Source organism: Peromyscus eremicus, chromosome 10 (assembly GCF_949786415.1).
Source record: "Peromyscus eremicus chromosome 10, PerEre_H2_v1, whole genome shotgun sequence".
In the NCBI taxonomy this organism is placed as follows: Eukaryota; Metazoa; Chordata; class Mammalia; order Rodentia; family Cricetidae; genus Peromyscus; species Peromyscus eremicus.
Genome location: NC_081426.1, coordinates 50,666,789 through 50,810,967, shown reverse-complemented (window position 1 = coordinate 50,810,967; position 144,179 = coordinate 50,666,789). Strand labels below are relative to the sequence as shown.

Here is a 144,179-nt window from a genome sequence, read left to right as displayed (position 1 = left end):
AGTGACTTATTGAATGTCTATTAAGTATATGTGTAGTCTGAAAGGATTTGGGACATCTTCAATACATCATCATTGAGCATAGTTAGTGGAAGTAACTATGTTACATTGTTACTTCCTCAAAAAAGATGGAAGTAGATCTATCACAGTATCTAGCTCTAGGGCATATTATTACATTTTATTACAGAGACATAGTTACATCTTATTACAGAGATACTTGCTCATCTATGTTCATTGCTACTGTATTCATAGTAGACAGAAATTGGAAACAGCCTAAATTTCTATCAACTGATAAATAGATAATGAAAAAGTTGTCCATTTACACATTGGAATATTATTCAGCTGTAAGATAAATGAAATAATTAAATTTGAAGGTAAGTAGATGGATTAGAGGCAATCATTCTGAGCGAGGTAACTCACATCTAGAAAATACAAACATTCTATATTTTCCCTATATTTGGATGTTAGCTTTTAAGATTTACACGTATTTAAAATGTGAAACGTGAATAAATACGTAGTAAAGGACCATGATGGAGGGGAAGATCTTTGAAGGAAGGGGAAACAGAACATAATGTTATAAAGGTATTAAGTGGCAGCTGCAATAAGATGATGAAATGGGTGGGGTACAGGGTGTAGGTTCAGAAGAGACTATGGAAAAGGACAACTAACACTAAAGGCCTTTTGAAAAGCCATAAGGTTCTTATATTTTTGGTTGTGAGCCTAGCCTTTAACGGCTGAGCCATCTCTTTAACTGGATCAGGCCCTCTGAATGGGTGAGACAGTTGATTGGCTTGATCTGTTTGGGAGGCATCCAGGCAGTGGGACCAGGTCCTGTGCTCAGTGCATGAGTTGGCTGTTTGAAACCCTGCTTATGCAGGGTCCCTTGGCTCTGCCTGGGAGGAGGGGACTGGACCTGCCTGGACTAAGTCTACCAGGTTGATCTCAGTCCTCTGGGGGAGGCTTTGCCCTGGAGGAGGTGGGAATGGGAGGTGGGCTGGGGGGAGGGGAAGCGGGAGGGGGGAGAACAAGGGAATCTGTAGCTGATATGTAGAACTGAATTGTATTGTAAAATAAAATAAAAATAAATAAAAAGCCATATGGAAACATACTACTGTAGAAACTTCCTAAAATATAAAAATGGGATTTAAATGAAGTTAACATATAAAGGGTGAGATAATGCCCCAACCAGACAACATATGCTACCAAGTAGAACCCCTAATACAGAATAGATGCATCATTCTGAGTCCTTGGTTATAGGGTCTGTAATGGCTAGTCTTGGTTGTTAAGATGAGGAGGATTTGGGAGCACTTTGGGGAAGGGAAAGAATTTGATCAAAATATATTGTATGACAAAATAAAAAAATAAAAGTAGTTTAGTCCAGCACTTAGCTACCCTAAACCAAGAACAAGAATGAGATTCTCTGTGAGTATTAGAAGAAAGGAGGTAGTATTTGACTATTAATAATGCTATCTAGAGAGAAAATCCAAACTGGGAACAATCACAATAATAGATATGTATATTTATTGTATTTTATTATTTTTATTTAAAAGTTGTCTCATGCAATATATTTTGATCATATTTTCTTCTCCCTCATCTCCTTTTAGCTACTCCCCACAAGTCGTTCAATTTCATATTCCTTCTCTCTCTCAAACACACATTCTCACATGCATGCACACACACAAGCACCTACCCAAGCACACAAAGCGCAAAAAAAAAAGGGCACAGGTCTATTTTGCATTAACCAACTACTCTTGAACATGAGACCAGCCCTGGAATGTTTGACATACCCACTGTTACCACTGAGGACATCTGATTTTTCTCTCCTATAAAACTATCGCCTAGCCGGGCGGTGGTGGCGCACGCCTTTAATCCCAGCACTGGGGAGGCAGAGCCAGGCGGATCTCTGTGAGTTCGAGGCCAGCCTGGGCTACCAAGTGAGTTCCAGGAAAGGCGCAAAGCTACACAGAGAAACCCTGTCTCGAAAAACCAAAAAAAAAAAAAAAAAAAAAAAAAACTATCGATGACAAATAGCATTTTGGAAGGTAGCTGTGCTCATCACTTTACCAATAATGTGACACACATCTCTCCTTATGTGCTCATAGCTAACTATAACTAGAAATTCTTCTCTACAGAAGAAAAGTTTTCCTTTTGTTTTCTCCTAACTTATATTTCAACTCCTTTCTTGCAAGATTCATCTTTCCTGCTTTGTCCTAACAGTTCTGAAGCAGAGTGTTTTTTAATAGAAGGCCCATGAGATCATGTAGAAAGGTTACAAGGACAGGGACTTTCCCAAAGATAAAAAACTTTTTGTCTATGAACCGACTTCTATCAATGAAAGTGAAAGAAAGTCTGGGATGTAGCAAAAAGAAAAAAAAAGGAACTTTGTGATCATTTCTACTTCTGGATTTTATCTGGGTTGGACTTGGGCATGTCTTGTGGGCACTGGTGCACTCTGTGAGTTCATATGTGTCTTAGTCCAGTTGTGTCTGGAAGACACTACTTCCTTCGAGTCAGAGAGATCTCAAGTTCACAATGCTGACAAAGTATACCATAACATGTAGGATCATTATTTATGCATGAAATTTAGAGTGCTCACATAGCTGGTGTATCTTCTAGGCATCTAAGGTTGTTATCCCATTAATACACAAAATCACTCAATTAGGTGAAAGTTACACCATTAAAACTGTCTTAATCTATTTGTTCACATGTCATTTAGCTTTATACCCAATGTATGCAGTTTATACAAAGGGCACTACTACATTATGTTAATAAAAATCAATTAATTGATCAATAAACTAATATTTATTTGTAATTAAAATACCACTTCAGTTCATATACTTCTCCAAAATTAAAATATAGCCTATGCCAGAAATTGCTAGCCCCCTTTTATCTGAACCACTTACTTTCATTTGTTTCCAGAGAACATTATGCATGTCTAATGTACTTTTGCATTCTTTCATGAATTTTCCTTTCTCTTTTGCACCATTAAATAAGTGAGTCTTCAAGGGTCCTGTTCTGCATTTTTCTATGCTTTTTCTTTAGTCTGATATACTAAGGCTGATTTCCTTCAAATGATGCACACACAGGTAATAATTCTCTTGTTTTCATGCTTGATGTGACTTAAGAATGTGTAAGTAAAATGTATCTTTAGAAACTTTCAGTAAACCTGTCAAAATTAACTCTAACTTATCCAAGCCTATTTATTCTTCTCTCTTTCTCCCATTCCTTCTTTCTCAATTCTCTTCTTCTGTCTTATTTATCCACTCTATTCTTTATCATTGATTCCTAACCTGAGAATCTTTCTAGTCTCAAATGAACCAACCATATCAGTTGATTAATATTTCTCAAAGGCACCAATTTCTTTCTTTCCTTTCTTCCCTCTTGAACATGATGGTTCCAGCTAGTCATTCTTCTGTGTTTATAATCTTGTCTTCCGCAGATTCTTCTTTCATTTTTTCCACTGTTTTACAAAATATATATTCTTACCTTTACCACATTTAGTATGATTACTTCCCCTGGTTTATACTGTCATTGGATTTTTTTTTTTTTGGTTTTTTCCCCAGGCTGGCCTTGAACTCACAGAGATCTGCCTGCCTCTGCCTCCCGAGTGCTGGGATTAAAGGCGTTTTTACAAGGCATTAGTGGCAGTTTATGATTTGGCTCCTGACTAGAGCAGGAGCATTGTCTCTGGACCTTCCCTCTCCTTTTCGAAATTTCAGTTAAGATGAATGTGACACCTCACCCATAGGCATGCCCTTTCTGCCTTCTGCCTCCCCCTTTTTGTTTTAGGTAATTGTAATGCTGTGGGATGGTCTGTATGTCAAGTGTGTTGCTGATTGGTCAATAAATAAAACACTGATTGGCCATTGGCTAGGCAGGAAGTATAGGCGGGACAAGGAGAAGAATTCTGGGAAGTGGAAGGCTGAGAGAGAGACCCTGCCAGCCACCACCATGACAAGCCGCATGTGAAGATCCCGGTAAGCCACGACCCATGTGGCAAGGTATAGATTAATGGAAATGGATTAATTTAAGCTGTAAGAACAGTTAGCAAGAAGCCTGCCACAGCCATACAGTTTGTAAGCAATATAAGTCTCTGTGTTTACTTGGTTGGGTCTGAGCAGCTGTGGGACTGGCGGGTGAGAGAGATTTGTCCTGACTGTGGGCCAGGCAGGAAAACTCTAGCTACATTGTAACTCGTATTAAATTATTTCTTCCCATGGCTAATTCTTACTCAATCTAGAGTTCTAAGTTAAGAGGACAATTCCTCCAGAAGTACAATTGACCTCTAGGGTCTTATAAGAATTTCAGAAACTGCTCCAGAACACCCTGCTATATTTGTATTAACAAATATCCTGGCATCAAAGATTCTAAATCTGTCTCTTCTCTCTCTCTCTCTCTCTCTCTCTCTCTCTCTCTCTCTCTCTCTCTCTCTCTCTCTCTCTGTGAAGTTTGGAAGGAAAACAGTCATCTTCATGACAATAATCTCAGCCTAAAAATCTAAGTACCCAAGAGCCAAAGGCAGTTGGATCTCTGTGAATTTGAGGCCAGCTTGGTCTACACAATGAGTTGTGAATCAGCTGGGGATACATAGTGAGTCCCTGTCTCGAAAAATGCAATACAATAAATAACACCAGTGTTAAACATCCACCCAGAAAGAAACTATTTCCTGAGGTTTGGGTTTTTTTCTTAAATTTATGCAGTGAAATCTTACTCTTGACTGTAGTTATATTGAGAGTTGGGCCATTTGTGGGGTGATTGTGAACAGAAGACCCTGCAGAACTTAATGCTCTCTAATTTAATAAATATTTATTAAGTAAGTACAGGCACTATGGTCCTACCATAGAACTAACCCTTCAGATCTTGCTAATATAGATGGATTGCCTGTGAATAACAGAAAAAAAAACCTTAATTTCTTCAGAACTCAAGCAGTGCCCAAGGGAATAGAAATGATTGAGCAAAGCAGAAGATCCACTTCATTCCAGCTTCCCTGCCTTCCTCAAGGTGTGAGATGGGGGTAGCACCACACACAATTGGCATAAAGAGCCATTTATGTAGACCCTGTTAACCTTCCTTGAACTGGGGATACTCTGGGGATATCAGTACACAGCTGCCACTAACTACATATTTAACTGAATTGCAGCAATTAATCATAGCAGAAAGATTAATTTAATTTTGAAATTTGCACAGATCTAATTCTTTCTAAGTTTTAGTCATTTATTCTTAGTTATTTCAAGTTCCTCTCATTGTAATTTCAGATAACTCATTCAGCTTACGGTATTCGCATTTCTACTTTATGTCTTTAACAGTAGAACCTCATCACTTGTACTTTTATGTGTTTGTGTCTTGCCATGCTTCTCACTATGATGACAATGGACTAAACCTCTGAACTGTAAGCAACCCCTAGTTAAATGTTTTCTTTTATAAGAATTGCCATAGTCATAGTATCTCTTCCTAACCATAGAACATCGGCTAAGACAGAGGTTGGTACCAGGGACTGGGATATTGCTGTGATAGGCTGGATCATAATTTTGTTTGGAGGAATGTGAAACACTTTGCAAATTTGTAATAGAAAAGCAGGGCATGGTGACACATGCCTTTAATTCCAGCACTTGGGAGGCAGATTCAGGTGAATCTCTGAGTTAAAGGACAGCCTGGTCCAGGACATCCAAGCTTAGACAGTAAAGGGAAACATCAAAGACAGGTAGATGGTGAAAACATATTTGAATGGGGGGCCTGGTTCCAGCCCTAGCAAACAGCAGAACTTGGCAGCTTTGGCCATATGGTTCTGGCTTTGGAGTCAGGGATACAAGAAATGGGTTATTGAATTTCCCTTTGACAACAAGGAACCCACTGAGGCCTAGCATGTGGCAGAGATGTCCTTGCATGGAGGACTGTGGGAGCCCGTTCTCGGGTTCCTCGTGGCTTTACCCATCAGGTCCTCATAGAGGATGATTAGACCACGGGCCTGAGTGCAGGTGTCTGAGATGGTCTGCACTTGGCTGTGCTGGGGGAGGAGGTCTTTTGCTCCACCCCTTGGCGTCTCTATAAAAACCCTGGGGCAGAGACAGTCGGGGCCCATTGGAATAGGTTCCAGGCCCTCTCGAGGCTATCCTTTATTTTCTATCTGTTTATCTCCGCGATATTCTCCGCAATAAATCCTTCTATCTAATATTTCCTGCTGCTCGCACTCAAGAAAACTCTGGGGAACTGTGGGGGTGGTTGGGTAAACGCCCCACAGAATGGCGCCATGAACAGGGACTAAAGAAAAAAGAAAAAAAAGGGACTAAAAGAAAAAAAAGGGGACTAAAGAAAAAGGGGGGTCTAAAAAAAAAGGGGGGGAACTAAGGACAAATGAACAGGGACTAAAGACAAAGTAATAGGGACTAAAGATAAAGGAAAATAATAGTTTTATTACAGAGTTTTTGGCGAAAGTGCTGAGTTCAGCCCTGCCAGTGGATGAGGCATGCCGGTGTTATGGAAAATATATATTTTTTATATATATTTTTGAGAGGCAGGGGTTTTATCCTCAAGAGAAAAGGAAAGCGGACTGGAAGGATGTCCGAGGCTGCAGCGAAATTCTGTCAAAATTTTCTATCTTCTATCCCTTTCTCAATTTCTATCTGTGAAAAATAAGTATAAGGCATAGGGTAGTAAAATAGTGTAAGAAAAACTTAGAAGTGTAAGATTGTGTAGGAAAAAATAAGTAAGGCAACTAGACAGAAAAACTCTTCAATTTTCTAACTTGGGGGCTCTGAATGCAAACTGGGGTAAAAAAATCTTTCTTTGGGCTATTTGGGTAGTAAAAAAGCTCTTCTTCGAGCTTATGGGGAAGAAAGAGTTTCCTATGGAAGCTTTTGTCCTGGGGACAGCTGAAATGCTAAGTCCAAGTGGCAGGAGAAAGTAACTTCTCCCTGAGGCAAAAATGGGGGTGTAAGAAAGTTGCGAAGTTTTGGGAAAAGTTGGTCTTTCTCCTGGGGAAAAAAATCTTTCTCTTAAACTAAAAGCTTTTCTTGGAAAACTTGGGAACTCTCTAAAAAGCCTTAATCTTTCTCAAAAGCTCTCTTAAACTTAAAAACTAAAGCCTTTAACTTTCTCAAAAGGACAAAAATTAGAATCACCTGAAGATATTAATATGGGGACCACCTGTGATCAGCTCAAAGGGAAAACAACAAACCTCTTAAGACAGCCAAACCTCTAAGTTCTCTTTCAAGATTTAAAAATCCTCCCTGCAATGCAGGAGGCAGGGACAAGTTCCTAAAAACCTCTTCTAAGCTCTGTCTCTTCAAGCTAGTAAAAGACAGTGGGTCAGAGTACCCTGAGGGAAATGCTTGGGAGAGTGTGGGTAAAGAGCTACAGAGAGCCCAAAAGGGCCAGAAACTTTACCTGAGAAAAGAAAAAAAGCCAAGCTTTTCAGTTACAACCGAGCTGAGGCATCAAGGGTTTTGTTTCTGAGTGAGCGTCTTTGAAAAGGTGCTCCTAATTGTCCTAACGCAAAGATCCCCTGAAGCATTGTATCCTCACTTCTGACCCAAAACCCAGAGGCGACTGGCCAGCGTCTCTGAGTTGGGGTGCATTTCTGGGATACTAGGGTTCCTGCAGTGGTAAACTTCCTGGAGCACAGAGCTGAGGCAGGAAGGTGCAGGACCCAGGGAAAAACTGCTAATGAACAAAAAAAAGCTACAGCCAGTGGAAACGGCACAGTTGTCTGCTTTCATACAAGTCCCGGGTTGGTAGGTCCACAGCTGCAAAAAGACATCTGAAAAAGGTCCTATCAGAGTAAGGACCTTCCTGGGAAAACAGTAAAGCTGAACTGTGTCTGAAGCAGTTGTGCTGCTGAGTCAGAATGCTGTCTGGGGAAAGAGCCCAGCCAGGGCAGAACAGAACTAGTAAAGCTTTCTTTTCTGTCAGAGAAAGCATCTCTTTGAGAAAAGCTTTGTTTCAACTGACTCCCCTGAGATGAGGGAGTGTAGCCCTGAGGGGTGATTGCCTCTGGAATAAGCTCTGTCCTTGAGCACCCAGACAAGCAAATGCAACCCACTGGGGGACTGGGCCAGGTGAAGGCCTGATGAGGCAAAACACCTGTCCTAATGGGAGTTTAGAAATGGCAAAAACCTCCCTTGTTAGATTTTCAGTCTGTACGCAAACCACACAGACCCAGAAAACAAACGGACAAAAAGCCCCTACCTTCAGTAGCGGGGAAAGCCGCCACTGTAGTGTCGGAAACTGTTTCTGGGGTAGAGGGGATAAACTGAGACCAAACTGGGAACTGTCTGGGAGAAAGACTCTAAAGAAACAGAAGGGACCGATTCCTCCCCAGAAAAATATGACCTGAAAAAGCTGCTAGAATTTGAGGCAGATTCGGGGGGGGGGGGGGAGAAAAAAAAGCCCCTACTTCCAAGGGCAGCTAGCAGAGGTACAGAGCCGCAGATACTTGAAGCTCTGCATCTGGGGAAGGAAGGAACAAGCAAAATGAAATAGATCAGTGGGAGAAAATCTCTCTGAAAGAGCTATGAAAAAGCTGTTGTACATGATCTTGTTTTTCACTGACTGGCTGAGGCAAACACAAGCCCCAAGGAAAGTTGCTATCAGAAATTGCCCACCTCAATGCGTGCTAACGAGGCAGGTGCAGTTCTGATTTGGGGGCCAGTGTCAATTAAAGGAGAGACACCTGTTAAAGCCAGCTGAGGAGAGACCAGAAACCTCCCAATGTCCCATAATTGAAAATGTAAAATGCCTGTTCAAATCTCCCGTTGCAAAAGCAAAAAACTTTGTTCAAACCTCCCGGGCAAGAATTTGTAAGCAAGTCTGGTAAAAAAGAACTTAAAAGTTGACTCTCAGACCCAAAAAGAACTATGGGAAATGACTGATATAAGGGAAATGATATAAAGGACTGATATAAGGAACTGATATTATTATAGACTGATATAAGGGAAATGCATTCTGGGAAAGGTAGTTTTTCCGCTAAAGATGGCGACATTGCCCTGAAACACTTTTGTCAGCTCGAAAATACGTTCATGGTAAACTTAAAATACAGCTTTTAAAAGAGTAAGGAGGAAAATTGTCTAAGAGTTTAAGTGTCAGTTCCATTGAAAAATTGAAAGGATATGGAACTAGGTGCTTCGCGGTTTGGGGCTCCGTTGGCAAAATGCCTTATTTACCCTAATAGCTGTGCAAAGTTTTTGCAGTAGTTGGATGACAAAAAGCTACCTTTAAGAGCAAACAAGCCACTTTAAAATTGTTAAGAAAACAAGGGAAAGCAGTTTATACACTGAACGTTGTCTTAGATATGAAAAAACTTATGTGAAATTAAAAGTTATTTACCTCTTGAACAAAGAACCTGCAATGAGTGATTCCTTTGCAAATCTAATTAAGGGGATAAGAAACAGGCATTCAAAAAAAATGACTGCTTTATAGATGGGAAACAAACTTCAGAAAAGCTGTCTTGCAAGAGTTGCTTCACCTGAAAGTTCCTTATAAGAAATCAATGCTAAATATCACAGCTGCTAATAACATCAGGAGTTAAAGCTAATGAAATGAAAATACTAAATCCTGGAAATGCTTTTTCTCAAAGTAAGCTAATGAAGGATATGTTTCATGAAAGAACATTTATGTTCTTGACTCCTTTGAATAGTAAGTTTTGGTGAAAATGTTGGAACTAACAACAATCCAGTCAAAATGTTTCAATAAATTCAAGATGCTATTCACAAAAGAAAGCTGCCATGCTTTGTGGGCCATATTAGAGTTCACTCCAATCTTCCTGGTCCTTTAGCTGAGGGTAATGCGAAATGGAAAGATCCCTGCTCCGGATTATGGAAGGGTCCCGATCCTGTGTTAATATGGGGTTGAGGACATGTTTGTGTTTTTTCACAAGAGGAGAATGAAGCTTGGTGGTTACCGGAGCGTTTGGTAAGGAGCGTGTAACTAAGGAAGGGTCAGCTCCAAAGACATTCCTATAAAGGAACCAGGACGAAAGTGGCTTGATTAGTATTTCTGAGGTTTTGTCACTGGTTAATGCAAACAGTGAGGAAATAACTATTAATTTTGGTGAAGGAACAGCCTCTAGTTAAACACCGTCTACCTCTGACCGTGCATCTCTGCCGGTCCGAAACGGCTGAGAGAACTGGCAACTTTGGAGTGTGGCATCATCCTGGGAAGGTTATAGTCCCCTAGCAACAACTATCACAATTCTATAACAACAACACTCACTAAATCCCAGTGCTTTATAGCGAAGCTGACTATAAACTCTAAACTTTAGAAATAATGTACGTACTTCCTGTCTAGTTAAGAGAATCTAATAGAGATAGTGATAATAATTAAGAGTAAGAAATAGAAAAAGATGAAAATAAGATATGTGAGTTTGTAAAAATCTTGTTAGATCTGTGTTAAGAAATCTTTAGGTGTTTGCTAAGTTAAATATATGCTAATGGTAGCCCTGTATAAGTTTGTAAAATAGATCTATAGAGTTCCTTTAAGAATATAAGCTTGCAAGACGTATCTAAGGTAGTCTTAAGACATGTAGTGATAAGCTTGTAAGAAGTAAAGATGTTAGCAGTAAATGTAAGTTTAAATAAGAATAAGATGGAATGAATATAAGAAATATATAAGTAATAAGAAATATATTTGCTAAAGTAGTTCTATAGTTTCCTTAAGGAGTATAAATAAGTAGATGTTAATACGTTATATGTGAGTTTGTAAAATGTAGATGTTGAATGTGAGTCTAAATGCTTTGCAAGGCAAAAGGTTATATGTGAGTTTGTAAAGTGTAAATGTTAAGTGTGAATCTATTCTTAATGTATATGGTGAAAGAACCTGAGACATACAGAAGTTAGTGTCCTAGCAGACTGCAAAGCAGGCAGTCTGAGCGGTTTTTCAAAAGCTCCAAAAGCCGCTAAGAAGCTAAGAATGGCGGACGCCAGAACCAGCACAAGGCATCCGCAGCTGAGATCCGTGGAGGATCTTCGCAACACAGAGGAACCTGGGCTAACATCAAAGGCGGTGCGGTTTAGAATACTACTGTACCTAGAGAGGTCTCTGGCTTGAGAATAAGTTCGGAGACACTTGTTTGAACAAGGATTGTTAACTGCAAAAAGTTTTGGTTGAAGAACGTCTCTTCATATTTTGAAGTGTGAAAGCCTGATACCAGAATTTATTTCTTGTTTGAACTTTTTGAACTTAAAATGAGATAAAACTACAAAGAGATTTTGGTTATGGATTTCTTCGTATTTGGAGGGCTCGTACCAGAATTTATCATGTGAATTTTGGGACTTAAGAGATGAAGTGAACGATGGAGATTTCCTTGCAATGGGACAATTTTGAGTTTATTCGTAGTGATGACCTAGAGCTGTTTGCTGGAATTGGGTTAAAGGTGGAACTGTTTAAATGAGGAAATTTATTTCTACCTAGAATCAAGATGCAGTTTTGTGTATGCATATATGCTTTATTTACTGGTGATTCATGAATTGTTTTGTGGAACTGTTTATGTAAAATGGAATTACTATGGAACTGGTTTGTGTTACAAACGGAACTGTTTAAACAGAAGTTTGGGTTTTCTAACTAAGCTTGAGATTTTGCTTAAATTATAAAGAAAAGGGGGAGAGTTAATATTCCTTAGTCTAATTTCAAATGTTGTTTGAGTGAATTAATGTCATGTTTTTGTTAGTAAGAAATGCAAATGGGGTATATTAAGAGACTACTTCTAAAGTGTAAAGAGTTTTATTAAGAAACTGCTTTTGGATGTTTTGCTAAAAGTTTTCAAAGTGTTCATGGTTAGACTGAGAAGATTGCTTTTCAATATGGGTTTATAGGAATTGTATAAGTTTGGGTTCCTCTAACTAGGTTTGAGATTTTGTTTAAAAAATTATAAAGAGAAGGAGGAGTTATGAGATTGAATTATGTTTGCAGAAACCTATCGATATTAATGCACCTGGTTTTGTGGAGTTAAGGAAATATTTAAGTTTGATGTGAATACATCGAAGTTTTTCCTATGTTCTGTTAACAAGAAAATTCAAATGATTGAGTTAAAGTTGTAAGACGGAGAAAATTGTTAACTATATATAGCACCATATATGCTATTTCAAATGGTTCTGTTAAGAGTTTGCTTTGAGTTGTAAGAGAATTGTGGCTATGTATAGCAATGTTTATGTTAACCTGTTAATGGTAATGATGAAGCTAAGGGATTCTTTAAGTTTGTAGTCGCCTTAAGAGTTTTTGGCTTAGAAAGGGCTTGAGGCAGCTAAGACTGCTGTAGTCACCTTGGACCTAATTCAAAAGAGAAATGCCATCTATATCATCCTCTACTCCCATACTGGGAGGTGTAACAGCTATGGAGATTGCTGTAAGTCATTATTAGTTATTTTTTTTTTATATATTAAGAAAGGGGGACCTGTGGGAGCCCGTTCTCGGGTTCCTCGTGGCTTTACCCATCAGGTCCTCATAGAGGATGATTAGACCACGGGCCTGAGTGCAGGTGTCTGAGATGGTCTGCACTTGGCTGTGCTGGGGGAGGAGGTCTTTTGCTCCACCCCTTGGCGTCTCTATAAAAACCCTGGGACAGAGACAGTCGGGGCCCGTTGGAATAGGTTCCAGGCCCTCTCGAGGCTATCCTTTATTTTCTATCTGTTTATCTCCGCGATATTCTCCGCAATAAATCCTTCTATCTAATATTTCCTGCTGCTCGCACTCAAGAAAACTCTGGGGAACTGTGGGGGTGGTTGGGTAAACGCCCCACAGAGGACCAGAGAGGCCACTGCATGAAGCTGTGAAAATGAAACTTTATTGCTTTGCAGACCACATGGAAAGCTGCAGACAGGATGTGATTCCAGCCCAAGAAAGAGAGTGCATTGCAGTCAAAAAAGCTGAAGAGAGATGGAGATTTGAAGAGTGCTTTGGCATCAGACATAGAGATGCAGAGTTTGGAGTTTGTCCAGATGTTTTTCAGTCTTATTTTGGTCCAGTATTTCCTCACTATCACTTCTTCCCTCTGGGAATAGTAATGTATATCTTATGGCACTATATGTTGAAGTATGTGATCTGCCTTTTGATTTTGATTTTACAGGGGATTTTAGTAAAGAGATTGCCATGAGTCTCTGGAGAGACTTTGGGCTTTTAAACACTGTTTAGCCTGATATAGACTATGGTGGCTTTTGAAGTTAGATTGAATGCAGTTTTGCATTAGGATATAGCTACAAGCCTAATGAAGCCAGGGAGTGGAATATGGTTGATTGAAAATGGCTCCCATAGGCTCATAATGAATGGCACTATCAGGAGATATGGCCTTGTAGGAGTAGGTGTGGCCTTGTTGGAGGAAATATGTCATTGGAGGTAGGCTTTGAGATTCCAGAAGCTCAAACTAGGCACAATGTCACTGTCACTTCCTGGTGCCTGCCAATCCAGATGTAGAACTCTCAGCTACCTCTCCAGCACCATGTCTGCCTATGTAGTGCCGCACTTCCTGCCATGATGATGACGGACTAAACCTCTGAACTGTACGTTATCCCCAATTAAATGTTTTATTTTAGAGAGTTGCAGTGGTTATGGTTTCTCTTCATAGCAATAGAAGGACTAACTAAGACAGCCTCCATTATTTACAAATATAAATCATTTAGTTTGTGATATTCAACACAGCAACAGAAAATGAAATAAAATAGTATTCAAAGAAGAGGGAATCTTTATGGTACTCAAAACAACACTTCATTGATATCCTAGGGCAGCATGAACAAAATACAGTTTTTCAGAGTTCTGAAGTAAAACGTCAGTGGCTATATTCTTTGTATGGAAGTAACAAATCTTTCCTTATACAATTTAATGTGATTTTGATGTGTTGACACAGCAATCTCTGTCTTTTCATTGTTTTCTTTCTTCCTCCTGTCAGAATTTCTGTATTCACATGATGTTTTACAATGAGATATTTGTTGAACCTATGTCCTTCCCCAGTACAGTGTACCGTTTATTAACTTATTTAAAACTAGAAATACCTTATTATCAAAGAAATTATCACTCAAAAGTATAAGAGAGTGGTCACACTTTTCCTTGAGCATGTCTTTTTAGAAGACAGATAAACATGTGCTGTTGCTTTTTTCCCTCTCTATCCCATTGCTATGAACAATTATTACATCTTGTAGTAAAGATTTACTTGGAAATCATATTTTTCCTTTGCAAGATGCACACTCCACTGGTGTGCCTTGTACTTTCTATTGCTGAACAGTCCAGAAATACTATGTAACATTAATCCCACAGATGTAAGCAGAAAGAAAACCAACTCTAATATTTACTATGTAGAAAATGGATCTGGATTCACAAAATTATTTGTGGATTATTATCATTAAAAAGTTTTTAAATAAAGTCTGGCATACTAAGTTGAGGCAGGACCAAGCCAAACTTCATTGACTCCCGAAGAAAGACCTTACCCTCTCTTAGGAGTGGATGGCAGGTGGGATTGGGGGATGTGGGGGAGCAGGAGAAGGGGAGGGAGGGGGAACTAGGAATGATATGTAAAATGAAAAAAAAACTTTAAAAAAATAATTAAAAAAATTTAAAAATAAAAAATTTAAAAAATAATATTTGTATTAATTATTGAAAGTATCTAATAATCTATTTTCAGAGTAGTCACCTCTTCCAAACTCCTCTGTATCCACCCATCTACTGAAGTTCTTACATGAAAAGAGATCATTGAGTCAAATTTGTGCTGCTCTGGTACTTTCAGATACTTTTTGTTATAAGGTTTGCTCTGGAGTCTGATTGATACACCATCGATTGTACCCTTAAAGAAAAATTATTCTCCTTCCTCTAGCAACTACCATTGTCCAAAAGCTCCTCAGTTAAGCATGGAAGTTTTAAAATATTGTCTGTGTTGTTTGCTGAGGTCTTGTTCATGCCATCACACTTGAGCTGTGAGTTCATTCATGCAACTTCCCTGTTGTGTCAAGCAAACACTATTTCCTGTAGTCACCTATCTCCTCTTGCTCCTCTACTTTTTTGCTCCCTCTTCTGTCATGATCCCTGAGGATCTTGAGAGCAGGCATGTGTCTAGTTGACCTTTTTAGAGCTGAGTATAGCCTAGTTTCCCCTTCTCTGCACAGTGACTAGTCTCTGTGTTACTGAAGATTCTACTAAAAGAAGGAGACTCTCTGTTAAGAGCAGAGAGATGTATTAATTAATAATTGTAATAGTAAATAATTACAATTCATTTTAATAAAATGTCCATTTAGCTGAGTAATAGTATCAGGTTCTCCCTTAGGGCCTATAACCTATCCAACCACAGGCTCTTAGTCTTAATAATAGTGTCAGGTATGGATTCCACTTGATGGAGTGGTGCTGAATTTCACAGAAAATGTTTGGGTACTCCTACAATATTCATGCCACTATTGTAAGTATAAGCATATACTCCAAGACCAGTCATCATTGTAGGTCACAGTGTTCATAGCTGGATAAGATTGGTGACTAATTTCCTACTCCACTATTGTGCCTTGTACTTTCTATTGCTGAACAGTCCAGAAATACTATGTAATATTAATCCCACAGATGTGAGGAGAAAGACAACCAACTCTATTCACCATGGCCAAATTAATTAAACCAGGCAATGAATTAAAGCAAATTTTTGAAATTCTTGTGCATGGGCTATCTCTCCCTAATGTCAACACATGCAGATAAGCAATGAGAGCAGGAGAGTTGGGAGAGAGAGTGTGGCCGAAAGTTTTCCTGTGTCCCACCCAATCTGAAGCCTGAGTAAGAACTAAGTTCCGCTCAGAACCAAATAAACACACAGAGGCTTACAATAATTAAAACTGCTTGGCCATTAGCTCAGGCTTACTACTGACTGGCTTTTACACTGGAACTCAGCCCATTTCTGTTAATCTATATGTCACCACGTGTTCTGTGGCTTTACCTGTGTGCCATTACACGCTGCTCCCTGGACGGCTGACTTGTGTCTCCTGCTCAGCCTACCTTTCCCCAGAATTCTCCTTGTTTCTTATTCTACCTATACTTCCTGTCTGGCTACTGGCCAATCAGCTTTTTATTTATCAACCAATCAGAGCAACTCATTCACAGCATACAGAACATCCCACAGCAGGCGAGCACCTAAATGGGTTCAAGAGACCAGCATTGGATGTGGGGAAGATTAGGTTTTTACAGTGCAGGAGTAGGGAATTTGCAAATGGGGGAAGGCAGGGTTGTAGAAGCAGAACATACGCTTAACAATTGCTCATAACAACTTGTTGTTGCAAGGTGGTCAGCACAAGGTAGTAACCAAGTAGTCACAACAAGTTGGTCATAACAACAAGTGGTTATAATAACCTTTTGAAACAGAGGAATGGTGGCTGTTTCCCGGAACAGGCAGTAGAGAATATTTTGTTTACAGGTGCGAAATAGTCCAAACCTTGAGAAACAGATTTAATCATGAACGGGAATGAATCTAGTTTGTTTTCACTATAAGATGGCTTTCAAGTCTAAGATGGAGGCAGGTGGGTTCATCATTAAGATATTTCTCTTTTACAAAGTCCTTCAAATCTTCTTTATATTATTGTATGTGGTGATATTTTGTTTGTGCTCTAACAAATAAAGCTTGCCTGGAGATCAGAGTGTGGAGCTAGCCACTAGTTAACCAGAGAAGCCAGGCAGTGTTGGCACACCCCTTTAATTCCAGCACTGGGGAGGAGGAGACTGGAAGTGATAAGGCTGGGCAGAGAGAGGAATATAAGGTGGGTGGAGACAGGAATTCAGCCCTTTCAGGCTGAGGAGTTGATGAGCTAAGAGGCCACCGTGGCTTGCTCCTTTGTCTCTCTGATCTTTCAGCATTTATTCCACTATCTGGCTCTGGGTTTTTATTATTAAGACCAATTTAGGATTTGCACTACAGCTACAAATAAAATAAAGGGGTTTATAAAGGCTGACAGAGAAGTTGGTGACTTTGGCTGCTTTCTCTTCCTGCTCTCCTGATCTCCTTACTTATCTCCATTTGTTCTTACTCTAGCCAGACTTGGTTCTGCTACCTTGAGTAGCAGCTCTTCCTGATGCATGTGACTCAGGACCATACTACCTTCAAATTTTTTTTTTCCCTCAAGATTTAACTTCTTAGAGGGATGCATGCCTAATTTAAAATTACATTATTTCTCATTTCAGTCTCTTCTACCCTGATATTTTTTTATTTTTTCTGTATTTTCACTTCAATATGCTACATGAGCTGTTTGTCATTTCTTCACTATTATCTGCTGGAAATATAGCACTATAGGAAAAAGGCTCTCTCTATGTTGTATTTGCTTGTTTATTTCAACTACATAGATTTATCTTTAGCTCATGGGACATATACAAGCTCATGTATTTTAATAAATGAATGATATTGATAATTTATTTTTACACTGATTTTACAGTGGATACACAGTAACATTTGTCCAGTTTTTTTCATTTACAAGTTAGAGTACAAAAAACGAGTTTCAAAACGATACTCAAGTCTATTATTGTCAATTGGTATTTTCTGCTGTGTCTAAGGATTTTTTAGAATAATTCAATTTGATATTGTTCAATGTTAAAAGTTTCTGTAAACAAGACAACCAAGATTTTGTCAGATTAGATAATTTGTTAGATTCTAAACATCTTTGACAAGGAAGAGTCTTTGTGGATTGAAGTACCCCCTAACTCTTCTGGGTTGAGTCTACTGTGGGTAACACTCAGGGAACAGGAAGGAAGTGTCTTTCTTTTCTCATACACGCCAGCTTTCATATGTAGTCAAGCAACATTTATATGTGCAGAGGCCACTGCTGCTGCCCACAGAGCTCTGAATTTGTTAGTCTGGATTTGTTAAAAGCACCACTCGTATTGTTATTGTTGGTTTTATTCCCATTGTGATCAGCTTCCTTTTTAAAGCAATCTGTGACACATTGAAAAATACTTCTAGGAAATAGCTTTGCAACTCAAGAATGGCACTTCAGAACTGAGTAATTTAATATTTCACAGAGGAATGCTCTGAATATACCAATTTCCTCTGGGCTTTGCTGAGACTCACCTATATGACAATGTGCTACTCTGTAATAGGTCCTGAGCTTCATAATGGGTTTTTCTTTCATTCTTTTTTAATATATGTGTAGGTGGCCTAGAAATAATTGTGAGAGCCATCTTTAAGAAGATTCCCTGTCATATAATCCTAAAGAACATCACTTCTGCCTTTGAAATTAATTTTCTAGCATAAATAATTTCCTTTTTTACTTATTGGCATAGTTTCATTTTCTTAAACAAGCATTATTTTTCCTTAAGGAGGCATAATTGCATCTCTTACTAATTTGGACTCTGACTTCATTTCTTACTCCACTAGCAAATTTGTTATATTATTGTCTATATAACTTGAATTAGATGAGAGGAAAGGAAAAAAAAAACAGCATTAATGTGCTACAGTACATGTAAAAACAATATAAAGCTGGTGTAAATACCAGCATTAAACCCAGAAGTATCAGGAAAGATTGAAAAAAAAATGCTTCCACCCTGCTTTAACTCCAGATGTTTGCATTATGAAGTCCTTAAAGTTAAAATACAGTCACTTTTAGAAGTTAACATATGCTAATTTAAGCCTTTAAAACTCAAAAGGGAAGTTGGAGCTCAATTTGGGAACTAACCTGTTTAGAGAGCATTTACTTAGAGTGTGGGGTGGAGAAACACACACATGATTTCTTTTCACAGTGGAAATATTTACCCATGATGTTTTATGGCAGGCTGACTGAGAAATTGTTCATCACGTTTAACTGTTCAAAACTAAAACTAAACTTGTATACCTCTGTGAAATGAACACGGAGAACTGCAGTTAAAATCAAGAAAAATAACTTTTGTTTTAATTAAAAAAAATAAAAATTTAAGGATATCTTTGAATTAGGCTCATACACCAAGACATATACTTTATTTTCAATTCAATATTTAAAAATTATAGTAAAAATTTGAAAACTGCCTAGGAAGTTTAGGTTTATTAAAATGTTTAAGATCTGAAATCTCTGATACCTGACTAAATTATCTTCATATAGATTTTTTCCTTAGTTCAGGATTCCATTGCTTACAATAGATTTGTGTAGTTATGAAAAGTTATTTGTGTCAAATATCTCTGTCTGTTCGCTGGTAATCTTTCTACTTTAAAGTAAAACATTTAAATAGCCTGCATAACTCTGCATTTAATTGGTTGTAGTTTTCTGTAATGGTCTATAGTTGTTACAAAGAAGAGCGCATGAATTGGTTATCCAATACAAAATCATCCTTATACATAATAATGTACAGACTGAGTGTGGTGTGCTTTGTATTTTGGAATTTAAAGTTAAATACATATGTGTATGTAAGGACAATGGAAAAAAAGAACATTAATTTGAAATAGAGCAAGGAGGGTTTATGGGATGTTTTGGAGGGAAAAGATGAAATCAAGAAATGATGGAATTATAGTATCAAAAATAAAAGAAACAACTAAAAAAGATAAATCAAATAGTAAAGTTATATACTTGGAAAACAACTCCCAATTTCTATATTAAACACATTTACTGTTTGCCCGACCTGGGTGAATTGTTTACAGCTTCAACCTCTAACTTAAATGTTTTATTATCTAAATTTTGCAGTACGTATAATATCAATTTAGGTAAATATCAGTGAATTGGGGAATATTTGGTTGCTGTTGATAACTTGCATATACCTACAAATCTTTTAGTTGGTGAAAGAGTTAGTTTTCCTGATGGCATCTAGTTATACTCCAGTCAAAATTAGCTAAGGTAAGCATTGTAAGAAGTTTAATTCCAACAACAAATGGAAAATCTTCTGGTGATTGAAAAGGAAGTTCTTTCCATTATTCAAGCCTCCAACTCAGCAGGCAGTCCCTGGGAACACAGGCCAGTCCTGCTAGGGAAGAAAGTAGGCTAATTGCGGATCTTCATCTTCCTCCTCTCATCCACACCCATTCCTCATCTTCATCCTCACCTCTGCAGCACACAATCAGCTGCAGTCCTCCCCCAGCCACCTGACACCACTTCCGGTGGATCGCACAGGTCTTCCCCTCAAAACTTCCTTGTCCCCACTCATCCTAGGCCCCAAATCCAGCAGGAAGTCCCTAGGAATCCATAGGGCACTCATGCTAGTGAAGCATGTAGGCTAACTGCAGATCTTTGTATCTTCCTCCTTTCCTTCAAATCCAAAAGCCCAGTTTCACCCTGGGTTCTTTAGTAGACCTTCTGTTGCCTCTCCTCACTCTCTGCCCCCATCCCCAGGGGAAAAGAAGCTCCTGGTTGACTACCCTACTGTCCTCCCTCTTGTGGAAACTCTACTCTTCACCCCATCCCCCAGCCTATCCCCATTCCTTAGTCTCAGCTCCCAATACAAAGAAACACATTTCACCTGGAACCTCCAGTAGCCATACCTAACAGGATCTAAGAACAATTTCCTACCAGGCAACACAGAGCCACCATACTTTCCTAGGAACCAGAGAAGGAAACAGAAACCACAGAACAAAACAAATACCCAATGAAGACAAGACTAGATATCGACATGTAGAAGTTCATCCTTCCCAAACCCAGATGCAGAGATGCCACAGTAAAAATACAATAAAATATATAAAATGGGAAAAAAAACCTTTTTTTAAAAAATAAAGAAAAAAATAGGACAATATGTCTCCACAAGGGAACAGCAACTTTACTACAGTAGACTCCGAGAATAGCAACATAGCTAAAGCAGATGGAAAAAAAACCCAAAACTTAAAATAGTCTTTATGAATATGAGAGCAGTCTTTAAAGAGGAAATGAATAAATCCCTTAAGAATACAAACAAGCAATGAATGAAAATGAGTAAAACCATGTAAGCCCTGAAATGGGTTTGAAGTGGAAAATAGAATCTATAAAGAAAATAAGCCAGGCAGCAGTGGTACACACCTTTAATCCCAGCACTCGGGAGGCAGAGCCAGGAGGATCTGTGAGTTCCAGGCCAGTCTAGTCTACAGAGAGAGATCCAGGACAGGCACCAAAACTACACAGAGAAACCCTGCCTGTCTTGAAAAACAAACAAACAAACAAACAAAAAAAACAACAATATGCAGAAAATCTAGAAAAGAAAAAAAGTAGGAAGTCTAACAAAAACCTCAGAGGCAAGTCTCTATAACAAAATACAGGAAATGGAAGAGAGAATTTCAAGTATGAAAGACATAAGAGAAGAAATAGATACCCCAGTCAAAGAAAATGATAAATCTAAAAACAGCAACAACAAAACTCAACAACAGCCAAAATCTCCTGTCACAAAACATCAAGGAAATTTGGGACACTATGAAAAGGCCAAATCCAGGAAAAATAGTAGAGAAAGGGGAAGTAACCCATGTCAAAAGCACAGCAAATATTTTCAGCAAAATCATAGAAGAAAATTTCCTTATCCTTAAGGTCATGCTTATGAAGGTATGAGAAGCATAGAGAACACTAAATGGACTGAACCATTAAGATGTATTGTGTCCCCCAATATATTGTGCATTCTAATAAACTTATCTGGGGTCAGAGGATAGAACAGCCACTAGATAGACATAGAGGCCAGAAAATGGTGGCACACATGCCTTTAATCCTATTATTGGGAGGCAGAGATCCATCAGGATCTCTGTGAGTTCAAAGCCACACTGGAAACTGTCAGGAATGGTGACTCAGGCCTTTAATCCCAGGAAGTGATGGCAGAAAGCAGAACGGTATATAAGGCATGAAAACCAGGAACTAGAGTTGGCTAAGCTTTTAGGCTTTTGAGCAACGAACAGTTCAGCTGAGTTCATTCTGGATGAGGACTCAGCGGCTTGCAGTCTGAGGAAACAGGATCAGCTGAGGAGTTGGCAAGGTGAGATGGCTATGGCTTGTTCTGCTTCTGCGATCTTCCAGCATTCACCCCAATACCTGGCTCCAAGTTTGTTTCTATTAATAAGACCTTTTAAGATTCATGCTCCAAGTACATAATAACCAAAAGTCTAAATGTACATAATAAAGAATGAATATTAAAAGATGCAAGGGATAGAGACCAAGTAACATATAAAGGCAGATGTCCTAGAATAACACCTAATTCTCAATGGAGACTCCAAAAGCCCAAAGGGCCTGGGCAAATATTCTACAAAATGTGAGAGAACACACAAACCAGCTCAGACAACTATACACAGAAAACCTTTCAATCACCATAGATGGAGAAAATAAGACATTCCATAACAAAATCAAATTTAAGCATTATCTATCCACAAAAATCCTACAGAAGGTGGTTGAAGGAAAAATCCAAGCTAAAGAGAGTAACCACACCCAATAAAACAAAAGGAATGAATAATCTCAGGCAAGCATATAAAAAGAGGAGAAACACACACACACACACACACACACACACACACACACACAGACAGAGAGAGAGAGACAGAGAGAGAGAGAGAGAGAGAGAGAGAGAGAGAGAGAGAGAGAGAGAGAGAAAGAGAGAGAGAGAGAGAGAGAGAGAGAGAGAGAGAGAGAGAGAGAGAAAGAGAGAGAGAGAATAAATAGAAATCAACAACAACAACAAAAAAAACTGCTCGTTGATGTTTCTCAATACCAGTTGTCTCATTTCCTCAATAAAAAGACACAGACTAACAGAATGGATGGGAAAATAAGTTCCACCCTTCTTCTGTATCCACAAAATACACCTTAACATCAAGGGTAGATGTCATCTCTGGGTAAAAGGATGGAAGAAGATATTCTGAGAAAATGAACCTAAGAAGCTAGTGGGTATAACAATTTTAATATCTGATGAATTAGACTTCAAACCAAAGCTGATCAGATAAGACTGATCAGAAGCGGCACTACCTGCTTATCAAAGGAAAATTCCACAAAGAGGACATTGCAATTCTTAGTATCATGAATCAAACACATAAGAACCCAAGTTAATAAAAGAAACACTACTACCCTCAGAATGGATAAATTCAAGAAAACAAGTGAGTGTTCATGCGAGCAAGGATGTGGAATAAAGGGATCACTCATCCATTGCTGGTGGGAGTGAGAACTTGTACTATGGAAAACAGTGTTTTCAGATGGGAGTTCACCTACCTCAAGACACAGATGTACCATTCTTGGGAATATACAAAAGGAAGCTTCATTCTACCACAGAGACTTTTGTCCAACCATGTTCATTGCTGATTTATTCATGATAACCAGTAATTAGAAACAATGTCTATCAATGAATGAATGGATAAAGAAAATATGGTACATTTACACAATGGAATATTACTCATGCATTAAAAATTGACATCATTACATTTGTAGGTAGATATATAAAATTACAAAAATATCATCCTGAGTGAGGTATCCCAGATCCGGAAAGACAGATATGGTATATATTCAATTGTATGTGCATATTAGCTGTTAAGTCAATGATAAACAAACTGCTATCGCTAAAATCACAGAGATGAGACAAAGTGTAAGGGACAAGAGTTTTCAGATCTCATTTGAAAAGTGCTGTGGGATAATGCCCTTGTACACTGGTTTAGTAAAACGCTGATTGGCCAGTAGCCAGGCAGGACATATAGGCCGAGCAAGCAGAGGAGGGGAATTCTGAGAAGAGGAAAGGCTAGGTCAGGAGTCACTAGCCAGACACAGAGGAAGCAAGATGACAAGGCAGAACTGAGAAAAGGTATCAAGCCACGTGGCTAAACATAAATAAGAATTATGGGTTAATTTAAGTGTAAAGGCTAGTCAGTAATGAGCCTGAGCTAATGGCTGAGCAGTTATAAATAATATTAAAACTCTGAGTGATTATTTTATAAATGGGCCACAGGACTGCTGGGAGCCTGGCAGGACTGAAGGAACATTCCTACTACAGAAAAGGAAAGTAGAATTTATAGTTATGCATGGCAAAGGGGGGCTGAAATGGTAGGATTAAGTAGGGAGTAGGAGAGAAGATGGCCATGAAAGAGAGAATACAAAGAGAGATAACTAAAAGTAAGGGTGATTTGAGGTGTAGTATGTAAACTTGATACAGTATAAGTTTCCTTAAATATACACATATATGAAGATGATCTAAATGAAATACCACACAGTGGGGTATTCAGAGGTCCAACTGGTCATCTCTTGTCACCAAATGAAGCTTCCCATATCAAGATTGGGTTACAGCTGATTGAATTGTTAGCCAAAGGGATCCAATGGGAATCCCAAACAACCTAGGCTGTTGCTAAGAATATAAGTTGCTCTTCACAAACTGACATCAAGGTCCCATGCTGAAGACAAGACCTATACAACTCATTGAACATGGAGAATTATAGTGGGTGCCTACAGAGAGGCTTCAACTCTATGTTTTAATATTTTTGTTATAGGAAGATACTCTGCTAGCTACCAAAAGAGAAATGTAAACAGCAACCCACCCATATACCCTTTGATTTATAATGGTGTTCTGCCTAAAGTTCATGAGCTCCCACTAGCTTGGTTTGCTTTTCTCTGTAGACTTCCTCATCATGATCTTGATGCCCCTTGCTCACAGAATCCCTCTTCCTTCTCTTCAACTGGACTCCTGGAGCTCGATCTGGTGCATGGTTGTGGATCTCTGCATCTGCTTACATCAGTTACTGGATGAAAGCTCTATGATGACAATTAGGGTATTCACTAATCTGATTACCAGTGTAGGCCAGCTCAGGTACCCTCTCCACTATTGCTAGTAGTCTAAGGTGGGGTCATCCTTGTGGATTCCTGGGAACTTCCCTAGCACCAGGTTTCTCCCTATCCCCATGATGTCTCCCTCTATCCAGTGGCTATGGAGGCTTCATAGGACTGGACTAGGCCCTCTGCATGAGCGAACCAGTTGTGTAGCTTGGTCTGTTTAAGGGGCCCCTGGCAGTGGGATCAGGATCCATCCCTGGTGCATGAGCTGGCTTTTTGGAGCCCATTACCTATGGTGAAACATCTTGCACAGCCTTCAGCAGTGGGGAGGGGCTTGGATCTGTCTTGACTGAATGTGTAAGGCTTTGCTGATTCCCCATGGGAGGCCTTACCTTTTCAGAGGAAGGGGTGGGGGTGAGTTAGAAGGGGAAGGCTGGGAGGGAGCAAGAGGAGGGATGAGACAGGGATTTGTGGTTGGTATATAAAATGAATAAAAAATTTCTTACTAAAAAAAAAAACCAACAATGGTGTCCTGCCTACAAGTTATTCTAATGCAGTGGTTTTCAACCATCCTAATTCTGTGGCCCTGTAATACAATTCCTCTGTTGTGGTTACCCCCAACCATAAAATTACTATTGTTGCTACTTCATAACTGTAATTTTGCTACTGTTATGACCTGTAATGTAAATATCTGTATTTTCTGATGGTCTTAGCAACCCCTATGAAAGGGTTGTTTGACCCCTGAAGGGGTCAGGACTCACTGGCTAAGGACTGCTGTTCTGGAGCAAGGGTGGCACTATCCACCTGGAAACAACCAACCAATGCCTGGTTTGTCTAAAGTCCCACTCCATGAGGCAGAACCTATGCCTGACACTGCTCGAGTGACCCAGACCCTGAGACTAGATAAGTCTAGGACCTTGGGTAAAACTAAATACTAAATTAACAAAACAAAACAAAACCCAACAACAACAACAACAAAAACTATAGCAACAAACTACTCCAGATGACATTCTGCTTTACACAGAGATCAGTTCCATGCTCAGCCATTATCAGAGAAGCTTCTTCCTGCTACAGATGGGAACAAATACAGAACCCACAGTCAGAAATTAAGCAGGGAATGAGACCTTGGCACACTCATCCCTAAAGGGTATGTCTCCGTCAAATCTCTTCCCTCAGGGCTCACAGAATCCTGCAGAAGAAGAGGCAGAAAAAGTGTAAGAGCCAGAGGGGATGGAGGACATCAAGAAAATAAGACCTTATAAATCATTGGGATATTTGCACATATGAACTCACAGAGAACTGAGGCAGCATTTACCAGATCTGCATGGATCTGTACCACATGGAGTCCTAGGACTGAAAGAAGTGGACATGAGCACCAAGACCTAAGACAGAAATGATCTCAAATTGATAACCACTTGCAAATTAAAATTAATTTTTCTTCAAGGGAGTCTCATTCAGGAAACAAACTACTGTTGGTGGTAGAAGTATGCCCAAGAGTAGATGGCTAACAGACAATGAACTCAGTGGCATCCTTGGAAGTTTCTTTCTCATAATACTAGGCCATGGTTTTTGTTCTCTTTGTCCTTTTAACACACACACACACACACACACACACACACACACACACACAATTTAGATATATATGTTACAATATATATAATACATACACACATATATATGTATGTGTGTATATATATATATTTATATACATATATATCATACATATACTTTACTTCTATATTATGGTGTCCAGTTCAGTGTTGTATGGGATTCCTGAGTGTGCGAATGAGTAGGTCTCTTCACCTATATCTGTTTCTTGTGCCTTTTCGTGTGCTCTTTTTCTTCTGTTTGTTTTGCTTTATTTCAATTGTCAAATTTTGTTTAATTTTTTATATTATATATTACACTTATTATATATTTATCCATTACAAGCCTGTTTGTTTTCTAGTGAGAGACAGAGAGTGGTAGATCCAGATGGGAGGGGAGGTGGAAGGAACTGGGAAATGTAGAAGGAGGGGAAACTGTAATCAAGATATGTTATGTAAGAAATAAAGCTATTTTCAATAAAATGAAAAAAATAATTTAAGTATACATAAGTTATTTTCTCGATATAGATCGCTTAAAAGCATTATTCCTGATTACTCCATAGGAAGGAAGGCAGATGTGTTGTCAAAAGGTTATGAAGAGTTTTCTGACAAGCAGATAAACAGACTTTGTAGTAGACAGACAAATAGTGCTTACCCAGAGGCTAGTAATCAACCATAGAATAATATTAGTGGGATGTTCCCCTGCCTCCTGAGACTTCACATAATGTGTTTTCATAGTAAATATCACTTTATCTGCGCTACTCTCTGAGGAAGTGAAAGGCAGTTCTTTAACTAAGCTTCCCCTTCTTCTTGGGGGTATTCTTCCAGCTTTATAGATCATGTTTTCTCTTATCCTGACCATGTCATTGCTGCCATGAAAAATCATAGAAAGAGCCATCGGTCACCTCCAAATTCAGCAATGTTCTTGGTACCTTGTCCTTGAAACTCCTATAGCAATAATAATTTTGATTGCCCCTTCTCCTGGATTCTTTGAGCTCCTCATAATGTTTAACTGTGGCTCTTTGTATCTGCTCCCATCAGCTGCTGGAGGAAGCTTCTCTGATGATAATTGAACTAGACACTGATCCTACAAGTATAGTAGAATATCACTAGGAATCATTACTTTTCTTTTTAAAATTTTTTTTGGTCAGTCCTGTTTGATTCTACCCTAGGTCTCTGAGCCATCCACCTTCCAGATTCTGATTGTCTAGACTGTATCAAGCATGTCTTCACTTTCCCTCTCATGGCTTGGACCTCAAGTTAGACCAGTCATTATTTGGCCACTCCCACAAGCTCTGAGGCAACATTGTCCTATTACATCTTTTAGGCAAGACAGTTTGTAGGTCATGAGTTTTGTGGCTGGCTTGATATACCAGTCCCACCACTGGGAACCTACCCTGATTAGAGAAGATGGATGGTTTCTTAACTAGGTGTCCTTGCTAGAGTTACCCTCCTAGATTCCAGGAAGTTTCCATAGCACTAGGTTTTGACATAGACCCTGAAATGCCCACCTGTACCAGTTGTCTCTCCCTGTACTCTCTCCTCTACCTGAACCCTCCTGTTCCATGAACCACCCACCTCTAGTGCACCCACAAAATCTATTCTATTTTCCCTTCGCCGGGAAATCCATGTGTTGCCCCAAGTGCCCGACTTGTTACTTAGCCTCTCTAGGTCTATGGATAGGGCATGATTATCCTTTACTTAAGAACTAAATCCACTTACAAATGAGTACATATCATGCTTGTCTTTCTGGGCTTGGGTTGCCTCACTCAGGATGATTTTTTGTAGGAGTCAGAAAGGTCAAGGGCAACATGAGAACAGGGCCCATAGAATCAACTAAGCAGGGCTCATAGGGGCTCACAGAAACAGAAGCAGCAACTATAGAGCCTGCACGGGTCTGCGCTAGGACCTCTGTATTATATGCTGTGATTGTTTAGCTTGGGATTTTTGTTGGACTCCTAACAATGGGAATGGGGTGTCTCTGACTCTTTTGCCTGCTTGTGGGACCTTTTACCTTCTATTGGGTTAACTCATCCAATATTGATAAGTGGGTTTATGCCTATTCTTATTGCATCCCGCTATACTCTGTTCAGTTGATATCATGGGGTGACATGGTTATCTTTTCTGAAGGGAAATGGAGGAGCAGTGGATCTGGGGGAGAGGTCAGTGAAAGGGTTGGAGGGAAGGCTGAGTTTGGGATGTTTTGGATGAGAGAAGAATAAATTTAAATAAATAAAAAAAGAATTTTGATTGGCTTGATTGAGTCTGATATACCATATAAACGTTAAGAACTAAAGCCTTCTTATTTTCCTTATACTTCAATAATGAAAAAAAATATCAGTTTAAAGAACGTGAAGTATACAATAAAATATGAGCTGGGTGTTATTTTGGGTTACAGCAGTTTGACTCAGTATACTTTATTACTTTCTTTTTTCATACATGATGCTAACTTTATTTCTATCAGAATCAATAAACTAACGATTGCAATTGGCAATGCTTTTTCAGCTAGTACTTTGCTTCACTAGAGGAAGGAAACAAAGTCTTTGGAATTATAATGAAGTTTAAAATGTGTAAAATGGCACTAGTAAGAACACTGACAGAAATTTTCAACTCAATCAGGAAAGTTTTGCTTTATCCTTAATTGACTTGATTAATGTAGCACATCTTACCATTGTTTGCATATTTATTTACTATGCCTGAAAACATCAAATGTATGTAAAATATATCCTGGTAAATCGTTATAAATACTCATCAGAGATAAATACTTTAATTTGATATCAGGTTTCTTTTTTGGATATCACAAAAATATTATTAATTATTTTCCAGGGTGAGAACAATAGTCTGGTTTATATGAAACGTGAAAACAAGGAGCACATGTAGAATTTAGTCTGCAGCATCTCTACATTGAATGTCACACATATATATATATTCTGTACCTTTCAAAGTACAAGCAAGTCAAGGATTATATATATATTTTTCTTCTGTGTATATAGTCAGCAGCCATCAAGCCAATCATGGTAAAAATTCTTCAAAATTCTACTATATATAGTGAAGGATTACAATGTTTATTTTAGCCTCTCGAATAGGGTGTTTGTGGATAATGATCTCCATTTTTATTACATTATTCATCCACTTTACATCCCCACTGCAGTTTCCCCACCCTCTCTGACTCTCCAGTCCCTGACCTAAGTCTACTTCTCCTGTTTCTGTTCCTAAAGAGGCAGGCCTCCCATAGGCACCAACAAAGCATGGCACATCAAGCCACCAAGCTCCTCCCCCTGTATTTGGGCCGGGCAAGGCAATCCAGTATGAGTAACAGGTTCCCAAAAGCCAGCCAAAGCGTTAGGAACAGCCGCTGCTTCCATTTTTAGGAGTCCCACAAATAGACCAAGCTACACAATTGTTGCATATATGTAGAGGGCCTAGGTTGGTCCCATGTAGACTCCATGGTTGTTGGTTCAGATTCCATGAGGTTTTGGGAACCAGGTCAGTTGTCTCTGTGGATTTTCTTGTGTTGTCCTTCACCCTTCTGTCCCCTACAATCCTTCCTGCCTCTCTTCAGCAGGGTTCCCCAGCTTAGGCAAAGGTTTGGCTGTGGGTCTCTATATCTGTCCCCATTAGCTACTAGATGAAGGCTCTCTGATGACAATTGATGTAGTCACCAATCTGATCTCAGGAGATGGCCAATTCAGGCCATGTATCCACTATTGCTAGGAGTCCTAGCTGGGTTCACCCTAGAAGATTCATGGGAGTCCACCTTGCATCAGGTTTCTATCTGTTGCTGAAAAGAGCCCCCCCCCCCAGTCATCTCCTTCTGTACTCTTCCCCTCCAACTACCCCAACCTCAATCGCTCCAGTTCCTATCTCCATCCACCCCCAGTTCACCCAGGAGATCTGTTCTACTTTCCCTTCCCAGGAAGATCCACGTGTTCCCCACTTGGGCCCTCTTTGTTGCCAAGCCTCTCTGGGGCTGTGGATTATAGTCTGGTTATCCTTTACTTTACAGTTAATATCCACTTATGAGTAAGTCCATACTATGTTTGTCTTTCTGGGTATGGGTTACCTCACTCAGGATGATTTTTTTCTAATTTCACTCATTTGTCTTCAAATTTCACAATGTCATTGTTTTTAACAGCTGTATAATACTCTATTGTGTACGTGTATCACATTTTCTTTACCGATTCCTCCATTGAGAGACATCTAGGTTGCTTCCAAGTTCTGGCTATTACAAATAAAGTTGCTTATGAACATAGTTAAGCAAATGTCCTTGTGGTATGATTGAGCATCCTTTGGGTATATGCCCAAGAGCAGTATAGCTGGGTCTTATGGTAGGTTGATTCCCAGTTTTCTGAGAAACCACAACACTGACTTTCAAAGTAGCTGCACAAGTTTGTACTCCCAACAGCAAGATTGTTCCTCTTGCTTCACATTCTCTCCAGCATGAACTGTAGCTTGAGATTTTTATTTTAGCCATTCTGACAGGTGTAAGATGGAATCTCAGAGTAGTTTTGATTTGTATTTCCCAATAGCTAAGAATTTTGAATATTTTTTAAAAGTGATTCTCTGCCATTTGAGATTCTTTGGTTGAGAACTCTGTTTAGGTCTACATCACATCTTTTTATTTAGATTATTTTTTCTGATATCTAGTTTCTTGAGTTCTTTGTATATTTTGGAGTTCAGCCCTCTGTTGGATGTGGGGTTGGTGAAGATCTTTCCTCATCCTGTAGGCTGCCATTTTGTCATGTTGACAGTGTCCTTTGCTTTTCAGTTTCATGAGATCCCATTTATTAATTGGTGATCTTAGTGTCTGTCCTACTCATGGTCTATTCAGGAAGTTGTCCCCTGTACCAATTCATTCAAGGCTATTTCCCACTTTCTCTTCTATCAGTTCAGTGTAACTGGATTTGTGTTGAGGTCTTTGTTTCACTTGAACATGGGTTTTGTGCAGAGTGATAGATGTGGATCTATTTGCGTTTTTCTACATGCCTACATCCAGTTATCAGTACCATTTATTGAAGATGCTTTCTTTTTCTCCATCGTATAATTTTGGCTTCTTTGTCAAAACTCAAATGTCCATAGGTTATGTGGACTTACATTTTGGTCTTTGATTGGATTCCATTGATAAATGTGTCTATTTTTATGACAATGTCAAGTTGTTTTTATTACTACAGCTCAGTAGTAGATCTTGAGATCAGGGATGGTGATACCTCTGCTGTTCTTTCATTGCACAATATTGTTTTACCTATCCTGTTCTTTTTTTCCATATAAAGTTAAATATTGTTCTTTCCAAGTCTGTAAAGTATTGTGTTGGAATTTTGATGGAGATTGCATTGAATCTGTAGATTGCTTTTGGTAACATTGCCATTTTTACTATGTTAATCCTACTGCTCAATGAGCAAGTGAGATCTTTCTATTTGTTGATATCTTCTCCAATTTCTTTCTTTAAAGAGTTGGAATTCTTGTCAAACAGATCTTTCATTTGCTTGGTTAGAGTTACTCCAAGAGATTTTATAATGTGTGTGGCTATAATAAACAGTGTTCTTTGATATTTTTCTTGCCCTTTTATCATTTGTGTATAGGAGGACGACTGATTTTTCTGAGATAATCTTGTATACAGCCACTTCACTAAATGTTCTTATCAGCTGCAGGAGAGTTCCTTGGTAGAATTGTTGGGGTCACTTATGTATACTATCATGTCATCTGCAAATGGAGATACTTTAACTTCTTCTTTTCCAATTTGTATTCCCTTGATCTCCTTTTGTTGTCTTATTGCTCTAGCTAGAACTTTGAGTATTATATTCAATAAATATGGAGTGGACAGTTCTATTTTGCTCCTGATTTTAGTAGAATTGTGTTGAGTTTCTCTCCACTTAATCTGGTGTTGGCTGGTTGCTTGCTGTATATTTCTTTTATTATATTCAGGTACATTCCTTGTATCCCTGTTCTCTCCAAGACTTTTATCACAAAGTGGTGTTGACTTTTGTTAAAGGCTTTTTTTTTAGCATCTAATGAGATAACCATATAGTTTTTCACTTTCAGTTTGTTTATATGGTGGGTTACACTGACATATTTTCATATGTTGAATCATCTCTGTGATGCATCAAGCCCACTTAATTGTGGTGGATGATCTTTCTCATGTGTTCTTGGATTCGATTTGCCAGCGTTTTATTGAGTATTTTTGCATCTATGTTATGAGGGAAATTGGTCCATAATTCTCTTTCTTTGTTGAGTGTTTGTGTGATTTAGGTATCAGGGTAGCTTTGGCCTCCTAAAATGAATTTGGCAACTTTCCTTCTGTTTCTATTTTATGGACTAATTCGAGTATTCTCTTCTTTGAAAATCTGGTAGACTTCTGTGCTGAAACCATCTGGCCCTGGGCTTTATTGGTTGGGAGACTTTTAATGACTGCTTCTATTTCATTGAGGTCTATAGGTCTGTATAAATTGTTTTTCTGATCTTGATATAATTAGATGTGTGGTATCTATCAAGAAATTTGTCCATTCCTTTTAGATTTTCCAATTTTTGTGTAATATAGATTTTTGAAGTATGACCTAACAATTGTCTGCATTTCCTCAGTTGTTCAGTGTCCATGCATTTGTAGGCGTTCTTTAATTTGTATTGTTGTTGAACTCTAACTTTTATCCATGATGATCTGATAGGTACAGGGGGTTATTTCAATTTTTTTTTAATCTGTTAAGACTTACTTTGTGACGAAGTATGTGGTTAATTTTTGAGAAGTTCCATGTGGTGCTAGCAAGAAGGTACATTCTTTGGTGTTTGGGTGAAACATTTTATAGGTATCTGTTGGGTCCACTTGAGTCATAATACCTGTTAGTTCCATTATTTCTCTGTTCTGTTTATGTCTGGACATCCTGTCCATTGTTGATAGTGAGGAGTTGAAGTCTCCCATTATTAGTTTTTGGGGTTTTAGATGTAATTTAGGCATTCTTTTACAACTGTGGGTACTCTTGTATTTGAGACATAGACGTTCAGAATTGAGACATCGTCTTGGTGGATTTGTCCTTTGATGAATATACAATGTCCTTCTCCATCTCTTTGATTAATTTTGGTTTGAAGTCTATTTTGTTAGATATTAGGATAGCTACACCAGCTTGTTTCTTTGGTCAGTTTGATTGGAAAATCTTTTTCTAATCTTTTGTGCTGAGTTAATGTCTGTTTTTGATGTTGAGGTTTGTTTCTTGTGTATAGAAGCAGAAAGGATCCCATTTTCATATCCATTCTGTTAGCCTGTGCCTTTTTATTGGTGAATAGAGTCCATTGATATTGAGAAATATTAGTGACTGGTGATTGTTAATTCCTGTTGTTGATGGTGGTGGTAGTGTGTGTGTTTCCTTTCTTTGGATTTTGCTGGTGTGGGATTATATATTGCCTGTGTTTTCATGGGTGTAGCTAACTTTCTTGGGTTTAAATTTTCCTTCTAGTACCTTCTGTAGAGCTGGATTTGTGAATAGATACTGATTAAATTTGACTTTATCATGAAATACCTTGTTTTCTCCATCTATGATGATTGAAAGTTTTGCTGGGAATAGTAGTCTAGGCTGACATCAATGATCTATTAGATTCTGTAAAATGTCTGTCCAGGATCTTCTGACTTTTAGAATCTTCATTGAGAAGTCAAGTGTAATTCTAATAGGTCTACTTTTATATCTTACTTGGCCTTTTTCCTTTGTAGCTTTAAATATTCTTTCTTTATTTTGCATGTTTAGGTTTTTGGTGATTTACTTAATGAGGGGACTTTTTTTTCTGGTCCAATCTATTTGGTATTCTGTAAGTCTTATACCTTTGCAGGTCTGTCCTTCTTCAGATTGGGAAAATTTTCTTCTATGATATTGTTGAATATATTTTCTAGGCCTTTGAGGAAGGGTTTTTCTTCTTCTTCTTCTTCTTCTTCTTCTTCTTCTTCTTCTTCTTCTTCTTCTTCTTCTTCCTCCTCCTCCATTCCTATTGTTCTTAGGTTTGGTCTTTTCATAGTGTTCCAAATTTCCTGTATGTTTTGTGTTAGGAAGTTTTTAGATTTAACCTTTTCTTTGACCAATGAATCTATTTCCTCTATTGTGTCTTCAATGCCTGAGATTCTCTCTTATATCTCTTGTATTCTGTTGGTGATGCTTGCATCTCTAGTTCCCATTTGCTTACCAATGTTTTCCATTTCCAGAATTCCCTCAGTTTGTATTTTCTTTATTGATTCTTGTTCAAGTCTTGAATAGTTTTATTTGTTTCTGTCAACTGTTTATTGTTCGTTTGGTTTTTCTTGGTTGTCTTGACATTCTTTAAGAGATTTATTGATTTCTTCCAATTTTTTGTTGTCTTTTCCTCTATTTCTTTATATTTTTTTCCTTTCCACATTAAGAACCTTTGTCATATTCATAAAGTTACTTTTATGTTTGTTTTCTTGTGCTTTAGGTGCTTTGGAATGTTCAAGTCTTGCTGTTGTAGGATAGCCCAGCTCTGGTTGTGACATATTACCCTTTCTGTTACTGATTGTGTTCTTGCACAGGCATTTGAGCATCTGGATTTGGGATTGATTCCTGTGTTTGTCTTTGTTGTATGGGTGTTTTGTTCTGGTTGTGACATATTACACTTTCTGTTACTGATTGTGTTCTTACACTGGCATTTGGGCATCTGGATTTGGGATTGATTCCTGTGCTTGTCTTTGTTGGATGGGTGTTTTGTTCCTTGGTTTCTGTTTCCTTTCTGGTTTTCTGGCCTATGTGGCCAAGGGTTCTGGTGACTGAAATCTTTGGACCCCATAGGGTGTCTCTGCTGGGGTTTTGAAGCCTTGGGTCCCTTGATCTGGTCTAGCTTCCAGTTAAACTAAAATCTTGTTGCGTCTCTAGATCCAGCCTGGCTTCCAATAAAGCCTGATTCTTCCTCTGGGGTGCGTAGGACCAGCCTGGCCTCTGGTAGAGGTACTGGACCTGTTCTTCCAACTTGTGTGGACTGTGTCTGGAACTATGGAGTCTGCTGGCATTCTGAAGAAGAGCCACTTGTTGGATGGTGAGGGTCATTGTGGCTGGTGTGGTCTGCACCTCAGTGGCAGAAGTCCACTGGGGTTAGGGGCAGGGCCCAGCAACAGCTGGGCCAGGGATAAGTTGGGATAGCATTGTCCTGTAGAAGAGTCTCAGGAAATAGAATCCAGAGAGGGATACAGTTCTATTGGCAGAAGGGTCATTCATCTTTTCTGGCTAGTGTAGTCTGTGCCTCAATGGCAGTAGTTCACTGAGATTGGGGGTAGTGGTCCAGAAGCAGCAGGGCCAGGTACAGCTGATGCTGGGATGGCATCAGCCTGGGGAAGGATCTCAGAGGACAGAGTCTGATCTCCATTTTATATGTGACAATAAATTGAAAAGTAGTTATGTGGTGTGCTGTAAGTCACTTGACTTCGAGGTGGTAGCACTAGAAATCTAGTCTTTCTTTGGTTTCTGAGTCAGTCCACTAAGGCCATTTTGGTGCATCACTGTAAACAGGGTAGCTTATAAACAGAAGAAATTGATTTCCTGAAGAATCGAGATCTGTTAAGGTCTTGCTTCCTTATTGATAATGATCTCCATATGAGTTCTCACAGACAGAAACTAGGGGACTTAAATAAGGTGTTAATTACATTCTTGAGGTTTCCCAAAGTACCTACCTCCTGGTACTGTCACTTTGGATATGAAAACTTCAAGGCACAAACATCAAGAAGTCAAAAGCATTTATTCACATAGCAGAACTATTAGACAATTTTAAATAAAAAGCTTCTTGTGTATTATCAATCAGTAAAAGCCTTGTAGCAAGAAATTTAGTGAGATCGAACATTATTGAACTGCAAAGTGTTCAATACTTTCCCCATTTCTTCTCAAAGGTACTAATAAACTGATAAATAGCACTGTCCACAGGGACTCCTAATATACTGGAATGTTTCTATTGGAATGTGCTACAGTATCTGAGGACGTATTTAACTGAAACTCTACGTGTTTTTCTGTTGTATGCTGCAATTTGCCTGACACAATTTAGCACAGAATATCGGAGGGACATTTGTGCACTCGTGGGTTCAACACTGTCTATTTATGGTACATATTAACATGTCAAGTATAGAATATTACCTGTGATTATCACAGTTGGTATGGAGTGAGAATCTGATATACTGTGAAAACAAGACAATTAACTAGGAGAATGGAATTTGGGTATGGTGATGATGGGTGGGACATAGGGTGAATATTCTAGACCAAAAAGACATGTGCGAAGACCCTTAATGTGGCATGAGGAATAAAGATTTCAAGAAACTGAGAAGGCCATACAGTTTCAGAAAGTTGAAACTATGGAAATCGGTGATAAGTCAACACAAGAGCAGTGCCATTTCATTAACTCTTCTGGACATGGGCAGAAAAAAATATTGCTTGAATGAAATGCAACTACTTCTTCCATACATAGAGTAGAGTGAGTTGTTCTATCAGGCAGGACAGTAAATAGACAGTTTATACATAGAGATTCTAAGTGTGTGCTAACTGCTACAGGGTCCCTCTACTTCTAGGTCAGTTACATTAGAGGATCCCTGAGAATCAAGGCTTCTGCCCCAGTTGGCAGGTCAGATAAAAATACATTGACTGTCCATCGTGATTACTGTATATAATACTATATATTACTGTTATCACTGTCTATACAAAATTTTTAATTTTGGTGGTGTCCCCAAATGGTAAATATTCCCAGACATTAGTTCTTTCTCAAGTTCTTTGGCAATGTCAGTATCTGCATTGGCTTTATGGCATGCTACTGACAGCAGATATTAGTTCACTTTGCCATCTTTCCTCCAGACAGCAGGGCTGATGTTTTACTTGCCAGAATACTAGTTCCTTCTATCCACAACTTAATTTATCATAAAAAAAAATCAGAATAACCACAGTGGTGCTTGATTTGCAGGGTTTTGTTCAATAGCTCTGACTTGCTCATTGGCCATGAACTAGAGTTTCACTCTGTCATATAGATGTTTTCACTTGGACATCTAATTCCCCAAATACTCATTGCAGTTTGCAAAGGTGACATATTTATTATTTGAAAGGAGAGTGGCACTGAGAAGTGTTTGTCAGTTCTTTTAAAGCTGTGAGAACAAGCAGCTGCTGTTTCCTCCACTTGACCCTTTGTATCACATGGAGAGAGTGAGGTGAAAACCCTTGAAGAGATGTTATCTTGTAGCTTTTGTCTTCACTTTATTCCTTAGCTCTCTGGGGTCTTCCTTCTGTAGTGAAGGGAAGTGATAGATTCCCAGTCATTTAATATTTAAAGGAATTACTATTTCAGTTAGGGATGGATCAAGCCAGTAAATTGAACTTTAGCTTATAGATTGGTAGACTGAAGTCAGTCCAGAGGAACATCGAACAGATTTATTGCACACATGCACACACACACACACACACACACACACACACACACACACACATGCGGCTTGCAAAAGCCACCATGTAAATTGGTCCCTGGTTACAATTTCACATTCTCAAAAAATGTGATTTTTACTGATAGTTTCTAAGATAATTTTCCCTTTTAAAGGAATGATTCTTTTCCATGATCCTGTGATTCCTTGGAAAACAATTTTATTTCTTCCCATGATGAGCCAATTGTGATGATCAGGCTGTGTGTGACGGTGATAGGTCTGTACTTCTGCCCAGTGCTATTTGTAGAGACAGTCTCTCAACATATTCTTTGTCTTAATTATCTGTTGTCTCCTCTAATTTTAGGCTATAAGAAACTCTGCATAGTTAGAATGAACAACAATATCAATACGAATAACGTGCTTTTCTGAATATCAAATTGATTTTGTATGCATAATTTCATTCATTTCTTCAATAACTGTATTCAAAGTATCTTTTTGCTTTTAAAAAAGTGCATGATTTAAAGGCTTTATTTGAAATATGCATGTCCCTTCTGATGATACCTTTCTGTGCTCATGTCCTTTTAAAGAATTTTTCTTCTTTTTTTTTTCTGAGACCTTTCTACTGATTTTATTCTGGTTGACCACTCTGTTTTTAGTTTGTTTAGTTATCAGTAATTTTTCTTTTTAAATGGTTTAAAGTTTCTCCTAATATTTAATGACCATGATTATTATACCAGTGATAACTCTGTGTTCCAGATGGATTTCTCTATAGGGTGACCATCTGGGTCAATTTGTGAAGGGTACATCTTGATTATACTTGTTTCATTCAAAAACATTACTCAGTGTCTGAAAGGTCTGGGATTTCAGACTTGATTATGATGATTATAGCCTGTTCTGATGACTAATGTACCCAGGACCCTGCTTCTCTCACCATTCCGCAGATTCACTGCCACTCTGGTCCAGAGGCTGAGAGCTGGATGCTTCCTGCTGAAGCTTCTCTGGGCAACCACTAAACGCTAAATGTTTGGGCCAGCAATTTGCCTGTGTCCTGGTCCTCCTGCTTCCAGCTTGGTTTCCTGAGAAAGCTTGAGCTGGGAGACCTAGACAAGTGAGTTTTAAATTCAGTTCCTGGAAGAGTCATGAAAATATAACATTGGCCATTTCCTAAACAGGTGCAAAGCATTCAAGAGCTGGGTGTTCACCAATCACAATTGGGTTCTCTCCACATTCATAATTTTATTTATATAGAAGGACAAAGAACAAAATTGAAGAGGTTAGAATGGATTCTTCAAATTAAGTGTGAAATTAATTTTCTTAATGGAAATATTTGAAGATATCATAAACAATCAAAGCTAGGAAAGACCAAGTAATTAAAAAGAAGAAGGAGGAAGAAGAGGAGGAGGAGGAAGAGAAGGAGGAGTAGGAGGAGGAGAAGAAGAAGAAGAAAAGAAGAAGGAGAAGGAGAAGGAGAAGGAGAAGGAGGAGAAGGAGAAGGAGGAGAAGAAGAAGAAGAAGAAGAAGAAGAAGAAGAAGAAGAAGAAGAAGAAGAAGAAGAAGAGGAAGAAGAAGAGGAAGAAGAAGAAGAAGAAGAAGAGGAAGAAGAAGAGGAAGAAGAAGAGGAAGAAGAAGAAGAAGAAGAAGAAGAAGAAGAAGAAGAAGAAGAAGAAGAAGAAGAACCAAAGAAAGACTTTGAGCCTCCAGAAAGCTTTTTCTTACTAATATACTACAGAGACCTCATCATTTTTAAAACCCCAAAATTGAATTTCCGTTTTAAACACATGATTATGTCAGACATATAAGTGCTTCTGAAACTGCCTTTGAACATGATTTAGATCCACAAGAGCCTAGAAAAGAAATCTTTACAGATAGAGACTGGACTAGAAAATTTTTCCTCATGGGATTCAGTATGGTATTATATGTAAACAGTTTATCAGATAGCATGGTTGTTAGCATATCTATTTTTCTCAAACACTTACCATGTCAAAATCCTTTCTTTTTTCATTTTACATAACAACAACTGTTCCCCCTCCCCCTTCTCCCATTCGCCCCCCCTCCCCCTATCATAAAACTCATTCATTGCCCCAACTTTGTATGTCAGTCAGTGTTGACTACTCAAGGGCAACCTTACACCCTATATGGACCTGGAGTTTTTTTTTTTTATTAACAAAAACTTTTTTGTTCATTTTACATACCAAAGATTCCTCTCTTCCCTCCTCACACCCCTCCAACCTTCCCCTCCCAACCCAACCCCCATTCCCTCCTACAAGAAGGTAAGGCCTCCCATGGGGAGGTACATTTAGTAGAGGCAGGTCCAAGCCCTTCCCCCTGCCTCAAAGCTGTTCCAGGTGTCCCATCATAGAGGTGGGCTTCAAAAACCCTGCTCATGCACCAGGGATGAATTCTGATCCTGTTGCTAGGGAGCTCCTTAAGCAGATCATGCTACACAACTGTCTTGCTATGCAGAGGGCCTAGTCCATGAACTGGACATTTTAAGGTGTATTTTCCCCATGAACTGTTGCTGGCAAATCTTGTGTTTTCTATTTCCTCCAAGCTTGGCTTGTACTGCTTGTGACATTTTTGTTTGAAATTTTGTTATGAAATATGACTATAATAAATTAAATAATGGCATTAGATAATGGTCACTGGAGCAGATACTGCTAAATGCTGAATCAATACCCATTTGGTCTTGTTTCATTGAACAATAATAAGTTATTGTTTGGGGTTGCTGTATGCATAGCTCACAAGTGTCCATTTCTATGTCTCTCTTCCAGACAGACTGGCTGTGGAACTCAGGCCTGCCTTAGGTGGAATGAGTGGAAAGGAGTAGTCTTTTCAATCTCTCCAAACAGTAAAAAGAATGTATAGCTTTGTCTCTCAAAGCTAAGCAATCCACAACTATCAATATTGAAAACTGATAAGAAAATTTATGAGGAGGAAGAAATAGTTCAGAGATTAACTATGCAGAGGCAGATCCTGTTGTACAGAAGGAACTAATGCTGAGTTGATAATATTCAGGAAGCACAGTGGTTTGTGTTTATCATTATTGACTAGTTAAATTTTATTTGATGTGCAAGCAGTAATTTATGCTGATTATCATTTAAAGGCATACATTTTGTATTCCAAAAATGCTTTATTCAAAGAAAAGATATGAAAACTGCAGCAAATAATGTACTATATGTTTTTAATTTCTTTTACAACAGATATTGGCAAGACCCAGTCAAACTCTGTCTAGAGTCAGTAGTCCTCAATATGACTTGTAACTTTAACCATGAATTATTTTTCAGTTTTTGCAGCCTCTAAGTTATTGCTCCATTAAGACTGTGGAGTCAATCCCACAGACAATCTTTTACAATGATTGTAGTATGCTATCCTGTGCATCATTTAGTATATTACCAGAAGCATTTCTCATTGACAGAGTAGCAGGAAGGTACTCCATCCGTACGAAGCAGCCATCTCCTAACATATGTGGAGATGTTGGAAAATAGGGTCGTGCTGCTACTTCTTGCTGACACACACTGCTTCCGAGTACATTGTAAACTGTTCTCAATCCCAGCTCTCTCAAGTATTGTTACGAAGTCAAACTTTCTCTGTTCATAACTAAATTGGAATAAGTTGCATATCATGGGACAGACTTTTGTTTTGTTTTCACATCTTGCTGTTGAGCTGCCTGGCAGTTTTACTTTAAAACTATCGACATCTATAGCGGTGGTCCTATTACTGTGACCCTTTAATACAGTCCCTCACGTTGTGGTGACCTCAGTCATAAAATTATTTTCATTGCCACTTCGTAACTATAATTCTGCTACTGCTATGAATCATAATATAAATATCTGTGTTTTCCAAGGGTATTAAGTGACTCCTGGGAAAGGGTTGTTGGACCCTCAAAGGGGTGGTGACCCACAGGTTGAGAACAGCTGATCTAGATGACCTATGAAATTTTAACTCTGATAATATCTTTCCCAAATTAAAATCCAACATAAACATAGTGTTCATATACAGATCTCAGCTGTAGTAAAGAACCATGAAGCAAAAATTAATGACAACGGGTAAGTTTCTTATTGTGTCTAAAGTATAATATAGTCATAGCTCATCATTTTAGGATTCGAACATAGAAGCAAGCTTCAGGGGCATATGTGCATTCTTTGATAAGTCAAATTCCCTATATACTTCTTAGTCTAAGCTTAATCACCTAATTGTCCTTTTTATTTCTATTTTTATTTTCTGTTCAGTCGAAGAAACAACCTTTGATAGATATATAGCAAAATGCCTACTTTGATGATAAACAGAATTTTCATTTTAGTTCTGTTAAATATTTGTTTTATACATTTTGCTTTTTAATCATCAGTTTCATTCATTTAGTATTATTACGTTTTCATGAAAAGTGAACCGTATTCATTGTTTCTTTTTAAATTTTAACTTTCAGCCTGCTGGTAATGTAGTTTTCTTTTTTTTTTGATAGATTTTTTATTTTCTGAAATAGTATTTGAAATTACTTAGCCTAATGTTCTTGAAAGCATACTTTTCTGAATTTTTGGATAACAATATGCAGATTTTTTAAGCTCATCTAGTTAAAATCTAATCTTTGAAGATAAATAGTATGTCTATTGTGTCTATTGGGATTTGATAACAAGGCATTTTACATGGAAATTTTTGTATTATGACATTCATAATTAAATCTGATCAGAAACTTAAGAAACAAGTAACAAAAATCTTACAGAAAGTCTTTCAGAAAATGAATTAGGAAGGCATTTTTCCAAGTTATTGTAGGAATCTCAGATCATAATAGCAAAACTGGAAGAATAAAAAACCAGTATTCTTCAACTGCACAGATACAAAAAATGTTCAAGAATACATGCAACTAACATGGTGTCTTGAAAATGTGGAATTTATCTCAGAAATACAAGGATTTTTTCCACATTAACAAAATAAATATTTGTTGCCTCAATATAATGTTCCTCTGGTAGGTGCAGGTGAATAGTTACTAGTTCTATTAAGACCTTTCTTGATAAACTGTTCCAGTGAACAGAAAATGTGGAGCTCTTTCAAAATGGGTTAATGGTATTGTGTTCCTTTAAGTGTGTATGCTAAATATACGTTGAAGACAGACATTTAAAAATGCAACTGGAAATGATAAGAGAAAATTCACAGAGACAGTAACATCCATACGCCAGTGAGAAAGTGTCAATAGAACAACGAAATCATAATGACTTCTTGAGCTTCAAATTGAAAATCTCAGAGATGTTAGAAAAACGATGTCTGTGTTTCCAAACCCCATTTGTGGTACCTATATGACAGCCTTGCTGACGATAGGGCAAACATGAGGTTAGAGATGCTCTCCTGATAAACAGCAAGGAGCTGATGGATCTCTTCAAAACCAGCAAGTCATTCTTATTGCTTGTTTGTTTCTTTTTGAGATTTTCTTTACTATCACTTCTTGGTGGTTTTAGAAAATATATTATTTATTTAAATTTTAAATTACATTTATGGGGGGGGCATGCATGTGCCTGCCACAGGAAGTATGTGGAGGTCATAAGGCAGGGTGTGGTAGCACATCTTTGCTTTCACCCTGTGGGTCCCAGGGATTGAACTCAGGTCATATGCTGGGTGGTGAGAACTTTTACCCACTGATCCATCTCACCAGCGAGGAGGAACTTTATCCCCATCATTTATTGTAACATTGTCATTGCAAGACCAAGTCTGAACATCAAGGAGAGAAAGGAAAAACAAAGTTGTAAAAGTTATCTTTATTTGCAGTCAGTATGAGAGTCTGTAAATGAAAGCCTAAGTTAGTCACTATAGTATTCAAATTAAATTGCTAAAGCTAATAAATGAATTTGGTGAGACTGTCAGACACGAAGTCTATAATCAACATTCATTTGGACTTTTATAATGACAGCAAACATTTGGTAGAAGAAAATTTATACTGTGCAAGAGAACTGAAATTTTGTCATAACCACAAAAACAAGATATGGATAAAACTTCAGGAGGAATAATGAGTAGAAAGGTTAAAAAAAACTAATGAAAATACCAGTACAATACATATGTATATAAACATATATGATGCTGAAAAAAAATGGATAAGTGCTTAAGATTACCTTCAAACTGTAAACTACATCAAGTGTAAAATTTATTTTCCAGGTTCGAGAGATGATCTTCCTTTGGTAGTGTGCTTGCCTGGCACATTTTGGTAGTGTGCTTGCCTGGCTTTAGATTGAATTCCTGGCATTACATTTACCAGGTGGGGAAGCAGACTCCTTGAAACCCCACAGTTCAGGAAGTAGAGGGGGCAAGATCAGAAGTGGCTATCATCCTTAGCTAAAGACTGAGCTCTAAGCCAATCTGGGATATGTGAAACAGTATCTCAGAAATGCATATTCCCCCTTCCTCAGAGGATCGCCAGCACGCACAGAAGCTAAAACTAAGCAATGTAGGTATTAAACTCAAGAGAGAAAATCTTTATAATCTTGGTTGGTAACCCAAGATTTTTTAGAGTAAATAAAATAATATAATAAAGACACAGGCCAACCCATGACATTGTACTGAAGCTTTCTGGTTCTTGTCATCTATTTTTCTGTGCTGAGCAAGGCTGACATACTTATCACTTATGGAGAAACATGGGAGATCCTCACACATGGAGCTACCTTTGTTGTGTCAGTAGCCCACAGACCAATAGCCTTGTACCTCTGTCTCCATGATACTTTTCGGTGTGATGCTTTCTTCGGAAGCCACAGGGATGTTGCCTTCTTTGGAGGCAGAGCTACTAATTGGTTGTAACATCAGGTATTAGTGCTTGCAGCTGAACAGGAATACGTGTGACCTTACAAGACATGTTGGTGAACGTTTCAGTAGTACTTTTAGACAAACTACAGGGCCTTTCCTAAGTGGCATAAGAAAAAGACACACATTCCTTTTTCTGTGTAAGAGAGAAATGGTGACTTGAGACACAGCAGTGTAGGATTTCAGAAAACCACAGTTAGGGATGTGTAGGCCTTCACCAGGAGGCTGCTGGGCTGGATGAAAGGGAAGCAAAGGATGAAGTAAAGCCGACCTGCCAGCTTCCTTGCTTGGCCCATGCTCTTTCAAGGCACTTTGCAAGCAGAAATTTGGGTAACGTTTCTACCAGCCACCACAACTTTGAAGGGAGAATGTAAGTGCAAATTATTAAAACCAATGGAAAATAACCACCAAAAGTTAGTGGCATCTTAAACAACATTCTGTACAAAACTGTTTCAGTCACTCAAAAAATTATTTCCCTTAATTTAAAAACTGTTTGACTTCAGGCCAAATGTAAACTTTCTTTTATGCCATTCAAGTATAATAAGTTGAAGGATTTTTTTTTTTAATGAGAAAACTACATACATTTTCTTCCACTTAAGTCAGCAGGCCATTTCTGCAGTCTGTCATATCAAACAAGAGTAAATAAAAAAAATTTCAATATTTTTCACAAAAACAGGCTTTGGAGAATAATGCTTCTTAACAATCACTAGACTAAAAACATTTCTATCCACTTACAGTGAAATTTACATATGTTGGTAGAAAAAATGTTATCAAATCACAAACTTCATGCCTATGTTATATGTTCAAAAAGCAGGTAAAGGGCCATATTTATCCTTGTAATGTCTAAGAGTAAATTATATTCATTTGTCTCCTTTGTTTTTATTTCAGTGAACTCTGATGACTCAAATGATCTACTGAGGCAGATTGGAAGTGGGAGGCCAGAGAAGCTCACTGTGGCTTGTGGTTGACGGTATTCTGAAGGTGTTCCAATCATGGACTTCTTGTTACTGTGTTGGCATGCTTCAGTGCCCTTTCTCAGTTACATTTATTTAAATGGGAAGGCTAAAGCTGTGAAGGAAAAAAAGAAAAACTAAAAGAAAAACATGTGTACTCAAATTTCAAAACTTGAGGTAGCTAGGTAGTTCAGTATGTCAAGGTATTTACCACCAAGCCTGATGACTGGTCCCCACATGGTGGAAGCAGAGAACTGACATCCACAACTTGACCTTTGACCTCACATGAAAGCAATGGCACATGTGTGCACATCACAGAATAGATAAGTGTTAGATTTTTTCAAAACCTATTAAAGCTCCTGAGAGTGTCCTTGTATGAATGTGTGTGTGTGTGTGTGTGTGTGTGTGTGTTTATGTGAAATATATTGTGTTATTCAATGTTGTGCCTTCTTTCTTTTTTTTCACTATTAAATGGCATGGTGCATTTGTTTCCTATTGCTGTGATAACAAATTATCACTACCATAGTGGCTGTTTATAACATAAACTTATTGTCCTACATTTTTGTCAGTTTAAAGTCCAGAGTGACTCTATGGGGCTATGTTCTTTTGGGAGCCGTAACAAAAAATGGCATTTTTTTTTTGCTGTTTAGCTTCTATGAGACATTCAGATGCACTGTCATGCATGTCTATATTGCTCTAGCTCTACATTTACCACCATCCATCCTTTGGTTTTGACCATGCAGCCTCCCTCTTACAGAGAATCTTATGATTGCATTGGGGCCACCTAGGAAATGTCCCTTTCTGAATATTCTTAGTTGAATCAAATATATAAGGCAAATGTTTCTGTCTTGAAACATACTGTCATCACAGTTTCTGGACATCAGGATGTGTACATTTTTAAGGGGGTAAATTATCTGTCACTCAGGGAATTCAATACTAAAGTACTTTTGAGAAGTGCTGAAAATATGAATTGGCCATTTTTAAGGAAACAAATGAAGTTTTTAAAAATCATGTAAGTTTATAAACTTTAAATATATGTATAAGTAAAAAAAATCAAAAAGAAACGTACCATTCTTTCCTGATCAACTTATAAATGTATAAACATGACATGTAACTTAGTGATGATAGTGATCACTGATCTTTCATCTTAATCAATGCTTGCTTCTGTTACTGTTTTTACTAGCCAAACACTTCCCTGTATGTCTCTTAATATTTTCATCTTTGGTTTCATACTAAACTGAATTAGATACAATCTTATATGACTTTCTTAGTCTGAGACTCTACAGGTTTAATATCTCTGAGTCAAAGATATTATATTTATTAAAGTCATGAATACATATGTCTAACAAAATAATTATACACTAACAGTATTTAATCTACTTTCCTAACCCTCCCTCACATTGTTAGCACGATTCATTTTGTCTTGACAGGTTTATGTGAAGAAAGTTATACTTCACTAAGGTTTCAAGCTAATAAAATCCTAGTAAAAACTTTCAGCAAGTCAAAGGTATCAGAGAGTCCATTGTCAAAATACCTATCATATCAGCTATTTAGACATCAAGAATATAGACTCCTCTAACAGAGCATAATAGAGAAGCATTTGATCCTTTTATATCATTACAGATTTAGTAGCATGAAAAAGTGGGAGATGACGCAAAGAACCAGACAATGGTGTCACCATACTGTTGTGTGTGCATGGACACATGTAGGAAGATTTCAGACAATAAACTGCTATATATCCGATGAGTGGTATTATCTGCTAGAATAACATGGTATACGAAGATGACACAGTGTGATAGTGTGGGAACTCAGAGTAGAATGAATATGAAGGACCCATCCATGCATGGAGAGATCAGGGTTATATACTGTGGGCAGAAGAGTCATATTATGTTGGAAATGGGACAGCTGTAATGAGAACAATTTGACTGAGTCTGTTGTCTTAAGGTTCATCCTGGGACCAAAAGGTCTTGCTGTGAAATTGCAGACTGCTGTGGAATTATTTATAAGAAGAATTTTTCTTACACACCAGAAGAAACCACAATAGGAATTTAAATAGGGAAGAATGTAATTTAACTTATGGTTAAAATATCTTACTTTATTGTTTATATGTTTTCAAAGAATAAAGAACAAAACCAAGGGAAACTTAAAATTGAAAAGTTTTGTGAAAGTGAGTTATTATGAATTTTTTAAAACCAGAAAGCATATAGGGAATATTGAGGAAATGAGGAAGAAAAGGGAAAGAAACTGAAGAATTTCGGCTGGTTCAGCCTAGTTAAACAGTATCAATACTACAGAGCTCAAATCTGGAGCTGCCTTGCAGGGAGTTTTTTTGTACATTTTAATTCCTTTCCTTATTAGCTGTCAATTATTGATTTAGAACTAAGGCAGGGAGAAAATAGCTCCCTGTCTGTCTCACCATGTGAAGTGTGCTCTCCGTGCCCCTGTAGGGAAATCCACTGAGAAACCCCATAGATCCAGCATGCTGGGAAAGAAAACGTAGCAGGAATGGTGTCTACCATCACGGCAATAGGTACTGAATACTGAAAAACTCTGGGTGTAGAACCAGGAATTGTTTGACTCTCTGAGTGTATGAGAACTGAGACTAATTGTGGCGAGTACTTCAGGGTTATGCTAACTATTTTCTGTATAATCCTGTCTGAATAGGAACATCCTTTATTTCTCGTGTCTGGTATTTGATCAGTTGCTCCATGTCAGTTTCTCAGGTAAGTGATTTCTGCTTCTATTCTAATCTAAGCCCTTATTCTCTCCTTACAGTTAGGAAGCAAATTTCCATCCTTTCTTCTAAGGGCAAAATAGTGTTCCCCAAAACTATACACTTTTAATCTTAATTCAACTTTTTCAGTTTTGCTCATTTTTCTGTTTTTTTCTCTCCTTTATCCCTACTCAATTATAAATTCTGAATTTTCAGACTATTTTTTCTAGTTAGTTATATTCCTCTAAAAGGAGAGACATGTACAGGATAGTGAAACACATCAGAGTTGAGCTAAAAAATAATCCATGGTCCCTTCTGGAGTGATCCCTGAGATGTAGGTGAGGGACTTGTATTGTGAATATATCCAGAGAGACTTTTATTGTAAATATATCCACTGGGACTGAGATCCACAACTCTGCATTCTGATTGGCTGTGGTTTTCTGTAATGGTCTCCATCTGTTGCAAAGAGAAGCTTCCTTGATGAGAGCTAAGTACTCCACTAATCTGTGGGTATGAGCACAAATATTTAGAATGCAGTTAGGGATTATGTTGGTTTAGTAAAGTGGTGGTTGTAGGTCCTCTGTGATCCAGGGCTTCATTAGCCCTGAAGGATTATGAGAATCATAAGAACAGGGAGTTTAGTTTGAGATTGTATCTCCTAGAAATGTCAGAAGCTACACCCATAAAATCTTACCAATATGACTGACTAAACATGGTTTGATCAAGAACAACAAACATGCTAAAGTGGATGGGGAAGCCCAGTAGGCTTCAACTGTATACAAAGAAATGTAGGCAACTAAGAAATGCTGAACATGGGAGAAATAGTCCTTCCCATGGAAGAGCACATCAATTGGTTATCCAATACCAATTGGTCAGCCTTGAAAACATGTACTTGAAGGTAACATTATACAAACTGAGAATGTTATACTTATGTATTTAGAGATATTTATGTATGGATGCAATATAAATTATTGAAAAAAGAGGCCATAAATTTGAAAGAAAGTAAGGAGGGGTATATGGCAGGTATTTGAGGGGTATAATAGAGAGAAAAATGATGTAATTCTATTATAATTTTAAAAATAAGAAAGAACTTGAAAAATACCTGTCTCTGGTACTTACATTCCAAATGTTTATGACTTTGTTTTGTATATTTAATTTCTGATATGAAATTCTTTGGGCATATTTATTTTGTTCTCAGATAGGAAAGTAGGTAAATATCTGTTCATTCCAACTCCTGAAGATGTGTAAAAATGTTCACTGGCAGAGGAAGTTGTCATGTGGGCAACAATCATAGGAGGCAAAGGTAGAAAAGGATTAAAAATCACTATTACATATTAGGATCAAGATCTTAATATGTCTTTTATTACACTACTCTTATTCCTTTTCCTATAAATCAATGCCACAAAGTTGAATGTGTTCTGACTCCCTCCAGCCCCACACTAAAGATAAAGGCTGAATGTCTTCAGCTGTCTTATACTCATTCTAAGGAGGGATACTGCTTAAATGCATACTTCACATCTTGTACTATGTTTGATATTTTGCATTTGTAATGGGAATTTCAACCTAGAGTAATCATCTGTGTTAAATGCGAAGACCCTGAGGAGCATCACACCAAGTGCATGACACTGTACTGAAAATGACCTCATTTGAATGCTAGGGAAGATAAGTTCCAACTTTCACTTTGGGCTAATCAATTATAATCCAAAGATAATATGATTTTAGTATTAAAGGTAATGTGATTTTCAGATACCTTGAAATCACTGTATGTGTGAGGTTCAACCACTGAGTAATGATGGCTTGTTACAAGGCATAGAATTGTGAGGATTTTATATGTGTTCTTTTTAATTAATCTATTTATTACTTTAACTCCTGACCCAATAAAGGACAAATTTCATGAATTCATGATGACATGATAGCACAAAGGATAATACTTAAAATGGGTGACTATATATACATGTATACCTATACACACACACACACACACACACACACACACACACACACGTGTGCATCTGTATAATAAAGGACAGAATTTGTCTCAAGACATCCATTAGTCGAAGTGAAAATGTTTCTTCCATGCATAAATGCTACCCAAATATAATTTTTTAAATGTTTTTTTTATTTTATAATATTTAATTTTGCATATCAGCCACGGATTCCCTTGTCCCCCCCCTTTCCCCTTCCCCCCAGCCCATCCCCCATTCCCATCTCCTCCAGGGCAAAGACTCCCCTGAGGACTGAGATCAAACTGGTAGACTCAGTCTAGGCAGGTCTAGTCCCCTCCTCCCAGGCCAAGCCAAGTGTCCCTGTATACGCCCCAGGTTTCAAACAGCCAACTCATGCACTGAGGACAGGACCCAGTCCCACTGCCTGGATACCTCCCAAACAGATCAAGCTAATCAACTGTCTTACTTATCCAGAGGGCCTGATCCAGTTGGGGGCTCCTCAGCCATTGGTTCATAGTTCATGTGTTTCCATTTGTTTGGCTATTTGTCCCTGTGCTTTATCCAACCTTGGTCTCAACAATTCTCGATCATACAAACCCTCCTCTTTCTCGCCAATTGGACTCCTGGAGCTCCACCTGCAAATATAATTTTTAAATCTATATACTAATAATTTATGGTGGGTGAAAAGTATGGAAAATACTGAGAACTTAATAATTATTAAAAACAGTTCATGTTTTCGTAAATAAAATACAAATCAATATGCAAATAGAACTACACTAACAGCTAAGAACGTTTTGATTTTTCTATATATTCTAAATGACACAAAATTGTTTATTTCTTTGCCCTGCATTTTCTGTTGTCTATACAGTTATGCAGAAATCAATATATGCTAGATATATTCCATAGCATAGAGCACTCTCTGGTATATAGTAAATTATCAGTTAATATTGGTTCAGTGAATAAATGATGGTCGGAGGCTGTGAATCAGTAAAAAGGCAGTCAACAAAGACACCACTGAGAGGGCTATTCCCAGGAATTCTGAAAGATGCGTAGCTCTTCCTGAGACGTAATAGAGATGAAAGAGCCAATGTCAAAGGGAAAGTTTATGTAGAAGTCCAATGGAAAACTCAGTAGAGGGAATAACCATGTAAACATACAACCGAAGAAGAGAAGCACAGACAGGAAGGGAGGGGAGAATAAATGGTCTGCTGTGGGAAGTTGTGGGAACAAGCATTCAGTAAGATGGCTTATGACAGTGCTAATCAAATTTACTGTTTTCCCTTTTAGTTTTGAGAAATAGTTAAAAAAAAGTGTAAGCTGTGGGTACGGCATCACAATTATGTTTTAAAGGTGTTTGTTGTGGGAGCTGTTCATAGTGAAATTGGAAGGAATATTTATAAAGCACAGAAGAAGGTTATAAGAGTTAAAGGAGATGTCAAGAGGAAATAACTGAGATTCTGATAGTACTGAAGGAACTCAAGTAAAGAAAGGATCCCTTCCAATGAAGCTGAAAAGTAAGTTGAAGCAAAGAATCAACCAAGTGTTTATTGAGTATAAGGGCAGCATTACTAGTTTTACTAGAAGAAGGTCAAGTTACTCTCCATTATATATACATGAATGTAAGTACATGATAAAGTTATTGGGTGATATTACCAGGCTTTATTTCAAACGTGTAACAGTCCAGAGTACAATAAGATATAGTCAAGAGCCCAAACTTAGACAAACCTGAAAACCTTGAAAACCTGGATATTTAACATGAAGCAATAGTGGCAATGAAGAAATTAACTTTCTATGAATTCAAAGCTGTTTTTACAAGTTTATTTCTATTAGCATATATGAATTTAAAATGTAATAGTTTTTTCCATAGATCTGTTTAACCCAATTAGATCATTTTACTATCTGTACCCTTTCCTTATCACCTTGCTGATGTCATTTTCTCTTTCCACATGTCTAATAATACTAGTTTTATATTTCTGTCTTATCCTCTACATAGACCCAGTATATGAAGGGAAATACCTGCTGCTTGTTTTGTGTATTGACTTGCCCCCTTTCCATGATGATCCCCAGTTTCACACATTTACCTTCAAAGTTCATAAATTCATTCTTCCTTGTAGTTGAATAAAAACTCACTGTGCAGCCGGGCGGTGGTGGCACACGCCTTTAATCCCAGCACTCTGGAAGCAGAGCCAGGCAGATCTCTGTGAGTTCGAGGCCCGCCTGGACTACCAAGTGAGTTCCAGGAAAGGCGCAAAGCTACACAGAGAAACCCTGTCTCGAAAAACCAAAAAAAAAAAAAAAAAAAAAAAAAACTCACTGTGCACATACCACATTTAGAAGTATATTTGAATGTATGTTTTCAGAGATGACCATTTGGTGTCAGATAACCAATTGGTGTCTCTTCTCAGCATTCCTTAGTTTCCTATAGTTCCTTGTAAGTGGTTAACTTTTCCTGTTCTTTTTCCCTCCAGTGAAACTGAAACTATGCATATTGCTATGCTAGTCAGTTACAATGTAATGGAAACTCTGGATGTTAACGGCTCTCCAGAGGACATGAGATAAAGCTTCAGGTACATGCTACATGATTTGTCAGTGCTTAGATACTCATGTAATTTCTATGATATCAGATGAGCACTGGCTGAGATAGAGTATATCCAAGAGAGACAATTAAAGATGCAGTCTATCTAGGCTCCTATCTCTGGCCACTCTAGAAGTGTCAGGTATAAGTTCCATCAAACATAGTGGGCCTTAAATCCAATCAAGAAATGGCTGGTTTGTCCCATGTTTATTCTACTCCAACTTAAAACAAAATCTGTTTGTTTTATTGTTGTTGTTTGTATTGTATGTGTGTGTGTGTGTGTGTGTGTGTGTGTTTCACAACATTTGGACTCCCCCCCGCCCCCCCCCCCCCCCCCCCCCCCGCCATGCCATGTAATGTCCTCAGCTCTTGCACAAATTCTTTTTTTCCCATTTATTGAAAATGGGTCCTTTTCTCATAAAATATATTCAGATTGTAGTTTCCCCTCCCTCTACTGTTCCCATTTCCTCCCCACCTCCCCTTCCTTCCAGATCTGCTCCCTTTTTCATTAGAAAAGAATAGGCTTCTAAGAGAACAATCAAGCATGACAAAATAAAATATAATAAGATGGAGGAAAAACTGTCATATCAAAGTTGAACATAGCAACCCAACAGGAGGAAAACAGTCTCAAGAGCAGGAACAAGAGTCAGAGACTCACTCATTCTCATAGTCAGGAATCCCATAAAAATACTAAGCTAAAAGCTTTGCTTTTATATAAGCAGAGGACCTGATGCAGACCCATGTAGACTCTGTACTTGCTGCTTCATTCTCTGTGAGCTCATATGCATCTTGGTTATTTGATTCATAAGGCCTTGTTCTCCTAGCATCCTCCATCCTCTCTGGCTCTTAAAATCTGCCTTTCATTCTCTGGGATTCCTTTAACTCTAAGAGGAGGAATTTGATGGAGACCTTCCATTTAGACCCTCTCTATGGAATATCTGGCTGAGTGTCTGCATCTGTTCCAATCATCTGCTGGAGAAATCTTCTCTGATGAAGACTGGATAAGGCACTGATGTATGAGTCGAGCAGAATATCATTATGAGTCACTTTGTTGCTCCAGTTTTGGTTTTGGCTGGTGCTTGGTTTTACTCTAGGTCTCTGGGTTATATAATTTCTGATTCTTGGTTAACCAAGCAGTATCTGATATGGGTTCCTTTTCATGGTATGGGCTTTAAGTCACATCAGACATCGGTTATCTACTCCCACAAATTCTGCAACACCATTGCCCTAGCATATTTTATAGGCAGGACAGATAACAAATCAAAGTTTTTGTGGCTGGAATGTAGGGGTGGAAGCTCCATGTAGGCATCAGTTCAACTTCTCCATGTTCCATGAGTTGTGTGGGTGTTGTCTTTGGCAATGCAGCCGAACTGTCAGTTTGAAGAGAACAACCCTTTGTCTTAACATCAGCTTCAGTTGTTTGGGGATATGCAACACAGTCCTATCACTAGAAGCTTTTCCTGGAGACAAGAGGTTGCCAATTGAGTCTCCATATCCCCTATTACGAGGAGTTCTCATTAAGATCACCTTTGTACATTCCAGGAAGTTTCTACTGTGCCAGGTTTATACCCAAAGGCCCCGCAATTCCACCCATCTCTCCCTGCACTCGCTCTCTCCACTCTGTCCCTCCAATTTTTCATGTTAGTTTTGATTTTTGTTTGCCTGGGCTTTTCTTAAAAGTGAGAGAGAGAAAGAAAGACAATATAAAGTAGGGTGGATAGGGAAGTTGGTATGATCTGGGAAGAGTAAAAAACATGATAAAATTATACCGTATGAAAACAATTGAATAACATTTAAACATATGGAAATAAAGCACAAAACTCAAAGATACATAATTAATTGTAAATCCAGAGGGAAAAACTAATTGACTGTTGAAGAGAATTTTTTTTTTTGAGAAAGGATTTCTCTGTGTAACAGCTCTGACTGTCCTGGAACTCACTTTGTAGACCAGATTGGCCTAAAACTCACAGATTCCACATGCCTCTCTTTCTGAGTGCTTGGATTAAAGGTATGTGTCACCACCTCCAAGAAGAGTTTTTAAAATATAAATTGCAAGAATTTTGGGTAACAGTGAACATATAAAAGGCCTTAGATTTTAAAAGCAAGGTAACGGTCAGGCCTGAAAAATACATAGGAGTGAAATATACAGGCTGAACAGGTTATATTTTTGCATTTAGGAATATATGTGCATATCTACATTCACATATACACCTATCAGCAATTAATGGAAAAAGAGCTCTTTAATTTGAAAGAGAGGAAGCAAGGGTATATGGGGGATGTGGTTTGAAATGAAGAAAGTGAAAGCAGTAATGAGGCAATTATATTACAATCTCAAAAAATAAAATTATTAAAAAAGCAAAATGAAAATCATGCAAACAAATATCTGTCTATAAGCAAATAATTCTTGTTAAAGTTACAAAGTTTCCAAAAACATGAGACTTTAAATGAACTCAAAGTGCAATGAAAAATTATCTGCCAAGAAAAAAAAATCGATGAAACCAACAGGATATTTCTCTTGAGCACAGATGGAATTTAGAAAAGAGTGCACAGAGTAATAAAAAGAAGGAATGCTAAGAAAATTGTCAGTATGTGACTTTTATGTAGGAAAGCCATTGTTCAAGAAAGAGAATTGAATGGATATTTTGTAAATGAATTTTAAAAACCATATCAGTGGGACACAGTCACTAGAAAAGCTTTCAAAGGTGTAGTTTTGGAAAAGGATAAAAATAGAATGAAAATATTCAAGGGGAAAAATAAATAGAAACCAAAATAAAAGAGTAGATGTGGAAAAATAAAATGTGAAATATAGGACAATAGTAACTCATGAATGTTTAAGTATCATAAGATGATTTTAAAATATTTAAGACAGTGTTTGCATAGGGTGAACAGTTTACCTGTTAAATAACTAATATAGAGAAGGATTTAAAACATTAGACCTGATTTGAAATGTTTGACAAGGGACATGTTAATATTTAGCATTATGAGATACTTCATGATAATTGTTAAAATATATTAAAGTTCTGCAAGATTTAAGGAAATGACTAGATATTGACATTAAAATGGATCAATGATTCATTTAAAATACAAGTATTACAAACTTGTAGACAGATGATGCACTCAATCTTTACCAGACAAGTTTTTCTTTCCATTTAACTCTGGTGAAGGCAGAGTTATGAATGCTAAAATTTCTGATAACAAGTCATGTGTAATTGGTAAGTCTGAAACAAAAGACTCATATCATCCCCTTTAAGGTTCAAGGAATTTGTGAAAGAGAAGACAGAAAGAATGTAACTACAAAGAGAAAGTGAGAAAACTTATGAGTTGTCTTCTGAGCATAATAATCATAGTCTCACTATAGCCATGGTTGCTTGCACTCAATCTGCATAGAATTGAGCTTGTCATGAGTCAATCATAGACCAGGGAGGAACTCACAATGGCTTCAGGTGGATTTGGGGGCAGAGGTAGTCACTGTTTTCACTTGGTACCCACAGTGAACATACCGGGCTCAGAAGAAGAATGCAAAACCTGTGATCACACTGACAAAAATTGTTAAAGTCAGTGGATTATGAGATGAAAGAAGAAGACAAGAATGTGAGAGAATATTTTAAGGATGTAGGGGAGTTATCAGGAATGGAAGGAAGCAAGGAGAGTGTGGCAGGGTGAGTATGAATGTCAAAAAATACAATATATACATGTAGAAAATTGTCAAAGAAAACTAATAAAAGGTATAAAATAAGAATAGGAAAATAAATCATTCAACTCAGGATAAAACACACACAAAATTGGAAGCACAAAATAAGTTGAAAGAAACACTGGTGAGGATTATTAGATTTACTTGAGGAAAAACTCCATCCTATGTAACTCACCACAGAATCATTTAAAGCTTATAGGCCAAGATAAAAATTTATCACCAACCAAGATAAATCTGTTCAAGTAATTTTAATATGAAACAAAGTAGAACTTAAGGTAAACTAGTTATTTACAATAAAAACTTTTATTGTAATGAGGAATATAGAACAGTTCCAATTTGGTAGCTAATATAGTCAAATACATATTTACATAATGTCTCCACACTGATTCACAGTTTAGGAAAAGTATGATTTTAGGTTAAAAATTACTTTTGTTCACAGCTTGAAGACCATTTCATTCCAACCAACAATTTTGCTTCAGTGCCTGGGGTCTTGCCACTTTTGACCCTTTGAACATATCCTCTTGTATTTTTGACCCCACTCTCTTGAAAATAACTTACATTCACATGTTAATACAACATGCTGCCTGTTCTATGGGTAAAATTTAATCTTAAGTCCATATCCTTCAATTCTTCAAAAACATCTTTTCTTATTGCTTAATAATTGTCCTTTTTTTCTGTTTCTTTTCACACTTCACTCCTGTCATCTTGATATATTTTCTAGCTGACTTCCTCTGTCGTTGTTCAATATTTTCCTTCAACTGTAAGCTCTTTCTTGATCTCCATTTTGTGCTTTTAGGATTGTCTTTTCCTGTTTTTTTTTGTTTTTTTTTTTCATTTAGTTTTCTTAATCTTGTTTGCCAACCCTGAGGATGATATTATGTTTTTTCTTTGCTAAGTCTTTAGTAATGCCTGGACTTGTATGTAAAAGTAAATTATTTACTGATGCAACTATAAAAGTGATACATTGTAGGAAAAAAACTTAATGCATCCATCTCCATCCTGAGACATTCTGTTTTAAGTATTCAGAGACCCAAAAGCAATCCAACTAAGGATAAAGATGATTTGAATAAAGTTTAACATATATTGAATCCTAAATATCAACAATACAGTGCTTAGTTGTAGCTAAGTGTTTTCTTGTGTCCCAGACAACCTGTAGTCAGGACAAATCTCTCCTACTTACCACCCTCAAGTAAACACACAGAAGCTTATATTAACTAAAACTGCTCGGCCATTAGCTCAGGCTTTCCATTGACTCGCTCTTACCCTTAAACTCAGCCCATTTCTGTTAATCTATATATTGCCGTGTATTCCATGGCTTTAACTGTGTGCTATATGCTGCTCCCTGGATGGCAGGCTGGTGTCTCCTCTCTCTTCCAGGCCTATGTACATTTTTACATATAATGTAAAACATTTAGAGGTTTATTTTATCTCAATCTGTCTTTTTGTGATTTTATTGCTTTAAACTTGAGCATTACTAGGACTGAAATGGCAGCTTTGGCTGCTGGATCTGCCTACCTTAGCTTCCCAACATGGTAGAACTTCATTTACTACCAGCTCTGGGAACCATGCTCACCAGTGACTATGGGAAGCAGTAGGTCTATGCTTCTATCCAGCAGTGTGTAGCCCAGAAATCTCTAATCAAATGTCTTTCTGCAGTTAAAATCCCCCAAAGACAATATAATACAGACTCTGTGTGTGATTTCCATCTTTATATGGCTTATTTTTTATATTACCTTTACTGTCTTTTTAAAACTGTTTCTTTATATAACTGCATATATTCCTTTTCATCTCTCTTCATTTTACAAATACAAATGGACTAGATATTGTAACTGTAATTCTTGCTTGATATATGTAATTTTACTAGGTTAAAGTTAAAACCTTCCTTTTATTTAGAAAGGAAAGGAAAAGTGATGGGGGAATATCTTTCTGTATGCTGTGAATATATGTTGCTCTGATTGGTTGATAAATAAAGTCATTTGGCCTATGGCAAGGCAGCTTAGAGGCAGGCAGAAAGACAGAGCAGAGGAGACGTCAGCCAGCTGTCCGGGGAACCACATGTAATGGCACACAGGTAAAGCCATGGCATATGTGGCAACATATAGATTAACAGAAATGGGCAGAGTTTAAGTGTAAGAGCTAGTCAGTAATTAGCCTGAGCTAATGGCCGAGCAATTTTAATTAATATAAGCCTCTGTGTGTTTACTTGAAGGACTGGCAGGTGAGAGAGATTTGTCCTGACTGTGGGCCAGGCAGGACATAGGAAAACTTTCAGCTACACTAAGTACTTTGTTCTTAAGTGCAATACAATTTGATAATTTTTTTTTTTTAAATAAAAAACAATCTGGAAATCAGTGTGGAGAACACTTAAAAAGCTGGAAACAAATCAACCATATGATCTAGCTGTACTACTCTTTGGCATATAAGTAAACGACTTGAAATCATACTTTACAGACACTTACTTAGCTATGTCCATTGCTCTTCTATTCACATTACCTAAGAAATGCAAACAACTTAAATATGCTTCAACTGATGAATATGCAGTAAATACACACTATGAAAGATTTTTCAGTTGTAAAGAAAACTGAAATATGCAGGTAAATGGATAGAATTATAAAAGATTTTTTTTTTAATTTTTATTTTGCAATACAATTAAGTTCTACATACAGGCACAGATTCCCTTGTTCTCCCCCCTCCCGCCCCCCTCACCTTCCCCCCAGCCCGCCTCCCATTCCAATCTCCTCCAGGGCAAAGCCTTCCCCACAGACTGAGATCAACCTGGTGGACTCAGTCCAGGTAGGTCCAGTCCCCTCCTCCCAGGCCGAGCCAAGCGACCCTGCATAGTGAGTGAGGTAACCTAATCTTAGAAGGGCAATTTTTTTTCCAAGTTGTCTCTCCCCTGTGGTTCCTAACTACAGATCTTCAAATATGTACATATAACCTGGAGTAACCATAGAAGCCTGGAAAGTTAATAGGGACCATGGAATTGTGGATGAGGGTGAAGAAAGGAAAAGCAAGGTAAAGAGTAATTTTAGGGGAGAAATGGGAAAATGGAAGTGTGTTTAATTGGGCAGGTGGAGAGAGTGAAAATTAAGAATAAGGATTTCTGAAAACGTGAGAAGGAATTGTATTATTATCTACTTTCTTAAAATTACATACAATACATATAAGTCTATATGTAGACATATAAATACATAGTTTAAATGAAAATTTCCCACCAGAGATGGATATTCCCACCACAATACTTCTACCATGAATCATAGACTAAGAAAACAATACCTTTCATGAGAAGTTTCCTCATGATTTGATGGTCAGAAGAGCTGAAGAGTCTCCCCCAAAATATTTTAGGTTATTGTTGTTGCCATTGGTTGCCTATCAGAGGCTGAATGTAAGTCCCTACTACTGAAGACATTGTGCACTTTGGACACAGAACCCTGAATCTGTGCTGGGCTTTACTTGGCAGCCTCCTCCCAGGGACCAAGTTTTCATAGTACCAGAAGGTGTCATGCAAGCTTCCACAGGAGGAAAGAAATCAATAGTTCAAGTCAAATGAATGAAAGACAGAGAAACATGAGATATCACCTCAGCCCCTGTACTGGCAACACTTACACAATTCCGAAAAAGGGATTCAATATTAAAATCTCATCTTGTAATTCAGACTACCTAGAATAGTGAATAGAGATGGAATAAAAAATTAGAGGAAAACGAGTGAGGTTAATTTCTCTCTGGAAAAATTGAGGAATTTGAGCTAATTGATCCTGGTAGATCTTTGTGTTTACTATCCTGTATCTCTCTACTTTGCTCAGGCCTCTAGGCACCCTGGAAAAACATCATGTCATAGTGATTGCTCCATTTGGAGCTGTTTGGAGAGTTCAATGGATAGATTTATAGTATGTCTACATTTTAGAATGTTGATAACTGAGGAAAGTGACCACAATAGCAAAATAAGTATAAGAGAAGCCAAGGTGGTGAGCCCGTGTGTGTGTGTGTGTGTGTGTGTGTGTGTGTGTGTGTGTGTGTGTGTGTGTATGTGTGTGTGTGTGTGTACAGCATTCTAAAGAAGGGTGATGAGATCACCAGAATGAGCTCCTGGAGTAGGAATTGCCTCTAGGAATCTACGCCTTAGGAACTGATTTACGTGTTCTGAGTAGGAGAATGAATTATCAGCTGTTTTAATTCTTTTCATCTATTTCATCAAGCTATTGTTTAAGTTGTTTCACATATATCTATATGAAAGCATTATTCTATACACCTTTGTATTCATCTACTCATGTAAGATCTTATGTATTAGAGCTTAGTTCCTAGATGATTTATCTGCGTTTTCTCAATATATTAATCCACTTATTTTTTCAATATCTTAAAATCACAAACATATAGTAGATTGTTCAAATGTTGTAAATGCCTGTAGCTTGAGTTTTCCTGCCTGGCCCACAGTCAGGACAAATCTCTCTCACCTGCCAATCCCACAGGCACTCAGACCCGATCAAGTAAACACAGAGACTTACATTGGTTACACACTGTATGGCCATGGCAGGCTTCTTGCTAACTGTTCTTACAGCTTAAATTAATCCATCTCTATAAATCTATACCTTGCCACGTGGCTAGTGGCTTACCGGCATCTTCACACGCTGTTTCTCATCGTGGGGCTGGCAGTGTCTCTCTGACTCAGCCTTCCACTTCCCAGCTTTATTCTCCTCCTTGTCCTGCCTACACTTCCTGCCTAGCCAATGGCCAATCAGTGTTTTATTTATTGACTAATTAGCAACACATTTGCCATACAGAACACCCCACAGCAAATGCCTAATGAGCTCCTAATGAGTAAAGTGACAATTTTATGAGACCCCAAATTCTTTACCCTAAAGTAAATATCTTGGAGCCCATCATCTGATAACCTTTAATAGTAAGAATTAAATAGTAGGGATATCATTGATATCATTGTCTGTATTCCATTTTCTTTTTGAGACAAAATTTTTCTATGTAACCTTAGCTGGCTCAGAAATGTTGATTCTCTTCTCTCAGCTTCCTCAGTACTAAAAGTATAGGTGTAACATCCCACTGATAGAATTCCATTTTCTGTCTTTAGATTTATTTTATTATGTGTATAGGTGTTTGGCCTGGATATGTCTATACACCAGCTTTGTACCTAGTGCTCTTGAAGTCCAACACAGGCTTTTGATTCTGTGGACCTACAGATAGCTATAATATGGGTGCTAGACATTGAACCTGGTTCCTCTGGAAGAGCAGCCAGCACCCTTAACCACTGTGCTACCTCCAGCCTGTAGAATTCTATTTTCTTGTGATGCTGTTCTCTTTTTGCTTTTTAGTCTTGTGTTGAATCTGCCTACCTGATGTCTTCAAATCAGTCCATCACTATGTGTGTGTGTGTGTGTGTGTGTGTGTGTGTGTGTGTGTGTCTGTATACATATACATATGAATACATATTATTTATATGTGTGTGTTAACACATGTGAATGCATACTTGTCAGTGTGCACATGTGCATATGGTTGTTCATAGAGGCCAGAAGAAGGCATCACATACCCTGGAGCTAGAGTTACAGGCTTATTACAGTTGTGGGCTCCCTGATATGTATGCTGGGAAATGAACTTCTGAAATGAACTTCAATCCTCTGCAAGAATATAGGCCAATATTTTCTGAGAATTTCATACAACATATCTATCTCTGCCGCTCCCCCTCCAAATTCGCCTGTATCCTTCCCCAGACTCATGTTCATATTTTTTTACCTTTCTTTAATTATAATAGTTATGCACACACATGTATGCACATTACATATTCTTGCTGAGTTCATTTTTTATTGCTCCCATATATCTGTATTTGAGGCTAACCATGTGAGACTCTGTAACCTATCGAAGAACTCACCCCTTGAGAAGATAAATTTTTTCTCTCTGAGCAGCCATTAATTGCTTGTAGCTTTTCATCTCGGGATGGTGCCTTTTGAGCTTCCCCCTTTCGTATTAGAAGCCACCACATTTTGTCACTGTGCAAATTTAGTTTAGGTAGGCATATTTTTTGAAGTTTAATTGGTGCAGCTTCCTTGTCATATACAGAAGACTGTATTTCACAGATGATGTCGTGGTCCTCTGTCTCTTACATTCTTTTCACCTCCTTTCCAGCTTGTTTCCTAAACTGGAGTTATAGAGTTATGTTGTAGATGTATCAGTTAGGGTTGGCCACAAACTTGTCAGTTGTTTTCTGAATTTTGACCAGTTCTGGCTTTCTATAATGGTCTCAGTCTGCTGACAATAGAAGTTAGAAGAGGAGTGAGAGTTATACTTATCTATTCGATGTAAGGATAAGTATGTAGGATGCAGTTAAGAATTATACTAGTTTAGGAAGTTGGCACTAATAGGTTCTCTCCTAGGTTCCTTGATTTCACCAACTAATATTTGGCTGTGTTTACATGAACAAGCATTAACTTCCTCTTGTTGAGTGAGTCTTAAGTCCAATTACATTACTCTAGGTTATTCCCAAGATAAATGTAACTATTGCCTGGTTGGGATATCTTACCAAGCTGGTCATTATGGCTTATGGGTTTTACAGCTGGAAAGAACTATTGATTGCTTTTTCCTCTTGGCAATCTGCAAAGCACATTAGAGCCATAGACTGTCCAATATAATCCCTAGTTTCTGGCATTGGAAACCTCCTTTCGAGTTGTCGTTCAAGAAAGTCTGAGAGACTCTCCAAACAACATGAGCTATTGCTGTTGACTTTAGTTCTCTCTGACTTGAAGGTAAGTCCTTACTGCTAAAGTCACCACACTCTTTGGACACAGGGCTTGAAGGAATTGAGCTGGAACTGACTTACAAGCACTCTTCAAAGGTGAACCATCTCACAGCCCCACATTATTACATTTTTAATCCCGGGAAGATGAAGAAATGATACAGAGAAGGCTGGAATCCAATGGGCAAATCAATTTTGATTTTTTACATCTTTGCATTCCAGTTATCCCTAGTTCCCTTGCCATGTTTAAATATTTGAAAAGATGAAAGCAGGAAAGGTCTGGTTTGGGCCAAGGTTTTAGTCTATGGTCACATACCTCCACTGTTTCTGGGCCTGTGCTGAGACAGAACATCTCAGTTTGTAAGGCATGGTAGCCAGAGTTATTCACCTCATGATGGCCAGGAAACAGAAAAGGAGGAATAGAGACAAGATAATGTCCACAAAATCTAACTTCCTCCGATAATGTCTTATCTTCTCAGTTTTCATCATCTCTCAATACAAAATAAATTTATGAACTACTCAATAAATTCATAATCTATTAATGGGTTCAGAAAACTCGTATCTAAATACTTCCCAAACTACAGACTTCTAAATACTGCTTCCGCGGGACACATAACCATAGCAGAGCGAAATTCCTTGGCTTTGCAAGCTTTGTTTCACTCAGTATCCTTAAGACTACTTCACAGTACAAACATGATCTTCTCTTTGGGGGCTTGGGATTTTATATTCTATTAAAAAATGTCACCAATTATAAATTCTTTCAGTTCTGATTTTAAATCTGTTGTATTTTATGCAACAGGCCACCTTCAGTTTAACATACTATATTCAATCCAATCTCAAAATTACTTTAGATTATGTTACCACTCTTCTATGATACATATTTATCATTAATTTCATGTGTTCCATTAAGTCTTATCTTCCAGGACATTGTTAAAATGTTCTGTAGTGCACTATAGTTAGTGTGATATCTTGGTAGGTGGCAGAATTATAGAAGTTATCTCATATAATATATTAATGATCATATTATATAAAATAGATTCCAATCCAACATAAAATTAAAAAGATTAGTTTTCTTCTCTGTAGAGTGAGAAGCTGTACTTTCAGAATTTGTAAATTCAGTTTGTAATTTTAAAATGTAGTTAACTTCTTTAAGAAATACACAATCATTTTTGTCCAGTTAAGCACTTAGAGAAAAAGATTGTGGAAGCTTTTTAATGATGATAGTGCAATTCTGATGAAATAATAAACGTGTATATTTAGCTCCAAGAATGATAGTATCGATTGGACAGTAAATGGACTCCCCAAATTGTGTTTTGGATACTGACTTCCTACATATTGTAAGCAAAAATGTGTCATGAGAGAATGTTCTGCCTTGGAGGAATGGGCAATAAGCCAACTACACCCAAACTCATCAAACTGTGATAGGGAAAATGTATCCCTCTGGCTGGGAGGAAGGGAAAATTCCCAGCCATAACAATCCTTTCTTTAGTATAAAAGTGCACTAATAGGCTTCATTGAGCTACTGACAGCTTCTGTGAAGAGTTTCTTCCTTTCAAATGCAAATCTTTCAGAATCAGTCATGTTCCCAGCACAGGGATTTAAAGTCAAGTCATTCTCCACTGTGGGCTAACATAATTGCACACTTGGGACATTATATATTTATACAGATAATGGGTGCAATTTAAGCAGCTGTCTACGGAAGCTAATGGAAAGTCTGCCTATTGAAAAATGATACAAATTTATATACATATATGTACCTCTGTGTATCTGTATAATGCATATTTATATGTGAATACATATGAGTTTTCTTTTTATCCTACTCAGTCACTGACAAGGCATTTGACAATGCTTTTGCTCTGTAATTTGAATTTCCTCAGTGTGAAATTCATACTATAGCTCTTTTAGCTTATTTCTTTATTTATGCCTTCCTTCGTTTCTTTCCTTTCTTCCCTACTTCCCTTTATCCTGCTTTTTTTCAGACAGGATTTCATTACATGCTACAATCTGGCCTCTAATTTGTAATTCTCCTGCCTCAGCACCCTTAGTACTGAGATTACAGGCACGTGTCCTGTTGCTCTTTCTTACACAAAATTAAGGAGTGACTAGAGGTGGGAAATTATGTATTGCCATCAAACAATAAATCTTCAATATAATTAGGATTAAAACTCTTGTTTTATAGAAGTTGTATGTATACCATTAATGAGAACATATTTTGGAATCAAACCTATTGTATTTTAATCCCAATTCTATCGACTTTTATGTTGGCACCTTTAAGTTATTTAATCTGAGACTTGGTTCCTTGTTCTCTAAAGTGATACCTTTTTAGTCAGAGTCTGTCATATTAAGTATGGAGACTTTGAACTTTTGACTTTTGCTTCCTTGGAGTATGCAATTCTTTTTTTTTTTTTTTGGCTTTTCAAGACAGAGTTTCTCTGTGTAGTTTGTCCTGTATCTTGCTCTGTAGAGCAGGTTGGCCCCAAACTCACAGAGATCCGCCTGGCTCTGCCTCCTGAATGCTGGGATTAAAGGCATGTGCAACCACCGCCCAGTGGAGTATGCAATTTTGAAGTATTACAAATTTAATACCCACCAAGTGAGTTTTCCTTTAGATTAATTCTAATGCTATTGACTGAGACTCTCTGCCCAGACATTGCAGAAAAGGGGATGGGGAGGAAAAGATGATAGAAGCCAGAAGTAGTGGGTGTCCGCAGCAAAATAATGTTTTCTGGACTCAACTCCATGGCACATATGTTGTCACAGTGACTGTGACTGCTGAAAAAGATAAGCCAGGGGGTGGGGATGGAGTAAGCAAGCCTGAATTTGGGAGGGGTTCATGAATTAATACCACTAGCTGTGGCAAAATTTTCGGTTGATGGCTATTGTGGAGGAGAGTTAATTTTATTCAGGAATGTGGTTCCTGATTGGTGACCCATAATCCACTGAAGGATATTGCATCCATGTTACATTTTGCCAGATGATTTAATATTATGAAGACAGAACCAAAAAGTAACATGAAATATATGATAAATGATGTGTAAAATTATTCCACATGTGAAAATATCAGTATAAAATTGTCCCCATAGAATTAAAAAAACACACTTATAGAGATATTGTAATTCCTTTAGGCCAAGGGAACGGATACACTGAAGAAGTAATTAAAATATAATAGATATTGAACTGAAATAGTTACTATAACTTGTAAGGTTCTATTTTCAGAGACTGTTGTATGCAGGTAAAATTTGACCTAATATATGCATAGTTTTGTTTTATATAGCTGTTTTTTCACTTTTCACCTAATAGAAACCATTGTAGAATGGAAAATTAATAATGATAAATGATGCAAATTCAGGCATCATCCTTTGGTTCCAGTGTTAACATAAGCAGCTCTTTTGACAGATGTCTGCTCAACTATTGACCACAGCAGTCTTGCTTTAAGTATTTTTAGGAAGTAGGTTAATCAGACTTTCTGAATTACAATTATGCACACTACTTCCATCATCAGCATCAGCCAATGAAGACCCGAGAAAGATTCAATACTTATCACTGGACTGGGACACACAGGCCAATATATATTCAGGGGAAATAGTATAAGAACTGAAGAAGAAGATATCAACTCTCTCATTAATACTGTAAGAGAGGAAAAAGAGTGTTACATAAATGAAGTAAGCATAGGATATGTTGCGAGTAGACATCACAAATTTAGAAGAGCTCCTGTTCGTAACTAAATGCAATATAGATGTAACGATAATAAAGATGAAAGGCCTATTGAAAACTGAACCATGGGAGAAAATTAAAAATAAAGATGAAATCAGTCAATCAATCAACCAGCCTATTGTCTATCTAGCTGTCTGTCATCTGTTTATCTATCTCTCCATCTCTCCATCTATCTGTCTATCTATCTATCTACCTACCTATCATCTATCTATCTATCTATCTATCTATCTATCTATCTATCTATCATAATTTATCTATCTGCCATCTATTTATGTATATGTTTGTTTATATGTGACTTATTTTCTCACTATCCTTCCACCAAGTAAGAACATGAATTTAAATGTCCCGAAAATGAGAAAGGAATTAAATAATAAATTATTTAAAAATTTAATATCTTGCAGGTCATCAGTAAAATACCAAGTGTACAAGAAAGAAATAATTTCATTAAGCTCAGAAAAAGTAAGTGTAGAGAATAGCCAAACATGTCCCTGGGTGTGGGAAAGTAAGAGGAAATAGAAAAAGACATGAGTGCAAAGCACCAAAGGAGACAGCTTTCTGTTTGTTATTATCCATACCAAATACTAAGACAAATATTCAAAATGCTGAACAAAATATTTCGGTTTTATAACTTTATATTCAGTTATATTATCATTCAAATTGCAAGATGGAAAATATCCCACGATTTTTAGATGTGCAAGGATCTCAATAAAATATCTCCCACACATTCTTTTTCATAAAGTCTTGGGAAAGTGATAGAACAATATTTTCAGACTTTCACATTTAGAAAGTACTTTGAACAAAGGAAATAGATTACAACACAGCCATTCACTACGTGTTCATTACTAGCTGGTATGGAGAATGCCTGCTGGAGAAAACACACTTCTTCAAAATACTGCCATAAAAGACACATAACCTATGTGTCACTATATCAGTGAACTCTGATCACATGGCCCAAGCATCAGAAAGGTCTTGGACATATAACTTTAGCCTGAGAATCTAATAAGTAGTGATATCTTGGGTGGATGGGAAGCCATAAGCAGATACTCAATGCTTAACAAATTAAACATATTCAGAGTAATGCATCCTTAAATGATTTTATCACTGTGAAAAAAATCAATGTATACTTAATATATTGTGGTTGAACACTGTCTTCCTGGTACAATGTAGCCATGGCCCTCTTGAACTGTCAGTAGCCATGATTACCAAAAGTAGACATTTGCAAGATTGTGCATAGGAACTTTCTACTGTTGGAGGAGGTACTTACAAAGTCCATTGCCCCTCAAAATTTATAGAGATAAGGTGACTATGAGAGAGGAGCCATGAGGTCCTAGCCCTCTTGAAGATATTTTGGCAGGTAAAGGTTATCAACAGGAGAGGATCACGAGTTCATGTTCCTTCCTAAGAATCTAGACAGTTAACTACTGTTGGGAAGAGTGATTTTCCCCTCAGTATTGCAACTGCCGGAGTTGTCCATGCTTCTATAAGTAATTCCTGACCCATGCTCCTAAACTCCTTCTATGAGGCTACAATTACCCTGATTCCTAAACCAAACCAGGATACAACAAAGAAAGAGAACTACAGACTGATCTCCCTCATGAACATTGATGCAAAAATACTCAATAAAATACTGGCAAACAGATTCCAAGAACACATTAAAACAATTATCCACCATGATCAAGTAGGCTTCATTCCAGGGATGCAAGGGTGGTTCAACATACGAAAGTCCATCAATGTAATACACCATATAAACAAACTCAAAGAAAAAACCACATGATCATCTCACTAGATGCAGAAAAGGCATTTGACAAAATCCAACACCCATTCATGATAAAGGTCTTGGAGCTATCAGGAATACAGGGAACATACCTAAACATAATAAAGGCAATTTACAGCAAGCCAACAGCCAACATCAAATTAAATGGAGAGAAACTCAAAGCAATTCTACTAAAATCAGAAAAGAGGCAAGGCTTTCCGCTCTCCCCATACTTATTCAATATAGTACTTGAAGTTCTAGCCAGAGCAATAAGACAACATAAGGAGATTAAGGGGATACAAACTGGAAAGGAAAATGTCAAGCTTTCCCTATTTGCAAATGACATGATAGTATACTTGAGCGACCCCAAAGATTCCACCAAGGAACTGATACAGCTTATAAACACCTTCAGCAACATAGCAGGATACAAGATCAACTCAAAAAAATCAGTAGCCCTCCTATATACAATGGACAAAGAAGCAGAGAAGGAAATCAGAGATACATCACCCTTTACAATAGCCACAAATGACATAAAATACCTTGGAATAACACTAACCAAGCAAGTGAAGGACCTATATGACAAGAACTTTAAGTCCCTGAAAAAAGAAAATGAAGAAGATCTCAGAAAATGGATAGATATCCCATGCTCATGGATAGGCAGGACTAACATAGTAAAAATGACAATCTTACCAAAAGCAATCTACAGATTCAATGCAATCCCCATCAAAATACCAACACAATTCTTCACAGACCTGGAAAGAATAATACTCAACTTCATATGGAAAAACAAAAAACCCAGGATAGCCAAAAGAATCCTGTACAATAACACAACCTCTGGAGGCATCACGATCCCTGACTTCAAGCTCTACTATAGAGCTACAGTAATAAAAACAGCTTGGTAATGGCATAAAAACTGACATATGGACCAACGGAATCGAATTGAAGACCTTGACATTAATCCACACACCTATGAACATATAATTTTTGACAAAGAAGCCACAAGTGCACAATGGAAAAAAGAAAGCATCTTCAACAAATGGTGCTGGCATAACTGGATATCAACATGTAGAAGGCTGCAAATAGATCCATATCTATCACCATGCACAAAACTTAAGTCCAAGTGGATCAAGGACCTCAACATAAATCCAGCTACTCTGAGATTTCTCCAGGAGAGAAAGTAGGAAGTAGTCTTGAATGCATTGGCATAGGAGAGCACTTCCTCAATATAACACCAGTAGCACAGACACTGAGAGAAACAATCAATCAATGGGACCTCTTGAAACTGAGAAGCTTTTGTAGAGCAAAGAATACAGTCAACAAGGCAAAGTGACAGCCTACAGAATGGGAAAAGATCTTCACCAACCCCACATCTGACAGAGGACTGATATCCAGAATATATAAGGAACTCAAGAAATTAGACATCAAAATGCCCAACAGTCCAATTAAGAAATGGGTTATAGAACTAAACAGAGAATTCTCAACAGAGGAAACTCAAATGGCTGAAAGACATTTAAGGAATTGCTCAACATCCCTAATCATCAGAGAAATGCAAATCAAAACAACTCTGAGATACCACCTTATGCCTGTCAGAATGGCTAAGATCAAAAACACTGAAGACACCTTATGCTGGAGAGGATGTGGAGCTAGGGGAACTCTCCTCCACTGCTGGTGGGAATGCAAGCTTGTACAACCACTTTGCAAATCAATATGGCGCTTTCTTAGAAATTTGGGAATCCATCTCCCCCAAGATCCAGCTATACCACTCTTGAGCATATACCCAAGGAATGCTCAACCACACCACAAGAGCACTTGTTCAGCTACGTTCATATCAGCATTGTTTGTAATAGCCAGAACCTGGAAACAACGTAGATGCCCTTCAACTGAAGAATGGATAAACAAAATGTGGTACATATACACAATGGAATACTACTCAGCAGAGAAAAACAATGACATCATAAGGCTTGCAGACAAATGGATGGATCTAGAAAAAATCATCCTGAGTGAGGTAACCCAGACTCAGAAAGACAAACATGGTATGTACTCACTCATAGGAGGATACTAGATGTGGAACAAGGATGACTTGACTGCTACCCACATCACCTGGGAGGCTACCTGGAAAACAGGACCCCAAGAAAGACAGGGGGATCACCCAATGACAGAGAAATAGAAGAGATCTACATGAACAGCCTGGACATGAGTGGGGGTAATGAAGGGGGAGGGTTGTGGGAAAGAGAGCTTGGGAGATCAGGAGATCCCAGCTGGATCAACAACAGAGAGGGAGAACAAGGAATAGGAGATCATGGTAAATGAAGACCACATGAAAATAGGAAGAAGCAAAGTGCTAGAGAGGCCCACAGAAATCCACAAAGATACCCCCACAACAGACTGCTGGCAATGGTCAAGATGCAGCCGGAACTGACCTACTCTGGTAATGGAATGGCCAAACACCCTAATTGTCGTGCTAGAAACCCCATCCAACGACTGAGGGATCTGGATGCAGAGATCCATGGCTAGGCCCTGGGTGGAGCTCTGGGAGTCCAATTGGTGAGAAAGAGGAGGGTTTATATGAGTGAGAATTGTTGAGACCAAGGTTGGATAAAACACAGGGACAAATAGCCAAACGAATGGAAACACATGAACTATGAACCAATGGCTGAGGGGTCACCAACTGGATCAGGCCCTCTGAATGGGTGAGACAGTTGATCTGTTTGGGAGGCATCCAGGCAGTGGGACTGGGTCCTGTGCTCATTGCATGAGCTGGCCTATGGGTCGCTTGGCTTGGCCTGGGAGGAGGGGACTGGACCTGCTTGGACTGAGTCTACCAGATTGATCTCAGTCCGTGGGGGAGGCTTTGCCCTGGAGGAGGTGGGAATGGGGGGTGGGCTGTGGGGAAGGTAAGGGAGTTGGAGGGGGAAGAACAAGGGAATCCATGGCTGATATATAGAACTGAATTGTATTGCAAAATAAAAATAAAAAGATTATCACTCAGAAAAAAGAAAACTCATTAGTCCAACAAGCTGTCCCTGGGTTCAAGTTTTGTTTATGTCATTCATGGCTCTTTAGAAAAGTTCATATAACACACCTAGTTGGGATACCCTATTATACATCCTGAACTATGTAGAATATAAATAAATGGCATAGTGTATTTCTCCAAGGCCATGTTAATTAAAAAATAGATATTAAGTCAAGCATAGGCAGAAATTGTGAAAACAGGGTGATCATTAAATAAATATGAGAGGTCAGATGCTGTTGACTACTAGTTTTTTTTGTCAATTTGGATCATTTGGGAAGGGGAAACCTTAATTAAGAGAATGTCTCTATCAGATGCCCTGTAGGGAACTCTGTGGGAGCATTTTCTTGATTAGAGATTGATGTTGGAGAGACCAGCTTACTTTGGACAGTGACACCTTTAGGAAAGTGTTTGTGGGTTCTATAAGAAAGCAGGATGAGCAAGCCATGGGGACTGATTCAGTAAGAAACAGTAAGAACTGTTTCTTCCTGTTCTGTGCTTATTCCCTACCTCCAGGTTCCTGTACTGTTTGTGAACCTGTCTTGATTTTCTTTGGTGGTAGAGTATAATCTGGATGTGGAAACCCTGTAAATTCTTTCCTCCCCAAATTGCTTTTGGTCATGATCTTTATTAAAACCTTACTGATATTCACTGTAATGTGTAAGTACAGTAACCTAGGTAACTTATTCATATTAATTTTCTGCTTTTTAAAAAAGTTTTCTTTTCAATAAACTATAATTATAATTCTGTTCTAGGACTTGTACTCTCCTTTAAAAATAACATTGAGCCGGGCGGTGGTGGCGCACGCCTTTAATCCCAGCACTCGGGAGGCAGAGGCAGGCGGATCTCTGTGAGTTCGAGGCCAGCCTGGGCTACCAAGTGAGTTCCAGGTAAGGCGCAAAGCTACACAGAGAAACCCTGTCTCGAAAAACCAAAAAAAAAAAAAAAAATAAAAAAAAAATAAAAATAACATTGGTCAAACAGAGTCCTTCTTAAAGTAAGTCTGTGTTGGGGGCAGTGCATGTGTATGCATGCAGATGATTCAACATTATTAAGCTTCAGTAAACTAGTTAAATAAAATAATGGTTCTTAAAACAGATATTCTATGCTTAATGGATCATAGAACATTAATATTGTTTCTTGCTACTTTTAGTGTGTTCCCTAGAGATAACAGCTGTGTCCTGAAAAAAAAAAAAGCTCACTCATTATTTCTTTCAAAAAAAATCTGTTTATTACAGCCTACATATGGAACCTAGTTTCTCTATTTCTCCATATGTATTAGAGTTCTCTGCAGAAACAGAATATATGTGTGTGTGTGTGTGTGTGTGTGTGTGTGAGAGAGAGAGAGAGAGAGAGAGAGAGAGAGAGAGAGAGAGAGAGAGTTACATTGCATAGATAAATAGATTTACTATGAAGTATTGGATCACATGCTTGTGGAAGCTAAGGATTTTGCTAGCTTCTATTTGCAGGCTATGTAGACAATAATCCCAGTGATATGGTTTCCATGCTGCAGAGAGAGAGAACTATGGTTTATAGATGTTGCTGTGCATTTCACACTGAGATCACAAACTAACATGTATAGAATATCAGTGATCCAGCTTAAACACTTAAGAAGAGAAATCAAAGCTTTAACTTTTAGATATATAATATAATATATTGATTAGAATAAATGATGTCAAGCTAAATTGGAGAGCATCATCTACTTTCATCAGTTCACAGCTATTAAAACACTTACCTAATCTGGAAATGCTCTTGTAAACACATCAAGTTAAAACATTCAATTAGATATTTGAGCACATCACCTTCAAATACAATAATCTAATTGATAATGAAAAGTAACCATTAAAATTTCACCCCTTGTTACCTTGGCATCATATATATATATATATATATATATATATATATATATATATATATATAAAATGGCAAGAAATTCCCAAATAAAGAAATTAGCAAAGACACAATTCCACCTAATGTAGAATTATTGTAATATAATTATTACATATACAATATCTATATATCTTTATACTCATGTATAGAAGTATTGTATATGAAATTAAAAGACATTCATACAAGAGTAGCTAGAGAGGTGGAAGGATGTTTATTATTTTCCTTGATACCTTGTAACTTGTACATGATGGAGTAAATTTTCCAATACTTACATATCTATCATGTGAGTCTTCTGTAGTTACATAATAAAGGATAAGAGAGCTCTCCAGGTCCCACCAAGCCCCACAGTCCTACAACCCATGTATAAAATAATCACTCAGACACTTATATTACTTATAAACTGTATGGCTGTGGCAGGCTTCTTGTTATCTATTTCTTCTATCTTAAATTAACCCATTTCTATTAATCTATAAACTGCCACGTGACTCATGGCTTACCGATACCTTACATCCTGGTTGTCATGGCAGTGGCTGGCGGGTCTCTCCCATTCAGCCTTCCACTTCCCAGAATTCTCCTCTCTCCTTGTCCCGCCTATACTTCCTGCCTGGCCACTGGCCAATCTATGTTTTATTTATACAGAATGATATCCACAGCATAAAGGCATTTCAGAGCAAACAAAAAATACAAAAATTATAACCTGAGTTTTAAAATTACTGACATAGTCATATTTGATTTTCATATCAACTTTCAGTTCAGCCAATTGTGGTTCTTTGCTATTTGGGACAACTCAAAGCTTTATGCTTGAAAATTCTCTATTCTCCTGTCTGAATTATATCCTCACTACCTTCCACAATCTTTAATCACAGAGCATGGCAATCCTGAGTGATGCCTACAGGGTCTCTTGTTTTTAAGAAATACTCATTTTAGTTTCTATTATAGAGTGAGAGTCTATGTTCAGCTTTTAAGCAGAGTGTAACTATACAACCAAAAGTTCAAATCAAAACAGGCTCATCTGACATTGTGTTATGTTTTCAATTAATCCAATTAATCCAATCACTATAAATTCATGAATATTATGAACAACTGTGATATCCACTTGAAAGAATCGACAATCATGTTCCTTGTGGCCAAATTATGACACATGGCAGAATGCTAATATACTTCATAGTACTGTAAATGCATAATTTTGGTAGCACATGCATAAGGAAATTAGTTTGGCATGTCTTATAAACAGCCAAAAATAGTGAAAAAATCATTTACTATGTAAGAATAGCTGTGTAGCAGGTATCAGAGAATGGTTACTTTACTTAAATATCTAGTAATAATGGCTACAATTGCAGTCATAACCAGGATCAACTGATAATAATTTTCGATCATTCTCCAACATCTACCAGTGTTTTACACAAATAAAATATGAAAACTGAATGAGGATACAGTGGGAATCAACAATTCTTATCTTTTAAGTCACAAATGGTGACACTAGTCTCTGCACATCCTTCTGGAATAAAGTATTATTATTATTATTATTTTTTTTTGAGACAGGGTTTTTCTGTGTAGCTTAGCACTTTTCCTGGAACTCAGTCTGTAGACCAGGCTGGCCTCGAACTCACAGAGATCTGCCTGGCTCTGCCTCCTGAGTGCTGGGATTAAAGGCATGCACCAACACTGCCCAGTGTATTATTTCTTATAGTTTCTCAAGGTAGGTAGTTCAAATGACCGCCATTTCACTTATCTTACTATGCTGATTTATATTCCATAGTAGAGGGGACTAATAATGAGATTCTACCCCCTGGTACATAGACTAACTCAAATTGTGTTTTCAGATACTATGGGAATAATCATAGTAGACACTGAAATCAACTTGATCCACTCTAAGGTGGAACTTAGCTAAAATTGCTGGTCATCTGACTTCCCAAAGCTTCTAGTCTGACTTTTGGACAGCAGTTACTTTTTGGTTTCCTGGAATTAGTCTTAGTTTACATTTGATGTGCAGTAAGTAGTAGTACCCTGAAAGTTACATTTGCTCCTAACAAGGCTATAGGCATCTTTATGGAAGACTTGGAAAAAAAATAAGCAGTTCAAGTTAAGTATCTCAAAGGGACTTGTTCTCACCTTCATGGAAGGACTTCTACATCTACTATTGGTCTCAAATATAGGAACCGGTTCAAGGACCATTGCTATTTTCTTACAAAAATATGTTCTGCTGACCTGGAACTCTTCTGCTCATACATGATTTATCAGAACATGTATCCTGTGTCTAGGGTCACTGAAATCAATGAATCATTTGTAAGTTGTCTTGTCTGATTATTTCTTTCACAGTCTTCTTCCTTCATTATGTCAGTTAAGTGTGCTCCCTTGGTGCTAATCCCACTAACATGCAAAATCTCCACTTCAAGTATCTTCCTGAATTTAACCATTGAATTTCTCAGTATAAGGTCTGGCTTTCAGTTCTGAGCAATCAAGCAGGTATTAAATGTTGCTCAGTTTTGTCTCACATGTTAAATCTATACATTCTAGGCCATAATAATGTTTGTGAATAAATTGTTAATAACAAACCCACTGTAACATTCCAGTCTCCATCCTTTGAACTATTTCCCTGTACTTTGAACCAAGGCATATTCGCTTGCATTTCCACTTCGCTTTTTGTAGGCCATATTTTGTTTTATATTTCACCCCAGTAAAGAAAATCACCTGTTTGATCCACTTGTAAAAGGTGGAGTTTCTGTTTAGTAAATAAGGTCAATAAGTTAAAACTGAACTAACTTTACGCCCTCCTGGCATTAGCTTATATCCTTAGTGTCCATTTTTATATGTTCTCCTAGGATTTCAATCTGTGGGAATAAGAATTTGTTTTCTTTGAAATAGAATGTACTTCTTAATCAATTAAACTTTAGGAATCTGCTCATACTTGAATGTAGTTATAGCAAAAAATGTCATGAGAGTAGGTCTTATAAAGAATCAGAATTATCTTAAAGGGCAACTCTTTTAGGGGAACCATTAAATGTTTTCCAAGCAGTTTAGAGCTATTCGTTCAACTAGTCATGAGAAAGTTATATCATTGTGAGTGAAGACTGGGAGTAGAATGTCCAATTTTACTCAAGCTAGAGAGGAATGAGAAGATCAATGTTGATGAGGATGGTGGAATCACATACAGTAGGCATAAGTAGACCTTTCACACCCATAAAGAACAGCCATCAGAATTTAGGGACTACTTCTTGTAGCTAGAGTTTTCCTGCCTGGCCCACAGTCAGGACAAATCTCTATCACCTGCCAGTCCCACAGCCTCAGACCCGACCAAGTAAACACAGAGACTTAAATTGGTTACAAACTGTATGGCCATGGCAGGCTTCTTGCTAACTGTTCTTACAGCTTAAATTAATCCATTTCTATAAATCTATACCTTGCCACATGGCTCGTGGCTTACCAGCATCTTCACATGCGGCTTGTCATGGTGGTGGCTGGCAGTGTCTCCCTCTCAGCCTTCCACTTCCCAGAATTCTTCTCCTTGTCCCGCCTATACTTCCTGCCTAGCCAATGGCCAATCAGTGATTTATTTACTGACCAATCAGCAACACACTTGACATACAGACCATCCCACAGCACTTCCCCTTTTCTTTTCTTAAAAAGGAAGGTTTTAACCTTTTCATATCTCCAAAGTCAGCTTGGTATATTTGGGAATTTGGGAGTAGTTTCTCTTACTACTTCCTGCTGGAGGGGGGTGCTGTAACTTATGGGGACACAAAGAATATTTTAGGATTATGGAGTAGTCCGTGAGGGTGTATCGTCTGAGCCAGTTGCCTTGAAACGGTTCTGGATGTTGGATCATCTGGGCCATGGTGTCATCGGAGACCTTTCAGGTGGTCTTGGCTGGTCAAACCTGATGTATCTTAATCTGGAACAAATCCATAGCCTCTGGCTTTCTGTGGAAACAAAAGCAGAGCCTCCTTTCCAAAGCAACATATCTTTACATCCAAATTTTGAAGTCAAGGTACCTTTAAAATATACATTTTGGCATAACTCAACAGCTTTTGTAATCAAACGTTTTTCTTCAGTTACGAATATCAAAGAGAACATAATCCAGATTCTCTGTGTGGTAGCCATCTTTACGTGGCTTTTTCTTTTTTATATTAGCTTGAGCCTATTGCTTTAAACTGCAGCCTTCTAAGCCTGAAACGGTGCTGGCGCTGTGGCTGCTGGTTCTGCCCACTTCAGCTTCCCAACATGGCAGTAGTACATTTTCCACCAGCTCTGGGAGCCATCAACTCTCAGAAATAGTGGGTTTATGCTTCTATCAAAGCAGCGTGTAGCCCAGAAACCTCTTTTTTTTTTTGTTTTGTTTTGTTTTGTTTTGTTTTGTACTAGCAAAGGCTAAATCCACCACATAGCTTAATGTGCCACTTGCAGAGGCCTCATACTGCAGATCGAGCATGCACGCCAGGAACCCGCCACAGTAGCTCAAACACGCAGGCTGCCACTAGCTTGAAAGAGACAACTAGGAGCTGTTTTTAGCTCCGCTTTAGAATCTTTTTACTCAGGTTTTAGGTGGAAACTCTTGCCAACACGTTGGGCGCCATTTGTAGCTAGAGTTTTCCTGCCTGGCACACAGTCAGGACAAATCTCTATCACCTGCCAGTCCCACAGCCTCAGACCTGACCAAGTAAACACAGAGACTTAAATTGGTTACAAACTGTATGGCCATGGCAGGCTTCTTGCTAACTGTTCTTACAGCTTAAATTAATCCATTTCTATAAATCTATACCTTGCCACATGGCTCGTGGCTTACCAGCATCTTCACATGCGGCTTGTCATGGTGGTGGCTGGCAGTGTCTCCCTCTCAGCCTTCCACTTCCCAGAATTCTCCTCCTTGTCCCGCCTATACTTCCTGCCTAGCCAATGGCCAATCAGTGATTTATTTACTGACCAATCAGCAACACACTTGACATACAGACCATCCCACAGCAACTTCTAGCTACCTCTCCTCAAATATCACCAAGCCAATTTTTAAGATGTCCCTCTTTCAAAGTCAATGTCACTTTAACAATAGACACCTTGGAAGTGAGAATTTCTGTTTGTATTGTGATTCATCTCTTGGGTAATTTCAGTTCCTGCATTTGTTATTTTCAGGATATTTTTACGTGACACTTATGAATCTATGAAATAAGACATAATTGTGTCTCTTCATGGGCTCTTCATTGGTTAGCAATAGTGAGTGTAGTCCAACCTCTCTTCTCATTGAAGGATACAGATACCCCACTTGCCTGGATGGTTTATAAACTTCTCTGATTTTTCACTTACCAGTCACACTTTATATTTATTTGCAATTTCAGGATAACTTTTAAATCTTAAGTATTGAGTTATTCTTGTTTTCAGATTATGAGGCTGCATAAATATATTAGTGGTAAAGTGAAACTGGGACTCAAATCTGGAAGTCAGAAATTATAGTATGAAGATCTTTACTTGCTAGTTTTCTGATTTTAGAATAATAACCTTACTATATGTGAACGGCAATTGTGAAGAGCATGTTATTGTGGGAAGTGAGCTGTGAAATTTTTCTGTTAACTAGGCATGTAAAAGTCTAGAATTAAGTGGGAAGGGCAATGGTGGCTATATTCAAACTTGTTTTCCTGTGGTTTATAGCATGCAGTGAGGACTCCTGGGGATTATGTGTATAATAGGCTTTGATGGGCAGTATCACAGAGAGAAGTAACCATATCTGTGAACAGAGAGTCAATCAATTGTACCTCAACCACACAGGGCAAAAAGCCCTGTGCCAAGAAGAGCAGCAGCCAGAACAACCAGGAGGGGAAGAAACTGAGAGCCAAGTAGCAGCTGGGCACTTGTATTTCTGCCAGAATAGACAGAGGAGTCACCAAGATCAATAGTGAATACTGTCCTCTTGATACATAAAATCAAGTCTACTTGAAAAGTGGGTGGCCAAACACAGAAATATATTTTAACACATTTTGAGATCCTTCAATATGCAGTCACTCTGCTAGGTGGAGGTTACATGAAAGTGACAACCCCCCCCCAAAAAAAACAACCTACTAACTTAACTTTCATGAAATATATCTCCAAGTGGAAACTGATTTTATGTTCTAATTTTCAATGAAGCAATTCTCCTTAAAGCGGTGATAGAACTATTTCTGGACTAACTAAAGTGAAGGAAGTACCTTTTATTCCATAATGACTTTTCTTTTCTTATTGCTGAAATGCTTATTTTTCCAGAATTGAGAAAATTAAGACCAAAATGATCATCTTCACTGGTAAGTTATTAGAACTCACACAATCTCTTCATCTTGGCTGAAACAGCTACTTCTATTAGTTTTTTCCTCCTTTGTCTGTTAGTAAGAGTTTGAATTCACACAAAAAACAAATTTTTCAAGATTTTAATCATGTTTATTTATGAAATAATTTATATGGAAATCATCGCAGTTTTATGATTTTGAATTTAGTACTCTCCCTCACATGATTATAGTGCATATATTAAACATTCCTGAGAAGAAAGACAAGAATGTTTTGATTTCATTTTCCTGAACCCATCATTTCTATCTTTCTCTTGAGTGTTTAAACTCTTATTAAAAAAAAAATTCTACCACATATGAGCTGATGGGCATTCCTGCATATCTACTTCCTTGTCTAATCTAGTCTTGATCCAAGTATAGTCACTGTAAAAATCTTCAGTAACATGTTAGGGAAGAGACTGTTATTGGTGTTGTGCTGGGAAAACAATACTATTACCTATTCTTTCACTCCGCAACTCAAAGCAAAAACAGAGCACAAAACAAAACTTCCCAACTATGTTACTTCCCTCAGTATTCTCTGTGAACATCTAGATGTCACATTTAGTTTCACATTTCATTTCTGTTAGAGGATTCATGTCTTACTGAAAGATCAGTTGTTTTAAAGTTTTGGAAAGATACTAAAAAGTGTTTACAAATGGTATCACTCTCTGTTAAATTTCATTATGTATGTGAGTGCCCAAACGCATAGTAGTCTAAAGACTTGCCTTTTCAGTTCTATGTCTATATCATTAATTATTTATATATGTGTCTATCTACCTGTGTATTATGTATGTATGTATGTATGTATGTATGTATCTATCTATCTATTGTCTATCTAATACCCATTTGTTGTCTAATACTTTTTCTGGGAATCTATCAAAAATCAATCATTCAATCTATCTACCTATCAACCTATGCATCCATTTGGCTGTCATCTATCTATCTCTTTAGTAAAAATATAGATGCTTCAGGCCCAAATTCAATGAGATTTAGTTAGTAAAAGGGGGGAGTCAGGAGGCTACATGTAGTCATAAGGAATAATGATATAAGGTAGTATTAATTTTTCTCATGAAAACATTAGTAAACATCCACTCCGTTGCTACAAAGAAATCATATAAGTGTTTGGAGATTAGCACCTATATTGGAGGCAAAAAGAGATAGTCCTACAATGATACTATTTTACCAAAATCTTTGTTTTGGATTTCTAAAACTACAGAATAAGTATTTGTAGTTTAAGTCACTAAGTTTGTGATGTATTATGGAAACCTGATGTAAGATAATGTTTGTGTTATTTTAAAATTCTTATGTTGGCCCCAATCCCATTGTGATGACCTACTGATAGGCAGTCGGGTTATAGTGTGGCTTGTACCTTGGGAACTAAGAAAATGGAGCCTTTGTGAGACAGAAGAGAGCTGCTCATTGTCAGCTCCTCTGTACGAAACTTCAGTTTAAGGGTAGCAATCTATAAATTACAAGTTGGGCTCTCAGCAGACTGGACAACTGGCAGGATTTTGATAACTCTTTGCTTCCAGAACTGTGAGAAATGTAGTTTAAGCCACTGAGTATAGTCGGAAGTTTCTCCAGTCCTGCCTTGCCCAGCAGTTCGGACCAATCTTTCCCACCTGGAGGTCCCACAGCCACTTATAAAATAATTACTCAGAGGCTTCTAGTAATTACAAACTGTTTGGCCTATGGTTTCAGCTTCTTGCTAGCTAGCTCTTTCATCTTAAATGAACCCATCCTTATTAATCTACATATTGACACGTGGCCGTGGCATTACCTGTCTGCTAGCATCTTGTTGCTCCTTTGGTGGAGGATGGAGTCTCTTCTATTCTCCTTTCACTGTCTCTCTTGAATTTTCCCTCCTGGCTGCTTCCTGCCCTGCCATAGGCCAATGAGGTTTTACTTATCAACCAATCAGAGCAACACATATTCACAGTGCACAGAAAGACATCCCATAGCATCTGAGTATATTGTATACTTGTTAGAATAAATAAAAATGACTAATACATAGCATATATATTCATATATACACATATCTAACCACAAATGATGCCCACATATGCAACAACTTAAAAAATTACATATGAAAATGTTAGCCAAAATGTCTTTCTACTGTGTTTTATTTTGCAGAGGTCAATCATATCTTTTGCATACTCTTCAAAGGCTTTTTAGAAATATATTTTGATATTGTCTCTACAGTGACACTATGTAACATCAATCTGTACTTTTAGAGTGATACCAAGTTCTTTTTTTTTTTTTTTTTTTTTTTGGTTTTTCGAGACAGGGTTTCTCTGTGTAGCTTTGCTCCTCTCCTGGAACTCACTTGGTAGCCCAGGCTGGCCTCGAACTCACAGAGATCCCCCTGGCTCTGCCTCCCGAGTGCTGGGATTAAAGGCGTGCGCCACCACCGCCCGGCTGAGTGATACCAAGTTCTAAGAGACTCAGTGGAAAGATTCACAGTAACGACATCAACAGAAAGTTAATTTTTACATTGAAGTTAAAGTTACAAAAGTCATCATGTCACATGCAAGAATTTAGATCTATTGTCAAGTTAAGCTTAGCATTACATATAATTTGAATCAGGCTGAAATAATTCTTCTGATATTGATATATACAATAATTTGGAGAGAGTTGTCCAAATTGTATTGAAGTCCAAAGGCAGGGATATCCAACACTTGATCATGTCTTGGTTACAAGTAGAATGTGTATATACAGTGAAAGGATGTTAAAATTACATCAAAATGTAATCAGAGACCAACTCAGAACATTCATGTTTTATACACAAAAGCACATTGTCTTTCAGTCCAGCTCTCTACTTTCGGGAACCACCTGGCCACATTAATCTAAAGTAACTGATTGTCTTGTGTTTCTCAGAATAAATCCTCAGAATCACAGTTTAATTACATTATTCCCTTTCCCCATTAGTACATAAGCTAATATTAAATGAAAGTCATCCTGGTAGGGGTTGGAAAGAGATAAAATAGAGGGCACATAAAGCAGAAACTGGTAGATTAAGGAAATTACATTTAGTTAATACCGAGTGTTGTCCTAACAGCTTGTCATAGCTGAGTGTGCCCTTGCCAAGACACTTACGAAAACAACCAAGCATAGCCATTGTTATCACACAGGCTGAAGTGGAGACACAGGAGACAGTGGCATGTGCAGAGCTATACAAGAGGGCATCTGGGCCAAGATTAGGAGGATTTCCTTCTGCAGGCACTGGAAGATTCTCTCAGCTCACTTTGAAGCTGAAAGGACAAGAACAGATAGACTGTCATTCTGGCAGTAGGACCAGAACAAAATGGGGCAATGTGTATAGACAAGAAAAGCATTCACCTCTATACTTGCATCTAAGTCGTTGAAATGCTTTGGGAACTACTGATCTGGGAGTGTGGATGAATGTGCCAGAGACTTCCACTTTATGGGTTCTTGACTTACTAATATAGTTAAATCCTACCTGAGTGTGGCAAATTGCTAACAAGAAATGAAAGCTGTGTCTAAGGCGATTGTGTAATGGATCCATCAAAGGAAAGAATCCCAGGATAAAACCCCTTCCCAGTGGGTTCCTATGTGCCTGCACTAACTCGAACAGCTGTGGATCTCTACGTAAGTTTCCTAATCCTTCTGTGTCTGAGTTCCTCCATCTGTGAAGATGGATACTTCCACCTGTTCATGGCCAATTAGGTAAGCAGCCGTGATTCCTCCGGTCTGGTGGAGTCCCTTTCCTCACTAAGGCTACGCACAAGAAGTTGTTTGGTATGGCATTTTAAGGTTTAACTGCTTGAATATTTTGGCACTTTAATTTTAACAGTTTAAAAATATTTTTGAATTGTTTACACTTTAATAGAGAGTGGGAGACGTAAGTCACTAAGTGAATCTGTTTAAGACCATTTCTTCTCCATTTATGGAAAGGATCTGTAAGCTCATTAGAGATTTTACATATCAATTGGACATTTCTAGATGAAAACTCATTCAGTAAAATAGATAGCAATGTTTTTATAGAATCCAAAAGCTAATGAATAATGAACAAATAAAACTAACTTGAGGAATATATATGCATGCATTTTTATTTTTAATATTTCTCATATGTATGTGTACACATTTAATACTGATTAATATTAACATATTTGTATATACACAACTATGAACACATATATAACTCCAAGTTACACAAAATTTTACACATAAAAGAGTAATACTTCAATACTGATTTAAAATTTATTTAAAACTATTTTCAATTGACTCCCATTTGCAAAGGAAAATTTAATTTGCTCCAACGGAGTTTGACTGAGTATACAAACCACTCTTAAGGATAGGTTCCATGCTCAGCAGTAGATAACCAATACAAAACAAACTAATGGTATTTTTGTAGACTTTCCCCTCATATTGCTTTGTTTGGATGTTTTTTGTCTTACTGGTCTTTTGCTTGTTTATTATGGTTTCTAAGGTTTTTTTTTTTTTAAATATGTACACATGTGTCTGTCTGTATGCTTGCTGTGGTTTCTCTTTGTTTTTAAAATCTCTATTGTTTTTCAATGACATCATGAAACTTGCAGAAAAATGGATGGAATTATTAAAAAATCATCCTGAGTGAGGTAACCCAGACCCAGAAAGGCAAACATGGTATATACTCACTTGTAAGTGGATATTAGCTTTAAAGAAAAACCATGTACAATCTCATGCAGACAGTCTAGGTAACAGGGAGGGCTCAAGGGAGGGCAATCAGATCTCCTTGGGAAGGGGAAATAGAAGAGATCTCACGGGTGGAGTAGGTATGAGTGTGCATGGGAACATGAGGTATCAGGTGGGATAGGGATGGAGGGAAAAGACATGGCTAGAAAGGGGGGTTCATTTCAGGGTCTGGCAGAAACCTGTTACAAAGGACACTCCCAGGAATCTACAAGAATGACCCCAGCTAAGATTCCTAGCAATAACGTTTACGTAGTCTGAAGTGACCATCTCCTATGACCAGACAAGAATTTCAGTGGCGAGATTGGGACACCAAACCAGACACAAAACCTTGGTCCTGTCTGTCCTGCCTATGGGATGTACTGGGGTAGGAGTGGTGCAGAGATTGTGGAAGAGGTCAACCAATGACTAGAACAGCTGCAGACCCATGCCATGAGAGTGAGTCCACCCATGAAACTGCCTGGAGCACCAGGACCCAGAAGCTGGGTGACCCAGAGATCTAGAATAGAATCAAACATGACTGATGAAACAAAATCTGTGAAATGATGCCTAATGATATTTTGTTATACTCATAAAATAATTCTTAGCCCAATTACCATCAGAGAGGCTTTATCCAGGAACTGATGGAAACCGATGAAGACCCACAGCCAAACATTAGGCAGAGCTCAGGGAATCCAGGTGAAGAGAGGAAAGAAGGATTATAGAAGCCAGAGGGGTCAAGGATATCACAGGAAAACACACAGAATCAACCAACTTGAGCTCATAGGAGCTCACATAGACTGAGCTGAAAACCAGGGAGCCTGCAAGGGACTGACCTGGGCTCTCTGCATGTATGTGACAGCTATTTAGCTTGGTCTTCTTGTAGGACTCCTAGCACTGGGAGCAGGGACTGTTTTCAGCTCTTTCACTGGCTTTTGGGACACTATCCCATATATTGTGTTGCCTTGCCCAGCCTTACTCCAAGGGGAAGTGCTTAGTCGTACTGCACCTTGATATGTCATGTTTTGCTGATGTCTATGGAGGCCTGCCCTTTTCTGAATAGAAAAGGAGTGGATGTGGGCAGCATAGGGGAGGTTGGGGGGAGGGACTGTAAGTAAAGGAGGGAGGAGTAACTGAGATCAGGATGTAAAAGAAATAAATTTAAAACAAAATGCTTTTAAATTCTATTTTTTTTTTGTTTGTCTATTTGTTTACTAAATGGGATGAAAAAGAGTATGGAGTTTGGTGATTGGGAGGTGGGGATGATCTGGGAGGAGTTGGGAGAGGGAAAATAATAATTAATTTATATTATATGAATAAATTATTTTTTTCAGTACAAGTAAACAAATAATATCTATTGAATCATCTCTCCCATCTAGTTCACAAGGCTCTTGCTGCAAAGACAAACATTAAAATAAACAAGATACCCTTGAGACTATGTCTCCTGTTGTGGACACAGGGCCCCCTAGACATTCCCTGAGGCCTCTTTCTGCCATTTCTTTTAGTACATTTCCATTCCTTGTCACTCCTTGACCCTGTAGAAAATTGCTCTACCAGGAACCCACAGCTGCCACACTTGCCTGGTCCTTGAGTATATCACCTTTGTCCTGTGTCTTGTACTCCATTCAGGTCAATTTAACACTTGAAAAAAATCTATTTTTATATGATAATTAAATTATTTTTCCCTTGTTTTTCCCTTCAAAACCTCCCATATAGTCCCACTTGCTCATTTTCAAATTCATGGCCTCTTTTTCATTAATTGTTGTTACATTTTATATATTATTGAAACTGATTTTAAACTGCCCATTGCCTAAGTCTCTCCTCTAATTACACCTCTATTCCCTTTTGACTCTTGGTGCAGACCCAGGGCCCAGAGTCCCACTAGGTTTTCCTGGCAGCCATTTTCAGCCATTCCTTCTAGCCAATTTCCATTTATTTGTGACTTCTTGTAAAGCCCAAGAGCAGCTTTCTACCAGTGAGCCCATATCTTTTGCACTTGGCTGAGGATAAGGGATGCCACAGACACCACACTTGGCTAGGACCCAGAGAGGGCAATGTTGCCAAAGAATGGAAGATCCACCCAACAAGAGAGAGACACATATCTAGAGCCAAGAATCACTTCAAAACTTATTGCACCAGATGCCTAGATCCAGGGGCACTGACACAAACATGAACAATCCAGACAATATTCCTCTTCTAGAAGCCAGCAACCCTATTGTAATAATCTCTGAGAAAATCAATGTAGTTAAAGCATAAGACCAGGATTTCAAAACAGCAGTTATGAATATGTTCACGTACCTTAATGGGGATTCATGAATAAATACATTAAATCAGTGAAATCACAAATGTTTGAATGAAACAATAAAAATATTAAAGACATGGAAGCAGAATGTAACAAAGAAATAGTATCAGTAAATAAAAGCCAAATTAAAATAAAGCTGGAAATAAAAGATTTAAGGAATCAAGCAAAAACCTCACCAATGAATTCAAAGAAATGGAAGAGAACCTTTTTCAGGTCTGGAAGACAAGGTAGAAAAGGTGGATATCTCAGTCAAGGAAAAAAGTTAAATCTAGCTGGCTAGTAGTGTTGCATGCCTCCTAGCACTCAGGAGGCAAAGGCAAGAGGATCTCTGTGAATTTGAGGCTAGGCTAGTCTACAAGGATAGTTCCAGGACAGCCAGGGCTACACAGAGAAAGAAACAAAAAACAAAATATGAACAAAACAACAACAAAAAAGTTAAATCTAAAAAAATATACAGACACAGAGCATCTAGGAAATATGGAAAACTATTAAGAGATCAGACACGAATAATAGGTACAAGAGAAGGGGAAGAAATCCAGGTCAAAGGCACTGAAAATACACTTAACAAAATCATCCAAGAAAATTTCCATACCCTAAAGAAGGAGGTGCTTATGATGGTGTAAAAGTAGTAAAGCAGCCTCCCTGTCACTCCACTGCACTGGCAGGTGGGCAGGCAGAAGGAAGTGGCCACTGGCTGCCACTATGATGAGCAAGTATGTGGTGGAGAAACGGGTCAGAAAGGGACGCAGAGCAGTTGAGGTTCTGTGGAGAAAGGCAGAATCGAGACGTGATGGTGGTGAGGAAAGGGCTGGTGTGAGTGGCCGGCACTACCACCTAAGGCCAGGTGATTTCTGGGCCTATTATGTCACCAAGGACCATATTTGGATCTGTGGCCCTACCCCAGCCAGAGTCTGTGTTGATATCTGCTGCCTGTGTTACCACAGAAGGCTCTACAGATAGATACCTTATGGTCTGGACTGCCACCCAAATCATGTTGATGTCTGAGGGCCTTAATTAGCTGGCCCTGCCCCTCAATGGCTCGGGGATAGCTGGCCCAGTCCCTTATTGGGTGGTACAGTGGGTAAGTTGTCCCCAGTGGCATCGGCTGGGAGAACTGGTCCTACCCCTCGCTGGCTACAGGCAAGTAAGCTGACCCTGACCCTTGACAGCTGAAGTGAGGCATTGGTGGTGGCTTGGGAGCAGAGTGCTGGCCTTGACCCTTGAGAGGGGCTGGGGGTATCCTGGCAGAGGCCCAGGATGACCAACTCAGCTACCACCCAGACCCAGATCCAAAGCTTTGAGTTGGCCCACCCCAACATCTATCCTGTATATGACCTGCTGAAGAGTGTGAAGGGACTGGTCCTGTAGATCCTGCAGGATCTCCATGACTTGAGGTAACAGCAGGAAATCTGAGAGGAGTTTTGGTGAGTGACCAGAATTGACAGTGTAGCAGAAGCCAGAGACCTTGAATCAGATCAGTGACTCATTGCAATGAACATTTGCATGAAAATACGTTTGGGCAAGAGTGTATACTGTGTAACACACCACAGCTTCCTAATACCACTATGACAAAAGAAGATGTGACAGAGAGGCAAAGTGTTTTTATTATTATTATTATTTTTTTTTCTTTTCTTTTGTGGGAGGAGGCCACAAGGGTGGAAGGTAGACATAGAAGGACTGGGAAATGACTGGGATTGGGGTGCATGATGTGAAATTCCCAAAGAATCAATAGAAAAATTATGTTAAAGAGAACGTAAACCAGGAAAAAAAAAGAATAATAAAGAACTGCAAACACTCAGGGCCAAAAAAGAAATTCCCCACAACACATACCAATCAAAACTAAATGCACAGAACAAATACAAGGAAAAGTCTGATTCACATATAAAGGCAGGCCCATTAGAAAAACATGTAACTTCAGTGGAGAATCTGAAAGTCATAAGGGCCTGGAGGTATGTTCTGCAAGCTCTGAGAGACGGCAGTTGTGAATCCAGACTACTATATCCAGCAAAACTATTAATCACAATTTTCAGAGAAAGAAAAAGAATCCACAGTAGAACCAAATTTAAGCCATTTTTACCTCCCAATGCAACTCCACAGAAGTCACTTGAAGAAAAACCCTCCGGTAAGGAAGGTTAACCACAACTAAGAAGACACGAGGACTAAAGAATCCTAGGACAGTGAAGTGAAAAAGAGATTAAAAACCTCAACTCATCACAGCAAAATAGCAAGAATTAGTAAAGACTGCTTATTAACAACTTTCCATTTTAATTATCTCAATCCCACCCCACCCCACCCCACCCCCCAAAAAAAATCACACTAACGTATTGAATTAGAAAATAGCAGCCACCTTTCTGCTCCTTCTAAGAAACACATCTAACCACCAAGGACAGATATCACCTTGGGGTCAAAGGATGGAAAAAAAAAACATTACAAATGGAATCAAGAGGCATGCAAGTTTTAATATCGGACAAAAACAGATGTCAAACCAAAATTAGTCAGAAGAGACAGGGAAGAAACTTAATACTCCTTAAAAAACATTCTTAAGAGATAAGTTCATGAACTAAATGTTCTATACAAAAACTGAGGAAATCTCATATTAAAAGCATAATGGCACAGCTGAATATTCTAGACAAAATGAAAAATGTAATATACAAAAAAGAGTAGATAGGAAGAAGTTATAAAAGCCAGGGCAGAAATTAATGACCTATAAACAAATAAACAAAAAAGAATACAAAGAACCAATGAAAACAGAGTAGGTTCTTTGAGAAAACAAGATTAACAAACCCTTAGTCAAATTAACCAAAAGACACAGAGAGAAGATCAAAATTAATAAAATTAGAAATGAAAAGGAGGATATTACAGCAGACACTGAGGAAATTCAGAGAATCCTAAGGACATGTTTAAAAAAAAAAAACTCTACTCCATCAAAATGGAAAACTAAGAAGAAATAGATGAATTTCTTCAGATATATTACCTACTAAAGTTAAATCAGGATGAAATAAGTAATTTAAACAGACCCATATTCCTCAGTCAAATAGAAGTATCCCAGGGCCAGATGGATTCAGCAAAGAATTCTGCCAGAACTTCAGAGAATAATCCATAACTGGCCAGAATATACAAACTGAAGGAACCCTTCCTAATTTTTTTTAAATGAAGCCATTGCTCAGATACCAAAACCATATAAAGCAAATAAAAAGCATAGACCAATACCTTTAATGAACATAGGTGTGAAAGTTCTCAGTAAAATACTTGCAAACAGAATCCAATAATATAGCAAAGAGATTATCCACCATGACCAAGTTGGAAGGTGAGGCCATATTGTTGAAGATCCTACTTATATCATTCAACTTGAAGAAATCCAGGTGATTCCAAACTATAAGCTTCACCACTTCTGACTAATGTCCAGGACATTAGAAGGTTCTTTGCATGCTAATTGTGGAAAAAAGAAATCAACATTACCCACCTATAAAACATACCTGGAAAATATACTGTTAAAATAGAGGCACAAATGTTATGGAGTAATCAAGCACTTTTCAATTGGATTTAATGCCCTCTCAATGATTTTCTTTCCCAATATAAGTAAGGTTTCATAAAATTGTTGATTATTCCATAGTCCTTACTGGTTTCTGGCTGTTTTCTATTTTATTACATTCTTTTAACTGTTTTCTTTCTTTTCTTGTTACATGCTATTTTCCTTCTCCTTTCCCGTGTTTTAAAGTGAAAATAATTGTATTGGTTTGATATCTTCAGTTATATGTGTGTGTCCCTTCTATGTACAGGTACATTTGCCATATGTACACATGTAAAGGTCAGAGGACATCTTTGTCTATCTTGTACAAATTTATTTTTAATTAATAATTAAATGTTATTATATTGCATGTGTGTATGTAAACATGTTGTATAGGTACATGTGCCTGTGTAGGAACCATATTCCCTTATCACTCTCTCCTTTATTCCCTTTAAACAGTGTCGCTTACTAATCTTGAAGCTCATAGTTTGGCTAAACTGGCTTGCAAGCAAGTCTGGGCCATCATCTGCCTGCTTACCTGAGGTAGAGTAGTAAGCATGGATAACAACACCCAGCATTGAAGTGTGTGTGGGGATCCAAGTTCAGATCCCATGCTTACGTATGAAATGCTCTTACTCATTGAGTCACCTTCCCAGGCCCAAATATCTATCTTTTATAATTGATGCTTTTACACCCTTGCTTGCCTCTCAGCATGTTTTAGATTGCATTCCATAGTTTTAATGTGTTGTTTTATTTATGTTAATTTCAATGTATTTTATATTTATTTTTCTTAATTCTTTTAAAAAATTATTTAATTTTTTATTTTTACTTATTAAAATTTATTAAGTAAATTTCATATTTATCTACCCATCTATCTATCTATCTATCTATCTATCTATCTATCTATCTATCTATCTATTTATTTATTTATTTATTTAGCATCCCAGCCACAGTTTCCCCTCCTTCCTCTCCTCCCAGTTCCTCCTCTCCCATCCCCCATCTACTCCTCCTCCATTTCTATTCAGGAAAGGGCAGGTCTCCCATGGACATCAACAGAGCACAGCACATCAAGTTTCAGTAATACTAAGCACCTACCTATGTATGAAAGCCAGACAATGTGGTAAGCCAGTATGAAAAGTAGGGTCTCAAAGCCAGTAAAAGATTCAGAGACAGTCCCCGCTGCACTGTTAGGAGTCTCACACGAGGACCAAGCTACACAACTCTAACACACATGCAGAGGTCCTACGTCAGTCCCTGGTTGTCATTTCAGTCTTAGCTCCTGTGAGCCCAGGTTAGTTGATTCTATGTTTTTTTGTTTGTTTTTTTTTTTTTTTTTTTTTTTTTTTTTTTTTTTTTTTTTTTTTTTTTTTTGGTGTCCCTGACCCCTCTGGCTCCTGTAATCATTTCTCCCCCTCTTTTGCAGGATTCCCCAAACTTCATCTAATGTTTGGCTGTGGGTCTGCATCTGAGATGTCTTTATTTAGGCAGGTTCTGTTCATTCTTTATCTAGACACAGGAGGTTTCTTCTTAGATGTTTTTATATTTGTCTCTTAAGCTTGCTTTGGGGTCTGTCATTTCACTTCTTTCTATTTTGGATCTACTGGTTTCTCTCTAAATGAATTCATTGCCAAATTCTTCACTATTTTTGAGAGATTTCTCAGAATTGAATTTCCCACACACTTTCAAATATTCATTCTCCTTTGGAAGAGCTACAGAGATCTCTGCTTTTTTAAGTTGCTTCTTTGCCTGATGGAAAATGACTGTACTGCAGCTGGAGGATTGGACAGAGGTCTTGTTGTTTTGGAATGACAGCTCAGCACTGCAGTTAGGAAACTTAATAGAGTGGATAGCCCGGTTCTCTCAAGGAACATATTGCAATGTGGAATATATACCACATGAACAATCTGGAAGAAAGGACATAGATCCCCTGCTTCTGGTGGACCCCAGTACCTGCATGTGAGTACTAGATAGAGCAGACACCTGAGTTCCATGACAATCTAGCATGGAATAACAAGCCTGAAATCTAGCAGTAAGGAAAATAAGATGGTGGTCTGTTTCTTCCAGTTAGAAAATTGCCATAGGTCAGATCAGGAGAGAAGGACCTGTATCTTAATTATTTCACAGAATTATTTCAACCTTCTATTGAGTAGATGGGGCTGATAGAGTGAGTCATGGCTCACTGCCATTAACTCTCACTATTTCTACAGAGATTTAGTGGCTCCTTTGAACATAAATTTGATATATATCCTTAAGACAATTTTAAATTGTTGATATTTATTATTTTCATGAGTTACTATTGATTTCCTCAAAGCAGTTTAATTTAATTGGCTTCCTCACAATATCAGGCTGAAGTTTTGCACCAATTTAGGGACATACTATGGTCTTTGTAGAGAACAGACACTGGATGTTGCAATGTTTGCAAATTAACTTGTTTTAATGTTTGGAGTATTGTACTATGTGGGATAAGTTAAAACTGGATCTTAATCAAGAAGGGACAACAGGATATGACTTTTTGAGAACTCTCTAGTTCTGCAGTAACAACATTGAATCCTCTTATGTGTATATGCAACAACTACAATCTCTTCATCTTTTTACTGGGCCTACCCCCTTAGAGATGTCATCAAAAAGTATTACTAAATGTTCAAAAGAACTCAGATTGCAGACTAGGAGCTAAGGAATGTTTCTGAGGGAAGCTCTTCTGTTCATTTTGTGCAAACCTTTCTGTTAGGAAAGGAGATAAAGATTGAATCCTGTAGTTCCAGAATTATGCAAGGGCATACAGGGTCATCCTTAGTCATACAAAAAGTTTGAGGCCAACCTGAGCTAAATTAGACCCTGCCTCAAAAAACATTCATAATCCAATGAAAAATAAACATCTTAAAATTATGTTTGAGTAGTCTGTCTTTCCACTCTTTGTACTCACGATACTATTGAGCAATCACCTGTACTGAGAATTTCATTTCATTTCAAATGAACTGGTAAGTATGTGGAACATACCATAGTGGGAATAAAAAAAAGCTTGTAATCTAGTTGGAATGATAAACTGATAAATAAAATGTTTACAAGCATGTAAAAGTTAGTGAATATTCAATGGAGAGAACATTGTAAGCAGAGTGCTGTATGCAAAGGACTTAATTCTCTGTAGGATACCTTATAAATTGATATTAACAATTCAACACAGCACAAATACATAGCAAATTCTCAAAAAAATCTAACAAATCTGCTCATTTTTCACAGTATTCTTCTCCAGTAAAAATAATGCCAAATATTTTGTTGGACTTTTTTTTTTCTTTTTTCTTTTTATCCACTTTCTGGAATAGTACCATGATGAATCACATGTCTTCTATTAAAAATATTTAAGTAAGAAAGTGAATAACTGACTTCTTACTTGCGCTTTCTTTGGAATGGTTGAGTTCCATTCATAGTGTTTTTGTGGTTGTGTGCTACCACTACAAACCTGGTAGAGACCAGAAGGAGCTCTTTATTCCTCATCATTTTGCTAGGCATAGAAGCAAATATCCATTGAAACATTCTTTTAAAAATTGTTACTAGTATGCACATTTTAGGGAGTTTTAACACTGAATGTTACAATATGCACTGTGTCTGCATTTTGAGAGAGTTACTGTTATAGTTTACAACAGTCACATAAATTCTCTGCATTCCAATATGAGAAAGTAAAATTAATGTTGGGTAATGCTACCATAGGTTGGGATTTTAAGCCTTTCTTTGAAGCTTCCACTTGCTATTTCCAATCTTGTTAGCCTCAGCTGACTTTTCATGACACAGTACATTAATTTCTTAAAAGGGAGAATAATTTCAATATCTTAAAATTTCTACAGTTGTGGATCTCAGTGGGGAACCTCAACCACTACTTTACTAAACCAGCATAATTCCTAGGTACATTCTTAATATTTGTCCTTATACTTATAGATAAGTGTAGTTAGTCCTTACCCCTTATCAAGCAATCTTCTGTTTGCAACAGATCAAAACTATTACAGGAAATGGCAAGCAAAACAAACAGTTGCAGAACACAGTGCTGATGGATACATCCACCAAAGAATTCCCTCACCTGTAGCTAGAGTTTTCCTGCCTGGCCCACAGTCAAGACAAATCTCTCTCACCCGCCAGTCCCACAGCTGCTCAGACCCAACCAAGTAAACACAGAAACTTATATTGGTTACAAACTGTATGGCCGTGGCAGGCTTCTTGCTAACTGTCCTTACAGCTTAAATTAATCCATTTCTATTAGTCTGTACCTTGCCACATGGCTCGTGGCTTACCAGGATCTTCACATGCGGCTTGTCATGGTGGCAGCTGGCAGTGTCCCCTCTCTCTGCCTTCCACTTCCCAGAATTCTTCTCCTTGTCCCGCCTATACTTCCTGCCTAGCCAATGGCCAACCAGTGATTTATTTACTGATCATTCAGCAACACACTTGACATACAGACCATCCCACAGCACTCACCTGTGACTCAGGCAACATTGCAGAAGAAGGGGCAGGAAGATTAAAAGAGACAGAGGATCAGGGAGTTTGGTGTGACACTGCGTCTTTATTTCTCAAAAACGTAACTGATTAAACATGAGCTGAACAAGAACAAGAACAATAAACATGATAAACTAGACAGGAGACATTCCAGGAGGCCTCAACCCTACACAAAAAAACTACAGGCAACAAAGGAATGCTGACAGTGGAGAAGTTTTCCCCAGGAAAGAGTACAAATGCTGTTTATACAATACAAAATTGTCATTCCTGAAAACATATACACAAATTAAGTAGGTTGTATTTAGGGACAGAACTATATCTATATCTGTATCTACTGTATCTATCTGTATTTGCATATATATATATATATATGTATATGTATGTATGTATGTATGTATATGTACATGTATATGAAGCATTTATCTAATTCTTCTTTATCAATAAAAACTTGGGAGTCAGATACCAGGGTAAAAACCTGATTGATCAGAGAAGTGACCAGTGACCTCCTCTCTATCTTCCTTGAAATAAAATTGTGGTGAACCTGTCTAAGTTGCTCCCTATTACTTCCTGTGTCTTATTTACTCAATGTCCTTGGGCCTCCAAAATGTCTATGGCTAATTTGGCCAGCTAGTAGGTAGCTCTTCCCTCCGTTTCAAGGTATAATTATTGTCCATTTCAGGAGTGTCAGTGTAAGATCAAAATATCCCACTGCATTTCTCCATTTTTGTCTAAGTAAACGGTAAGTATCTAACTCTAACAAAGTAAATCTGTATACAATAAGAACAATTATCAGGTAAGAATTTTACACTCAAGATAACCAGTCCATTTGCATTTGACAAATTCAGAGAAAATACTCCATTATTGATTCTATCTTGGTGAGTTTTGTACCTAGTTTGCTTTCTATCCTAAGTTGGATTACTAACCCAAAACTATCATTTTAGACCTCAAAACATTTTCGTAGATTAGCAACTTAAGCTTTTATTCTCTTGACCTTGTATACTTTACAGCTCTTTTGTGAGCCTCTTTTCTGAATTTGTTAACAAGGAAAACTGTAAGACGAAATTTAGTCTTCAACCTCTTTAGAGACCTGAGAAGGATAAAACATTGCCTGAATAAATAGGAAGTGCAGAGCTAACAATTTCCAAAACTATACAGAGAAGACTGGCTGCCTGCACAGTCACCCAAAGTTCTTCTGCAACATTGGGGCATCCATTTTCATCCTACAGGCCTAGAATATCTGGCAGACTTTTCTGTGGAGCATGAATTTTAAAGGACTGCGCTACCTTTTCTTGGCAAAGTTTGGCAGTCACCTTTTTTGTGTGTCCTGTTAGTCCAATTTGGACAGGTATTGTCAACAGTTGAAGCAAGGGCAGTTTCTTGCCCAAATGGCTAGCTTTGCTACATTGAAATCAAATTCCATATGGAGGTTCTTCTATGCCCATCATCATTTTTTGAAGTAAATTGGTACTGCCATGAGCAGACATGTCTCACTGTCACGCAAAGCCTTACATTATTAAAACGTCTTAAATGCCATATTCTGCAGGTCTCTGAAGTGTTTAAAGACCATCTAGCTATTTAAAACATGTCTCTCTTTGGCCTTGAAACATACTTAATACGCCCATAAGTTTGATTGTTATTGAGAACTAACCTGTATTTTTTTTTATCTTAAATGCTTTCAAAGACAAGAATTTTACATTTTTAAATGAGCTGTATAGATATTATACCTTAAACTAGCATAAAAACATATATACAGTATAACAAAAGTAACCCTAAATTTATATCAATGTACAAAAATGCATGCCAATGTAAATATATTGAGATTAATAGCTGTTTTTTAGTTTAAAAGTAGACTCAACAATCTACCCTTTTATCCTACCATTTTTATAATCCCACTTTCTTTTCATAAAAATATCCTTGAGTCCAACCTCTTTTGTTTAGTTTTTTTTTTTTTTTTTTTTTTTTTTTTTTACCATGACTGGTAACAACTTATAACTAACTTCCCCCAAATAATGACAAACATCCACTGAATGACCAGAAACCACCCACCCCACATCTTGGTAATGAGACCATTATGGTCTCTAGACTGTTTTCTATTGTCTGGGGGTGATGATATTTTTTGGGATCCTGAGAAAATTGGGATAATGATCAAGTCTTGGGAAAGCTAGGTGTATTATTTGTTTTGTGATTAAAAAAAGTATACAGCTCATCTGAAGTCTTGGTTGGAGTAGTCTGTGAGGTGGGACCATCTCACCTAGCAGCTTTGAAGTTGTTTTGGATGCAGAATTTTGAGGAAACTGCAGCAGAGGAATTCTGAGAGGCTGGATCACCTGGGCTACTTGTCTTTATTGGTGTCTGGTTCTTTTGTTCTGAAAACACATAAACTATTAAAGACAACATATATATCTGCATAAACACAAGTATGGAATATGCAGTGTGTACAAGTCAGCTAAAGATGATTTTCTGTTTTACTTTTTAGGAGGTAAAAGCATCTATTAACTTTATAAGTCCATTTGAATACCAAACCTCCATTCTTGCCATATGAAAGGGTGGCATGTAACAATAAGTCATGAGGATTCTGTAGCTCAAACAAAACAAAACAAAAAAAAATCATGCTTCATCCAGTCTCAGAGCTGTTCTCATGCAGAGGGATCAGAACACATGTCATCTATCCTGTATTCTTTCCCGGATTCTTCCCTCATGTCTGTAGCTACGATCCTCAGGAGGTCTTCCTCAGTCAAATCTGATCTTTATTAAATCTTTCAAAGGTTTTATAGCTTTTCATTTCCTATGGAAACAGAAGCACAACCTTTCCCTCAACAAAATACATTTCTAAACTTCCATTCTGAAGCCAAGACATCTCTAAAGTATATAGGCTGATTTAAATTAGCAAATCCCTTTCATAATCAAATGTTTCTTAGAATTTCCATTCATAGCCAGTCATTGTTGGATTAGCTAGACCACAGCCTGTAAGTCATTCTAATAAATTCCTTTTCTCTCTTTCTTTCCATATATATGTAACATTATATATGTATTAGATATATGAATCTCTCTATATACATATATGTATATATATTCATTTTATAAATTTGGTTACTATAGAGAATGCTGACTAATACAATATTTATACACAGATAAATCAAGTTAAGCTTTGTATTTGAATTAGGAATTTGTAGGTTGTCAAGGAAATACCATGATCAAAACTCCTAAGTGAAGAGCTCATCTTTGAAAAATTCTTAATACTCTAGATCCTTCTAGAAAGTTAAAACTTTCCCTACAATTTCTCCTATGAAGAAAGAATCCTTAAGATGAAGCATTAAACAAATTTCCATAATTACATGCAACAAAAACTGAGTGCCCTGTAGCTTCTCTAGGGAAAAATCAAATACAAAATTGTCCTATGAAGAAGAGACCTGGAATAAATTCAAGGTGTTGTGCAAAACAGATATGTTAGCCAATGAATTAATAAAATTGACACTGGTTCTTCCTTCAGTTTAATAATTTCTGTGGTATTTTTAAGCTTTCAAAAATGTACAATCATTTTTCACAACCCTAAGATTATTCTCATAGACTTCTGTAATTAAACTTTTTATTTAATTAAAAAAAACAAATTGGAGAAACAGTAATCCATACTTGCTCAGGAACTCAAGGTGACGTGTCAAGACCTTGAGTTTCAGGGCAGACTGGGCTGCACAGTTGATTGAATTGAATAAAAGCAAAATGAAGAAAGCCAAAGAGAACCATGATATGGGAGCATTTCACAGTAAGATTGTAATCAATTTCTTGAGTTTCACAAGGGAACTAATAGAACGAACCTGTACCTTGCAGGGTTCTTCTCTATGGTTGAGCCTCCTACCTTTCTCATCATTGTGCATCGGAAGAGTTGGCTGACAGATTTCCATATCCTCTGAAGACAGTGTTGAAAATCCCTAAGCCTGGCCTTAGCTAGTTGGGTAGTTCTGAGCCACCACTGAGCTGTAAAAAAATAAGATCAATACTTTTTAAGACTTCCTGTTGCTCAGGTACAAGGCCCTGAGTTCAGTTCAGATTCCCAAAGTTTATGTAAAAAGCAAGATGTTGCTCCCTGCTCCTATGACTCCAGGTCTGAGGAATGGGTTGATTGAAGACAGGAGGATCTCTGGGGCCTCTTGCTGATAAGCCAGTTTAAAATAAGAACAGTATTCTCTAGACCCAATGCCTTACAGGAATACATTGGAATGTTGGTAGAAGAGAGTACCTGATGACTCTCCTCTGGCCTCCGTGAATATATACTCAGACACATGAACATGTGCACAGGGATGCATGCCTACACACACTTGTAAGATATGCATACCTAAACACACAATATATGAAAGGTAAAAAGGTATAGAAATAATTAATATTTATTTTATTGTGTTGTCTATCTATCTATCTATCTATCTATCTATCTATCTATCTATCTATTATCTATCTAGTTCATAATCTTATACAACTTTTTGATTTATAGTATGAAAACAAGCTCAATATCTGTTAATACTAAAGCCTGTATAATCCAGTACCATCATAGGAAAAGTAAAGATGAAAATAATGCTATTTATATATTCATGTTTATTGATATATTCTTAGAAGGATAAAATGATCTCAAGCCTCTTGAGAAAATATAATCATGTATTGATTGACATATCAATTTGGTAATTAAATATCTAAATTTGGTGATTAGGCACCTCATGAATATAGTATTATATAATTACTATATTTTTTTACTTAAAGATTTGTACTTTTATATATCATATTGTAGCAAGTTTGAAACTTGAAATGATATCTTTAGAAGACAAGTTTAAGAAAATTAGAAACAAATCATGGCCTAATATTTAATAGTTTTTTTGCCATTAGATTTTAAGCATTTGTTTTTTCTCATTAAAATATTTTCTTTTATGTTTGAGACTAAAATATAATTATACCACTTTCTGCCTTATATTTCCTCCCTCCAGTCCGTACAACATACATCCCTTGCTCTGTCTTTCAAATTTATGATATTTTTATATTATTAGATTTTACACACACACATACATAAACACACACATACACATACACACAAACATCTATACTCTTAAAAGTATATAGAACCCAAAAATATAAGAAATCTTTGAAGAGTCGCAATGTTCCTGCAATAGGGACTTAAACTGCTTTTGCTGAGTAAAACCCACAGATACATAGATTTTTAAACAAACAGCATTGTGCCTTCCCTACCTATCTCTTACTCTTGAGGAACTATACTCACATATCCCTTTATTACAACCTTTGCTCCAGGGACATGCAAGCAAATTGTTATTTAAATGATGCATGAATGCCTTAGTTTAACATCTGTGTTTTGAAACATGACAGTCATTTCTGGTACAAATTCAATTTTAATTCTTAATTGTTGCATTTATATAATTTCACATTTGTGATATGAGTGCTACAGATCTGTTAAGAAATCTATAGGCCTAGACTTCCATACATCTGGTTCTTGACATACATATCTGACTTCATGCTCCCTTTTGGCCCTACCACTTCACTTGGTCATTCAGGTGCTAGATTATGACACAGACCTCCCCCAACCAGTCTTGGTTATACCATCTCTAGAATCCCCAAAGCAATCCAGCCTGCCACATTGCCTTATCATTCAGTAAATATTTTTAAATTTGGAAGGACTTAGAAACATATATTCCAAGTTCTGAAAGATCAGAACTGCCAATCTAAAATATTATACCCAGCAAAACTATTGTTTATAATTAAAGGGCAAATTAAACTTTTCCATGAAGACAGACCAATGTGAAACATGACTACTGAGAAAGAACAACATAGGATACTAGAAGGAATACTTTTAGGAAAATGAACATCTCAAGAGGATACAGCTGAAAAATAAAAACACCCCACTACTCTTAATCATAAGGAGTCTAAGAAAAATCACAAAATAAAAGTAATATGGAAATTAATAAGCATCATTCAAAACTCTGAATATTAATAGTTGCAATATACTGATAAGAAGACAAATAATAGAATATTATAATGGATATAGGATCCATTTTATGCTGCTTACAAGCAACAAATTTCACCATCAAAATGAAATACCAACCTAGAATCTAATCACAGAAAAAAAGTACTACAAACAAGTAGACCTAGAAAACAGAAGTGATTATAGTATTTGACAAAATACTCCCCAAGCTTAAACTGGTCAGAAGTAATAAAGAGGGTAATTTTATACTGATTAAGGGAATAATATACCAAATGGATAGTATACTATTAAGTGCATACATTCCAAACACAGGTATATTCAGCTCCATAAAACAAATACTAATAGATGTAAAGCCATGACCTAGCTGCAGCAGAGTTATTATGGGAAAAATTCAATAGAGTAAAGCTAGATATCAACAGCACAATAGAATTAAGCTATGTATCAACAGCAAGAAAATACACAGAAAGCACATAATCTCATGGAGATTAAACAACTCACTAGTGTTGATTGGGATGGCTAAATAATCCTGAACCTAAAAACCATGTGTTGCTGAATGGAATTCTCAATCCTGGCTCTGGGTATTTCTGCAAAGATTTGTCAAGGAGTTCCCAGAGGCTCATTAAACAAAGCAGTCTCTTAATAATTTTCTCAGTTGTGTGTTGGAATTAGAAAAGAAGACTGTAATGCTGATGATAGCATGTATGTTGGTTACAAGATGTAGAGAAAGAAGCTGTCACTGTTTTGGAAACTTTTTCTCTTATGTTTATCTTTCAAACTCTCAGAAGGTACTAGTTAGGCTACCAATGGGCAACATTGGTCTTTTCCATCTGTGAACCCTACTAAACCAAAACCCCAGTTTACCAGGTTAGATGTGTCCACCTGTGCAGTAGGAGCATGATTGTGTGTGAATGACCAAGTGCCCTCTGGTTTAATTTGAGGATACCTCCATTGGAGATAATCCAGGCTTGCTACTATATGCTTGGTTCAAAATTCATGCCTGCAAAGATCAAACTGCATGTGTGTTTATACTATCAGACAAAGCTACTCTCAGAGAAGCCTCTCTTTATATGTATCATGGTGAATGCAGACCTCATGGAAGCCCAAGATTCTGAGAATAAATAAGTGTTGAAGACTCACTTGTTCTTAAAAATAATATTTATGCCGGGCGGTGGTGGCGCACGCCTTTAATCCCAGCACTCGGGAGGCAGAGGCAGGCGGAGTTCGAGGCCAGCCTGGTCTCCAAAGCGAGTTCCAGGAAAGGCGCAAAGCTACACAGAGAAACCCTGTCTCGAAACCCCCCCCCCAAAAAAAATAATAATATTTACATTCTCTCATGTAAATCTCAGGAAACAAAGCAGAAGAGGTGATAGAAAGCATGTAAGAGCAGAAAGTTAGGGTTGGGGTCATGAAAGGGGATCCTAAAGACTCAGTACAGCCATAAGAACCATGAACTCACAACTGAAGTTACATGACGTAGGTCCTTGCAAGACAGGTTGTCAATAATCAGTCTTAGAACTGGAAAAGCCACACTTGACAAGAATCTGTTTTGTTGAATGATTGATTATCAATTCATGTGTTTACCTAAGTTATTCTATTACCAATAAAGACTCAGGAGTCAGATATTGGGGTAAAAATCTGATAGATCAAAGTAGTAGTGTAGGAGCGATCAGCTGTCCTTTCCACATGTCCCAGCTTGAAGAGAGTGCAGAATAATAATTTAGTCTTCAACACAATCAGAGACCTGAGAAGGATAAAATATTACCCGAGTAAACAGAAAGTGTAGAGCAAAAAACTTCCAAAGTTATAGAAATGACAGAGACAGCTGGCTGCCTGGACAGTCATCTAAGTTTTCTCTGCAACTTTGGCATATCCATTTTCAGCCAACAAGCCTAGAACATCTGACAGACTTTTATGTGAAGCAGGAATTTTGAAGGACTGTTTTACCTTGTTTTGGCAAAGTTTGGCAGTAATCCTCTTTTGTGTCTTTTTTTTTTTTTTTTCCAGTTTGGACAGTATACTGTCAGCAATTGAGACAAGGACAGTTTCTTTCCCAGTGGCTACCTTTTGCCACATTGAAAGAAAACTCTATGTGGAGGTTCTTTGATGCCCAACATCTCTGAAGTAATTGGTGCTGACAGGATCAGAGGTATCTCACTCATGAAAAGCCTTATGTAATTAAAACATCTTGAATACCATATTCTATAGTTCTCTGAAGTGTTTGAAGACCATCTATCTATCTAAAATATATCTATTTAACTTTAAAAACATACCTAGCATGAATACAAGTTTGATTGTTGTAGATGACCAACTACTAACCTGCATTTCTTTGTTATCATAAATGTATATGCAGCATTATAAAACAAGAATAATCTTAAATTTGTATCAATATACACAAAAAATTTAATCAAGAGTAGAAACATATATAAAGTAAGTTCTAACAAAAATAACCTTAAATTTGTATCAAAATGCAGAAATCCTTAGATTCAACAATCTACCCTTTTTGTACCCTTTTATCTTATCATTTCTATATCTCCCCTTCTTTTTTTTTCTTTTCAGAAAGAGATCCCTGAATCTAATGACCCTTGCTTAATTTCCTCCCTGACTGCGACCAATAACAACTTGCAACTAACTTCCCTAAACAATGACAAACATACATAACCCCCTGCATGACCAAAAACCACCCATCCTACCTGTAGGGAATATGGGCATCATATTCTTAAAATAACTTTCTGTTGTCTGGGGGTGATGGAAATTGGAATAGTGGTCATGTCCTGTGAGAGCTAGCTGTTTCATTTCTTGTACAGTCTCTGTGCAATGGGAAAGTGCAGGGCTTAACTGAAGTGCTAGCTGGAGTAGTCTGTGAGGTTGAACCATCTCAGCTAGCCACTTTGAAGTTGTTCTGGATGCAGATTTTTGAGTAAATATCAACAGAGGCATTCTAGAGCTGAATCACCTGGCCTACTTGTCTTTTTCATTGGTATCTGGTCTTGTTTTTCTGAAAACCCACAGACTATTAAAGGTAAAATACATATTTGCCTTAACACAAATATGGGATGTGTGGTATACAGAAATCACCTAGAGATTTTGATTCACTGCTCTATGTTTGAGCAGGTAAAAGGCATCTGTCAACTTTATGTATCTTTTGGACTGTGTAACCAAGTTGTAATGTAAATTTCCATGCACGACATGTAAAAGGATGGCATGTAATAACTCATGAGGAGTACAAAGCCAACAAGATTTATTATCTCTCACCTAGTCTCAGAGCTGTTCCCATAGTAGAGGGATCATCATATATGTTACTTGTCTTATAGTTTTTCTTGGTTTCTTCCTTCATGTTTGCCACCAGATTTTCAGTAGGTCTCCTCCAGTCAACTCTGATCTTTATTAATTTTTAAGGAATCCATAGCTTTTTGTTTTCTGTGGAAAAAAGGTATAACCTTTCCTTCAGTGCAACACATTTCCTCATTTCCATTCTGAAGTTCAGACATCCTTAAAATATATAGGCTAGTTTAATTCAACTGTTTCAACAATCCAATGTCTCTTAGCAGCTGTTGTTTTTTGCTCATTTGCATTAAAAAAAATTAAAGTTAGTGACAGGCCCTGCTTCCACCATGAGACCTGCTTCTTTCTGGATGGAGGCAGAGGAGAAGTAGATTGGAGGGGGTAGGGGAGGAGGAGAGAGGGAATGAGAGGAGAGAATGTGGTCAAGATGTGAAATAAATGAATAAATTTAATTAATAGAAATTTAAAGTTAATAAAGCACTATGTAAGATCCAGATGTCGTGTATATTTCCCATCCTTACGTGGCTTATTCTTTTTATATTTCCTACTCTTTTTTTCATATCAGATTGATTTTATTTTCATCAACATCAATGTAACTGTGTAGTAAAAATTCAGCCTACACAGTTCAACATTGCTTAGCTGCTAGACCTTTGAACAGATGGCTAGGTCTCTGGTGGCATTCTGAGGCTATTGGCTTTCCAGGTCACTTGTTGAGCTACTGCAACTCTCTAAGCTGCTTTGCCCTGGATCAGTCTCAGTCCTGGTCATCTCTTTCATCAGGCGGTGGTAGTGACCATATAGTAATTTCCCACTGGCTTTTTTGTTCCTTTTTGTTGGGGTTGTAATTTTCTGAGAAGCCTTTCTCTTTGCCCTCCTTGGTGGGGTTTTCTTGACCTTGGTAATCATTTGCACCTGGAAGGACAACAGAGTAACGTGTCAAGGGCCTATGGGTCTTCAAGAAGATGGAATACATGAGGGAGACTGAAGGAGAAGGGCAGTGGGTTGAGGAAGGGGTTAATGCTAGGCCGAGAAAGGGTTAGGAGTGGAAATCACTAGAGAAAGGACTACACTTGGCTTGGACCTTCTTACCATTCTACAGCTTCTGGAACTGGATTCACCATCCTTCTTGCCAGAAGTTCTGATTTTGGGCTCATGGCAACTTTTGGCTTCCTTAGACTTGGTACCTGAGGTTGATGGCCTGATATTTTTGGTAGGATGCTGTGACTTCTTAGTTGCCTTCGCCATACTGAAGCCTGGGTTGGTCTGGCTCAGCGCTCAGAGGCACTTTCTTATGAAGCCACCAAGAACAATGGAAGGCCACACCCCTGAGTCCTGATGGGTCAGAAAGATCCACCCCAGCCAATAGTGGCTATGGAGCTGCGTTGACATCACAAAGCCCAACTGTGGACACCTCATAGCCCTGATCTTAGCAGGCACTGGATGGGAGATCATGGTGTGGCTCAAAATCAGAAAGTATCATCTTTGACAGTCCTGGTTAGGGGAGAGGCTATCAAGGCAGTAGAGTCTGGATCCAGACAGGAGGCTTTTCTTGAACTTCTCCAAAAGACTCATGCTACCCTCTTTTATATTCCCAATTGTTGTGATAGAACATGTGGCAGAGGGTTTGCTTCAGTGAACTCTTCCGGAAATTTCCCCCTACTCAATGGTTCATTATGCCATGTCTCTTCCTTAGTAAGTTAGCTAGATTTCGGTGTATTTTACCTTAAGTCCTTCCAAAATTAATATTTAAGTATCTGTATATGTGAATCAGCCCACAAATAATTATTAATGAATGAATATCTCCCTACCTGGTAAATTTAGCATTAAAACCTGACAATTTTAGCCAGCGGTGGTGGAGTACGCCTTTAATCCCAGCACTTGGGAGGCAGAGGCAGGATCTCAGTGAATTCGAGGCCAGCCTGGTCTACAAAGCGAGTGAGGACTATTAAACAGAGAAACCCTGTCTCGGAAAACCAAAACCAACAAAACAAAACAAGAAAACCTGACAGTTTGGTTACATGGTGTGCTGGCTAGTTTTATGTTAACTTGACACAGCTAGTGTCGTCTGAGAGGAGAGAGCCTCAATTGAGAGAATATATCTGCAAGATCAGACTGTAGGCAGGACTGTAAGGCATTTTCTCAATTAGGGACTCATGTGGGAGGGCCCAGTGCATGGTGGGTGGTGCCATCCCTGGGCAGATGGTCCTGGGTTCTATAAGAAAGCAGGCTGAGCAGGCCAGAGGAGCAAGCCAGTAAGCAGCACCCCTCCAGGGCTTCTGCATCAGCTCCTGCCTCCAGGTTCCCGCCCTGTTTTGAATTCCTGTCCTGAATTCCTGTCCTGACTTCCTTTGATGATGAGTTAACTGTGTTGTGGAAGAGGAAGTCAAATATACTTTTTCCTCCCCAAGTGGCTTTGACCACAGTGTTTTACCCTACTCTTTCTATGAGGATTTTCTTATATTATTTTTAAACTATTTTTCTATGACTTTCTTTACCCGTTCTTCTCTCTCTCTCTCTCTCTCTCTCTCTCTCTCTCTCTCTCTCTCTCTCTCTCTCTCTCTCTCTGGCTCCTAAGCACATTTTCAAGCATACTGTACCTGTTCAGAAGTTTCCTCAGTCTGGAACTGGCTATTTGCATGCATGTAACCTTTTCTTACCACATGAGCCAAGCCTTAAAAGACCAGGCTACCTGCCTTGACTGACCAGACAGAAAGAATCAGTTGCAAGCAAGGAGCATAAACTGTGGCATCTGAGCACCATGACTCCAGAACAATGTTGCAAAGCCCTTCTGTGCATCTGCAGCCTCCGTCTGAAGCTCTGTTTAGCACATGATGCTGTCAGCAGGCTTTCCCCCCTGAGGTCCTTGAGAGCACAGCCTTAAGTCCACCTGTATCAGCTGGAGGACCAGCTCTGGGAGGCTCTTGTGTCCATGCTGTGGGAAGCCTTTTCTACTAGTCTCCTGCTAGGTAGAGTACCAGTTTGTCTATGCTTGAACATATGTGCCCTATGTTGGACTCCAAATGTGTTTATCTAAGCTGCTCTATTATCAGTAAAGACTCAGGAGTCAGATAATGGGATAAAAATCTGATAGATCAAAGAAGTGGCAGAGGAGCTACCAGCTGTCATTCTATCCACACTTCCCAGCTGGAAGAGAGCTCAAAATCTAAGTCCCTCCCTCCTCCTTCCTGCACATTCTCTCTAACCACATTTCTGGCTTCTCTATGGTTAATTCCCACCAACTGCCCCCTGATACAAAGGTAGCTTTATTAACATGGTATTGGAGTGGCACAGTATGATCAAATATCCTGCAACAGTTGATAGTTTCTGAAAGACAGGGAATTGTTGCCTCCAGTTATAAATTGAATGCTGAGCCTACCAGGCTCCAGTAGAGATAGCTCCTGATTCATAGACACATGGACAGCCCTGGTTAAATTTAGTGGGTCCCAAAACAGAAGAAATATATTGAAGTGAAAAAAAAAAGTTTTGTATGAAAGAGAGCTGACAGACAATGTAGGAGATGGGAAAGGACAGAGGTGGTGAGGTTGGTTTGTGTGCATGTGAACACTTGTAAAGTTACCAAATGACAAATTAATTAAAAAATATTATATCATTGCACCCATTACTCTCCTTAGGTATGAGCATATGCAAAACTTGTTGCTTTTCTACTTGTTTCCTGTGAAATACTTTATCTATGCAAAGTTAGGAAATCTGAGACGTTTGAATATAGATGAAAAATGAAGCGTTTTTCTTCAGTGCTGGAAACTGAACTCAAGGTCTCCTGCATGTCAGAGCCCTACACTAAGGTACACTCCCTGTCTGAAATGAAACACTTTAGTATACTTATTTACCATACAGAAGGAAGAGCAAGGGGGAACAAATAGGTGGTCTTTGGAATTTAAATGGTGGCTTCACTACTTCCTACAGTTTTTTTTTTTTTTTAATTGGACATGTTACTTTTCACTTCAGGTCTATTTCTCCATCTCTTTAACTGATGAAAATTCACTCTAAATAGTTATGTGTAGAGAGGAACATCTTTGGAAATCTTAAAAATTCTCACAGTTAGCATGTATATATATATATATACTTGAATTTACTTGGTGCCAAGATATTTGGTATTTCATTTTTAGCTCTATTACTGTTTCATTAAAAATATCCTAATTTAGCCGGGCGGTGGTGGCGCACGCCTTTAATCCCAGCACTCGGGAGGCAGAGCCAGGCGGATCTCTGTGAGTTCGAGGCCAGCCTGGGCTACCAAGTGAGTTCCAGGAAAGGAGCAAAGCTACACAGAGAAACCCTGTCTCGAAAAACCAAAAAAAAAAAAAAAATATCCTAATTTGATTATAGATGGCACCCCTATCCCTGAAGTACCAGGAATTGTGGTTGGCACAGTCTTTATATCCCCTTCATAAAATGTAGACATTCTATGACACAAAGCCCCAGTATTTAGAATTAATATTAACATAGCTCCTGACAGTTTAAGATAAATTATTATGTATTTACTACAATCAAGTTAGAAAACCTAAATTAAATAACAATATTGAAGTTCTAGTCCTTTGTAGCCCTCACTGGAACTTCCTCTGTATATTATTTTCATGCCATCTAGACCATGAGATCACAGTGCCTTCCATGATTTGTAAGGTTATGAAACTAAAGACTAGTATAATACCACTTTAGATGACACAAGGAGAGAGCAAAGCTTTTCATTATTTATACATAAATTCTACAGCTTGTAAAGAAGAATTTTGTTAAAAGAACCCAGACTCTGACAATTTTAGGAATAATCTTTGCTATCTTACACTGGTGAAATGGACACATCCAGGTTGGTGTTGTTCATTGTTTTCTGTTACCTTTTTACTTGGTTTATGCCCACTGATTGTCTTTCTTCCCACCAACGATGAACACTGTAAAAGGAATCTGCTCTCCTCAAGACAAGTTTATTCATCAAAAACTTGAGAAATTTACGAGTTTTCCATATTTGTTATCTTTTCAGCAATCAATTATGTAAGAGCATGTTTCATCTTCTTTTGGCTACAGCTGTGCATCTCCAGGTTTAACAACATTTGCTATTGATGCACACTCCTAACAAATCAATGATTTTTGTGATGATTGTAAACACATCATATGTATATTGCAGGAATCTCTTAATAAATAATTTCTTTTTTTAATTCTGAAAAAAACAAGTACATTTGTATAGTGATGATGAAACTGGACATTACAGAAAAAAGTCAAAAATTTTCATAAAGAAGATGTGGTAATTTTTAAGCATTTCAAACGCTAGAGGACAGAAAAGGTAGTAATAACTACCAATATATGTCTCTTGTTTGTATTCTTCTTTCCTTTTGCAAAATTAGTTACTTTCTTTGATATGGTAAAAGGTTGTTTGATATATCCAATTGAAGGATGCAAATTTCAAGCTGTGTGTAGGTGATACATGAATTTTTCACTCCTGCTGATAACACATTGACTACTGTGTAGTTCCTTAAATTGACTCAATCAAACCCATGCTGCTTATGCTTTTAATTGATTGAATTAAAACAACGTTTAGAAACTTTTAATCATTCCATTATACAAGGGTTCCCTCACTTACATGCCTAAGCCAACTCATGTGGACTGTGACTTTTTAACTTGTAAATTCCCACCAGATGGGACTTCAACTTATTTGGCATCAGGTAACATTTTAATAAATCAAAAGGCACTTCTATTTGGGAGTTCATGTTGCAACTGTGTGTATGGAGGTAAATAGATGTGTTCATTTTCCCTTCTTATTCCTGAATTTGCAGAATATCAGATGCTAGAAATCATTAAAACAGGGGAATTTTGATAGGAGTCCAAAACAAACCTTTGCTGTCACATATACATTATACACACATATATGTTATATATATTCACGTATACATTATATACATACATATATTTACTCTCTCTATATATTTATATATTTATATTTATATAACGTTTTTGAAAAGTAAGTTTTGTGATTGAGGTCTCAATCCTGGACAAGACATTTGCACAGCATTAATAAGGCTTATGGAACATTTCAGAATATGTGGTGGAATTGGGTAAGAGTGTGAGAGCCAGGGAATGGAGAGAGGAGCTGTTAAATACAATCTTCTAAGAAGGACATGTACATGGCAACCATGAACTCACAGCAGCTGTGCATACTGGCACTGGGTCCACAGGAGTCAGGCCCTCTTCACACTCAGTTACAGTCAGGGGGAGGGATTTAAAGGGATACACTACATACTGACAATTCTTGGAGAAGGAGAAGCATTATATCCACTTGTGTACCCACTCGTTAATTCCAAACTCAGTATTTGACAGAGGGCTCTGATTAAACTCTGTGGGATGTGGAAGGAACTAAAACTAGTAAATATGTTAAAATATTTACAGGGAAACGGATAAAGAGGTTGGAAGGAATGTGAGGAGATGGCAGAGGTCCTGGGGAAAGGGAGCTAAACACCAAGTGTGCATTTGTGAAATGGTTAAAGAGCAAAATTGGCCTAAATAATTTCAAGAAGTATACAAGATTTCACTATAAATCTTACAATGGCCTTGAACTCATTAAGCTGTCTACGTTGATTTCAAACTTGGAATCCTCCTGTGTAAGCCTCTCTGGTTCTGGGATTCTATCCATGCGCCAATGTGTTTGACAAGAAAATTTCCATCTTGAACTGTGAGATATCATCTGTGTTCATGGACCTCATATATCACAGAGGGGAAATGGGGCAGGGGGAATCAAGTAGGGTTAAGATGCTCCTGGAGCATAAGTCAAGTATGCAGTTAGCAGATAGTTATTTTGCAGTAGTACCTGAGAGAACCAAGAACATCAGGGAAAAATAAAAGTAGAAAATAAGAAGCAAAAAATATATTCAAAGATAATATAATAAATAATTACTAGATCTAAATCTTGCTTGAAGTCTATCTAACAAACCAAATTCTTGAGTTCTCAAAGGCATTTTAGTATTTCAACTGCTGTTGCTGATGTTATCAAAACACATTCTTAGTGTCAGCTAGATATTGAATATAATGGTTCCACAGTCTGTGAGGAAATACTACAAATAGCATCATTCTCATGTTTGCTGATGTCTGTCTCCTGTCAGAGAAAAGTCACTGGTCACAGCTTGGCATTTCTGAATTTTTTTATGTTTATAACATATAAACAAAATGTGTAGAAAGAGGGCAACAATATTTTACAAATCTTAAGTCAGGAGGAAGGAAGGGAACATTGGGCACAGATACTTGTTTTGAAGACAGTGGTTGCTATGACTACTTAAATCATCTCTTAAGTGATGTCCTTTCCTTTCATGAATTTTTTAGAAGTTTAGTTGCCCTAACAACAGCACTTAAGATGAAGAGCAGGGTTTAATGAATCTGTTTTTGTTTACAAGGACCATCTCTCTCTTACTTTCTACATGTTCCTCCAGACAAAAAAGGTTTGAAAAACATTGATTCAAGGAGATTAAAACAGTGTCTACAATTTAGATCAAATAACAGCAAATGCACTGATCTGTATTTTCTTTGCAGAAAACCGTTGTATTACTGTAAAAAATAATGTTAGAATTGTGGAAAAACACATCACAGAATTAGTCACAGTATTTGACAGGAAAATACAAAAAAATTATTAGAATAAAATTTATATATTTCTACTTAAAAATTCAAACCAAGTTTACTATATAAATTTCTGAGGGCAGTATACCTTTATTGTTTAACTTTATGGTTTATAGCTAACTGATGGTGTTTATTATATTATCTAACATTGAATTTAATAAAAAAGAAAAGCAAACAATTTATCCTAGAAGTGTTGTGCTGATAGAAGCTCTAGCTCATAAATATAGGTACCTTCATACATAAGTGGCTACTAATTGCATAGGTATTTTTGTATGTATATATTGACCTGTATGTCTCTCCTTATTATCTATTAATTTGATATTTTTCCATCACCTATTCATTATACTTATTAACCAAATAATCACTAAGAATTCCACAGTGAAAGTGTAAGTGAATTTTAGTTATAAACAGAATATTAATTTAAAGTAATTCTATGGACCCTTGGGAAGGTATCCATTGCAGTGTTGTTATGCCCAGGAAACCTTGAAAAAAATAATAATTGGTATCACTGAAGGTTGATTTAATATGTTATACAACTGATATAAAAATAAATTGTCCACGGCTGATATGTAAAATTAGAATAATTATAAAATAAAAAAATTATTTAAAAATTGCCAAAGTCTAAATACATTGTTACTAAAATTGCTAGTTATATATCCAATTTTAGATTTAAAATTAGATTAATAAAGCATTTAGAGTATTCATATTTACATTTAAAGCAGCATATTCATGGACAATTTTTAATTAAAAAGGAAAATGAATTGACATTTCAGTTTTAAGAGCATGAGAGTATGGGCTTAAATTTATTATTTTATAATTTAGTGTTTAGATTTCTTTAATTTAGTTACTGGGAAAGCTTTAGCTTATAATGAGAAAAAATTGAAATTAATTGTATATGGAAATATGTCCAGGTATTTTATTTGGTAAAAATTCTCAACAGATTTAAAGGTAAGTTGCAAATTTTATTTTACCAAGGTAAAAAGATAAAAAAGAACAAGCCAACTTATATATTACCAAGTTATCAAGTTTTATGTCATGAATATGACACACAAGTATTTTATTTAGTTAAGATTTATTAAAAAGGTTGTTTTTGAAAATATCCATAAAATTTAAACTAACAGTAAGTACATGCATCAAAACAGTGAAGATACTTTTGAAACTAATCAACACGAGAAGATTAGACAGTGTGGATTCAATCTGACCTCTTTTGTAGATGTAATTTTCTCTTTTTCTTCCATACATGCCTGTTTATTATTCACTTTTTTTTTTGCACTGGGAAATCACAGCATTGAATAAATAATAACCACTCTTTTGAAGGATGATAGATGAGTACAAGCAAGGCTGGTTGCCATGTCACGTTGTTTCCTACTTTCTGTCCAAGTGAGCTCCTGAATCTAGAGGAGCTTCCCTAGAAGACACCCTGCTACACTCATAGAGCAGTTCCTTGTTCAAGCATTATCAAAGAAGCTTCTTGTTGTAGTAGATGGGAACAAATACAGAGACCAACAGCCAGACTGTGTGCAGAGGGTGAAGACCTTGAAACAACTCAGTGGCATGTCTCCATCAAATCCCTTCTCAACAGACTCATATAACCTTGCAGTAGTGAAGGTGGAAAGCCTTGGAGAAGCAGAGGGAGTGGAAACATCAGGAAAAGACATTCTGAACACAGGGGAACCAAAGCACATATGAATTCACAGAGACTGTGGCAGCATGCACAGGGCCTATATGGGTCTGCACCAGATGGAGTACCAGTATCAAGAGTAAAGTGGACATATGCTCCCATTTCTAACCCAGAAGCTATCTCCAGTTGACAGCCGACAAATGAAAAATTGGTTTTTCCTGACAGAATCTCATTGAGGGTACAAATCACTCTTAAGGGAGGGCCTTGTGGCCAGCTGTAGTTGAACAACACAAAACAAACTCAAGAGCATCTTGAAAGTTTGAAAGTGTTTAGTCAGTTTTATATTTTATTTATCTATGATTTATTTATTTATTCATTTATTTATTGTTTACATGCCATTTGCATTTATATTATAGCTCCTGGATTTTTCTGGATTTCTGTTTTTATGGGATTCCTATGTGTGCTAATGTGATTGTCTCTGCATTTATATGCGTTTCTTGTGCTTTTTTTTTTTTTTAAGAGAGGGGTTCTTTTTCTTCTGTTTGCTTACTTTGTCCTATTTTGGTTTGATTGCTTTTGCTTTATCTTATTATTATTCTTTAAATGCCTGTTTGTTTCTAAGAAGAGACTTAAAGGACAGGGAATTGGATGGGAGAGGAGTTAGGAAAATCTTGGGGAGGGGAGGAGTTGGGGAGGGAAAACCATAGCTATGTTACATTATATAAAAATGTTTATTTTAATACAGGAAAAATAGAAAAAAAAGACACTTGTAGATCTGCTTAACTCAAGACAGTGTTATCTACTTAGTAAGTGTATTCACCCAGCTTAAGTAATGTGTAAGTGGACACATTCATCAATGGGAGAGGGGACTTTGAATATGAAAAGGGCGGGAAAGATGACAATGGGGCTGAGGCCTTTGTAGAGAGAACCATTTACCTTTTAATAATCATACTGTATTTGCTTCTTAAATTTATCCCTTGGTTGTATGCATCAATAGCTTTGCTGTTCATTATAAAACACCTGGCCTGGGGCACAACCAATAATAACAACCAGAAATTAGAAATAAATCAAAGCAAGAACATTAGATTAATTATGTGCACTTATAATGGGAACTGGAACCAAGGAGAGAAATAAAAAGAATTAGACCTTGAGACAGGGTGAAAGTTGTGAGGTCGTTGATTGATAGTTTTTCTATGATCAAACACTAGAATTAGGAAGATGGTTCTTTGTACTGAATGGAAAATGGTTACTTGTATGTATTAAAATACCATTTTTTAAGATACAGATGTTGATGCTTAATAAATAATAGAAGATATAAACATGAATGACTCATAAGACAAAGATGGCTGATGTACTCAAAGATGGCATTAATGTCTAATTTACCCTCTTCTCACCTTGTCTTGTCCTTAAAATCTGGGCTTCAGTTGACCTATAACCCCTAACTTTCCTGAATTTCCTGGTATAGATGGCTATAGAGCTGTTCACCCTGCTTAATCTTGTCCAGGAACATCTCATAATATCTCTTTTTACGTGTCTATATAACCTATTAATTCTGTTTCTCTTGAGAACACTGGTTAATATAGATATTCACATAATACTATGAAATATCTCTTTTTCACTGGAGTAATAAGAAAACTGATAGAAATAGTATGTGATTCTTAATATTATACTTTTTACGTATAAGTACATATGTAGTTCAAGATTCCTACTAATTAGCATTTTATTTAAATACATTTAAAATGATTAGTTGAAATGAAAAATTGAAGAAAATAATTTTTTAAATTCTTGGCACTGAGCCTCAAAACACAGCTTTATATGCAAAGTAAAACATATGGTCTCTGTCTCAAATTTTTTAGATTTAATTTTTGACAAATTTATACATGTCTTAAGTGCATTGTGATCACTCACCTTTGCCCCATTACTCTCTCACTTTCCCTTCCCCTCTGACTGAACTCATTCTTCACAATCAGTCTTCCCCCTGTCATGCATTTTGTTTTGTGCAAATGTTGTAGAAGTTCTCAGAGCTTCTCTGTGTTCATATTTACAACAGTCATGTTGCGTCTAGAAAGCAGCTTTTCATAATACTTCTTCCCATATTCCAGATCTTACAATCTTTCTGCCTCTTCTTCTGTGATGTTGTTTGGGCCTTGGAGGGAGGTGGTGATAAAGATATCTGCTTCAGGGATGAACAGCAAACAGCTGCTTTTTCTTAGCCCTGGCTGGACATGAGTCTCTGTATTATTATTGGTAAAAGAGGCTTCTCTTGTCCAAATGGAGATCAGCACTAAACTAATACTGTAAATATGGATATTCCAAAGGCAGCTCAGCTATGTGTCCAATTAGAGTAGCATCAATAGTAAGTTTCCCTTCTGACCTTTCCAGCTATAGGCTGTTAACCAGTTTTACACCAACAATCATTTCTTCTTATGAAGTAGACCTCAAATCCAACCAAAAAGCAACTGGTCACCTCCAATCATGCTCCTTTTGGCCCAGACAGCAAGCACATTTGCCTGGCAGCTCTGCCTCCAATTTGTTCCTGTTTTTCATTGTTACCATACTTCCATCCTATGCTCATCTGACTTCCTGAGAATCCTGTAGCTCAGCTGTTTCCATTTGCTTCCTTATACCACTTGAATTCTGTGGTTCATTGTTAGTATTATTCACTATTTATTCACTTTACAACGGCATCTCACCACTGTGCTCTATCTTCTTGTACCATGTACATTTGACCCTATTCAGTCTTAGTTTAAATTGAAAATCTATTTCTTCATTCATTAAGGGAATCATTTGAAAACTGAACAGCAAATGAAATGAATAAGGCTGTTGACCGGCTGTACAAAAATTAGTGAACATCAACTGCCAGGGAATTCCAACTCTGCCGACGACACATACTGTCTCCAGTCCACTCAGTTTCCTGCTCACCTCAATCTTGAGTTTATCCTTCTCATCGCCCTCTCCTCTCAGACAGTTTTGCATGAATATATTGACAAATCAGAAAATACATTTCAGAAATAGTATTTCCACATCTTCTTGTCAGCAAATCAATAGTTTGGATATCATTTATATCATATCCTCCCTCTTCCTTCCTCTGACAATATTCTATCCCTCAGGAAATATTATTGCCTCATTTGAGTTTTAAAACATTGCTGGTCATGAAAGTGTTGCCTAAGAATCTAAGACAATGAGTTAATCTGACTGATGCTGATTTCCCTCAATTTTATATCAGTGCAGTCAATTTACTGTGAGATGTGACCAATTCTTGGGGAATTATGTGGCATAAAGATGTAAAGACACTATGAAATAAGTTGTCTGATTTTTCACAATAAATAGCAATTAAAATATTAAAAATAATCACTAATGATTCATAGTTTGATTTAATTTAGATTGAATTAATTGATTGTAGATAGCTTAAAAATTCTCACTCAGTTATTATTTTTTTAAGGCAAATTGTGTCTTTGTGTGATCATGAATTTGGTATTGTCTCCTGGTATATAGTAGACTTCTCAGGGGTAGACAACTGAAGAAAATGACTACCTTTCCCCAAAATCCATCATTAGCCAGTAGTTCATCAGGGAGGAAAAGGGCCCTATGAGCTCCTTTCTGATTCTTGATTGATTGTTAATAGGCCCACTGTTGAATGATTTCAAAATAAATAGCCATAGATGCTATGAAATCATAAATTGTGACTGTGCTGCTGTGACATGACCAGAAGACAGCCTTTTACAGCCTTTATGTTTAGCTTATGGCTTGTTTATTCCTTCTTTTTACTTTTTACAGTGTTCTCTGAACCATAGTGGAGGTTTTATAAATGCGTTATTTAAGAATGATACTCAACAACTATCACTTATTCTCAGCCTTGAGCACACATGTATGTTTGCACTAACTACTTTTCATTTAATAAGGAGATTTCTCTGATTAAACCTGCGTGTAGCACTTGTTAGCGGGTACAAATATAAATATTTACAAGGCATCTTGGTGACATTATAATTCTGCTAAACAACATCATTGAGTTTAAGTTTAGGGATGGGCTTTTAAATCTTGTTAATAATTGAAAAGTAAGATTTACCTCTTGTGGAGTGGTCCTTAATTCTAATTAAAGAACACTTGGCTATCACCATAAATGATCATGCCGCTGTTGTACTCAGGGATACATCTTGCCAAACAGATTGATAGTGTACATTATATGACTAACATTTGGGTAAGATCATTAATACTGTTTCTTCTCCATCATCAGGTAAACACCTTCTGACACTAGAAAAGTCAATCAGTGGGAGGTGGTGTGACGGAGGTGTTAATGACAATTTTATCTTTGGTCACAATGTCAAATTAGATGGATTGATATTCCAATAAACAAAAATGTGGCATACAGAGTGATGATACACCTTGTAGAAGACAAATGTCTTTCTGTTTCATTTGCTGGTACCTACATCACAGAGAATGTTTCCCATTGCATATTGAATATGTGCAGTTAAAATGAAGCTGTCTAAGAGAACCTTAAATAAAATTTTACTTGTGTCTTTAGAATTAGAAAATGTATGTAATGTTCAGTATTTTCTTTATCCACTAATGCATTTTATTTGACTAAAAACAGATTAAGTGCATTTTACAATGTTTGAGTCACACCTATTTTTTCATAACAGAGAAAAGAATAATTGTTTTTCTGTAATGCTGGAAAACTGACATATTCATGGTCATATTTCTACTAATTTGGGTGCATATGTGAAAATTCATTATTAATGTATGATGCAAGGTACATTAACTTTATCTTAGCGCTGCAGGCATTCACAAAAGCCATGACTATGAGCTGAACCCCTATCATTTTTGTTTTATTTTGAAAGACTATATTAACATTATATATCTTGGTGGAGAAGGTTTTTGTAGTTGACTTGGTAGATAAAATGTAGTTGATTGTGTAACAGTAGTCTTTGGAGGGGTAGAAGATGTGATGTTTATCATTGTTTTCCTCTGCAATTTTTTAGATAACTCATACATATTGGCTATTGATTTGAAGCTATTAATTTAACAGATTTTTTATTATTTTCCTTGGAATTTGAACATTTCAAATATTAGATCACAGAAGACAGGACACTTCAAAATTCTAAGTAGTTTTATTATGTCTGAGGCCTCATTATGGAATCATAGACACGAATCATATTTGTTAATTTCTCTGCAATTACAGATCTACACCTGCTTTTCACTAGTTTCATAGATGTTTTTAAATAACAAATAAGCTCCTAAAATGGAGAAGAAAAAAATAAGATGCAAGGAATACAAATATGTGAAACTAACAAAAGTAATGGCTGCACTATAGAATTTTTGTACTATAACATTAGTCATGAGTTTTAATGAACTGAAATTAATAGTTAAGTTAAAGAATAACATCAAAGAAATCTCTGTAGGAAAATTCATGGTGTTCAAATTCAGATTTTATTAAGTAATAGCATTTTCCTTCTGTGTTTATAGCATAGCAATTATCTCTCTTTAATTAAAGAACTGACACATTTTTTTTGCAATTGGTACAATAAGAAACAAATAATAATACTGGTTACTTAATGCAATTATTTTGTACATCCTTGTGTGTGTGTGTGTGTGTGTGTGTGTGTGTGTGTGTGTGTGTGCCTGTGCACATGTGTATGGTGTAGACATGTGTTATATCTACAAACATCTGTGTGTTAACTGTGCCTGTGCTTGCCTGGATGCTAGAAGAGGCCATGGGACGTACAGTTCTATCATTCTCAATCTTCTTTTCTTGAGATAGGGTCTCTTACTGAATCAGGAGCCAGGTTGCTGGTCATCAAGCCCCAGGGATCCTTCTGTCTGTGCCCCTGTAGTACACATTCTGTCTTTTTAGGTGGGTGTTGAGTGTTTGTACTGAGGTTGCCACTCTTGTGCAGTAAGTGCTTTTATCCACAAAGGTCTCATGTCTTTAATTTGTTGAGGCAGATCCACAAAGTATTAAACATGAAGTCCAAATGACAACAAGCAACTGAGTATTTCTGTATACATTTATGTCATCACACAAAGTAGATTTATTAGCTATGAATCTCAGGTGTCCCAGAGAAAATATACTTCAAGAAGAAAGTGAAAGTTATTGAAATAAGTCAAATATAGTTTTCTTATTACTATCATTGGGCTAAGGACAATCTTTGGTTACATTTAACATTTTTACATACAAAATACTCTAAGAGAATGAACAAAACGAATAGCCAGACACAAGTCAGTGATTAGCAGTGATCCAGGGCCTTTAATAAACAGAGCATCTAGTTTCAAGTTTGTGACAGTTATGAAGGTTTTTGGGTCCAACAAGCACTCAAGCTGTGCTGGATGACAGGATTTAAAGAAGGAAGAGGAATTGCTATAATAAAGCCTCATCATGGGGCATACCATTAAAGTAAACATGAAGAGGCCGCATTAGAAATTCCACATGTCCAATACGTACACAGCACAGAGAAAATACTGAGTTATGAATAACTTGTTTCTACAGTGAATCAAAATGGAAGGCCTAAACAAAAAAATACCAAACATCAGCAATGATATCATCAGAGAAAATAATGCAATGAGTTGCACAAATAAACACTGTCAAATTAAAACACACATGTTGTACAATTAATAATTGAACAAATGTAAGAGAAAGTTGGGTCAATGTCAGTAAACTTATAGTGCTTGGCTTGCATGGATGGTACATATAGCGTGGTAAACAAATAACAGATTATGTAAATGGATAGTCTCTTGTATCATTTATATCTATAATCATTTTACAGAGACCTTATGGAATTTACAATATTGAAGAGTTTGACAAAAACCAGGCTGAGGTAAATAGTAACTGATTTTTTAAAGATGAAATCACCAAGAAAGACATTGTAAGGATGACAGGCACCAAAACAATACCCCATATCATTCAAAACCTTACCTGTGTGGCATGATAGTGGAGATTAGATTTGACACATTGAATGTTCTGAATATTATGGTTTGATTTTTCTCAAGTGTAGTAGCAATAATAAGCATAGACTTTGAGATTTTGAAAGAGTAACTGTTAGCATAAGAAGAGAATGGCATTTTGTTGAAAAAATAAATCAGTAACTGAAGCATGACTCACCTGAATAAATCCATTCACCAAGTGGAGTAAGCATCAATCATTTTGCGCACAGAATCTGTTGTTACATCTCCTTTATGTATATTTTCTTAAAACTTCCTTTTTTTTTCCCTTCATACAACTTTTCAAATACGCATGTCCATGTTAGAGTTGTAGAATTTACTATTGTACTGACACATGCTTTTTATCAGGCTGTGAGCTAAGTATCCACCATCTAACTCTATATGAGGTTACCAAAATCTGCCTGAAATTCTTAGTCTCCAGCAGTTACCCTGAGTCGAAGTCTATGTTTTAGTACAATGCTCAGGTGATATACAGATATTTTAACACCAATGGTCTTTAGTATAAAGTAGCCATTGAGTCATATTTTTCCAAACCCTGTTCCAAATGATGATGAGTTCAAGAAGAACTTAATTATCTCACTACCTGTCTTTAAAAGTGTTGTGACTACTTTCAACGGCAAGGCTGGAACCCTAGTCAACATCTAATTCAGAACTTGCTACTGATGGTGCTACAAAAAGAAAAGAAAGCACAGAAAGTTTGTCATGCTGCTTTCTGGGGAGGAGCACAGACACTCCAAAGTTAAGTCTGAAAACAGCTTAGGAGTAAGGGAGGGAGTTTGTCTAACTTTTAATTGCAGCCAGCAGATCAAGCAGCTTTGAAGATCTTATACCAGATCCTGCTGTGTATGGACTGATCCTTCCATAAGGCAAATGATGGAAGTATAAGGGCCGTCTTCCCTTTCCTAGTGGTGAAAATTAGGGGGAAGGGAGGAAGAAGTGCCTTCCAAGCTGCCAGTAAACAGAGTAAAACAATTGAATCACTCTGTTTTTACAAGCCACATATGATGTATGGTCTCCAAAGTGTACTGTTCTTCATTGAACTGAATTTAAAAGTACTTAATACATAGGATGGTTGCCAGATACTGCTATGAAAGATGAAAATTTTCATAAATTTAATCAACTAATGGAACAAGATTATGAATTTGAGAAGTGAACTAGTTTTCTTAGTTACTGTGGATAGCACCTAAGATTCTGAATTAGTTAAGAATGAAGTCCTGTATTTGATAGTAGAAGTATAGACACAAGAGTGAGCTTCTAAGTTGAGCACGTGTGGACACTTCATTTCAAATAAACGTGGCTGAATACCTGCTTATGGTTGCTACTGTAGGCTGAATCATGTGACCATATTGTTGAAATTAGCTGAAAACCTTTAAAAGTATGCAGATAAAACAAATTGTCTGTCAAGTACAAAGCACTAAGTTGACTGCCTGGATTTCAAGCACTTGTATTTACCCGTAAGGTAGAGTATCCTAAATAAGGGACAGAAAGATGTAACATTTCATCAAGCTCCAGTAATGTGATGAAGGTGACTTTATAAAGTGCACATATTCTTCTGGTCACTGATTAGTTGTAAGAGATTCTAAGAAGCCAAAAGATGCAATAGAAGAGTCATGTATTCTAATACTGTCGGCTTTGTCAAGGATTTAAGCCATCTTCTCATACAGGTAGATATATAGAAGGGCCAGTTTTACCTAATCCTCTAGTAAAGGGCCTGAAGTAGTTGTTTGGCTCTTACAAGGAGTTGCCATGATGACTCAAAATATTGTAGACATAGAGGGACCCAGACTCACAGCATAATATGAGGTCCTTTATCCAGGAGGGCAGAGGATGCACTTGGTAATTGTAGCTCCGATAGTGTATCCTGTGGAGCTGTTGAAAATAGCTTCCCTCATCAGAAGTTTAAAAACAAAAACAAAAAAACAAACAAAAAAACTACTTGTGACTGTCACAAATGCTCTGGAAGCACTAGGAAGCATGAAAAGTGTTGAAAAAGACTCAGCAAGGAAGGAATCTGTTGGAAGTGTTACGAGGAGCAGTAGCAGTATTATAATTTGAACAGAGCAGATATTCTTCAGAATGTAAATGCTTCTCCCCAGGCAAAATAAGGCAATTTTCAAGTAAAGTTATAAATGAGCTTATGTAAAATTTGTAAATTGTGTTGTAATATCTCTAGGAAATAGAGAACCTAAATATTGATTTACAGATTCAACATACGAATTTTAGAAGGACACAATTCAGTTCTTAGCAGCTTTGATCCAAGGCTCTCTTAGACTCTGTCCTTCTTTCTTCATTTATTCTCTCACATCTCTATCACTTATTCCCTCTTCTTTTTCTCTCTGTCCCTCTCTCTCTCCTCTCTTCTTTCCTTTCTTCACTTCCTTTTGGAGACTCTATTCTCCTCATATTTATAACATTTTTCTCCCAGTGATCCTCGAATAGATATTATCAGGATTAAGAGTCTCTCCCTTGGCAGTGGTTGACTATGAGTCCAGGATGTTGTAATATTTTCCACTATAATTCTACAGAACAAGGGCTTTTTTGATGATAATGCCATAGGCAGGAGTAGCAGGTATCAACAAACAATGGTAGTTCCTTGACTCATAATGACCTCATTACAATATACAGTATTTTCTTTCTCTTATAACTGTTCATTCATACTTTAATAAACTTCATTCATTAGTGAAGTGACCAGCCAATAGATGACTACCACCTTGTTCAAGCTATGTTTCCTACAGCATGCTCAACAAAACCATGGCTAATCACTGGCTGTAACACACAACCAATTAGTCATACTGTAAGACATTTTCCTTCAGTTAGCACTGGTCAGCTTATATTATAATGGGTACTTTATTCATATGAAGACATAGACACGGTCCTAAGGCAAGACACAGGGCACAGGGTCACTTTAAGGAGGGCACCAATCTCGTATGTCTATCCCTAAATGCCAATTATCAAACCTCCAACTTAGGTTGGTTAAATCTATGGTTGAAGCTTTGCTATGCTCAGCAAATATATTTCAGTTCATAATGAAGCACCCAGAGCTTCATTAGCAAGCATATGCAAGGCAAGAGCATTCCTTCTTCTGGTGGTGATTGTCCTTTGCTGACCTGCTCACAGGACTGTGGAGACTTCTCTACAGAGTGACATCTAACTTACTCCAAACCAGATTTGTGTGTAAAGAAAAATGGTCAAACTCAAACAATAAGTACAGGAGGATTTGTTACTTACAAAATGAAGAATTAGGATGGGGGATTGGACAACAAAGAAGACAGTATGTGATCCTGGAGAGAATTTGGTGTAATGCAGAAAGGGGGTGTTTCTCAGTATTTCTTGACTTTGAGAGAATTTATTGAGTTTAATAGGCTGAACAAATTTATTTGTGTAGTTTGAACCTATCACCAAGATAAAAGGAGAGCCCACATAGGCTCTCTTATAAATTTATTCAAATATAGGACATAGGAGAAGGAAGAAAAGTAGGAACTATGAAGAATAAGCAGTCAAACTTATTTTTTATACTCTATCTTTCTATCTTTTTATATTAATTTATATAACAATCATCTGTGTAAATATTCTGTATCTATTTAATATTATCTACCATTTATATATTTATGTATTAATCATCCATGTATATAACTATATAATTTTTTTTTTTTTTGGTTTTTCGAGACAAGGTTTCTCTGTGTAGCTTTGCGCCTTTCCTGGGACTCACTTGGTAGCCCAGGCTGGCCTCGAACTCACAGAGATCCACCTGCCTCTGCCTCCCGAGTGCTGGGATTAAAGGCGTGCGCCGCCACCGCCCGGCTTATAACTATATAATTATCATCTGTCATCTATCACCCATCCATCTATATTTTATCAGTCATCCGTCTATCTATCTACTTATCTAACATCTATCTATTACCTATCTATCTACCTACCATCCTGTCAACTATCAATCATTTAATTTATATTTGTTATAAATACAAACCTGTTTAGGTGGAAGATACAGCAATTAAGCTTATCAGATTCTTTGGGAAAGAATTTGACTAAATCCTTCCTATCATATTTTAAAAGTAGACAGCATTGTCCTGAAATAATTGTTTGGCAGATTTATTTATTTATTTTGATAGGCTGGTGTGGGAATTTAGCCTTTCTCTCAGAAACAGATATGGGACATTTAAAGGACTTTCCCCTCAAAACCAATTTAAGTTGAATGGAAGATACGCTTTTTTGTGAGCTGCAGGATCACCAAAACCATCTTGATCAACTGGGGAAATTTGAAATAAGAGATGTCACGTGAGAATGTGAGCTTCCAGATAGCTGATGCACCTGCAAATACAGTCTTACAAACATATAGGAGGTGTCCGGTGGAAGGGATGAAACATCATTAAATAGTTATAACCTATAGAACTCTCGAAAGAGATGATAGCTGAGAATGACAGTGGAATAGATTACTGTCACCACTCTCTACTATATTCAAATGAGTTATGGCTTTTCCAACAAAAGCCATTATCTATTTACAACACAGAAATCATCTGACAGCAGCAGAAAGAGATGTACAGGAATAGGACCCCCCTAGTAAAGTGAATACACTCTTAACTTCTCAAGAACAGATATTTCATTAAAAGCATTAATGAAGATAAATATGGTGGTTCATACCTATAATTCCAACACCCTGGAGGCTAAGGAGAAAGGAACTTGAAAGTTTGAAGCAAGTCTCATGTATATAGTAAGAAAAAAGCCAAGAAAACGTCTTGAATTTTGTAAACACTAAATATTTTGAGCTGCCTTTTTTGAGAAAGATAGACAAAGGTAAGAATACTGAAAAACACACTGGACTTCTTGCTACATTGGAGACTGAGAACATGTTACATAAGACATGTAACTGTGTCTAGATTGCAGAACACTGGGCGTACCACTAGGCTCTTAATTGTTTTCCTTATCTCTCCTTCTGGCATATAAATTCACTGCTCAGCAGAGCCCCATATTTGGTACTTGAATACATTTGTCAGAAGTAATATTATAACAATTGAATGAGGATGCCTGCAATTTATTAACAGTTTATGGAGTATTATACTTTAAATGATCCTAGTTTATCATCTCCCTTACTAAAATAAACCATCAATGAATCCTCCTTAATACAGTGTCTGATATAAATAATAAATAAATTACCATGCTACTTTTTGTTTTTCCATTTGAGGATATTTTTGGAAATGTCTTATCCATTAGCCTCAGGATGGTGGAGAATATCATCAGCTTCTTCGGTTCTCACGGGAACTCCATTTTCTCTTTTGTTTACCACCCTCCTATCTTCCCTTTGTTATTTATTGTACAAATCAGAGTCCTGTTAACATTCTCTCTCTTATGGATCCAAGAAAGGAAATGAGAAACACACTGTGCACTGATTTTCTGCTGAAGAGTAGTCTACTGGGGCTATGATATCCAAACCATGTGGATTTTCACCTCCTTAGTGTTGGCTGTGCTCTTAAATACCTTGTGATTCAAGTGACATAAATAATTTTAGGTAAACTTTTATTTCTTGGACAACTTGGGTCTCAGAATCCATTTTGAATACTCTGTATTTCCCAGCTATCTTTAACATTGCTTTTTTCTTCCCTACTCCATTAAGGCCCTCCTCGTCAAAATAAGAAAAAATGCCTACTTTCTTTTCAAATTAAATGATTTTCCTATATACAGATCAGATCTGTAGTCTCTTCAGGGAGTTGTTGTAGGAGATGATTACTTTTCTTTACTGTTTATAGTTTCTTACTCTTTAGGATAGTTATTTTTAAGACACAAACTTACTTATTTATATAGGCCTTAAAACCTAATTATAAAAATGAAATTTAGTCCAATTAACATCTCCATATATTGCCTTTTCTTGCCAGTAGAGAAAAAAAAACATTAAAAGACTAAAATTGTGTTCTTTACTGTAGGATTGCCAGTCAACAAGGAAGAGCAGAGACCTTTAACAGATAGTGTCAACATCTTCATTCTTCATATTTCTGCCAAGAAACAGGTAGTCTAGCAAGCAGATGTTTAAAATCTAAATCTGGTAGTGATGGCAATCTTTAGTAAACACTCCTACTGATTTGAGACAAAATAAGGAGATGTGAATAGGATATAAATCTTTACTTTAACTTCTAAAAATTTGATGTTGCTTTTTGCTAACACACAACCTATATCCTGCTAAATATATAAATATGGATTCCTAGAACTTTGTGGCTAATGTAAGAAAACACTGACTTGAATACACTGTCTCACTGTCCATATGGTCAGAAAAGAGAAAACTGTTATTTAAGGATACATTGTCCCGTGACAACTCTTTTGGTAAAATATTTTATTGCAGCTTGGAAGGCAAATCAGATGTGTAAACTGCAAAAAAGTATCAAAATCCAGGGGATAGAGTGTGCTGGCTACTCTCCACTAGATTTACTAGGGTATTATAAGGAAACACAATCTCAAAATGGTCAGTTTAAAAAGAAATGAAGGGAAGTAAGGCACTGCCAGTAACTGGAGCTATGTGACGTTAAATGATTTACCACGTCTAAGTTATGTGTATTAATGGGACAAAGGACTTTAACATGACATGGCTATACTCGTGTAAGTTGTATTTTGAATACATTCCCACACTTTTCTCCACCCACTCTCTCTTTTTTATCCCTAATAGTTCCTCTTCTACTTTCATGCTTCCTCTCCCTACTCAGATTCCACATATTTTTTGAGAAAATATGAGATACTTGTGTTTGTGAGAGTGGGTTATCTCAGTTATCACAAGGTTCTCTATTTTCAGCATCAAATGACACATTTTTGTTCTTTATGGCTGATTAAACAGCATTGTGTGTGTACCAAATTTTCTTCATTCATAGGTACTGATGGCCATCGAGGCTGACTCCATTACTTGGATGTTATGAATCATGCCACAGAAAGCAAGGGTGTGTGAATGTCTTTACAGAAGGCTGCCTTCAGTTCTTCTGAGTGCCACACATAACTAGTATAACTTGGTAATGTAGTAATTCTGATTTCAAATTTTAAAAGACCTCCACACTGATTCAGAAAGTGGAGGCACTAAGTTAGGTTCCTCTCAGCAGCACATAATGGTCCCATTTCCCCGCCAATTTTTGCTTTCTTGCTAACAAACTTTTTGACCATGATGAAATGGAGTTTGTAAAGTTTTGTATTTTATTTTACTCATGAGTAAAGATTTCAAACATGTTTTCATATTTATTGGCCATTTATTTTTCTCCACTTAAAGTTTGTCTGTTCAGTTCTTCATTTGCTCACTAATTGACTTGATTATTCACCCTTTACATGCTCAATAATAGAGTTACTAGTGTATTCTGGCTATCAATTCTCTGTTGAATGAATAGCTTTAAAAGTAAATGTATACATAAATACTGACTCATAGAAATGAAACTGGCAAAAGTTAAGTTTTAAAATAAAATTAGCTGACAGAAGGAAAATCATATTGAATCATAAGAGTGTTCCTGAATGAGATTTGCTGAACCCTTTATTCCTCGCTATGTTTGGATAAAAAGTAATGGGATAAAAATTTTCAGCATACGTAGAGAACATTGCTGTCTGATACAAACGTCATTAGAGAGAGTGACAAGTGTAAATGGATTCCTGATGAGTTCCAGTCTTTCCTTTTTCAAAGGGGTTTATGGCATTTGTTTATTGTGGGTTTTCATGATTTCTTTTCTCATTGTTTATTTGTATATGTTTGGGGGTGGGCAGAGAGCATGGTTTTCTAAATTCATAGATTTGCAAGATGAAAGTAGTTCTAGTCAGCCATGGTTAATATAAACACTAGCATTTATCATTTTAACAGAAAGACTTTTAACCTAAGAAACTGGCGCATTTCCTTTAATGCCAAGTCTAAAAGGAAACTATGAGTGAGATAAATAAGCCCCATGATCAGAAAAACAAATAAACAAAATATTTGGTATCTAGTGTAAACCATGCTAATGTTTATGACTTCAGAAATATTCCAGTTTTACATTTTTATTTTTTAAAAAGCGTAAATTGAGCTTTTATCCCCTTAAATGGATGTACAAATATTGACTCATGTTGGCTATGACACATGCCCCAAAGAATTCATTTATGTCATTTCTGGGCAGGTAACATTAATACTTAATGCACAATTTTAGTTTCTTTTTATTTTTCTTAATTCCAAGACTTAAAAGTTCTATTAATTTGGATCCTGAGTGACAGAAGCATGGCACAGATATTTCCCAACCTAAAATTGATCTGACACCAAACAAATAAACATATTATGTCTTAAGTACTGTGAATGTTCTTGTTATTGTATGTTATTAAAGAATAACAACACATTCTGATAGCTTTATGCCATATCTTGTGCCTTTTGTTGTTATTCCATTTGTTAAAAAACCAACTTAAATGGGTTTGTCCAGTTTCTAATGTTTTTCTGCCATTATACTTCTGTTGTTTGTTCAGTGGTAAAGACTGTTCATTAACTTCATTACACAGGGTTACTGTTAAATATCAGATTCAGAGAGGCATGTTAACCCATATCTTTTCATAGGGAAAGTTGTTGTGACATGATGTCAAAACATCTGCTATGAGGGAAGCTTAAAGCCATAGAAACTTATCTTAGAAGATAGCAAATCAGTTATATAAAATCTATCATGATGAACCAGAAGTAGAAAGAGAATTAATAATAGCAAAAGTAGCAAACACATAAAACAAGGACTTATGTATTCTACCACCAAGATACACGAATATCTCAGTCCGTATCCTTAAAAATTAGTTTATCTCTACATCAAGAATTTCATATATATATATGTGTGTGTGTGTGTGTGTGTGTGTGTGTGTGTGTGTGTGTGTGTGTGTGTTTTGATCCCTCATTACAACTTTTCCAAGACCAATGGACATGCCCCTTTCAACTTCTCTTTATCATCTTTCTTGTCTCCGTAGCCTACTAGCAGAGATGTGCCATGATATTATTCAATGTTTGGGCACAAACTATTTCTTTTCTGTGATTATGTGACATAATGGTATTGCCATTTCATATTTTTTCTTGGGTACATTACCAATTTTCTCTTTCACTCAGCATTCTTTAAAATACAGTCACTACTTAAGTTCCAAAACTGTGCCATTTAGACTTTGTACCTTAGAGTAAAGCATTTACTATCAAAACTGTCTACAGTTAGAAATGTACCTATGGCCAGGCAGTGATAGCACACATTTTTTTTTATCCCAACACTCAGGAGGTAGAGGCTGGTGGATCTCTGTGAGTTCAAGGCCAGCCTGCACTATGTAGCAGATGCCAGGACAGCCAGGACTGATACACAGAAAAATCCTGTTGCAAAACACACGCGCGTGCACACACACACACACATACACACACACACACACATACACACACACACACACAAATATATGTATGCTCAAGTATGATCTTTTACCTAAAATAGTATACTGTATTGTTGTACAATATGCTTTATAATTATATAATTGTGTAATTATTGCATGCTGTTTCCTGAACATCACCTCTTGATAAAACTTTGATATGTCCACAATAAACATACAATTTCCTTTCAGTGTTTTTTTCTCATAATTTTCCTTAGCAGAAACTAATACTCTACCTCCCCCTGGTATTTTCCCTGATAAACGTGGCACATTCCTTGCTTTTGTCTTCTCTACTATCACAGCATACATCTAAAGGATCATTAAGCCCTGCTAGTCTCCTAATGTAAACAACCGTCATACTTCTCCATAACTTCATTGCTACTCTTTCATCCCAGACTTCTGCTATTTCCAATGCGATTTTCTCAACAGCTGCCTACCGCTCTCTATTTTGGCCATCTAGATCAGGTTCCACATTTTAGTCTATGTAATCACGCTAATGTAAAAATTGGCACAAATTTGTCCTCTTGAATTTCTTCAAAGGCTCCCTTCTCACATGCATAACTAAAGCAATGTTCTTTACTCTATTTATTAAAAAATGTCATCTTTAATTCATGTCAAAATTCAGCTGTTCACATTTTCCTTAATTAACTGGTATTCTAGCTACACTGAATTATCTGTATTTCCATAAATATAGATTTATTGTATGAACATTGCCATTTTTCTATTATTACACATACTTTTCTTTTGCATTTACCTAATTAACTTTCCTTTACCCAGAAAAAGACTGTTTTGTATTCGATTAACAAATTAGTTTCTCCTCCCTACTGTCTCTCATGATGCTGTTTTCATTTTTCTTATTTCTCTTATCTTTTCCCTGGAATCTCTGAGGTCCATGACTTCTGATACTACTCTTTTATTCTTTTCCATCCATGATTCCTAAGGTGCCTGGTCACTAATAATTGAAAATCAACATTTTTATATCAATTAATCAGGATTCCTCAATGAGACATACTCAGGGTTCAAACTTACTCAGAACAAAATGTACATACCATTGAGTCAACTAAGAATAACAGGTATTAACTGATTACTAAATTTCTTTGATCAGAGGTTCTAAAATTTTCAGTTTGGAAATAATACAAATGCTAGGAGTCCATTAAAAATTAAATATATCTGCTTGCATTGCTTTTTTTCTCCTTTAAAGATATGCCAGAGAAATTAGTCTCATATTCATGTGCTCCCATGTATCATTTATCAGTTTTTTTTTGTAGCAACATTCTAGGTGAGGGCATCTTCTCAAGGTAACCCTGTTCATCCATTAAAAAATCTTTTATTCAGTCATAACATTTGAAGCCCATGAATAAGTTCCTTACTAATTTTATTTTTATAGTTTTGAGAAACATATTATGGAGGCATAATGATGTTGATCTTGATTTACCTAGCCTGCCTCCTTCACCTACTGAGAAAGCATAGTATTAAGAGATAATAATGATTTTCACACTCTGATTGAGTTCTATTAATATATTTGCTAGATCATATCAATGATCTTCCCTCTTTTATTCTAAAATATTTAGCACTTCCTTTTCACACAGATTTTTAAAAAACAATAGGGAAGTTGTTTTATCCATCCATCCATGCATATAAAGAACAGATGGAAAATTCAAGGGTTCTTTATCATTTTATTTGAGAGAACCACTGGGCAGTTCATAGATCTGAAAAATTAATTTATAGGCAGTTTCAAATAACTCAGTATAAAAGTCTTGAAGGCCAATTGTCATTGTTAACAAAAGCAAGCAATGACAAGAGAGGGTTAAACTTATTTCTTCTTTTCCCTTTTTGGCATAAGCTGGAAAAATAATTAGAGCACATTATTTGTAAGTACTAGAACTGATATAATAGAATTTGTACAGGACGTAGAAGTCGTTCTTTCTGTAGTATGTTTTATTTTTTTCCCTGAGCCGCAGATGTTAGCTGTTTTCACATCAAAATAATGATGTTAGTCATCTGTTTCTTGGAAAAGCATTTTTAAAAAGCTTTTGAGCAGACGAGACGGGGAGATGTTTTCTTCAGAGGAAATGAAAAGCTTCAGGTTTTCAGTAGATTACCAAGAGCAGGAATTCTTCAGCATTGCTTTCCAGATAGATATTTTAAGTGCCTGCTAGGAAACTGGCAGAAACTCAAAATAACAAAGTTACTCATGAGATGCAGGGTACCAGTGGCATTAGCGTTTTCCTAATTAATACATCAACCAAACTTTAGCTTTGTCAATTTCTTGTCATTTTATGTTTTCGCATTTCCCTTGATCCTTGGTATTATTAATTCCATCTTTCTGTTTCTCAGTTATCATGATGCATATACAGATAACTGATGTTCAGTCTTCTGAGGTAGATACTTACTGCTATATATTTCCTGCACAATACATGCTTCTATATCATGTCCTTTCCATATCGTTCAGTGCAAAAAATTTTCTGTGTTGTTTTTACTTGCTTTATAGACTGTTTGTAAGTGTACTGATTATGTTCTCACATTCCCCAAACTTTTGTCTGTTTCGTACTGGTTTTAATGCTAATACTTTTGCAGGAACAGAATAATCAGTAATTCTTATAGTATGTTATTTGTTAAAAGTTGCTTTAAAATGGCCCCTCAAATGCTCAGTTCAAATATAATTTCTGTACATTGATAAGGCACATACACAAAGCATATACTGTATCAATTTTAATTTATCTGGAGTTTTTCCCTACATTGCTCATTTTCTTTCCTTTTATGCAAATCTATATACTATTAACAATTATGTTCATAAAAGCATAAACAAAACATTTACTTGTCTTTCATCATCTTTATTAATATTTTTTCAATTTTAAATACTTTACACATGACAAAGATTTTTTTATTTAAATAATATTATTTTATACTAAGCACAGCTTTAAGTCTTCCGTTGTTTTATTCTTCAGTATGACTTACATCTCTCCATGAATACTTTCACTCTACTTGAGTTGTGTCTGTGAACTTCCCTCCTTATTCCTGACTTTGAATATATGACAATTTATTCTACTTAGGTTTTTGCTGTCTGAAAAACTCATTTAACTTTATTTTGGGAAATGTCAGGGATAAAGAAATATTGAATTCTATTTACTAATCATTTTCATTACACACCAATGCCATTTGCCTCCCATGATGCACATTTTGAAATCAGTGTCTAGATTTCTTATAACCCATTAAAAGGCATTGTGCTCAGAATTTTTCTCTTTGGACATAGACTTTAAGGACTTTGCTGTGAGTTACCAACCTGTGATTTCATTTGCATTTGTTCAATCCAGGAGAGTTACCTAAATTTTTCAAGAAAAACTATGTGCATGTATGTGTGTGTATATGCACAGCATATGTATTCCCGAAGCACATTGTAACCAGAAGAAGTCATCAGAGGTCCTTGAACTGCAGCTATAGGTAGTTTGCTGTGAGATGCCTGACTTGCATGCTGGAAGCAGAATCCTCTGCAAGAGCAGAGTGTGCTTACCCTTCTCTGAGTTGAGGAAGATTTCTGTGAGATGCAAGGACACTTTCTAATATCCTAGTTAGTCTCCTCTTTCCACAATTCATAGTTACAGTGTACAGGGAAAAAACCTATACCATGTACTAGGTAATAGTACGGTGTAGCTTCAATTTTTCCATATGACACTTAGAAAGTTGAAAGTGTAAGTAATTTTTGTTTTATCCAAAAAAGTTAATAATTAGACCAAGATTGAATTGGTAATTGAGTAAGAAATGAAATCCATTTATCTTACACTCATGGCCATGTATGTTAAGAGCAAGAATGTCCAAATTCTACTTGGATGATTAATAAATTGAGAATTCTAATTCAAAAAAATCAAAATGACAAAAGTGTTCTTGATGTGCATGAAAGATTAGAAAAGGCACTTGTTTACAAGGATGAACTGTGACGGGGCTTTTACAGTGATGGAAACCAGGAGCTTTGGGAGATAATATATTTAGGCCCAAAACATCATTTGAAAATAAGAATGTTGGATAGTTGATACTTATTTACTGATTCTTGTTTGAAAATTCTATGGAAATAATCTATAAAGCATGCTTTCATTTTGATAACACTAAGTGTGTCCATGAAGGACAAGCCATTTCTTCTTGGAAGATGAGAGAGTATGACTGTAATGAACATTTTCATATTAAATACCTTTTCCAGATCTCTGACCACAGTATTCTGGTAGTCTCTGAAACCTCTTTGACTACTTTTATGCATGCTCATGATACTATGCCTCTAGATAAATACTCCAAATTAGTTACGTTTGTTTGTAGTTTCACAGTGCCTTAAAATCTGTTTGTAATTGTCATTCTATGAACCTTCATCCTAAATAACCATTATTTTTCTTTTTACATATTGTTTTTATTTTATTGAACAAGATGAACATTTTACCTACATATATTTTTTATTTAATGTACTATTTCTTATATTCAGCTTCTTACAAAATGCTTTCATTAACCTGTTCTCTGTTTTTTAAACAAAAGTACTTCTATTTATTGTTTCTTCAGGAAATATTTTTTCATTTTGTTTTTGTGTTTTTGGTTTGACTTTATACATTTTTGAAACTGAAAATAGATTTTTTTTCATATAATATGATCCAATTAGAGTTTCCTCACCCTCAACTCCATCAGATCCTCCCCACTTCTCCTCTTACCCAATTCTCCAGGCTTTCTTTCTCTCTCTCATTAAAATACAAAAGGCATATAATAATAGCAATGACAATAATAATAATGTAAAATAAAAACAAACAAACCAGAATAGGAAAAATACACAGACAGGAAGAAAAGTCAAAGAAAAAGCCCAAGAAGCACATACAAACATTGAGACACATATTCACACACTCAGAAATCCCATACAAACAGAACTAAACACACACACACACACACACACACACACACACACACACACACATATATATATATATATAAATCAAAAAAGGAAGCCCAGACAATGCTTTATGAGACAGCAAAACAAAACAAACAAGCAAAAATAGCATTCCCTTTATTTTGTGTTGACCATCTACTGCTGGGCATGAGGCCTACGCATGGGCGCGGTTTGTATACCCAGTGAGAATTCTGAAATAAGCTAATTGTTTCCTGTGTGAGAAGTTATCGATTAGAGGTAGTTTCTGAGTTAGGAATGAGGGTTGCATCTGCTTTCTGACTCGGCACTGGGGCTCCACCTGGCTTAGACCCCTGCAGGCTCTGTGCATGCTGCCACAGTTCCCGTGAATTCCTATGTGCATCAGCGATGCTGTGTTTAGAAAACCGATTTTCCATGATGTCCTCCACCCGCTCTGGCTCTTACAATCTTTTCACCTCAATTTCTTCAAGGTTTTCTGAGGCCTGGGGCTGTGGCAGTGGCCGGGGAGAGGGAGTTGTTAATGGACACATCCCATTTAGGACTGAGTATTGCAAGGTCTCTTACTCTGCACATTGTCCAGTTGTGGATTTCTGTATTTGTTCTAATCTATTGCAGGAGAAAGCTTCTCTAGTCACAGATGAGCCTGGCACTGAAATATAAGTGTAGAAGAATAGCATTAGCAGTTCTTTGATCCCTATGATCCTTTAGCAGAATAGTATTATTTCATTTTTCTCAGGTCCATTGCCTACCTAACTCCACCTTCTTAGATTCCCTGCAGCTGACAAGGGTTCCATTTCGTGGAATAGGCCTGAATTCCAGTAAGATAATGGTTGGTTACTCTCAGAACTTTGGGGCCACTGCTTTACCAGTGTATCTTGGGGTCAGGTCACAATTGTAGATGGTAAGGTTTGCAGCTGTGTTATGTTTACCTTTCTGTTGTTCTAATCTTAGATGGTCATTTAACAAAAAACCCAGGCCAGATATCAGGGTGAAAGCTGAAAGATCAGAGAAGCAGAACAGCCAGCCACTAGTTCTTACCCTAGTGAAATCCTCAGCCTAAAGAGAGTAAGCTCCTGTTTCCTCATGACTTATATACCTTTCTCTCCCCTGCCATATTACTTCTTGGGATTAAAGGCATGTGTGCTTCCCAACCAAAGTCAAGAGATCTCAAGTGCTGGGATTAAAGGTGTATGCCACCACTGCCTGACCTCTATGTCTAATCTAGTGGCTGGCTCTGTCCTCTGATCCTCAGGAAACTTTATTAGGGTACACAATGTATCACCACAGCTTTCTCTTCTGGTAATGTGCAGTGTGCTTTCCAATAACATGAACATTAGTTAGTAAACCTAAAGTATCTAAGTAGGCACTACTTCAAGTTCTCCACGTTCAGTGAGTTACATAAGGGTTGTCTTCTGCTATAGGGCTTTACCATCAGTTTGTGGAGGGTAACCAATAGAACAGGCAATAGCCTGAGTTGTTTGAGGATTTCCATGGGAGCCCATTTTGTAAAATCATTTTATTAATACTTAGGTTTTTATAGTTAGGCATTTTTATTTTGAATGCAATAATCAAAATTTTAAATAATGCTGGTGAACAATCTTATTTCTACTAAGTACTGCATGTAGCATAGGGATACAGCTTTGTTTTTATACTAAACTTCCACAGTAATACAAGGCAATGTAGAACAGCAGTGGGGACTTTGGAGCAGAAGGATGGTGGTGTTGACATATTTCTCAGAGCTCAGCAATGGCTTTAATTTTCTTCTGTAAAGTGTTAAAAATAAAAAGAAATCAGCTTGATGATTGCCACTAAAAGAAAAAAATAATTCTTTTTTTTTTTTTACTGAGAAAAGTCACTGAAATATTGAATTTTGTTGTCATATTATCCATGATGAAATTTTTGAGCTCCAAGACAGTTTTGATGACTTTTTAGGTTTATCTGACACAACTTTTCATACTTAGGAAGTGAATTCATTAAAATTGGACTTGAGACATATACTATTGAAATGAGTTGACAATTTTAGTTTATTTCAGATGGAATAAATTTAATAGTACTATTCTAATGTCAGGATTTTAAGGTAGCACTGTTTCGGTGTATTTTTAAATAGCATAATAAATTAATATTCCCATATTGTAGCTCTTCCAGTGGCTCAGTGTGCTGGCTAGTTTCATGTCAACTTGACACAAGCTAAGGTTATCTGAAAGGAGGGAACCTCAATTGAGAAAATTCCTCCATAACATCTGGCTGTAGAGCATTTTCTTAATTAGTGATTGACAGGGGAGGGCACAGCCCATTGTGGGTGGTGCCATCCCTGGACTGGTTGTCCTGGGTTCTATAAGAAAGCAGGTGGAGCAAACCATGATGAGTAAGCCAGTAAGCAGCACCCCTTCATGCCCTCTGTATTAGCTCCTGCCTTCAAGTTCCAGAAAGATTTGAGTTGCTGTCCTGCCTTCATTCAATGACGGACTACAGTGTGGAAGTGCAAACCAAGTAAGCCCTTTCCTCCCCAACTTGCTGTTTGGTCATGCTGTCTCATTACAACAATAGAAACCCTAAGACAGTCATTACAATGTTATATTTTTGTTGTAAAATATTAAATGCAAGCACAATTATCACTAGTTATTTTATTTTATTCTTCAGTTAGATAAAGCTCAATTTAATTACCAAGAGAGTGTACTATATAAATGCCTAGTGTATTGTTAGTGTAAGCAAGCATCCTTACTATTAGTCTCCCACAAGGAGTTGTACTACACAAAAGCTCATTTCCCACAAAACCTGAAGCACTCTTTGCAGTTCTACCTGCATGAGTCACAGGACATGGGGATCTGACCATTAAAAACCTGTGCCAGGGACAATTTCAATAACAGTTTAAGAACCCTTGGCAGGTCTGGCTCTGGATTGTCAGCACATAAATTGGGATCCTGGAGGAAATGTTCCTTTGTCTAAAAAGTTAATTAAACACCAGTGTTTCAAAATAACACTATAGCAATGGAGCTGTAATTTTTTTACTAGTATAATAACCCAGCAGTGTTACTGTGTTTTTTCTTTTCTTTTTTGCTTTCCCATAGATTACTCTGATGGTAAATGTTAATGGTGATAAAACAGCATCAGTAGCTTTGAATATTCTTTTGGCTTGTTAGACTCTAACTTACTACAAAATAGTTCTCGGTAAAGTATCATGGAGAGACAACAGTGGCTATGAACATAACCTGTATTCCCTGCATACTTCTTATGAATGAGACCATTAAACTATATTAGGGAAGCCCATTGTTATTTTTTCTTTTGTTGGTTTGAAGTATTATGATACACAGTATAAAGTTATGATTAGAATGCACAGCAAAGGATGAAAATTAATATAATGTAAATTTTATGAAATGCTGCATGCTTTTTCATATTCACTTCATTTGATCTTCTAGTAGTTATTATTCACATTTGAGAGATATTGTATTTCATTTGTAGGCTACATCTAGAAAAATGTGCATCTTTTCAATTTTTAAAATTACTCTAAATAGCATAGAAAATTGAACCAGCTAAAATGTATGCACAAACTATGAAAAATTACGTTTCTGCTGATCTATTTTTACCTTAAGTAGACTGAGCACAAGTTGTTTTAATTTCAACAAACTACCAGCCATTTGTTTAGGTAGCTAATTTCGGGCAGAGTGATGTCAGCAGCAATGTGGCAGAAGCAGAGCTTTCTAGCAATGTGTCCCCAAAGTATTCAAGTATTAATTCTGACAACTGTTCATGGACAAGTATACCTCTGTGGGCTATGAGTTGAGAAGTTGCATCTTAGCGCTGGGTAAGAAAACAGATGGATGATAGTAACAGAGAGCTTCACCATACCTTTTCTAAATGCAGTGCCACAAGACACCCTTTGTTTCCAGCTCCACCAGGAAAGATGGCATTTAGGGAGTGACTGCCTGGCTTATTCATTGAGGATGCTGCTCAAGACACCCTCTTGAGTTTTTGTTGCACTCAAGGATACAGCAAATCATCATCACTGAGTGCTTAGAGGAGATTCATGGGAATAGAGCTTGTGGGAGAATTGATACTATAGAGTAATGTTTTGAAAAATCCAAGTCAAGGATTGTATGACATCATGTAAATAGAGACAGTAATTAGATATAGTTTAACATTGCAAGTTTAGAACTAGAACCTTGCAAAGAGCAAGATAAAAGGACTATGAAGAGGTTTGATATGAATCTTATGGAGGTGTTATACTGATGAGAAACTGTGAAGGGAAGTCAATTTATTTCCCTGAATTTTAAAAACATATATCTATTTAGTTGTCTTTCCAGAACAGATGCTGGAGTTTAAAGGTCTTAGTAGCAAAGAAGTTCCTACGAATAGTAAAGAGTGCCCCTGGAGCAACCCAAAAGGTTGTTTTTCCTCTTTGTGAAACCTTATGATGCCTAGTGTTAAATACTCAAGTAAAAATGATAAAGAATCAGAACCAAGGACAGTTGACTCTTAGTAATATTTTCCACTTTCATGTCAAGTTTTGACACTGACCATAATGGAATTTATGTAATTTCCTAGATTTTCAAGAAGAAAATTAATGAATTGAATAATTCAATTAGATATTTCATGATTAATAATAACATTTGATAGAAAATTATTTTCTTACAAGAACCTATCTTTCTGATGTTAAAGAAATATGACATGCCAATTAAACAAAACAAAGCAACTATGCTTAAAATAAATTTATGCTGTTTACTGTTGAAATTTAATTTAATGATCTGAAATACCAAATTGAATCCAGATGTGTTACATGTGTTTTTACTGCATTTGTTGAATCATGTAAAGATGTTTTGGCGTTTTACCTTGCCTGACTATGGCATCTGATTGGTCTAATAGAAAGCTGAATGACCAATAGCTAGGAGGTAGAGAGATAGGTGGGGCTGGCAAGCAGAGAGAATAAATAGGAGAAAAAATCTAGGCGTGGCATAGAGAGAACAAGGAAGAAAGAGGAGGAGATACCTGGGGCCAGACAGCCAGAGTAAGACATACATGTTGAGAGAAAGGTAAAAAGCCCTGAGGCAAAATGTAGATGAAGAGAAACAGGTTAAATTAAATTATAAGAGCTAGTGGGCTAAGCATAAGATAATGCTGAGCATTCATAACTAATAGTAAATCCTCCTGTCTTTATTTGGAAGCTGGTTGGTGGCCCAAAGAAAGCCTGCTACAGAATTTAAAATAGCAAAAGGAGAAAGTGTATCATCTAGTTTCTGCTAGTATCTGTATTTGTTTGCAGTATCTGTCTATTACCTTGGGATCACTGATATCAGAAGCAGTCATTTGAACTAGGTTCCAAGTCATGAACAAGAAGTTTGAGTCAACTTAGCTCATTCTCTTTGGATCAGTGTGCTAGGTAGACCATGTTATTCTTTTTTTTTTTTTTTTTTTTTGTAGTTCTGAAAGAATTTCATTTTTATTTGCATTTAAAGTCCCTCTCCTTCCTTACGTTTCCATCTGTGAGGGGCTTATATTTGAACTTCATGTTAAATTCCCAGTGGAAGAAGAGTGGGGAAAGCCTCACCACATACAAAAGCACAACCTCAATCTCTCCACGTCGATAATGACATCTTCTTTTTGGGGTGTTACATGCTTTATAGAACCTGATGCTTCCCAGCTACTGTCTGGTGTGAGGAGGGAAACGCAGCATATAGCACTACAGAGGATGGTGGAAGAGAGCAGAAGCACTTTCACGATGCTGTTCCAATTCCCAGGAGCCTCCAGGATGCACTCGGACTCCTGAGGACATGGCTCTGTGGCAGACAGTATGATGAAAGCCCACTCTGCCCTGGCCTCTCACGACTGCACTGTGTTCTAAAGGCAAAAAACATGTGGTTAGGGAGCAGACTGGGCCCCTGTATAGTGCCATAGTGACTAGTGCACCATTTGAGGACAAGTAGGGGAGGCATGCATGGCTTGATTCCCCAGAGACAAGCAGAAAAGCTGGGGCATAGATCAATTCTAGTGTAACCAGGAAGACTGCAGATCACAATGATGGTTGCTGATTTGGCATCAAAGGTGTGATACTGTCAAGGCCACAATGGCTGAAAGTGGTACCACCAACATGCTGCAGCCAGAGAGTAAATGACCGACATGTGTGTGAACAGAGGATGTTTTGTAAGTGCCTTAGCCAATAGCTCAGAGCTTCACAGGAAGGCCACTCTACCTGGCAACTTCTCTTGGACACTGTCTCCCATGAAGCCTTCGAGGCACTTACATAGCATATTTCTGTGTCCACTCTCTTGCTAGTCTGTTGTACATGGGCTTGGCTTGGGCAGGAAAATATCTGTGGGAACCTGGGCAACTGCACACAAAGCCAACCCAAAGAGGACACATACTTCTCTCTGTCGGCCTTGTAGGTGTGGGCTATTTTTGGCACCAGTGGGTCATCAGGGTTGGGGTCGCAGAGCAGAGAGCAGATGGACAAGAGAACTTTGGACACAGGCAATGCTGGGGACCACTGTGACCTCAGGATGTCCAGGCAGATGCTGCCATTGCTGTTGATATTGGGGTGATAGATTTTGGTAGTGAAAGCAACCTTTGGGGGCTTGGAAGGATAATCTGTTGGGAAGTGGATGGTCAGGAAAAAAACATCTCCTTGGTAAGGACTGTCATTTGGGCCCATGATGGTGGCCTGCCAGTGGAACAAGTCATCACCTACAGGTCCTACAGAGCACTGAGCAGGAGAATCCCTCTCTAAGTCAGTTCCTTCTGGATCCGTTTCAGCGCCATGCTTCCGCTGCTCGGCCCAGCCAGCCCCGCGGGGCTGCCAGACCATGTAATTCTTATGATGACCAAAGTCGGATCTGGGAAGATAGCTCAGTTGTTGAAGCACTGTTATTGGATAACCTATTGAAGGGCTCTTCCCTGGGGAAGGTGACACTTAGGAAATGTGGCACCTCTCACTCTCAGCCATCCTTAGTTGACTGCAGTTCTTTGTGTAGGGCTTAAGCCTTGTGGCTTTCCTCCAACCTACTCTGGCAGTCTATTGCTCTAGTTCAGCTCCTGTTTAGGCAGTCACGTTGGTGAGACTTCATGGGTGTAGCTTTCGACATGACTGGGAGATACAGCCTCACAGCAAACTCCCTGATCCCCTGGCTCTTTCTGCCCCCATTTCTGAATGAATCCCTGATCCTTAGGTGTGAGAATTGTTCTGCAGATGTATCTACTGGGACTAGGATGGGTCCTCATCTCTGCATGTTGGTTGGTTATGGTTGTCTGCATTGATCTTTGCCTGTTGGAAAAATTAGTTTTCTGGATTAGGATTGAGGACAATACTTATCTGTGAATGTAAAGACAAATGTTTGAAATATTGATGGGGATTAGGTGGTTTAGTAAAGGTGGTGGTTGTAGATTCTTTTCTAAGATCCATGACGTTACCAGTACCAGGCGTGGTTTCCCTACTGTTCAGAGGGTCTTACCTATGATAAAAAAGCTGTTTGGGAGGCAGAGGCAGGCAGATCTTTATGAGTTCGAGGCCAGCCTGGTCTACAAAGTGAGATACAGGAAAGGCGCAAAGCTACACAGGGAAACCCTGTCTCAAAAAAACAAAAACAAAAAAACTGTTTTGTACTGCCAAGTTATGCATGCCACTACTCCACCCCTAGGGATATTTAGTTATGCTGTTCTGTGTTGTGCTTCATAGGTCTCATAGCTGAGTAGGATTGTTGGTTGCTTCCCTCTTTTGAAAGCTTATGTGGCACCTTCTGGGACCATAAAAGCTAGTCCACAGGAGGAGATATTTTATTCAGTTTAGCCAAAGGACCTCTTGGTCCTGTGTGTGCCGAATATAGTGTTTTTCGCAATAGCGACTTAACTTCTGCCTCTGAGGGACAACAAAAAACAATAGCAGTAACCTGTGTATAGACGAATTTCTAAAAGGTCTTATTAAATAAAAAACATGGAGCCAAACATAGGGGTGAAAGCCTTAGAGAGATCAGAGAAATAGGAAAAGCCACCAGCCAACCTTACCTCACCAATTCTGCACTTCCAAATGCAAGTTACTTCCTGTCTACCTACATCTGTATGCCTTGCTGTTCTGCCATCTCATTTACTCTCTATGTTAAGTTACATCACTTTCTCTTTCTACCCGACTCTGTCACTTCCTGTCTGTCTGTACAGACTTCCAGATTTGCATGGTTAACTAGTTTTGAAATTTAAGGCGTGTGCCACCACACCTGACTCTGTTTCCAGTGTGGCCTTGAACACACAGAGATCCTATCTGCCAAGTGATAGGGTTAAAGGCATGTGCTAACATTGCATGACTTCTGTGTTGTGGTTGGCTTTTTCCTCTGACCTACAGGCAAGCTTTATTTATTAAAGCACAAATAAAATATCACCACATTTCAGTACAAATAAAATATCACCACACCTGTGTGTTTGGGGATTCCATGGACAACTCTGGCTAACAACTCAAAAAAGGGATTCCTATGTCTGATGTTGGGATTTTTGTAGTTCTTTGTAACTTCCAGGGAGCATTTTCAATGAAGAAAAATTTTATTTACACTTCATAAATTTATACAAGGAATAAACTTTCTATATATGTATATGCCGTTTTAAGATCTTTCTACACTCGTAAGTTTCCATATGACTTTTAGAAAATGTCTTTAGTATTACTTATCCCATCCTGTATTCCCCTTTCTCCTATCCTTCCATGCCCTCTTACCCATTGCACTCTTTTTCCCCATTATTACTCTTTACTCTTAATAATTTTAAGTAATTCACAAAGAAAGCATTGCTTTGAAGTTCAATGTTATATATTTAATTCACATTAAATGTGTGGGCTGTGACATACTCCTGTATTTTTCTTAATCACTCTACTTCTCACTCAAATATAATCGAGTCTTCAAGGTAGTATCATTTCTGTCCAAACTGATCATGTGACTCTTAAGACTGTGTAATAGCTCATTGAAACTGCTGAAGTGCTACACTAACATTATTGAAAAGCTATTGTATTTAGAGTCATAGAAAACTAGTCAGTAACTTGTGGTTTCTGATTCATATTTGATCACTTGGCAACAGTGCAGAGATTATATAACATGTGTTAGCAATTTAGCCAAAGGAAGCACTGGATTTTCACTAAGATAGAAACAGAAATATTAAATTTGTGCTCATATATTTATTTGTTCTGGTCTCTTATTAAACATTTGAAAGAAGACTTTTTATATTCACATGATTAATATATTCTAAATATTCAGACATATTAACTGCTCACAAATAATATGCATAAGGGTATTTACCACATAATGTGAAACAAAAAAATATTGAAAGTTGAAGATAGAAAGAATGAAAACGTCTGTCAAAAGAGAAAAGGCTTGAAATACAGAAAGTAAATACTTCAAGAAAACAAAACTGCATCGCAAATAAATACAATCTGTGCAGTTACAACAGTAGTAGAAGTATGGGGCCTGTAGCATGAATCTTAAAAGGTCTTATTTATAAAAACAAACCTAGAGCCAGGTATTGGGGTGAATGCTGAAAGATCCGAGAAACAGAACAAGCCACAGCTAACCTCACCTAGCCAGCTTCTCAGCAGATCCTTTTTCCTCAAACTGGAAGCCTCTGAGTCCTCACCTGAATGGATCTCATCTGAACTGCTGCTAAAAGCTCAAAGAAACTCTAGTTCCTGATCCTCATGCTTATATACCTTTCTGCTTCCTGCCATCACTTCCTGAGATTAAAGGTGTGTGTGCCACTGTGCCTGGCTCAGTTTCCAATGTAACATTGAAATCACAGAGATCTGAATGGATCTCTGCCTCCGGAACGCTAGGATTAAAGGCATGGCTACCACTGCCTAACCTCTATGTTTAATATAGTGGCTGTTCTGTTCTCTGACCCCCAGATAAGTTTATTGGGGTGCACAATATATCAACCACAGGGGACCATTGAGGAAGTGGTTACAGAGAATGACTGATGTGGTATGATGAGACTAATGATAGTACAGTAGAGACAGCCTGAATCATATATGATATTTTTG

The 144,179-nt window shown here is 37.3% G+C and overlaps 2 long non-coding RNA genes and 1 pseudogene across 8 annotated transcripts; all 3 read right to left on the bottom strand.

The window, feature by feature from the left end:
• Positions 1–37,176: 37,176 nt before the first annotated feature.
• LOC131921190 (uncharacterized) lies at positions 37,177–105,121 on the bottom strand. 7 transcript variants are annotated; one of them, XR_009381881.1, is made up of 7 exons: positions 104,865–105,121; positions 104,297–104,687; positions 103,746–103,910; positions 98,373–98,491; positions 96,771–96,885; positions 38,449–38,617; positions 37,177–37,385 (listed from the first exon to the last, which is right to left on the bottom strand). It is a non-coding gene; the product is annotated as an uncharacterized LOC131921190 (long non-coding RNA). The 7 variants fall into 7 exon arrangements; XR_009381882.1 differs by lacking the exons at positions 37,177–37,385; positions 38,449–38,617 and adding an exon at positions 82,667–82,807 and having other exon boundaries at positions 98,332–98,491; positions 104,865–105,120; XR_009381883.1 differs by lacking the exons at positions 37,177–37,385; positions 38,449–38,617 and adding an exon at positions 82,667–82,807 and having other exon boundaries at positions 96,771–96,900; positions 104,865–105,119.
• Positions 61,616–82,644, bottom strand: LOC131921191 (uncharacterized). Its single transcript, XR_009381886.1, has 3 exons — positions 82,584–82,644; positions 81,337–81,437; positions 61,616–62,314 (listed from the first exon to the last, which is right to left on the bottom strand). It is a non-coding gene; the product is annotated as an uncharacterized LOC131921191 (long non-coding RNA).
• Positions 105,122–140,189: 35,068 nt separating the features above from the next.
• LOC131920400 (ubiquitin-conjugating enzyme E2 D4-like) lies at positions 140,190–140,935 on the bottom strand (annotated as a pseudogene).
• Between the last annotated feature and the right edge of the window lie 3,244 nt (positions 140,936–144,179).